This window comes from Monodon monoceros, unplaced genomic scaffold (assembly GCF_005190385.1).
Source record: "Monodon monoceros isolate NGI ecotype Baffin Bay Population unplaced genomic scaffold, NGI_Narwhal_1 Super_Scaffold_12, whole genome shotgun sequence".
NCBI lineage: Eukaryota > Metazoa > Chordata > Mammalia > Artiodactyla > Monodontidae > Monodon > Monodon monoceros.
The window spans coordinates 117,536,938-117,674,104 of record NW_021703768.1 but is presented as its reverse complement, the minus strand read 5'-3'; the positions used below and the strand labels follow the sequence as shown (position 1 = coordinate 117,674,104).

The window sequence follows — 137,167 nt, the reverse complement described above, 5'->3', positions numbered from 1 at the left end:
AACGGTAACCATACAAAAGCTAGAGTAGCTATACTTATATCAGACAAAACAGACTTTAAACTAAAAATGATACTAGAGAAAAAAGAGTGACTTTATGTTGATAAAAGGGTCAATGCATCTTTAAATTATAAAACTTATAAACATATACCCATCTAACAACAGAGCCCCCAAACACATAAAGCAAAGACTGATAGAAATGATTGCAGAAATAAACAATTCCACAATAGTCAGAAACTTCAATACTCCACTATCAATCCTATATGAAACAACCATGCATAAAATCAACAAGGAAACAGAAGACTTGAACAACAGTCTATACAAACTAGACCTAACAGACTTTTACAGAGAACTCCATCAACAGCAGCAAAATATACACTCTTCTCAAGTACACATGGAACACTCTCCAGGTTGAGACATAAAGCAAACCTTTATGTTGAGACATAAAGCAAACCTCAATAAATTTAAAAAAGATTTAACTCACTAAAGGATTTTCCCCTTTAATGGAAATTAGAAATTAATAACAGAAAGAAGTTTAGAAAATGCAAAAAATATGTAAAAATTAACAATACATTACTAAATAACCACTTGGCAAAAGAAGAAACATCAAGAAAAATTAAAAACTAGTTTGAGGTAAATGAAAATATAGCACAACATACCAAAACTTAATGGGAGACAAGTGCTTAGAGGGAAATTTACAACTGTAAGTTCAAAGAGAAGAATGATCTTGAATTAATAAACTAAACTTCCACCTTAAGACACTGAAGGAAAAAAAAAAGAAGAGCAAACTAAACCTAAATCAATCAGAAGGAAGTAAATAATAATGCTTACAACAGATACTGATGAACTAGAGTACAGAAAAAGAATGAAATAAATATCAATAAAACAAAAGGACAGTTCTTTAAAAAGATCATTAAAATTGACAAACCTTTCGCTAGACTGACAAAAAGAAAGAAAGAGAGAGAAAAGAATCAAATAACTAAAATTGGAAATGAGAGAAGGAACACTACTACTGACCTTATAGAAATAAGAAGAATGCTAAGTTTATACTATAAACAAGTGTGGGCCAACAAATTAGATAATATAGACGAAATGGAAAAATTCCTGGAAAGATAGAAACTAACAAAATTGAGTTTAGAAAAAATATAAAAATCTGAATAGACCTATAACAAGTGAAGAGATTGAATTAGAAAAAAAAAAAAAAACTTCCCACAAGGAAAATCCCAGAACCAGATAGTCATTTTAAAAAGGTTCTTCACCAAGCCTTCCAAAGAACAGAAAAGGATGGAATATTTCTCAGCTTTCTACGAGGCCACTGATACTAAAACCAGACAAGACACCACAAGAAAAAAAACCCTACAAACAAATATCTCTTATGAATACACACATTGTTGAATATATCAACAAAATACTAGCACATTGAATCCAGCAAAATTTGAAAAGATAAAGCATTATGACTAATGGTGATTTAACCCAGTAATGCAAGGTTGTTTTAACATCTGAAAATCAATTAATGTAATACTTCATATCAATAAAAGACAAAAACCACATGATCATCTTTATAGACATTTTTCTCTTTTTATTTTGGGATACTGGAAGTCCAAACAATGGCACAGAGATCCAAACATGACTACATGTTGAAGCCTTTCCCAAGTGGGAATATCAAATTTAAGATGCATTAAGGTAGTTTTGTGAGTTAAGGGAAAGGAGGAGGAGTAAAAGTAAGGAATCAATGAACAAGGAACAAGGTCCTGGAAGTGGAAGATGGGTAAGGGAAGAGTAGGAGAGATATGGAGGGGAGTATAACGAGGTTTTGTGGATCTATAAATAAGATATTTCTAACTTTCTCATAATTTTAATTTGCTTTATCTAAGTAATTACTTAGTGAGGCAATTTTAAAGTCCAATTTCAAGGCGGAAGGCTCCTCACAGCAACTAAATAAAGCACTCCATTGGGAAGTAGAAATATTTCCTTTGTGTTCTAAGGTACTTCAAAATGTACAATCTAGCCTATATCAAAAGTTCTCCAAAGTAAGCACTATAATTCCAAATTGTACCTGGTAAAACTGTACCAGTTAGAGACATATGAACTTAAATTAGCATATAGAGTTTATACAGTCTCCAATTTTTTTCTAGGATAGATATTCTGGTTATCTAAAAACAGAAATATAAAACGTGAAGGCTTTCTTAGTTAATTAAATTATATTACGAATTCTCCCAAGCTGAGAAATATGTAAATGTTGCCTAAAATTCTTCCTAAATTCCTAAAATTTGTTCTTACCCCCATGAATTATTTGATGAAAACTAAGATCTCTCACATGAATAAACGTCTTCCCACATACCTTGAATTCATAGAGTTTCTTCCCTGTATGAATTCTCTGAAGTTGAGTGATCTGATAGCCACTATTTAAGGCCTCTCCAAATATTTTATATTTATAGGATTCTCATCATTATGAATTCTCTTTTGCATATTAGGGTGTCTTCCTTTGTTAAACATTTTCTCACATTCCATATATTCATAATAATTCACACAAGTATAAATTCACCAACATATATTAAGGTTTGAATTATATCTAAAAGCCTTCACACATTCCTTACACTCAAAGAGCTTCTTACCAATATGAATATTATCAAGGAACCTACTGATGCATACTAATGGTTTTCCCACTTTGACTAAATTTATAGGATTTTTTAAAACCAATATAATAATCTGATGTTGATTAAGTTGTTCACACACAGTAAAGGCTTTTTTGGAATATTTTATAGTCATAAAGCTTCACAGCAGTCTCTAACATATAGTAAGGACTGAATTAAGTCTAAATATCTTCCCACATTTAAAAAAATTTTTATTTTATACTGGAGTATAGTTGATTTACAATGTTGTGTTAGTTTCAGGTGTAGAGCAAAGTGATTCAGTTATACATATACACATATCTATTCTTTTTCAAATTATTTTCTCATTTAGGTTATTATAGAATATTGAGTAGAGTGCCCTGTGCTATACAGTAGGTCCTTGTTGGTTATCTATTTTAAATATAGTAGTGTGTATATGTCAATCCCAAACTCTCAATTTATCCCTCCCCCAACACCTTTCCCCTTTGGTAACCATAAGTTTGTTTTCCAAGTCTGTTTATGCTTTGCAAATAGGTTTATTTGTATCATTTTTTTTAGATTCCACATATAAGCAATATCATATGATATTTGTCTTTCTCTGTCTGACTTACTTCACTTAGTATGATGATCTCCAGGTGCACCCATTTTGCTGCAAATGGCATTATTTCATTATTTTTAATGGCTGAGTGATATTCCACTGTATATATGTATCATATCTTCTTTATCCATTCATCTGTCGATGGACATTTAGGTTACTTAGGTTACTTCCACATCTTGGCTAAACAGTGCTAAAATGAACATTGGGGTGCATGTATCCTTTTGAACCATGGTTTTCTCCAGATATATGCCCAGGAGTGGGATTGATGGATCATGTGGTAGCTCTATTTTAGTTTTTTAAGGAACCCTCCATACTGCTCTCCATAATGGCTATACCAATTTACATTCCCACCAACAGTGAAGGAGAGATCCCTTTTCTCCACACCCTCTCCAGCATTTATTGTTTGTAGACTTTTATAACAGCCATTCTGACTGATGTGAGCTGGTATCTCATTGTAGTGTTGATTTGCATTTCTCTAATAATTACCGATGCTGAGCATCTTTTCATGTGCCTCTTGACCATCTGTGTGTCTTCTTTGGAGAAATGTCTATTTAGGCCTTCTGCCATTTTCTTTCTTTTTTTTTTTTTGCGGTACGCGGGCTTCTCACTGTTGTAGCCTCTCCCGTTGCGGAGCACAGGCTCCGAACGCGCAGGCTCAGCAGCCATGGCTCACGAGCCCAGCCGCTCCGCAGCATGTGGGATCTTCCCAGGCCAGGGCACGAACCCATGTCCCCTGCATCGGCAGGCGGACTCTCAACCACTGCGCCACCAGGGAAGCCCCTTCTGCCCATTTTTTGATTGGGTTTTTCTTTTTTTGTTGTTTTGTTTTTACATTGAGCTGCATGAGCTGTTTGTAAATTTTGGAGATTAATCCCTTGTCAGTTGCATCATTTGCAAATATTTTCTCCTATTCTGTGGGTTGTCTTTCCACATTTCTTATATTAATCAGTTATCTCACCAATATGAATTCTCTGATATTAAGTAACTTGTACAAATACAATCATGGCTTTCTCACATTTCTTACATTCATAATGATTATCATCAGTATGAATTCTCTGCCTTGAAGAAAAAATCTCAATTCAGTCTAAAGACCTTATTTATATTCCTGTGATTTCTCTCCTGTATGAATTCTCTGATGTTGAGTAACTCATCCACACATAAGTGCTTTCCTTCACTCCTTACATTCATAAAATGTATCACCAGTATGAATTCTCTGCCTTGAAGAAAGAATGCAATCAGGTCTAAAGACCTTCCCACATTCTTTATATTCCTATGATTTCTCACCTGTATGAATACTCTGATATGGATAAATTGTCAACACACAATTAAGACCTTATTGCATTTTTAATATTCATAAAGCATCTCACCAGTATGAATTCTCTAACACATAGTAAGAACTGAATTAAGTCTAAACATCTTCCACATTTCTTACATTCATTGGTTTCTCATCAGTATAAATTATTGATATTAAGTAACTTGTGTGCACACAAAAAAGGCTTCCCCACATTACTAATAGTCATAAAGTTTATCACCAGTATGAATTCTCTGGTTTGCAAAAAGAACTCAGTTAGTTCTAAACAACTTCCTACATTCCTTATATTCACAGGCTTTTACATCAATATGAATTCTCTGGTATTGACTATATTATCTGCACAAATAACGACTTTCTCACATTGTTAACATGTAAGTTTCTGACCACTATGAATTCTCTTCAGTGTGGTAAATACTGACTTAAATTTAAACATCTCCTCACATTCCTTACATTCATTGTGTTTTTTTTCACCAGTATGACCTCTCTGATGTTGAGTAAACTGATATCCGCTACCGAAGGTCATTCTACATTCTTTCTGATTACATCATTTCTAATTAGAGCATGTTTTCTCTCAATTTTGATAAAGGTTGGATTTATGTTATTGCTTAAACAGATTTTCTAGTTATATGTTAGAAAATGAGGCAATGTGGTCATTTTTGTAGATAATAATTTGGGTAAACTATTTCTTTTTAGTTACCCAGCACCTCTTAAGCTCTCACACTTTCAGTCATTTCTAAAAATAGAGGGCTTAAGGTCAAGTGTATTACTTCTTAAACTGATTCCCTAATTCCTGGAGCACTTATTTAGTGTCTTCTCTCCAAAATTCTGGGCACAAAGGCTATTCGGTGATAGAGGAAGCTCCAGAGCTAGACTGGTGTATAATGGAATTCTCAGAGGAAACTGTTTTACTAGTTAGTTTTGTGCAGCTTACTACTTAAACCCTACCAATAATCTTTTAAGCATGTAATTTTCCTTATGACTATCCTCCCAAAATAAAGTACCTGCAATTGTTTGATTCTGGCCTTGAACATTGATTACATAAATAAAAGATAAAAACCAAATAATGTAGAAAAGCATTTGTATTAATTTCCTAGGGCTGCTGTAACAAATTACCATAAACTTGATGACTTAAAAAACAGAAATATATCTCTCACAGTTCTAGAGGCCAGATTATAATATCAAGGTGTTACCAATGCTTCACTCCCTCCAAAGACTCTAGGTAAGAATCCATTCCTTACCTCTTCTGGTGGCTGTCAGCATTCCTGGTGGTTGTATCACTATAATCTCTCTCTCTCATCTTCACATGGATCTCTCCCCTTCTCTGTGTTTTCTTCCGTCTCTTATAAGGAAATTAGCTGTTGTATTTAGGGTCCACCTCAGTAACCCAGGATGTTCTCATCTTCAGATCATTAATTTAATTATATCTAAAAAGACTATTTTTTCAAAATAAGGTAATATTCAGAGGGTCCAGGTATTAAGACATGGACACATCTTTTTTGGGAGCTACCATTCAACCCACTACAACATTCAGTAAAATTCAAATTTTTAAATTCTGATTAAAAATAACTCAGGAAAATTTCTTTTCTTTTTCTTTTTTTTTTTTTGGAGGTCATTTGTAGGAAAGACCAATATTCTCCTTTTTAAATTTATTTTTATTTTTAAAAAATTTATTTTTATTTATTATTATTTTTATTAATTTATTTTTGGCTGCACTGGGTCTTTGTTGCTGCACACGGGCTTTCTCTAGTTGTGGTGAGCAGGAGTTACTCTTTGTTGCAGTGCACAGGCTTCTCATTGTGGTGGCTTCTCTTGTTGAGGAACAGGGGCTCTAGGTGCACAGGCTTCAGTAGTTGTGGTGCACGGGCTTAGTTGCTCTGTGGCATGTGGGATCTTCCCGACCAGGGACTGAATCCATGTCCCCTGCATTGGCAGGTGGATTCTTAACCACGGTGCCACCAGGGAAGTCCCAGGAAAACTCCTTTACCTGGAAAAATTACGTATTAAAAACCTACGGGAGGGAATTCCCTGGTTGTCCAGTAGTTAGGACTCTGCGCTTCCACTGCAGGGGGCATGGGTTCAATCCCTGGTCAGGGAACTAAGATTCCACAAGCCACGTGGTGTGGCCAAAACAAACAAACAAAAACAAAACTACAGCAGAAATTACACTTAACAGAGAAATTTTACATGCATTATTATAAAGAAAAAAAAGATAGAAAAAGGAAGAGATAAAACTATCATTTTTTACTACTGATGAAATAATCTACCTAGAAAAACCAACATAAGCAAAAGGCAAATATCAGCAAGTGTTCTATAACCAAGATCAACTTTAAAATATTAATAGTATTTCACTGCATCTGGCAGTATCCTTGTCCTGGAAAATCCAAATGAAAGGTAGGTACTCCAGTCAGTCACAGTTACTTAGGATACTCTACACCCTATCAGGGAATAGTTTGAGTCTGAGACCCCTGCATGAACTGTAGCAGATGGATTTCCAAAATGTTTTTCTTGGTCAACAGCCGCCATCATTTGACTTTGGAGAAATGACCTGGATTTGCTTTCAAATTTAATTCTGCAAAACTTTTGCTTGAAAGAGTAGAAGTACTGCTATTTGTAAAGATTACACTTCTATTGCTTAACAAAATTTAAAGAAACAGGAATTTTTAAAGCTTTGGATTTGATTTTAAGACTTAAGTTATTGGGGAATTCCCTGGCTGTCCAGTGGTTAGTACTCTGTGCTTTCACTGCTGAGGGACGTGTGTTCAGCTCCTAATTGGGGAACTAAGATCCCACAAGCCGCATGGTGCGGCAAAAAGAAAAAAAGAAAAAAAAAGACTTAAGTTATTAGTATTATCCAGTTCAAGGCAATTCTGTTTAGAATCTCAGAGCTGAATGAGACCTGGAAGATAATGTAGTTTAGTCCCTTTTTTATAAATGAAGAAATTCATTCCCACACAAGCTGGGTGAGAGTTGTAAGGTCTGTGGCTCACTAGTGCAGAGGTTTAGAATCTAGTTTTTCCAGTAGTTTGTATAAGAATTCTGCTTTAAGTTTATTTTGATTAACTGCTTATTTTACTCTCTCATTTATACCTATTGTCCATTTCTTCTTAAATTCCTTCTATTTCTTTGGTACTCATCTTGCTTTATTTTCTCCATGATTTTTGGTTAATGAAGTCCAGTCAGATGGAGTGACTCTAGTATTTTTTTCAAGTATTTCACTACCTTATCAATAAGCCGAAAACATTTTACTATATCTTTCACAATATTTTTTAAAAGCTAAAAAGCATCTAGGAATTAGCTAAGAATATACAAGATGTCATGAAGAAAAATATAATACACCATTAAAGTACAGAGAAAATTATAGAGAAACATTCTATGCTTAGATGACATTCATTATTAATATAAAATAAAAATTCCCCCAATTAATCCATGAATTAAAAATCATTGACATCAGGGACTTCCCTGGTGGTCCAGTGGTTAAGACTTTGCCTTCCAGTGCAGGGGGTGTGGATTCGATCCTGATTGGGGAGCCAGGATCCCACATGCCTCATGGCCAAGGAACCAAAACATTAAAAAAAAGCAATATTGTAACAAATTCAATAAAGACTTTAAAAAATGGTCCACATCAAAAAAAATCTTTAAAAATTCATTGACATCAACATTTCAGTTGGATTTTTAAGAGAACTAGATAATCTTAATCTAAAATTTAAACAGAAGAATAAAGAAAAAATAACAAGGAGTTGGCTCCTGTGATTATGGAGGCTGCAGTCTCCCAAGATCTGCATTCTGAAAGTCTGAGAACCAGGAGAGCTGCTGATGGTGTGAGTTCCAGTCTCAGTACAAAAGCAGAAGACCAATGTTCCCACATCAAAGGTCATCGGGCAGAGTGTAATTTCGCTCTTGCTCAGCCTTTTGTTCTACTGAGGACTTCAGTAGATTGGTAGAGACCCACCCATGTTGGGGAAGGCAATCTGCTTTACTCAGTCTACCAATTCAAATGCTAACCTAATCCAGAAATACCCTCACGGTCATACCTAGGATAATGTTTAATGAAGTATCTGGGCACCTCATGGCCCAGTCAAGTTGACACGTGAAATTAACCATCACAGTATGCCTTTGTTCTTAGGAGTCAGGTATGTGAGGTTTTGCAGAAAATTGTTATTATGTCTTTAATTAACTATAAAATAGTTTAATATTTGTAAAATTTGTGTAACATTGTAAAAATCATTTAATATTTCTCTCTCTCTCTCTCTCTGCTATATCTGTATAGCAATAGAGAGGTGGATAGATAGATAGATATGGAGAGAGAGAATGTGGCAAGTGTTAACAATGAGTGAACCTAAGTTGAAAATATATGAATATTCATTGGTCTTTTCTTCCAAGTTTTCTGTAGTTTTGAAATTTTTCAACAGTTGAAAAAATATTGAGTATCTGACTATTTTATTTTCTTGACCACTACCACCCTGGTTAAAGTAATCATAATTTCTCATTGGGATTACTGAAACAGATTTTTATCATATCTTCCTGCTTTTACCCTTCCCTCCCTATATTATATTTTCAACATGGCATCCAGACGGACCTTAGCCATGTCACTCCTGTCCTAAAAAGAGAAGATTTAGGGCTTCCCTGGTGGCGCAGTGGTTGAGAGTCTGCCTGCCGATGCAGGGGACACGGGTTCGTGTCCCGGTCCGGGAGGATCCCAACATGCCGCGGAGCGGCTGGGCCCGTGAGCCATGGCCGCTGAGCCTGCGCGTCCAGAGCCTGTGCTCCGTAATGGGAGAGGCCACAACAGTGAGAGGCCCGCGTACCTCAAAAAAAAAAAAAGAAAAAAAAGAGAGAAGATTTAGCTTCCCATTTCACTCAGAGTACAAGGCAAAGTCTTACCTTAACAAAACCCAAAGTATCTGGTTCTCCCATTACCACCCTGACCTCATTTCCTACTGCTCTTCTGACCATTCTTTCTCAATTACACCAACCTCTGTAATGTTCATTGAGGACACTAAGCACCTATCTTCCTTAGGGTTTTTGCTCTAGATTTTCCCTCTTCATGAAATGTTTTCCTCCTGAAAATCACTAAGCTAACTCCCTCACATGCTTCAAGTCTTTTTATATTTAACTTCCTAATGAGACTTACCATGCTTATCCTATTTAGCTATTTAATATTGCAATGTGTGCCTCCCATTCCTCACATATTCTTTATCCTCTTAATCTGTTCCACTATTTCTTTATGCCAAAGCATATATTATTTTCACCTTTTAAAATATAGTTCACTTCTTATTTTCTTATTTTTTTTGCCTCTCCTCATAATATAAGTTTCTCAGGAGTTGGGCTATTTGTCTATTTTGTTCAGTAATATACAGTGGTCTCCCGTTTATGATAACATGGTTTCACTTTCTGCAGTTTCAGTTACCTGTGGACAACCATGGTCTGAAAATGTTAAATGGAAGATTCCAGAAATAAATAATTCATTAAGTTTTAAATTGTGCACCATTCTGAGTAGCAGGAGGAAATCTTGTGCCAACCCACTCTGTCCCACCCAGGATGCAGATCATCCCTTTGTCCAGTGTATGTTCTATATAGTATCTGCCTATTATTATAGGAAAAAACGTACATATAGGGTTTGGTACTATCTGAGGTTCAAGATATCCACTGGGAGTCTTGGAACATACACCCCACAGATGGTAGGGAGGACTACTCTATATCCACTACCTAGAAGAGTGTCTAGTACATAGTATGTGCTCAATACATACCTGTTGATGAAAAAATTATTATAATAAAATTTATATATTAGTTTTGGCCTAAGATCTGAAAGAAAATGAGCCAAGAATGACTTACTGCTTCAGCAATGAAGATGACAGAGTTATCTTCAAACCAAATGGGGAAAAATGTGAGAAGAGCAGATTTGTGGGAGAAAAACCAAGTGTGTAATCCAAATATATTAAGTTATGGATGTCTATCAGTCATTTCCAGTGGAAATGTCTAGGAGGCAGTTGGATATATTTGTTTGAGAGAAATGTATAGACTGGAGTTGTAAATAAGAGAATTGTTGACATATAAATACCATTTAAAATCATGATACTTGGGCTGCCTCCACACCTCCCACGGTGGGTCCAGGTACATGACTACTGCAGTCCTAGGACATGACTTCAGTGGATCTGCACTGGTGCTCTTGTGAAAACAATGCCTGAGGGACATCAGGGTAGATTGCCAGCATTCCCATGGTTGAGGATGCCCAAGGGCAGTGACATCAACAGTGTGCTTTGTGAGCCCACACAACAGTTGACAGGTGACACAACAGAGTGCACTCACCAGTGGACAGCTCTGGCAGAGGAATAATCAGCTGCTCCTCTCCCAGCGAGCTCTGGCAGAGGAATAATCAGCTGCTCCTCTCCCAGCGAGAGTGCTCCAATCCTCCCTACCTTGCACCACAGCTCAGAGACAGCTCAGAAATGGATCTGGGGACTTCTACTCCAACAACTAGGGAGCAAACCCTGCCCTTGACAGAGCTGTGACAACCACAGAGCAAAGAGGAAGTCCTGCTAAACAGTGTAGGCTATGGTCACCACTACACCAGTCACACCCTGTACCAAGGGGATAACAGCCAGGACACACTGAGGAAAGAGGCAGCAGGCATCCATACCAAAAAGAGCCCTTGTACCAAAAATATTAAACCCACACAGGCTATACAGGGATCCGCTGACATAAAAATGGCCCTCCAAGCCCGCAATATATAATTGTTTCTCCTAAACACACAGAGTAAGAGAAACATAAGTAAAATGAAGAAGCAGAGGAACCACTCCCAGTTAAAAGATCAAGAGAACTGCCCTAAAAGAACAAAGAGTGAAACAGACCTCTTCACTCTGATAGACATCGAGCTCAAAAAGGAGATAAGGAAAATACTGAATGGATTAAGAAAGGCTATCAATAGAAATGCAAATTACTGTAAGAAGGAACTAGAAACTATAAAAAGGAGCCAAGAAAAATTAGAAAGCTCATTTGCCAAGACAAAAGCTGAGCTAAATGCAATGAATAGCAGATTGAATAATGCAGAAGAATGGATAAGTGATTTGGAAGACAGACTAATAAAAATCACCAAATCAGAAGAGCAGACAGAAGGCCAAATGGAAAAAAAAATGAAAGCAATATAAGAGACCTATGGGATAATATAAAGCATGTCAATCTATGCATAATAAGAATTCCAGAAGGATAAGAAAGAAAAGGGGATCAAAAATGTATTTGAAGAAATTATGGCTGAGAACTTCCCAAACCTAAAGAAGGAAACAGATACCCAGGTACAGGAAGCACAGAGGATCCCAAACAAGGTGCACCTAAATATACCTACACCAAGACATATTATCATTAAAATGGCAAAAGTTAAAGATAAAGAGAGGATTCTAAAGATAGCAAGAGAAAAACAAAGAGTTAACTACAAGGAAACCCCCATAAGACAAACAGCTGATTTCTCTACAGAAATGTTGCAGGCCAGAAGGGAGTGGCAAGATATATTCAAAGTCCTGAAAGGGAAAAATCTGCAACCTAGGATTCTCTACCCAGCAAGATTATCATTTAGAATAGGAGGATAAAGAATTTCTCAGACAGGCAAAAACTAAAAGAAAAAAGCAATACTAGGGCTTCCCTGGTGGCGCAGTGGCTGAGAGTCCGCCTGCCGATGCAGGGGACACGGGTTCGTGTCCCGGTCCAGGAAGATCCCACATGCAACGGAGCGGCTAGGCCCGTGAGCCATGGCCGCTGAGCCTGCGCGTCCGGAGCCTGTGCTCCGCAACGGGAGAGGCCACAACAGTGAGAGGCCCGCATACTGCAAAAAAAAAAAAACAATACTAAACCTATCCTAAAAGAAATACTGAAAGGTCTTTTCTAAATAAAAAAGCAAGAAGCTATAGGAAAGAGGAAATCACAATTGGAAAATAAATCACTTCAATAAGCCAGTATACAGATTAAAAATAAAAATAAATCTCTTGTGAAAACAATGATAACCAAAATGAATAGCAAAAGGATAAACATGAAGATGTAAAAGAGGACATCAAAATCATAAAATGTGGAGGAGGAGAGTAAGAAAGTGTAGGGCTTTTTAAATAAATTTCTCTATTTATTTTTGGCTGCATTGGGTCTTTGCTGCTGCGTGCAGGCTTTCTTTAGTTGCAGTGAGTGGGGGCTACTCTTTGTTGTGGTGTGCAGGCTTCTCATTGCAGTGGCTTCGCTTGTTGCAGAGCGTGGGCTCTAGGTGTGCAGGCTTCAGTATTTGTGGCTCACAGGCTCTAGAGTGCAGGCTCAGTAGTTGTGGCACACAGGCTTAGTTGCTCTGGGACATGTGGGATCTTCCTGGACCAGGGCTTGAGCCCATGTTCCTTGCATTGGCAGGTGGATTATTAACCACTGAGCCACCAGGGAAGCACAGAAAGTGTAGTTTTTTTACATGCCTTTTTTTTTTTTTTGGCCACACTCTGTGGCTTGTGGGATGTTAGTTCCCTGACCAGGGATTGAACCCATGTCCTCAGCAGTGAAAGTGCAGAGCCTTAACCACTGGATTGCCAGGGAATTTCCAAAATGGGAGTTGTTTTTTAGAATGTGTTTGAGCCTATATGAATATCAGTCGAAGGAAAGCAGATATAGGAAAGTGTTAACATACTTCAAAAACAGGGTAACCACAAATCAAAAACATACAATAGACTCACAAAAATCAAAAAGAAGAAAACACTAGCATAATATAAAAGGAACGCATCAAACCACAAAAAGAAAAAAAAAGGAACAAAGAAGAAATATAGAATCAACTGGAAAACAAGGTTTAAAATGGCAATAAATACATATCTATCAATAATTACCTTAAATGCCAATGGACTAAATACTCCAATCAAAAGACATAGACTGGCAGATTGGATTAAAAACAAGAGCCTACAATCTGCTGCCTAAAAGAGACCCACTTTAGGGCAAAGGACACACATAGATTGAAAGTGAGGGGATGGAAAAAGATATTTCATGCAAACAAAAATGACAAGAAAATGGGGGTCACAATACTTATATCAGACAAAATAGATTTCAAAACAAAGACCATCAAGAAAGATAAAGGACACTATATAATGGTAAAAGGATCAATACAAGAAGAGGATATTATGCTCACCAACATATATGCACCCAATATAGGAGCACCCAAATACAACACAAATACTAACAGACATAAAGGGAGAAATGGATGGGAATAAAATAATAGTAGGAGACTTTAATACCCCACTCACATCAATGGACAGATCTTCTAGCCAGAAAATCAATAAGGCAACAGAGATCCTAAATGATAAATAGAACAGTTAGACTTAATTGATATTAATATTTTCAGGACATTACATCCCCCCAAAACCAGAATACTTATTCTTTTCAAGTGCACATGGAACATTCTCTAGAATTGACCACATACTAGGGCACACAACAAGCCTTAATAAATTTAAGAGTATAGAAGTTATTTCAAGTGTCTTTTCTGACCACAATGCATAAACTAGAAATCAACCACAGAAAAAGAAGTGAGAAAAAAAGATTACATGGAGACTAAACAACATGCTACTAATAAGCCAATGTGTTGATTATGAAATCAAAGAATAAATTTTAAAAATACCTTGAGACAAATAACAATAAAAACACAATCATACAAAATCTATGGGATGCAGCAAAAGCAGTTCTTAGAGGAAAGTTCATAGTGATACAGGCCTTCCTCAAAAAACAAGAAAAATCTCCAAAACTTACTTCTTACTTCTTAAAAGAAGTAAGTTACCTGTGGACAACCATGGTCTGAAAATGTTAAATGGAAAATTTACTTCTTAAAAGAATTAGAAAAAGAAGAACAAACAAAACCTAAAGTCAGCATAAGGAAAAATAAATAAATAGTAATGATCAGAGAGGAAATAAATAAAATAGAAAGTAAAAAACAATAGAAAAAATCAGTAAAACCAAGAGGTGGTTCTTTGAAAGGGTAAACAAAGTTGACAAACCTCTGGCCAGGCTCACCAAGAAGAAAAGAGAGAGGACCCAAATAAACAAAATAAGAAATGAGAAAAAAATAACAACCAATATCACAGAAATACAAAAAAAAATCATAAGAGAATACTATGAAGAATTATATACCAACAAATTCAACAACCTGGAAGAAATGGACAAGTTCCTAGAAATATGCAGCCCACCAAAAATGAATCAAGAAGGAATAGATAATTTGAACAGACTGATCATTAGAAGTGAAACAGAATCTGTAATTTAAAAACTCCCTACAAACAAAAGTCCAGGACCATATGGCTTTACAGACTAATTCTACCAAACATACAAAGAATAACTTATACCAATCCTTCTCAAACTCTTCCAAAAGACTGAAGTGGAGAGAACACTCACAAAGATGTTCTGTGAAGCCAACATCACCTGGATACCAAAACCAGACAAAGACACTACCAAAAAAGAAAATTACAGGCCAATATCTTTGATGAATATAGATGTTAAAATTCTCAACAAAATATTAGCAAACCAAAGCCAACAACACATAAAAATGATCATACACCATGACCAAGTTGGATTCATCCCAGTGTCACAAGGATAGTACAACATATGCAAATCAATGTGATACACTACATCAACGAAAGAAAAGACAAATGATCATTTCAATACATGCAAAAAAAGCATTTGATAAAATTCAACATCCATTCATGATAAAAACTCTTACCAAAGTGGGTATAGAGGGAACATATCTCAACATAGCAAAAGCTATTTAAGACAAACCTATAGCCAACATAATTCTCAATGGTGAAAAGCCAAAAGCCCTTCCACAAAAATCTAGAACAAGACAAGGATTCCCATTCCCACCACATCTATTCAACTTAATATTGGAAGTCCTAGCCACAGCAATCAGACAAGAAAAAGAAATAAAAGGTATTCAAATTGGAAGGGAAGGGGTAAAATTGTCATTATATTCAGATGACATAATACTATATATAGAAAGCCCTAAAGACTCCACACAGGGACTTCCCTGGTGGCATAGTGGTTAAGAATCTGCCTGCCAATGCAGGGGACACAGGTTCAAGCCCTGGTCTGGGAAGATCCCATGTGCTGTGGAGCAACAAAGCCCATGCACCACAACTACTGAGCCTGCGCTCTAGAGCCCGTGAGCCACAACTACTGAGCCTGTGTGCCACAACTACTGTAGCCCGTGTGCCTAGAGCCCGTACTCTGCAACAAGAGAAGCCACCACAATGAGAAGACCATGCACAACAATGAAGACCCAACACAGCCAAAAATAAATAAATAAATAAATTTATAAAAAATAAGAAATAAAAAAAAGACTCCACACAAAAACTATTAGAACTGATACATGAATTCAGCAAAGTAGCAGGATACAAGATTAACATACAGAAATTGGTTGCATTTCTTTACACAAACAATGAAATATCAAAAGGAAATGTAAAAAAAAATCTCTTTTAAAATTGCATCCAAAAAACAAACAAAACAAACAAAAAAACCCTTAGGAACAGACCTCACCAAGGAGGTGAAAGACTTATATACTGAGAACTATAAAACATTAATAAAGGAAACTGAAGATGATTCAAAGAAATGGAAAGATATCCTATGCTCTTGGATTGGAAGAATTAAAATTGGTAAAATGGCCATACTTCCCAAACAATCTACAGATTTAATGTGATCCCTATCAAGTTATCCATGACATTTTTCACAGTACCAGAACAAATAATCCTAAATATTATATGGAACCATAAAAGACCTGGAATTGCCTAAGCAATCCTGAAGAAAAAGAACAAGGCAGGAGGAGAACAACCCTCCCAGACTTCAGACAATATTACAAAGCTACAGTAATCAAAACAGCATGGTATTGGCACAAAAACAGACATATGGATCAATGGAACAGAATAGAGAGCCCAAGAATAAACTCATACATCTATGGACAATTAATCTTTGACAAAGGGGGAAAGAATATACAGTGGAGAAAAGACAGTCTGTCTCTTCAGCAAGTGATGTTGGGAAAGCGGGACAGTCTCATGTAAATCAATGAAGTTAGAACACACCCTCACACCACACATAAAAATAAACTCAAAATGGCTTAAAGAATTAAATATAAAACGTGATACCATAAAACTCCTAGAAGAGAACATAGGCAAAATATTCTCTGAAATAAATCATACCAGTGTTTTCTTAGATCAGTCTCCCAAGGCAATTGAAATAAAAGCAAAAATAAACAAATGGGAACTAATCAAATTTACAAGCTTTTGTACAGCAAAGGAGACCATAAACAAGTGAAAAGACAACCTACAGACTGGGAGAAAATATTTGCAAATGATGCAACCAACAAGGGCTTAATTTCTAAAATATACAAACAGCTCACACAGCTCAACAACAACAAAAGATAAACAACCTAATAGAAAAATGGCCAGAAGACCTAAATAGACACTTCTCCAAAGAACATATACAGATAGCCAACAGGCACAAGAAAAGATGCTCAACATCGCTAATTATTAGGGAAATGCAAATAAAAACTACAATGAGATACCACTTCACACCTGTCAGAATGGCCATCATTAAAAGATCTACAAGGGACTTCCCTGGTGGTCCAGTGGTTAAGAATCCGCTTTCCAATGTGGGGGACGTGGGTTCGATCACTGGTCAGGGAATTAAGATCCCACATGCCACAGGGCAACTAAGCCCACATGCTCTAGAGCCCACACACCACAACTAGAGAGACTGCGTGAGGCAACAACTCAGCCCGCGTGCTCTGGAGCTGGCGCACTGCAACAAAGAGCCTGTGGGCCACAACTAAGACCCAATGCAGCCAAATAAATATTTTTTTAAAAAGGTCTACAAATAACAAATGCTGGAGAGGGTGTGGACAAAAGGGAACCCTCCTATATTGTTGGTGGGAATGTAAGTTGGTATAGCCACTATGGAGAACAGTATGGAGGTTCCTTAAAAAACAAAATAGAGTTACCATATTATCCACCAATCCCACTCTTACACACATATCCAGACAAAGCTATAATTCAAAAAGATACACGCACCTCTATGTTCATAGCAGCACTATTCACCATAGTCAAGACACGGAAACAACCTAATTGTCCATCGACAGATGAACAGATAAAGAAGATATGGTACATATATACAATGGAATACTACCCAGCCATAAATAAAGAATGAAATAATGCCATTTGCAGCAACATGGTTGGCCCTAGAGATTATCCTACTAAGTGAAGTAAGTCAGAAAGACAAATACCATATGATGTCACTTATATGTAGAATCTAAAATATAACACAAATGAACCTATCTTTGAAACAGAAACAGACTCACAGACATAGAGAACAGACTTGTGGTATCCAAGGAGGAGGGGGAGTCGGGGAGGGATGGATTGAGAGCTTGGGGTTAGCAGTTACAAACTATTATATGTAGAATGGATTAAACAAGGTCCTACTGTATAGCACAGGGAACTATATTCAATATCCTGTGATACACTGTAGTGGAAAAAAATATAAGAAAAGAATGTAGGGGACTTCCCTAGTGGTGCAGTGGTTAAGAATTCACCTGCCAGTGCAGGGGACACGGGTTTGAGCCCTGGCCCAGGAAGATCGCACATGCCGCGGAGCAGCTAAGCCCATGTGCCACAACTACTGAGTCTGTGCTCTAGAGCCCATGAGCCACAACTACTGAGCCCACGTGCCACAACTACTGAAACCCTTGTGCCTAGAGCCTGTGCTCCACAATAAGAGAAACCACCACAATGAGAAGCCCTCACACCGCAACAAAGACCCAACACAGCAAAAAAATAAATAATAAATAAATAAATAAATTTATTAAAAAAAAAAAAAAAAAAGGAATGTAGGGACTTCCCTGGTGGCAGAGTGCTTAAGAACCCACCTGCCAATGCAGGGGACATGGATTCAATCCTTGGTCCGGGAAGATTTCACATGCCAGGGAGTAACTAAGCCCATGTGCCACAACTACTGAGGCTGCGCTCTAGAGCCCATGAGCCACAACTACTGAGCCCACATGCCACAACTACTGAAGCCTATGCACCTACAGCCTGTGCTCCACAACAAGAGAAGCCACCGCAATGAGAAGCTCGCGCACTGCAATGAAGAGTAGCCCCCCTGCTGGCCGCAAATAGAGAAAGCCTGCACACAGCAATGAAGACCCAGCGCAGCCAAAAAGAAATAAATAAATAAATAAATAAATTTCTTAAAGAATGTATATATACATATAATTGAATCACTTTGCTGTACAGCAGAAATTAACACAGCACTGTAAATCAAATCCAATAAAAAATAAATTAAAATTTAAAAAATCATGAGTCTAAATGATATTGCCAAAGGAATGAGTATAGATAAAGTAGAAAATAAAACTAAGGACCAAGTCCTAGAACACACAATAATGAAGAATTTTGTCCAGTGAAGAAAACATGGCAAAGTTAACAGACAACAGTTAAGGAGAATATAGTTGCAATGTCTGAAAAAACAAGCAACTAATATCTGAAAAAATAAAAGAAAGCAACAACGAAGAGACAGGAATGGCAGTGGTGATACAGACAAATGACCAAAACAAAAAAAAAATCCAAAGAAAATATGTAAAATAAAATACAATCTTCCCATGTAATCCTCTTTATTAATATTAATAATCACAGATATGAAAATTTATATAAAATGATAGAACACTTTACATCTACCAGAATGGCATAAAGATGAAATCTAGTAATTACCAACATGAGAAAGAATGTGGAGATAAAGGAAACATCAGGAATTGCTGTTGAGAGTCTGATGCAGCCATTCTAATAAAGATCAGCTGGAGGGCTTCCCTGGTGGCGCAGTGGTTGGGAGTCCTTCTGCCAATGCAGGGGACATGGGTTCGAGCCCTGGTCCGGGAAGATCCCACATGCTGTAGGGCAACTAAGCCTATGCGCCACAACTACTGAGCCTGTGCTCTAGAGGCCTTAAGCCACAACTACTGAGCCCGCGTGCCACAACTACTGAAGCCTGTGTGCCTGGAGCCCATGCTGTGTAACAAGAGAAGCCACTGCAGTGAGAAGCCCGTGCACCACAACGAGGAGTAGCCCCTGCTCGCCGCAACTAGAGAAAAGCCCGTGCGCAGCAACGAGGACCCAAAGCAGCCAAAAATAAATAAATAAATAAATTTATTTAACAAAAAAAAGATCAGCTGGAGCTACTTAATCAAATTGAATAAAATATTCTATGAGCCATCAGCTTTATTCCAGCATTATATATAAAAGAAATTCTTATACAGGTACATACAGGGATACAAGTATAAGGATGTTAATTTCTTCATTTTGTCAAATAATGATTCTCAAAATGTTAAAAACATAATTCTTATACAAACTGATAGTAAGCTGGTCAGTTTTATTTAACTCATTGATAATGGAACCCATAACATGACAAACCCAGCCAAAGATAATATGATAAGTGTGAATTTTATAATCAGGGGATGGGAAGAACGCTAAAATAAGATTTCTAAGTTAAATTCCAACTGGTTGGGCTTCCCTGGTGGCACAGTGGTTGAGAATTCGCCTGCCAATGCAGGGGACACGGGTTCGAGCCCTGGTCCGGGAAGATCCCACATGCCGCAGAGCAACTAAGCTCGTGTGCCACAACTACTGAGCCTGTGCTCTAGAGCTCGTGAGCCACAACTACTGAGCCCACGTGCCGCAACTACTGAAGCCTGCGCGCCTAGAACCCGTGCTCCACAATGAGAAGCCACTACAATGAGAAGCCCACGCACCGCAATGAAGAGTAGCCCCCGCTCGCCGCAACTAGAGAAAGCCCGCGCGCAGCAACGAAGACCCAACACAGCCAAAAATAAATAAATAAATAAAATAAGTTTTTTTTAAAATTCCAAACTGGTTAATATCCACGAAGACCAAAAAAACTTTGGTGATTAATTGCTCTGCTTGACATATAATAAATCATCATATAATAATTGGTTTTGCAGAACTGAAAAAATTCTGAGCCCTAATCAACTGTGCAAACATCCCTATACAAAATAGGGAACCTTAGAGACTTCCCTGATGGTCCAGTGAGTAAGACTCCATGTTCCTAAAGCCAGGGGGCCTGGGTTTGATCCCTGGTCGGGGAACCAGGTTCCGCATGCATGCCGTAACTAGGAGTCTGCAGTCTGCAACTAAGAAGTCTGCATCGGGACTTCCTTGGTGGTCCAGTGGTTAAGGCTCCGCACTTCCAATGCAGGAGATGTAGGTTCGATCCCTGGTCAAGGAACTAAGATCCCACATGCCATGTGGTGTGGCCAAAAGATAAAAAAAAAAAAAAAAAAGAAGTCCGCATGGCACAACTAAGAAGTCTGCATGCCGCAACTAGAAGATCCCACATTCCGCAACTAAAAAAAAAAAAGATCCCCCATGCCACAACGAAGATCTCGCATGCCACAACTAAGACCCAGAGCAGCCAAAATAAATAAGTTAATTAATTAAAAAATAAAACAGGGCTTCCCTGGTGGCGCAGTGGTTGAGAGTCCGCCTGCTGATGCAGGGGGCGCGGGTTCGTGCCCCGGTCCGGGAGGATCCCACATGCCGTGGAGCAGCTGGGCCCATGAGCCATGGCCGCTGAGCCTGCGCGTCCGGAGCCTGTGCTCCGCAACGGGAGAGGCCACAGCAGTGAGAGGCCCACGTACCGCAAAAAATAAATAAATAAAAATTTAAAAAATAAAACAAAACAAAAAATAGGGAACCTTATAGAAAGTGCTCAAAAATTATTTTTAAAGGTTATCTTTTTGCTTTGTTACCATGTTTTGGATATTTTTCTTAATTCCTCCATGTGATTATGAATAATTCTAAAGTACTGTTCATCATTAAAAGGTGGTTCAATTGCAGGTTTTGTTGTGATGATGGCTTGACCATATGCATAGATAAAGCAAAGGGTATTTACTAACACACATTAAGTCTTTTTGTATGGTCAATAAATTCAGAGCCATACAGCGCTGAGCAACTACTAGGTCCACAGAATTAACTGCTGTTTGGACATAACGTAAGGAATCTAAGATTGCATTTCCAATAGCCTCTGTCTTTCAGAGATGCTGTTATTACTCTTGCTTGCTCATCTATTCCAATGCTAGAAAACCGAAACCAAGATGTTTATCTCAATCAAGTTCTGTCTTTAGCACCAGTAAATGTGAGTAAATTCTCCTTTCCTCTAGATTTCCAAAATTTGCTAAATTCCCAGCCTGCCAGTAAGTAACATTCCTTATTCTTTGTGAGGTTAGGATCCATAGGCCCAAATGAATAGACCTCAGACCACATTCTTAGATGAGCTTCTTAGGCACTAATTCCACATATGAAATACAACTCATGTTTCTTTTTTTTTCTTTTAATATCTATTTATTTTTGGCTGCATTGAGTCTTAGTTGCTGCACACGGGATGTTTCATTGTGGGTGCACGGGCTCTTCCTTGCAGCACACGGGCTTCTCTCTAGCTGTGGCATGTGGGCTCCAGAGCACGTGGGCTCTGTAGTTGCGGCATGAGGGCTCAGTAGTTGTGATGTGCGGGCTTAGTTGCCCCGCAGCATGTGGGGTCTTAGTTCCCCAACCAGGGATTTAACCCACGTCCCCTGCATTGGAAGGTGGATTCTTAACCAATGGACAACCAGGGAAGTCCCCAACTCATGTTTCTTGATGATAGTATTGTCAAACCTAATAAAATTAAATCTGATTTCAAATATGATACTTTCAGTGTGGTCTTGATTGCACAAAATTTTTGTCAACATAATTTGATTTGTCCAGTTTTTAAAAATCTTATTTTTTAAAAAGACAGATTCTCATGGAAGCTATTGCATAAAAACTAAAAGGAAATTCTGGTTCCAGGGAAGGTGAAGTAATCACATTCCATCTTGTACAGATGCATTCTCCCACTGAATGAAACTATAAATGCTATATAAAATGCATGGAGTAGCTATCTTAGATTTCTGAAAAGTTAATAGTAGCAGGCAGATTTGTGAAAATACCAAAACTCTGAAGTTCCACTGAATCAATAGTGTTTGTCATTTTCCTCCTCTGATACTGCCCAGCCTGGACTCAAAGGCAGCCTGAAACTCAGAAGTGCACACCAGCTGTAGACAAAGAGTTCCATTAGAATCTTTCTCTTTCTAGTCTTGGAACCAGAATTAAGAGGACCACACCTCAGAGACAGTAGGGGAATTCTTTTTTTTTCTTTTCCCCCTCTTTCTTGCTTCATCCACAGGTGTCAAAAACTCTGAGGAAGGGGAAAACTTCTCTGCAGTGAAAGGATCTGTGATCCCAAGAACATGGAGCAAATCCCTGTTGCTTTTTACAAATCATTCTGTCATCTGTCTACTTGGTCCTGAATGCAGACACCATCATTGGAAATATGTGGCAGAGAAAGGAAACTGAAGCCTCGGCTTTCAGACTGAGCAGAATAAAGAAAAAAGAATGAAAAGCATTGAGGACAGTCTCAGAGACCTCTGGGACAACATTAAATGCACCAACATTTGAATTATAGGGGTCCTAGAAGAAGAAGAGAGAAAGAAAGTGTCTGAGAAAATATTTGAAGAGATTACAATCAAAAACTTCCCTAACATGGGAAAGGAAATAGTTAATCAAGTACAGGAAGCACACAGAGTACCATACAGGATAAACCCAAAGAGAAACACACCGAGACACATATTAATCAAACTATCAAAAATTAAATACAAAGAAAAAATATTAAAAGCAGCAAGGGAAAAGCAACAAATAACATGGAAGGGAATCCCCATAAGGTTAACAGCTGATTTTTCATTAGAAACTCTGCAAGCCAGAAGGCAGTGGCAGGACATATTAAAAGTGATGAAAGGGAAAAACCTACAACGAAGATTACTCTACCCAGCAAGGATCTCATTCAGATTCGATGGAAAAATTAAAACCTTTACAGATAAGCAAAAGTTAAGAGAATTCAGCACCACTAAACCAGCTTTACAACAAATGCTAAAGGAATTTCTCTAGGCAGGAAACACAGAGAAGGAAAAGACCCACAAAAAGAAACCCAAAACAATTAAGAAAATGGTACTACAAACATACATATCGATAATTACCTTAAATGTAAATGGATTAAATGCTCCAACCAAAAGACATAGACTGGCTGAATGGATACAAAAACAAGACCCGTACATATGCTGTCTACAAGAGACCCACTTCAGACCTAGGGACACATACAGACTGAAAGTGAGGGGATGGAAAAAGATATTCCATGCAAATGGAAATCAAAAGAAAGCTAGAGTAGCAATTCTCATATCAAATAAAATAGACTTTAAAATAAAAACTATTACAAGAGACAAAGAAGGACACTACATAATGATCAAGGGATCAACCTAAGAAGAAGATATAACAATTGTAAATATTTATGCATCCATCAGAGGAGCACCTCAATACATAAGGCAAATGCTAACAGTCATAAAAGGGGAAATTGACAGTAACACAATGATAGTAAAGGACAAATCGACAGTAACACAATAATAGTAGGGGACTTCAACACCCCACATTCACCAATGGACAAATCATCCAAAATGAAAATAAATAAGGAAACACAAGCTTTAAATGACACATTAAAGAAGACGGACTTAATTGATATTTATAGGACATTCCATCCAAAACCACAGAATACACTTTCAAGTTCTCATGGAACATTCTCCAGGAGAGACTATATATTGGGTCACAAATCAAGCCTTGGCAAATTTAAGGAAACTGAAATCATATCAAGTATCTTTTCCAACCACAATGCTATCAGACTAGACATCAATTACAGGAAAAAAAAACTGTAAAAAAATACAAACACATGGAGGCTAAACAATACGCTACTAAATAACCAAGAGATCACTGAAGAAATCAAAGAGGAAATAAAAAAATACCTAGAAACAAATGACAATGAAAACACAATGACCCAAAACCTATGGGATGCAGCAAAAGCAGTTCTAAGAAGCAATTTTATAGCAATCCAATCCTACCTCAAGAAACAAGAAAAATCTCAAATAAACAACCTAACCTTACACCTAAAGCAATTAGAGAAAGAACAAAAATGACCCAAAGTTAGCAGAAGGAAGTAAATCATAAAGATCAGATCAGAAATAAATGAAAAAGGAATGAAGGAAGTAACAGCAAAGATCAATAAAACTAAAAGCTGGTTCTTTGGGAAGATAAACAAAATTGATAAACCATTAGCCAGACTCATCAAGATAAAAAGGGAGAAGACTCAAATCAATAGAATTAGAAATGAAAAAGGAGAAGTAACAACTGACACTGTAGAAGTACAAAGGACCATGAGAGATTACTACAAGCAACTATATGCTGATAAAATGGACAACCTGGAAGAAATGGACAAATTCTTAGAAAAGCAAAACCTCTGAGACTGAACCAGGAAGAAATAGGAAGTATAAACAGACCAATCACAAGCACTGAAATTGAGACTGTGATTAAAAATCTTCCAACAGGCTTCCCTGGTGGCGCAGTGTTTAAGAGTCCACCTGCCGATGCAGAGGACGCGGGTTCGTGCCCCGGTCCAGGAAGATCCCACATGCCGCGGAGCGGCTGGGCCCGTGAGGCATGGCCGCTGAGCCTGCGCGTCCAGAGCCTGTGCTCCGCAACGGGAAAGGCCACAACAGTGAGAGGCCCGCATACGGCAGAAAAAAAAAAAAAAGAGGTACTCAGCATTTAGGGCTTCCCTGGTGGCACAGTGGTTGAGAGTCTGCCTGCCAATGCAGGGGACACAGGTTCGTGCCCCGGTCCAGGAAGATCCCACATGCCGCGGAGTGGCTGGACCCGTGAGCCATGGCCACTAAGCCTATGCGTCCGGAGCCTGTGCTCCGCAACGGGAGACGCCACAACAGTGAGAGGCCCACGTACCACGAAAAAAAAAAAATCTTCCAACAAACAACAGCCCAGGACCAGATGGCTTCACAGGCAAATTCTATCAAACATTTAGAGAAGAGCTAACACCTATCCTTCTCAAACTCTTCCAAAATATAGCAGAGAGAGGAACACTCCCAAACTCATTCTACGAGGCCACCACCACCCTGATACCAAAACCAGGCAAAAATGTCACAAAAAAAGAAAACTACAGGCCAATATCTCCAATGAACATACATGCAAAAAACCTCAACAAAATACTAGCAAACAGAATCCATCAGCACATTAAAAGGATCATCACACCATGATCAAGTGGGGTTTATCCCAGGAATGCAAAGATTCTTCAATATACGCAAATCAATGTGATACACCATATTAACAAACTGAAGGATAAAAACCATATGATAATCTCAATAGATTCAGAAAAAGCTTTTGACAAAATTCAAGAGCTATTTATGATAAAAACTCTCCAGAAAGTAGGCATAGAGGGAACCTACCTCAACATAATAAAGGCCATATATGACAAACCCACAGCCAACATCATTTTCAATGATGAAAAACTGAAACCATTTCCTCTAAGATCAGGAACAAGACAAGGTTGCCCAGTCTCACCATTATTATTCAACATAGTTTTGGAAGTTCTAGCCACAGCAATCAGAGAAGAAAAAGAAATAAAAGGAATCCAAATCAGAAAAGAAGTAAAGCTGTCACTGTTTGCAGATGACATGATACTATACAGAGAGAATCCTAAAGATGCTACCAGAAAACTACTAAAGCTAATCAATTAATTTGGTAGAGTAGCAGGATACAAAATTAATGCACAGAAATCTCTGGCATTCCTATACACTAATGATGAAAAATCTGAAAGAGAAATTAAGGAAACACTCCCATTAACCACTGAAACAATAAGAATAAAATACATAGGAATAAACCTATCTAAGGAGACAAAAGACCTGTATGCAGAAAACTATAAGACACTGATGAAAGAAATTAAAGATGATACAAACAGATGGAGAGATATACCATGTTCTTGGATTGGAAGAATCAACACTGTGAAAATGACTATACTACCCAAAGCAATATACAGATTCAATGCAATCCTTATCAAACTACCAATGGCATCTTTCACAGAACTAGAACAAAAAATTGCACAATTTGTATGGAAACACAAAAGACCCCGAAGAGCCAAAGGAATCTTGAGAAAAAAAAATGGAGCTGGAGGAATCAGCCTCCCTGATTTCAGACTATACTACAAAGCTACAGTAATCAAGACAGTATGGTACTGGCACAAAAACAGAAAGATAGATCAATGGAACAGGATAGAAAGCCCAGAGATAAATCCATGCACATATGGTCACCTTATCTTTGGTAAAGGTGGCAAGAGTATACAATGGAGGAAAGACAACCTCTTCAATAAGTGGTGCTGGGAAAACTGGACAGCTACATGTAAAAGAATGAAATTAGAACACTCCTTAACACCATACACAAAAATAAACTCAAAATGGATTAAAGACCTAAATGTAAGGCCAGACACTATAAAACTCTTAGAGGAAAACATAGGCAGAACACTCTATGACATAAATCACAGCAAGATCCTTTTTGACCCACCTTCTAGAGAAATGGAAATAAAAACAAAAATAAACAAATGGGACCTAATGAAACGTAAAAGCTTTGGCACAGCAAAGGAAACTATACACAAGAGGAAAAGACAACCCTCAGAATGAGAGAAAATACTTGCAAACGAAGCAACTGACGAAGGATTAATCTCCAAAATATACAAGCAGCTCATGCAGCTCAATATCAGAAAAACAAACAACCCAATACAAAAATGGGCAGAAGTCCTAAATAGACATTTCTCCAAAGAAGACATACAGATTGGCAACAAACACATGAAAGGATGCTCAACATCACTAATCTTTAGAGAAATGCAAATCAAAACTACAATGAGGTACCACCTCACACCAGTCAGAATGGCCATCATCAGAAAATCTACAAACCATAAGTGCTAGAGAGGGTGTGGAGAAAAGGGAACCCTCTTGCACTGTTGGTGGAAATGTAAATTGATACAGCCACTATGGAGAACAGTATGGAGGTTCCCTAAAAAACTAAAAATAGAACTACCATAGGACCCAGCAATCCCACTACTGGGCATATACCCTGAGAAAACCATAATTCAAAAAGAGTCATGTACCACAATGTTCATTGCAGCACTATTTACAATAGTCAAGACATGGAAGCAACCTAAGTGTCCATCGACAGATGAATGGATAAAGAAGATGTGGCATATATATACAATGGAATATTACTCAGCCATAAAAAGAAATTGAGTTATTTGTAGTGAGGTGGAGGGACCTAGAGTCTGTCATACAGAGTGAAGTAAGTCAGAAAGAGAAAAAAAATACCATATGCTAACACATATATATGGAATCTAAAAAAAAAAAAAAGTTGTGAAGAACCTAGGGGCAGGACAGGAATAAAGATGCAGATGTAGAGAATGGACTTGAGGACACGGGGAGGGGGAAGGGTAAGGTGGGACAAAGTGAGAAAGTGGCATCTACATATATGCACTACCAAATGTAAAACAGATAGCTAGTGGGAAGCAGCCGCACAGCACAGGGAGATCAGCTCGGTGCTTTGTGTCCACCTACAGGGTTGGGATAGGGAGGGTGGGAGGGAGATGCAAGAGGGAGGAGAAATGGGGATATACGTATATGTATAGCTGATTCACTGTGTTATACAGCAGAAACGAACACACCGTTGTAAAGCAATTATACTCCAGTAAACATGTTAAAAAAAAAACAACTACAGACCAATATCCCTGATGAATACAGATGCACAAATCCTCAATAAAGTACTAACAAATTGAATTCAACAGCACATTAAAAGGATCAAGTGGGGGAATTCCCTGGCCATCCAGTGGTTAGGACCCTGTGGCTTCACTGCTGAGGGTGGGGGTTCAATCCCTGGTTAGGGAACTAAGTACGATCCCACAAGCCAAGAGGCATGACGAAAAAAAAAAAAGTCAAGTGGGATGAAAAGATGGTTTGTCATATGCAAAGCAATAAATGTGATACTCCATATAAAATGAATGAAAGAAAATGTGATCATCTCAATAGATGCAAAAAATTTCTGAAAAAATTCAATATATTGGGCTTCCCTGGTGGCGCAGTGGTTGAGAGTCCGCCTGCCGATGCAGGGGACAACGGGTTCGTGCCCTGGTCCAGGAAGATCCCACATGCCGCGGAGAGGCTGGCCCGTGAGCCATGGCAGCTGAGCCTGCGCGTCCGGAGCCTGTGCTCCGCAACGGGAGAGGCCACAGCAGTGAGAGGTGCGTACCGCAAAAACAACAACAACAACAACAAAAAAAAACGAACATACAGACCAATGGAACAGAATTAAGAACCCAGAAGTATACCCACACTTACATGGTCAGCTAATTTTTGACAAGGAATGACGAATACTCAATGGGGAAAGGATAGTATCTTCAATAAATGGTGCTGGGAAAACTGGATATTCACATGCAAAAAAATGAAATTAGATGCCTTTCTTACACTATTCACATATATTAACTCAAAGTAGACCAAGAGATTAAATGTAAGCAATGAAACCATTAAACTCTGAGAAGAAAACATAGGGTAAAAACTCCTTGACATAGATCTTGGCAATGATTTTTTGGATATCACACCAAAAGCACAAACAAGAGCAAAAATCAACAAGTGGGGCTACATCAAACTAAAAAGCTTCTGCACAGCAAGAAAAACAATCAACAAAATGAAACGGCAGCCTACAGAATGGGAGAAAATATTTGGAAACCATACATCTGATGAGTGAATATCCAAAATAGGTAAGTGGCTCATACAACTCATTAAAAAAAAAAAATTAAAAATGGGCAGATACCTTGAAAAGACATTTTTCCACAGAAGATATATAAATGGCCAACATGTACATGAAAACATGCTTAACATCACTAATCATCAGGGAAATGCAAATTAAAGCCATAATGAGATATCACCTCATATCTGTTACAATAGCTATTATAAAAAAAAAACAGGAAACAAATACTGGTGAGGATATGGAGAAAAGGGAACTTTGGGGCACTACTGGTTGGAATGTAAACTGGTGCAGCCACTATGGAAAATAGTATGGAGGTTCCTCAAAAACTTAAAAACAGAACTACCATATGACCCAGCAATTCCATTCCTGGGTATTTATCAAAAATAAAAAAACCCTACCAATTCAAAAAGATATATGCACCTCTATGTTCACTGCAGCATTATTTACAATAGCCAAGATATGGACGCAACCTATGAGCCCACTGATAGATGGACAAAAAGATGTGGTTTTATATATATATATATACATATATATATATATATATATATATATATATATGCAAAGGAATATTACTAAGCCATAAAAAGAATGAAATCTTGCCATTTGTGACAATATGGATGGATTTAGAGGGTACTATGCTAAGTGAAACAAGTCAGACAGAGAAAGATAAATACCTATGATTTCATTTATAAGTGGAATCTAAAAAGCAAAACAAATGAACAAACACAGCAAAACAGAAACAGAGTCATAGATACAGAGAACAAACAGGTGGTTGCCAGAAGGGAGTGGGGCAGGGGCATGTGGGAAATAGGTTAGTGAGATTAAGAGGTACAAACTTCTAGTTACAAAATGAATGAGTCACGGGTATGAAATGTTTAGTGTGGGGAATATAGTCAATAATAATATAATATCTTTGTATAATGACAGATGGTAACTAGACTTATGGTGGTGGTGATCATTTTGTAATGTACAGAAATGTTGAATCACTATGTTGTGCACCAGGAAATAAAATAGTGTTGTAGGTCAATTATACTTCAAAAGCAAACAAAACTCATAGAAAAAGAGGTCAGGTTTGTAGTTACCAGAGGCAGGGGTGGAGTGAGGGGAATTGGATGAAGGTAGTCAGTCAAAAGCACAAACTTCCAGTTATAAGACAAAAAAGTACTAGGGATGTAATGTACAACATGTTAAATATAATTAATACTGCTTTATGTTATACATAAAAGTTGCTAAGAGAGTAAATCCTAATAGTTCTCATCACAAGGAAAAAAAATTTTCCGTTTTCTTTTATTTTTGTATATATATGAGATGTAGAAGTTCACTAAACTTATTGTGGTAATCATTTCATGATGTACACAGGTCAAATCATTATGCTGTACACCTTAACCTTATACAGTGCTCTATGTCCACTGTATCTCAATAAAACTGGAAGGAAAAAAATGTTTAAGGAAAAAATGACCTGGCTTCCAGGTTCCTGCAGAATGCCAGCGACCTAACTTTGAATCTCTCCACCCATCCTAAAAACAAACAAATGAACAAAAAGGAAAGCTAGGGAATTCCCTGGCGGTCCAGTGGTTAGAACTCGGTGCTTTCACTGCCAGGGGCCGGGTTCAATCCCTGGTTGGGGAACTAAGGTATCCGGTAAGCCATTTGGTGCAGCAAAAAAACCCCAAACAAACAATAAAACCACCTATGACTGCAGCATAATTTGGAGACAGAGAATATTATAAACTTCATTTTATATATAAACTGGTAACTATACAACCCAAATCAGCAGATCCAGTTACAAAGCCATGCTACTGAAGAGAGGCCAAGATGGTAAAGATTAGAGAGCAGCAGAATCCTACCAATGGTGGAAGACAGATAAAGTCACCACCAGAAAAAGAGTCCCAGCTTGAGTGGAGAAACGCTGACAATAGGTCTCAGACCTGGTGGATGAGAGGAATTGAGGACTCTAAAAGAAATTCTTGAAAATGAGACCGGAAACGGAAATCTTTGAAAGGCATCTTGTCCAGAGGAAAGAGATGATTTGAAGGGCAGGTATCCCTTGAGGGCTTGATGGTGAAGAGAAAGAAAGAAACAAGGAGTGAAAATGAAGACTACCAGGGAAATGAAAGAGAGTCACAAAATCAGAAGACACATCAACCTGGGCTCCACTCGCAAAAAAGTGCCTTCTATTTGGAAAAAATGCACTACATTCTACCAACAGAAGAGGGCACTCTCAAACTAGGAAACCTGATAAAACACCCAACTGCCTGCCTCATTTGCAATTGCTGAAACTGGATAGTAGACATTTCAAAATGAACAGAAAATAGTAGGTATAATATTATATAAAGACAACGAAAAAAGAGAATAATTTTTTTTCAAAACTAACCATGAGACAAGAACACTCCAACCTGATTTAAATAATCTTAAACAGTCATTTGGTGATATGAAAAAATACTGTGAATCAGAAAAATAACTCAGAACAAAAATGGACAAAACCAAAAAGATATAAGACAAGGGTGAGTCAAAATCAAAAGAAACTGATCAAAAAGAAAAATCATCTCAGGAAAAAAAAAAAGACTAAATTATAAGATGTCCAAGGGGAAGAGATTTTACTTAAAATATAATAACTGGTTTTGACAGAAGGAATTAAAACAGCCAAGAAAATAAAAATAAAATTAAGAAATCAGTAAGAAGGATCAGAGAGAAAGTGCTAGATAGAGAGGCAATTAGAAGATCCAGTATATATTACAGTCCCTGTAGAAGAAAAACAAAATAATGAAACCGATGTTAATATTCAAGAAAACTTTCTGGAAATAAAACTTCAATCTACACATCGAAAGGGTCTCCCAAGGACCAAAGAAAATTGATATGGAGTGGTCAACTGTGAGGTATCTTAGAAAATCAATTAGATTTGAAAGAAAAAAATCTTCTGGGCCTCAGGCAAAACGACCAAATCATTTAGGAAGGAAAAGAAAAGAAGTGAGAACCAAGATTTTATATCCAGCCAATCTGTCCTTTAAGTACCAAGGCTATAAAAAATCAGTATTAAATATGCAAGAACTCAGAATACTGTACTCAGGAGCCTCGTTTGAGGAATCTACTATAGAATGAGTTTCACCCAACTAATACTCATCATGATGGTGAGTATTAAATATACTAATGAGTTGTAGATCTGCAAGTTAAAATAAAGGTGGTGACAAGGGTGGGAAAAGAGTATGCAAATTGTTTTCTAAAAACAATATGACTCAAACTGGAAGGGAGGAAAGGGAAAAATGGAATAAAATAATTGATCTTTATATAAGTAATAGGAGGCAGTCAAGATAGAGCTGACAAACGAAATAATACAGCCCACCTATGGAAAAGTTATTTGAGGACTTAGAAAAAATACAAGTATAACTGATAACTATTGGAACAAAAACGCAAACATTACTTAACATCAAAAGTAATTTTAAAAGTAAGTGGTTTTTTTTTTTTTTTTGGTGGGGGGGTAGGTTGTTTTTTTAGCACTTCCTTACTTCCTGGAACTACTAGGTGAATTCAAGATGCTCTAGGCTCATCTCTGTATTTCCTGCCCCAGTCCTAGCACCAGCCATTTCTCCAACGAACCCTGGTTCCTAGTCGAATGGGAGCTGAACACCTGCTGGAAACCTGGTCGCTTTGGTGCTCTCGTCAGAGGAGGAGTCTCAAAATGCTTTCTCGAAGCGGGATCACTGGGAAAATGAAGAAAGCTGGTATAGCAAAAGGGACTAATAGGAAAATGAAGAAGGCCGGGACAGCAAAAGGGATTAATGGGAAAATGAAGAGGCTGGGACAGGGGCAAAAGAGCTGGAGAGCGCCCGCGGGTCTCGAACCACTCTCGGAAGGGTGGTTGAATCACGATGCGGTCGAAGGAACCGCTGAGCTATAGCCAGCCCGACCTCAGGCTCTGGATTATATCCCCTTGGCTCTTGAGAAAGAGGTGCGTCACAACAAACCAACCAGAGCAGATACGATCCAGGCTGATTTAGCGTGCTCCCCCACCCCCAGTCCAGACACTCTGAGAGTGCCCATCTGCCGACACACAACAGTGAGAAGGACCCAGGTCTCCCCTACCTCTTAGTGAGCTCTTCCACAGTTGCTTCCGGGCTTATTCCCTCCTACCACACGGCAGTCACCAGGTCCACCAGTCTCTGGACTTCTGGTCCAGCCTCTACGCTCTCCCGACAACCACACAGGGCCGCTCACTCTGTGGTCTAAACAACTTTCATAGTGCCTTGGGTCAGGAGAGTGGAATCTTTACAAGCTGCTAATTGTTACTTCAGGCCTTATCTTGGAACTTTGCAGCTAAACCCCACAGCTCCTCTCCCAGGTGTTATACAGTTCCCAGGTGTCATATAGTGTCACTCCTTCTGTTACTATTTTTAAAAAATTCTAAACTGCACAAAAACACCCTATTCCTTTCATGTATACTGTAAACAGCCACAATTCCTACTTTTCTCCAGTTAGCCATGACTATGATTTCAGTGTGTACTCCTCCAGTTTTTTCCCTCAATCTACGTATTTAACTGTACACACAACATAGTTTTGACTGGCAGGGGTGAAGGGTTGGCTTACTGGGGATTGGGTTGTTGGGTATTGTTCTGTTACACTTAACAGAATGTCTTGGAGATCTTGTCAGTACATACACTAGATCTAATTCATATATATTGTAATGGCTGCATTATACTCAAGTATAAATGTACCGGTTTTATTTTAAATGTTTCACTGTTATAAACATAGCTGCAGTAAACATTCTTGTATGCATATGTACACATAAGCAAGTCTGTTTTTAGGATACTTATATGAGTAGAATTGCTGAATTAAAGACTTCACATTTAAATTTTTGGAGGTTATGGGAGAGATGTGAGAGGCCCTGGGACGCCTGAAGTCACAAAATCTGAAGCCATACAGATCTTTTGTTCCCTAAATACTTTAACTGGCAATTCCACCAGAATGTAAATTCCATGACACTTGGGACCTTGTTGCCTTGTCCCAGAAGATACTACCAGGGCCTAGAACATGTTCAGCATCTCAGCACTCACTGAACGAACTCATGTAGGCCGGTCACAGGCATATGACTCAACCAGAATGCAAAATTTCCTTGGATTTTTAGAAAGACCGCAAACATCAATAAAGCTTCTCTTCCAGAGTTTGGAGTTCTCTAGGATTGCTCTGGGGTCCTAAATTTCCATCTCATCTCCTTCCTCTCCCCGCTTTTTTTAATTCACCAGCTTGAACCCCTCCAAATATCCATGACCTAGACAGACCCCTTGGAAACTCAAACCACTTGCCAGCCCCAAGAGAATTTAGAGAAAATGGACTTCAGAATTGCTTTTTAGTAGAGATGACCAGAAGTCAGATTCCACCGGTACCAAAGAGGGAAATCACTTGAAGCCAAGTTGAATTAGCTACCTGAAGAATGAACACTGAACCACGGAAGGAACTCAGCTCATTGTTACATTCTCTAGCCTGCCTTGACAGGGGGAACAAAAGGACCCAGTTGACTACGGTAGATTCTTACCCAAAGACCTGTAGAACACATAATCCTGCCAAGGAAAGCACCAATATGTCCGCAACTGGCCAACGAATATTGTATGAGAAATTTTGAGCCAGTCCTTGAACCAGTAGATAAGGGCACATTCAGTGTTTCCATTGGCAAGATTCAGCATCAGAAATAAAATTAGGCAGGGAATTCCTGGTGGTCCAGTGGTTAGGACTCCGCTTTCACTGCTGAGGGCTCAGGTTTGATCCCTAGTCAGGGAACTAAGATCCCACAAGCCGCACAGCATGCTGCCCCTCACCCCCTCCCAAAAAAAAAGAAAAGTCAGCAAAAGAGATGCCTAACAGCAAGGGAATTTTGCACAAAAGTCTAAAGGAAAGAGTATGGTGCTTTGGGGGACCCACAAGTGGTTCAGATGCTACATAAAGGTGTCCAAAGGGCTAGATAAGGCAGAAAATGTCAACAAGCCATATGGTAGCAGCCTTGTTAGCCCAAGCAGAGCCCACTTTTCAAGGAACAGAAGCAACTAAAGTTGTTACACAATTCACCTGTTTGAAGCTTGTGTAACTACCATTTGTTTTTTTACTTTAAGGAACTGACTTCTTTTTTCCATCTGCATCCCTAGGGCCTGGCACAGTACCTGATGTAGGGAACATCAAAGTTGTCTTTGCTTTAGTTAGCCAGTCTGTACCATCTAATTCTCAAGTTAGACCCAACTTGAGGCAAGGCAGCTTCTCAATAGTTCTCAGTGGGGCTAGGGGGGGAGGACTTATGCCCCGCCCCCCTCCAGGGACACAGACATCTTTCATTGTCATAACTTGGGGAGAAGGTGCTATTGGCAACTAGTGAGTAGAGGCTAGAGATACTCTAGACACCCTACAGTGCACAAGGGAGCCTCCACAACAAAGAATTACCCAGCCCAAAATGTCAACAGTGCAAACACCGAGTAACCCTGTGCCTAGCCTAACTGCAGAGAGTTAGGAAATCACTAAGTTTTCAACCCTGAGCTCTGCTGTTCCAGAAACAGAAGATCAAAGGAGGCTAAAATTACAGGAAAAGTTATATTCAAACTCCTCCAGACACAGATCACATCAGAGTAAAGTATAACTCGTGTTGAAGGCACCTAGAAAAAAAGTGACAGGGCTCAAATGAAGGGAGAAGAATAAGTATGGGGAAGAAAAAACAATACACAGGGAAGAATATGGGATGTTCCCACCAAATGTGAAATAGGCCCAGTCAATGCTATTTATTATACATGTTGAACAGCCTCTGAGACCCAAGGGCTCCCATACGAGGTTTTCTCCTTTTTCTTTTTTGCATCAAACAGGTTCTTCCAAGAGCCTGCTTACAAGGAAGACAAAAACAGAGTAATCCTCAATAAAATGAAACAAATAGGAAAAGCTGAACAGTGTACATATGAAGAACAAAGGTTAAAAAACTCACCAGACAAAAACCACACCAAACACTCATCCCATTTAATTTCCTGTTACATGCTCTGAGGAAGCTGAGAACACCAGGCCCCAAGGCAGCAATGCTCCTGAGGCTCTAGCTTAGGCTCCCTCTATGTGACAGTTTCATGCACACGCACCCGCACATACCAATGACCCAGGCAGAAGTACACATGCATGCACAGGTGGCCGGAGAACCACGGGGCGGGACTGGGGGAGAATGGCAAAAGGAGGGGCCAGTCAAGGATATGCTATCAACTGGAAACTGGGGACCCAGAGAACCCTTCTGCTGTAGGCTAAGCAAGAGTAAAAATTAAAACAAAGGCAGAACACAGGGTAAATGTAGGATGCTCAGATGAGATGGACAGATGAAGAGGGAAAGATGCAAGGGGAGTTTCGGGAAAGCAACCTCAGAAGAGGTGGTTTTTCTTTATTGGGAACTCAGATGATCAGACGTCCTCTGTCTCCAGTGAAATACTGAGGCTGAAGGAACATGCCACAGCACATTCCTTTGCATCCTGTGCTCTCTCGCAAGGTAGAGGGAAACCACAAACACCTACCCTCTAGCCCTCCCCACTGCCACTCTTAAGGACTTTCCCCAGTACCTCCCAAAAGATGACGCCCACACACACAAAGTTAGGCCTGGCAAAAAGCCAAGCATAGAAAGCCTCAGTAACTCTTCTTGGTGGAACCAAAGCCAGAGAAGCCCATCACAGCTGCCATCTCATCATCCTCCTCAAATGTCAAGTCCTCCTCAGCCCTCCTTTTCTTCTCCTTCTGTTTCTCTTTCTTGTAGGCTTTGGCCTTTTCCTCCTAGAAGGGAAATCACTCAGAATCAGTTCAGACTCGTGAGCCAATTCTATCTTTAGAATAAAATAATTAAAGACAAGTAAAATTTCAAGAGCAGAGGAAAAGCCACAGTAAAGATCATAAGGGACAAGAAAGAGAAGTTTTAGCCTGTGGAAAGCATTTCTCAATCCGACATCCCAGTTCATCTCTAGTTCTTAACGCGATGGGAGTAAAGCCACATAATAGGAACTAACATTCTGGGGCATAGAGTACAAGCCAGGAATTGGTCTAAGTGCTTTATGTATATTATATACTAAGATCTTGAATATGGGGAAACAGAGGCACAAAGAGGTTATATAGCTTATCCAAGATTCACAGCCAGTATGTGAAGGAAACAGAATGCTGACCCAGTCAGCCTGGTTCCACGGGCCTGCTGGGGACTAGGTGCATTTAATTAATCACTCCTGTAGTTAAAAAAAAAAAAAAAAAAAAGTATGGCCCAGATGGTCCAGAAAAAAAGGATAGGTTTAGAGCCATTTCCTTCAGATTATGAGAGTCCCAAACAAGGGCAATAAATGTTCCCCTTAATGTACAGAAATTCAGGAGATATAACTCTCCTCTGGGGATGGGAGTGGAATGAGGAAGAGAGCCTACCTCTTCTCTGAGTTCCTTCATCCTTTCCTCAAAATCATAATCCTTCTGCTTCTCTTCCATCTTCTTCTTGTTGACTTCAAAACGTTTCTTCACCTGATCCAAAGTGGAACGTTCTACACGCATAGACATGCCCAGGTTTCGCTGATCTGGGTAGGGTCAACAGTGAAGAAGGTAAGGTTGTTAAGACATCCTAAGTCCCTCAAAAAGTCTTTTCCTGACATTAAAAAAAAAAAACAGACTCATAAAACACACAGTAAAAATAATTAGGGCTAAAAAAACCTTCCCTGGCAGCAGCCCCAGATAACAAGATATAAGCAGCTTTCAATTACCCTTACTGAGCAGATGCACACCAGTGGGGACAGCTGGGCCCTGGAGAAGACCATGGTCTAGGCTTGTTGACAGCTTAGAACAGATACTCACCTCATGGACTCCAGAAACATTAAATAATGAAGTAAAGAATGACTTATGCTGAAGCAACTAGAGAATTCCCCAGACACTGAAAAAGAGGCCCAATAGTAACTACCCTTTCCCGCACCCCACCTCCAAAACTCAAATCCAGCCCCAATCACAAACTACCTCCAAGTCTTACGTTTCTTTCCATTAATGTGATCCAGGAAGTTGATGGAGTCTTTCACCACACAGTCACAGACATTGCAATAGTATCTAGAAAACAGAAAGAAATAGCACTATGGACACATCTGGTTGTAAGGATTTTATCGTTTTCAACCAAAAAACTCATTATTTTTAGGTAAAATTTCTTTTTAGAAGAAGCATCCTCATTTCCACAAAGCCTTGGCTCTTGGAAGAGTGTGGCTGCCAACTTCCAAGATGGCCCCAACAATGATCCCACACTCCTGGTATTCCTACCCTATATAGGCCCTTCCCAATTTGCACAAGCGTTAGTCTGTGTGATCAATAGAATGTATCAAAGGTGATGCTATGTCACTTCCAAGATTAGGTTATGAAAAAACATGGATTCTTAGTCTGTTCACGAGGATCACGTGCCCTGGAGAAGTCACTTGCTTTGTTGTGAGCGGCACTATGGAGCGGCCCATGGAGCATAGAACTGAGGCCTCCAAACCACAGCCACGTGACAGAGCTTGGAAGCAGATCCTCCAGCCCCACTTATACCTCAGATGAATGCAGACGCAGCAGACACCTTGATGACAGCTTTGTGAGAGACACTGAGCCAGAACCACCTAGGTAAACCTTTCCCAGGTTACTTCCCCACAGATTCTGTGAGCTATCCATTGTTTTATGCTGCTAAATACTGGGTTAATGTATTAATTTAAATAGCAATAGATAACTAACACAAAGAGGAAGGACAACAGTGGATTTACTCAGAGAAGCAGCTCAGAAAAGTGTCACTCGTTGTTATCTGTATTATGCTCCTGCTGGAAAACCTAACTGGACAGAGAGGTAGTGGTGAGCAAAAAGATGAAGAGTTCTTGTGGGACCCTTCTTCCTAAAGGTTATAGTCTTGGTCTAGGAGGAAGGTGCACAACCAGGAAATCCAAAACAGCTACAACCTTTGCAGCCAGTCTGGAACCTCAACCCCCTTTATTCACCATCAACAGCTCCTGGGCTCCATTCTAGCTTCACCTAATTTCTCCCCTAGACATCTCCTCAGTAGTCCTTTTCTTCATTTCTTCCTCTGGCAGGAGAACAAATAATCCCTTTTAAGATATTAAGAAGTAGTTACAGTGCTAATATGAAGATGCCTACAGAGTGACCCCTCTTAGAGACACTATTATGTTAACTTGAGACCTTGGAGGACAATGGATGGAATTACAGGAAACAAGGTTGTTATTCTAAGGCCAGGTACACTGCTCAACACTTCCTAAAACCAACGCAGTTTATTAGACTTACTCCTGGCTGCAGAGAAAGATGAAAAGCCACTCACCCTCCCATCTCAGACTGTGGGGTGGTCTTGGTAATGACGATTGTCTTCCCAAGTTTGGATTCCAGGTCCACCTTGTAGTCCCTATGCCGGAGAAGCTCTCGCTTGACTGGCTGCACTGGTTTTCCTGAAATATAATGGGGAAGGAAGTCCCTTCATTATTAGAGTTCCCTAACCAGAAAGGAAAAGAAACACATGAAATCTAAAATCCTGAGGTTTACTTTCATGTCTTTTTGAAACCTGAAGCAAGGGACACAACAGTCACTTCTAGCAGCAGCTAAGGAGAAGCTCAACACAGAAAAAATGACAAGCAATCCTTAACTCTCTACATCTTTCCTCCACTTCAAATCCAACGAGTCTAAAAGCAATGTGTTTTTGTTGTTGTTGTTTTTGCGGTACGCGGGTCTCTCACTGTTGTGGCCTCTCCCGTTGCGGAGCACAAGCTCTGGACACGCAGGCTCAGCGGCCATGGCTCACGGGCCCAGCCGCTCCGCGGCATGTGGGATCCTCCCAGACCGGGGCACGAACCCATATCCCCTGCATTGGCAGGCGGACTCTCAACCCCTGCGCCACCAGGGAAGCCCCTAAAAGCAATGTTTTTTATTCATTAACTAACTGAATTGAAGGGAGGAGCTCTGAATTTTCACAAAAAGCAACCTTTTAAAAGAAGAGTAAGACCACTCAATAGTGCTTTCAAACAGATATCCCAAGCATAAAACAGAAAGGAATCTTCTGAAAGCTGGGAAAACTTTTAAAGGGGGACCAACATTTAGGAAATATCTGTTATATGTCAAGTACTATTGTACAAGTTACATAAAAACCAAAAGTTAGATTATGCAACGTGGTGTAGAAGTAAAGCAGAAGAAAAATGTACAGTTTGAAAACAGATGAGAAAATAAGACGTTTCTTTTTATACAGTGGACTCTCTAGGAGAGAAGCACCAACTCCCTGACATAGTATAACGCACAGAGAACAGCACTAAGCGCTAGGTTAAACAATACCATGTTCCCTGCTGCTCTTCAAAAGCAATAATACAAAGCAGCAAAATACTCCTTCTTCTGTCACTAGTAAGGATCCCACTCTCTTCTCTGTACTTGAGGAAAGTACGAAATGAGCCAAACAAAGGTAAGGCAAGGAAGCAGAATCACAGAGCTGGAAAGCACCTCAAAAGCACTTCAGTCCATCTCTTCGCTCTCATACCTGAAGAAACTGAGGACCAGGGAGGCAATGCTCTGCCAAAGGTTACACAAGAAATGAGGACAGCGCATTTCAACTCCCCACCCACTCTCCAACCATTGCATCGCCTCTATAATACACTTAGCACTTGATGGAGAAGGCACCCACCATCCTTCTTTTCTCTCTCTTCCGTGAGCCTCTTCTCGGCGAGCTTCTCATATTCATCTTTGTCCCACTTTCGGCGAAAGTCCAAGTTTTTTGTCTGGGGGGAGGAAAAAGCGCTTGAGATTCGTCGCTAATCGTGTCCGACTCCTGGAAAAACGGAAGCGCGTCCTCGCTGCCAAGGCGGCCCCGGGACCTGGGGAAAGCGAAGCCTCTCCGGACAGCACCAGGAGGCTGAGGTTGCCTCAGGACCCCAACCAGAGCCCTCCCCGATTCCACTGACCCTGTACCGGGGCCTTACGAAGAAGCTCTTGAACTGGGGCCATTAGATTGCGAGGAGGTGTCGGGAAGTCAATCGGGTGCAGAATACTCGGCGCCGAGAAGCCACCCCCGACCCCCCACCCCAAGCCTCCTCACACACAACACCTACCCCACTGCCCGACGCCATCTTCACTTCGAAGTGAATGGGAAGCCGGAAAATGCCGTAAAAAGTGGCCTTGAGCCGTAAAGCAAGCTTGCCTCCAATAAGCTTAGACTCTCGTGTTCTGAACGAGGTAAGCACTGGAGGGCTTCTAAAACAGGATTTCGGCCCCGCCCCCGCCCCCAAAGAAATAGCGCATGCGCAAGGAAAGTTTGAAGCAACACGGAAGTAAGGGCGCCTGGAAACGTTTTTGCCGTGGCTTTCAAAACAAGCGTAGATTCAACTTGTCTTTTTAACCATAGAGGAAAATGAGATTCGGATCAGTGCTCTCTGATCTAATCTAATCAACCTGCGTGCACTGCCAAGAATTTCCAAACCTTCTTTAAGGCTGAAGCGCCGTTATAGGGGCTCTAGATGCACTAAAAATATGGCCCCAAGAGCGCTGAACTGTTTGTAAAGGCTGCAGCCTTTCCAACGCACATATGCAAAGCGCTTTTTGCGGCTTGTCTCTTTATCTTGAAGCAATGCTATCAAACTTTGGTTAACTCATTTTTCCTTCAGCTGAGAAACAGTCATTCAATCTATAGTGCACAGTTTAATCAACATGATGGGACTTGGGAAGGTCGGTCATCAACAACACTCTAGGGTGAAGAACTCTAGCAGATATCTCACTATACATTGATTTAGTGACGTGACTGTATCTCCAAGTTGGGGGGGGAAGGGGAACTGTGGCTGCTCCCTTCACTGAATACAGAAACATCACCCCAGGGAGGTTACTCCTAGCTCACAGAATCCTCCAGTGTACACTCAAGCGTTTTCCATGGCCTATGCAAACCAATCCCTTGGTAACAAATTACCCAAACTATTATATTTAATATTTTATTTAATATATTATACAACCACTTCTAGAACAGGCACCTCCATGGCAGGACATGGAAGTCAGAGCAGTGATTCTGGCACAGGTAATGGTCTCCAAAATCTCAAAAGATCAGATCTCAATCTTGTCAGGTCACTTATTAAGTTCAACATTCAAGATTATTAAACAGACAGCCTCACCCTGCTATTATTAACAATGGATGGGCTAGAGAGATGCCACATCAATATGGGCACTGCTATGCCCTTGGGATAGCAGCTCTGTCCTCAAACAAAACAGAAGACAGTCATTGCCCAACTCTTTGCTGTCTCCCAAAAACTCCCTGGACAGGCCAAGGGCAGGTTATGGACAAACTTCCCAGAAACTGGCTCAGAAGCCAGAGCGGAAGGCTAAGTATTTGACTTTTGATCTCAATGGTCAGAATCCTCTCAACCTGAGGTGACTTTCCCAGAGACTTGCTCATAGCAACCATCTCAGCACCTGTTGGCAGCACTCAGTGGCATTTCAAACCTGCCATCTGCCTCGGATGTTAGAGCATGTCTCTGTCACGTACCAGCCATCTGCGCCCATGCAGAATAGCTGCTCACACTAGCCCAGGAGTCCTCAGGGCCTTCTACAGTTCTGTACCCAGGAAGGATGAAGGATGCAGAGGCACTTGTCACCCATCCTGGCCAGCAGTTATGAAGTCCCTCAGGAAGTCAGTCCTAGATGAAACCTTTTCTACAAAGAGCAGCAGATGGCATTCAGGCAAGGATCAAGACTCAGACAGTCGCTTCTGAATTTCAGCCACAAGATTTTCCCGTGTAATGGCCACCTGAAACATAACAGAACTCTCATGTGACAAACTAGAGAGTGATACTAGTTCCTTAGCCACTACTTTTCTGGATTCATTTAACTGTGCAACTGCTCCCACTACTTATGCAACCAGTAGGGAGGAGTATGTGCTTCAACCTGACCTGGAGAATGTATGCCCTCAAGACTAAAGGGATTCAAACACCTGATCTATGTCTATTTTGTTGATGAGTCTTGAAATACCCATAGAGATTTTGTTTGTCCTTTTGCCCACCCAACCAATCATCGGCTATAATGGTTGCCTAGGGTGGGTGCTCATTCATCTCTATCACGATTAACCCTGGAGATATTTTCTCAGCCAAAAGATATATATTTCTTAAAGAATCTAAGAAAAGTAGAAACACTTGGTCCCTCCTATTTCTGCCTGCCCCCACTCACCTCCTCCCGGCTGGCCACTGAACGGAGCATGATGACCCCTTCCTTCAGTTCTTGCTCACCAATAATGACCACCAGTGGGATGCCCATGTTCTCACAGTAGTGCAGTTGAGTTAGTAGTTTAGGGTTGTTCTTATACATCAGCTCTGCCTGAAAAGGGTTAAGAAAGAATAGGGGACTTAGGGACTTCCCTGGTGGCACAATGGTTAAGAATCCGCCTGCCAATGCAGGGGACATGGGTTCGAGCCCTGGTCCAGAAAGATCCCACATGCCGCGGAGCAACTAAGCCCATGCGCCACAACTACTGATCCTGCACTCTAGAGCCCGTGAGCCACAACTACTGAGCCCACGTACCACAACTACTTACTGAAGCCCGCAAGCCTAGAGCCTGTGCTCTGCAACAAGAGAAGCCACCGCAATGAGAAGCCCACGCACCACAAAGTAGCCCCCACTCGCCGCAACTAGAGAAAGCCTGCGCGCAGCAACGAAGACCCAATGCAGCCAAAAAATAATTAATTAATTTTAAAAAAAAGAATAGGGGACTTAGAAGTGACCATACCGAAGCAACCTAAGTGTCCATCAACGGATGAATGGATAAAGAAGATGTGGCACATATATACAATGGAATATTAGCCATAAAAAGAAACGAAATTGAGTTATTTGTGGTGAGGTGGATGGACCTAGAGATTGTCATACAGAGTGAAGTAAGTCAGAAAGAAAAATAAATACCGTATGCTAACACATATATATGGAATCTAAAAAAGAAAAAAAAATGGTTTTGAAGAACCTAGGGGCAGGACAGGAATAAAGATGCAGACATAGAGAATGGACTTGAGGACACGGGTAGGGGGAAGGGTAAGCTGGGACAAAGTGAGAGAGTGGCATGGACTTATATATACTACCAAAAGTAAAATAGATAGCTAGTGGGAAGCAGGCACATAGCACAGGGAGATCAGCTCGGTGCTTTGCGTCCACCTAGAGGGGTGGGATAGGGAGGGTGGGAAGGAGACGCAAGAGGGAGGAGATATGGGGATATATGTATATGTATAGCTGGTTCATTTTGTTATAAAGCAGAAACTAACACACCATTGTAAAGCAGTTATACTCCAATAAAGATGTTAAAAAAAAAAAAAAAGAAAAGAAGTGACCATACCACTCAAACCCAAGGAGCAGGCATATCCAAATAAGTAAGTAGCTCACCCTCATACCCTAAGAAGACACACTAGTGAAGACTAGAAAGATCTTGAGTTCCACCTTAGGCATAAGGTAGAACTGGGCCTGGTGCATGAATTCCACATATACCTAGATGTTTTGGATATTAGCTCCATTATACCTTGATCCCAGCATCCCAAAGCTCTGCAATTAGCTTCAGCCGTTCTTGGAGAAAGTTCTTCTGTGGTGTGGCCACAAACACTTGGGTCTCTGTGGTCCGTATCTTCTCACCAAAAGTCTAGTAAAAGAGAGAGAGAAGGTAAAACTAATAAAAACTTCCTTTGCACCAATAATTCAAAAAAAAACAAAAACAATCATCAGAAAAACAGTCCAACTGCACTTCCAGAAACACGAGAGTTTTTAAGGTCTGCAGCCCCACTCTAACCCTACCGAGGACCTACCTTCATCCTCTGCTCCACAATGGAGAAGATCCGCTCCACCCCAATGCTGAGCCCCACACATGGCACGTTGTGGCCTTTGGGGTCAAACATGCCCACCAGCCCATCATAGCGCCCACCAGCAGCCACACTGCCCACATTCAGTGGCTCCTCCTCAGCATGAGCTGGGGTCTGTAGCAGCACCGCTTCATAGATCACTCCTGTATAGTAGTCCAGGCCCCGAGCCAGGCTCAGGTCAAAGGAGATCTGTGGGGACAAGGTTATAGTCAGTCTTAGACAAGACTCAGGACCCTCAGAGCCCTAGACACAGCAGGAGGTGCACTCCCTACCCAGCTTACCTTCTCAGCAATTCCAAATAAAGTCAGGTATTCAAATAGCAGCTTCAGGTCTCCCAAGCCCTCTAGGGCCTGCTTGTTCTGGGATAATCTGGGATCCTGGAACATTTGTTTCACCAAGGACACCCCTCCTGGGGAGACATGTGGGGAGAAATAATGTCTGTGTTATACACCCAGATGTGTTTCATCCAAATTTATCCCTCATATGCTCCAGCTAGTCCTCCTCATTTTCTTAAAAAAAAGATCCTGATCACATATGACCAGATGCTCCTCTTCTGCCTCCATCTTTGACACCTAAAGACATAACTGGTTACAGTAAGTAAAAAGGTTATTAAATTAAAACCAGGCTCTGGAACTTAGCACATTTATGAAAAGGAGCTGTTTCAGACGTAGAAGTTATACACTTATCACCCTCACTCTGGTTCTATCATGTACCTCTGAAAACACTGATTCTTACCATGACATTGGACGTAATCCCCAATTCGATCAGCTATTTCAGCAGCCAGGCCTTTCTTTGCCACCATCTCATGTCTCACATCTTTCCAAGACATCTGCACAAACACCCAAACATTAGCCTAGCCCCAAGATCCTTCTTTCTCTTAATGGAAAAGGACATCTCATTTCATTCATTATGTATGTCACGAGTAGCTAACACTCTACTCAGCAAAGTCAGAGGCAGCTTAGGAAATCCAGCCATAATCTCCACTGCACAGCAAAACTCAGGTCTCGTTTCAGAATGTCTCCTTACCTTCCTCCCAGAAATAGCTCACTTCCAGCCACCATCTCCTTATTTTCCTCTAAAGGTATATATAGATTTGAAGGCAGGGCAGAAACTCTGATAGGATCTACTGAAGCATGTCTTCTTTGTTACCTTGTCTAGTTTGTCTACCGAGGAGCAGATGGCATGGAACTTGCTTTCAGGAACACCACAGACGGCAAATATCCCATCCAAAATCCGCCGGTCATTGACCTGTGAACTCAATGGAAGTGACCCAAGTGGGTTATGAATGACCTCTCCTTCAAAACAATGGCAGTCCCTACTTGCCTGACTCATAAAAGGGATAGAAAGGAAATTCCACAGGGTGACTATATAGATATAGATATAAAATGCAACACCTGTACTAAGAAAGTCCTAGAGCTACAGGCTTAATGGCTGGGGTCACCTATGTTTTCAAACAGCATTAGGCCAAATCCAGACTTCTCCCCTCAGTCCTCGGCTCTGGCCTCACCTTAATGAGAAAATCCCCCAGCTGCAAGCCACTAAGGATTTCACACATGATCTTCAAACACTCTGCATCAGGGATCATAGGGTCAAACTGACCAGCAATGTCAAAGTCCTACAGCAAAGAAAAAGACGGGCGAAAAAAAATTAGTGAGCAGCCAGTTCCTAGGTTGTGGTCCCCAAAACTATCAAACCACACTGCCTCCATCAGGTCACTTACACACTGACAGAACTCCCTGTAGCGGCCTTGGGCTATGGTTGGGCTCTCCCGACGCCACACCTTTCCAACATGATAGCGTTTCATCTTCTTCACTTTATTCATGGCCAGATAACGAGCAAAAGGGACCTCACACAAATAGGTTAAGGAGGAAGAATACTACATCCAGAGCTTAGCCCCAGTGGAAAGACATTAGGGAGGACTGGGCCTCTATCAACTGGATCTCATCCACTAGGATTAGAACAAGGACTTTCTCTGTCTCCTTTCCCACTATCACCAAGGCATAGCAATCAATAAACACTGAATAGTGTCAAATGAAGGAATCCCTGCAAGTTTGGTAGAAAGCAGGGGAAGCAGAGATAGAAATGATCCAAGAACTTCAAGTCTGGGCCATTCCCTCCCATTCAGATCAAGTCTCAACTGTCTCAGAAGAGTCAAGCTTCAGAACCTGGATTTGCCTACAACTTCTATATCAATGTTTCTTCAAGTGTTCAAGGACCACCTGCATCTTAATTATCCAGGTACCTATTTAAAATGCAGATTTCTGAACACCACTCCAGCTACAGAATTAAGAAAACCTGGGGCTAGAGGTCAAGAATCTGTATTTTTGCAAGCTTCCTCAAGGGATTCTGACACACTATAAACTTAAATGACAGAGCTCCAGGCCAGGCTCTGCTGGCAGAATTGCCTTCTGGAAGAAACTTGAAGTAAAGGCTGCTGCCAATGAACCTATAGGGTCCCAGAGTCACTCCTGTCCCGTTATCAGAGAATGACCTCTGGGTTTGGAAAGAGGTCAGTCAGGCTGCCGTACTCAGAAGGATACAGTAAGGTCATAGCGCAAGGACAATAGCTCTCCACCCTGATCCTTCAGATCATAGATGAGCCCAGAGTCCTCTCCATACTTCTCAGTAAGCGTTTCCTGCAGGCGTCAAACAGAAAGTGCCACAGTTAAAAGGAGGACTCCAGAACATAGGCTAGAAGCCCTTTGGGAAAGAAATGGGGTTCCTGCATTTTTTTTCTCCTCTTACCTTTAGCTCAAATGCCGGGGTATCCAACCCCTTTGCTCCATGACGTTTAAAGCAGCTAACAACCATATCAAGAATTTTCTCCCTCACGACCACCTGCTGGGGACTAAGATCTCTGGTGCCCTAGAAACCAAAAGGAGCCAGAGTGAAAACAAAGACAAAGACAAGTCCATTTAAGACAAAGAGTTAAACTATATCTATAATCTAAGGTCTGGAGTTGAAATCTCTTTGAGTTCAGATGACTATGAGCCCCACCCAGTATCTCAAGAATAGTGAAGAATTAGTGAAATAGTGAAAAATTAAAAATAGGGAATACCCTGGGGGTCCTATGGTTAGGACTCTGCGCTTTCACTGCCAAGGGCCTGGGTTCAACCCCTGGTCGGGGAACTAAGATCCCGCAAGCCATGCGGCACAGCCAAAACAAACAAACAAACAAAAACAAAAACATTAAAAGTGGTCAGGAAGAGAAGCACAGGGCAGAACTCCAAGGCACTCTAACAGACAGGGTGGGGCAAAGGGCATTACCTTTGGGGTCTTGATAATAAAATTTGATTTCTCTTGATGTGGTTTCAGTTGGGTTGCTAACGCTGCCTCCGCAACCTGGCAGAAGAAATGTGAGATATGGCTCCTCTCAATACTGGCCAAACCTGTGGTATCTCTGGCCCTGTGTACCACCAACCTGAAAATATTGTTGGCCCTGAGCAACAGTAAGTCTGAACACTATCTTATCTATCCCAATCTCAGCCCACTTCCAAAAACCCAGTTGTGTCTGCAACATATATGTAATACACATGGGATCAGATGTTTACCATACAAACTTCCTCACTATAATTGGAGTTTTTAAAAGTATGAAAAACTTTAACCAGCAAAAAACAAGGAAGGCACAAAGCAACCCAAGACTACCACCACTAACCATATAGGAGTAGGGATTAGTACGATCTCCAGTTCTCAGTTCCTACTCAAAGAGCAAAAACTAAGAATTGTTAATAAGGTAGTAATGGTCATTAGGTTTGGAGATAGGGAAAAAGTAACTGGAAGACAGAAGAGAAACAGCCCAAGAACACAGAACATGCCTGTGGAATGAAAAGGAATGGATTTCCTGATTGAAAAAAAAAAAAAAGCCGACTGGTAGGATGCTGTGACTGCAAATAACAAAAGATCTGAGCTCTGTTGTTCATGATAGCACAAAGCATCTACTAGGAACACAAAAGTGTCATTCCCAAGGTAAAACAGAATCTGTGATTTTGATTATCCCCAGCAGGCTGTATGCCCTTCCAGAAATATAGAGCGTGTAGTAGTTCATACTTTGGCAGATTCTGTGCTCCAAAGGACAGCAGTTGAAGCCCACAACCCCTCCTAAGAATCCATAATCTCTGAAAACTAAAAATTTTGAGGTAAATTCTAATGTGAACTCACTCTACTTATGGCCGTTAGTCATCTCACTTAGTGGGAATATTCATATATTTTGCTTAAAAAAATTTAAATGTGTTTGATCCCAAAAGGTTCAGATAAGGGACTGTGGACCTATATTAAAATGCTCCCTTACTATGTAGCCATAGATAAGTCATTTAACCTTGGAGCCTCCGTTTCTTCAACTGTAAAACGGAAATAATAACCCCAACATCTCAAGATTGCTATGATGATTAAATGACAAAGCATCCTAAAAGGCCTTAGCTCTGTGTTGGTACATGGTGGGCACTCAATAAAAAACCGACTGTTAATACTGCGGGAGTACAGGCCGCGAGTCTATGCTTTCAGACCTGGAGATCCTGCCCCGACAGACCAGAGCTATCTCAGTCTGGCTCACCTGGCTATGAGAATGGACTGCCCTGATGCATACAGCACCGGGCGGTCGCCGGAGCTGGCCAAACAGCACAGCCCAGGCCCTCCCATGTAGGAGTCCGAGCTGGGGCATCGTGCAGCAGGAGGCAGGATTTCCGGAACACGAGGCAAAGGACCTAGGAAAGAGGCAGATAGGACCCCAGGAAGGGTACAGGGCGCTGTAGAGGCGAAGCCCGAGCACCACAGAAGAGGTGAGCGTTTCTACACCTCCCGAATTCCGGAGGGCTGCTCCAGCCCTCTCAGGCTCCCGCCCAGTTCCCGCACTTCCGGTAGGAGCCGGAAGTGATTGTTGTACTGAGTGGTGGCTTTCTAGGCGTGCGGGCCCTCGACTCGATAGCCGGAAGTCATCCGAGCTGAAGCTGTGGCCCACACAACCTATCTAGACAGTAGTCAGCTCCAGTTGGCAGCCAGTATGGCAGATCGTGCGACGCTGGAGGATCTGGTGCGACTTCAGGGAGAGCGCGTGCGGGCCCTTAAGCAGCAGAAGGCCAGCGCCGAGCAGGTACGACCCAGGAGGCAGGAGAGGGGACAAAGGAAGGCCTGGGAGAACAGAGCGGGGAGTGGTCTGCACAGAGGATGGGGATGTGGAAGAAAGGACTGGACTTGTAGGTAGGAGGACGGGCTGGGTGGGGAGGTAGCTGCGGTAGGACCCGAGAGAAGCAGAGCTAGGCTTGGGAGAGAGATATGCCCCACATCCTGCTGAAGGAGGGATACTGAATGAATGACGGAAGAGGGAGGGGGTGGCAGATGTGGTAGCCCAGCGCCTACTTTTCCTCCACAGATCGAGGAGGAGGTGGCAAAACTACTGAAACTGAAGGCACAGCTGGGCCCTGATGAAGGGAAACAGAAGTTTGTGCTCAAAACCCCCAAGGTAAATATTCCTTTAGGGAGCCTCTGAGACGGTCCCTAATTTCACTCACAAGGACGCATATATGCCTGCTTCTCTGAATCAGGTCATTGAGGAGGATCTGAAATCCTGCAGAGGAAACAACAGTTGGTTGTAGGCACCAGGCTGGATTGGACTCTGAGTCATTCTGGGATGGCAAAGTGATGGCAGAAGCTAGGCCAACTGGGTGCTTAGGGGAGTCTACCTGCTACTGCTACTCCTTCTTTCATTCAGTAAATATTTACTGAGTGCTTACTGTGTGCCTAGCACTGTACAAAGCAGTGAGTGTACCATGGTGAACAATACAGCCTGCCCTCAGGGAGCTTACATTCTACTGAAGGAAACACTTAGGAGAAATAATCCCACACATGGATATGTAACTACAAATTGTGTTAAGTGATGTAAAGAAGTAAAAAGGATGCTCTGAGAAAAATAAGGGAGAACTGGGAAGTCTGAAGAAGTGATAGACTAGCTGACCTAATAGATGAGTGGAAGACAGCCGGGTGAAGAGTGTGAGGAAGATAAGTCCAGGTAGGGTATGGAAATCCTGAAGTGAGAAAGAACCTTGGTAGTTTCCAGGAACTATAAAAAGACCTTTATGACTAGAACCAAATAGAGAAGGAGAGTAGAATGGAATGAAGTTGGAGATTCCTAGCTCAACCACCATGATTTCAGTTCAGATGCCTCTTTCTGTAAGTTCTATAAACTGAACTATTTACCTATCATCTGGGTTCCCTTGGCACTTCATAAGTATCTCTGTTATTGCATTTATTGCTGACTTTTCATTATTCACATGGTTTATTTAACCTGAGAGTCTGGGACTAAATAGGTATTCGATGAATGTATGTGAAATTTAATTCCAAAGTAGAGGGGAGATGATCTGTCTTCTTTATGTTGAGATGTTACCGTTTAAGAGTAATTCTTTGGGCTCCTAAAATCATTGAGCTATTCCTTTCTACATATAACTCATTTCAAAGGTTAAAGAGGGGCTTCCCTGGTGGCTCAGTGGTTGAGAGTCCGCCTGCTGATGCAGGGGACACGGGTTCATGCCCTGGTCTGGGAAGATCCCACATGCCGCGGAGCGGCTGGGCCCATGAGCCATGGCCGCTGAGCCTGCGTGTCCGGAGCCTGTGCTCCACAACGGGAGAGGCCACAACAGTAAGAGGCCCGCGTACTGCAAAAAAAAAAAAAAAGTTAAAGAGATGGTGTAAAACCCCAAGGCAGTGACCATCAATAGTTATTCAAACTACTGGGTGAAAAGATTAATGGGGATTTATGATAGATCAGGCTGACCTCAGCTAAACCCAATGATCAATCTTAGCATCACTAAAAGTAGGACAACCAGACATTATATTCCTCTTGATGTGATGCAATAAGAAGTACACAGCACCACCTATGAAGTATTCTTGCCAAGAAGAATTGTACCTGAATCTAATCAGTCTTCAGACTTAACTACCAGTTTACCTAACTACCAGTTTACTGGAAATATGGGAAATGGAGGAACATGTTAAATGACCACATTGAATATACAGTTAACCAAATCTAGAATGAGAAAAATTCTTTCAGAAAAATGACTCAGTTTCCTCAACAAATAAAGGACATTTTTTTTTAAAAAAGGAAAGGAAACTGTTGCAGATTAAATAGACATGAGACATATCAACCAAGTACAAGTTATGAACTTATTAAGAATCTGATTCAAACAGTCAACCATAAAAAGATATTATTGTGGCAGTTGGGGGTAATTAAACATGGCTTGGGCACTAGGTAAAGGGCTGCTGTTAAGTTGTATTGGTTGTAAAGAAGGTATTGTAGTGTTTTGTTTTTTAATCCTTATATGTTAGACAATTATACTGAAATATTTATGGATGAAAGTGTATGATATCTGGGATTACCTTAAAATACTGCAGGAAAAAAAATATTGGGGCTTAGATAAAATAAGAATAGCAGATGTTGATAGTTGTTGAAGGTAGGTAATAAACACAGGGTGGGGTGGTCCAGTGTTCTATTCTCTATAATGTGTGTTGGAAATTTTCCATAATTTAATGTTAAAAGAAAATGAGATACAGCAGAAACTAACACAACACTGTAAAGCAATTATACTCCAATAAAGATGTTTTAAAAAAAAACAAGAAAATGAGAATATACTGGAGAGTTAATATCCACTTAGTTTGTTGAAATACATTTCTTGACATGTGATTCATAATTAACAGAAAACTCAGTATTATGGGGAAAGGACTTTTTCAAGGGACCTTCCTGGTCAAAATTATTTTCATAATGTTATTTGCCTTTTTCACTTCGTTTGCGATGAAGGTGCAAAAGCAGTGGTGTGTAGAACTGCTGGTGTCTTAGCACAAATTAAGATGTTGGCACTGAGCTGTACTAATAACCATTATGTTCTTTACTTTCGTGAACTCACAGTAAAAAAAAAGATTCAGTTTCACTTAAGAATGTCCTTGATAAAACAGTAAAAATTATTAATTTTATTGAATATCAACCCTTGAGTACACTGTTTTTTAATATTCTGTATGATGAAATGGAAAGCACAGATAAAGCACTTCTGCTGCATTCCAAAGTAGGAAAAATGCTGTGCCATGTGTGAACTGTAGGCTGAACTAGCTACTTTTTTCATGGAAAACCTTTTTTATTTGAAAGAAAAACTGAAAGATAAACTATTGTGTTAAAGATTTGGATATTTGGCAGACATTTTCACAAAACCGAACAAAGTGAGCCTTGTCACCTCAAGGAAAACATTCAACAGTATTTGTTGCCAGTGGTAAAATTCAAGTGTTCAAGTCAATGTTAGAACTTGTGTTTTCCACCATGAGCTTGACAGGTTCTCAATACTTGAAGACTTTCCTGATGAGATCTATGGTGACATGAACAAATACGGTTTTTTGATATTGTATAATGAGGCATATCAACATTTGGAAGATCTGTGTAACTGTTATCAAATAACAAATATTTTCTAAATGACCAATGTATGATGTTATAAAATTGTGCCTGCGTAGAATATCCAAAGTACAAGATTGAGTAACAGATATTTTTTAAATTGTACTAAAATATACATAACATAAAACTTGCCATTTCAACCATTTTTAGGTGTACAGTTCAGTGGCATTAAGTACATTCATATTGCTGTGCAACCATAACCACTATTCATCCCCCATAACTTTTTCATCATACCAAACTGAAATTCTTTACCCATTAAACAGTAACACCCCATTCTACCCTCCGTTCAGCCCCTGGTAACCATCGTTCTACTTTCTGTCTCTGTGAATTCTGGGTACCTTATAATAGATTTTAATGTAACAATGTGAAAAGTTCATTGATGTACTTTCAGATTCCACATTGCAAACCAATCCTTAAGAAGCTCTCCCTCTGGATTTTGGTGTAGTTTAAGAAGAATATCTACAATTAGCTGAAAAGTTTATTAAAAATATTCCTCCTTTTACAATTACACATCTCTGTAAGGCTAGATTTTCTTTATATATTCAACCAGAACAACATATCACAACAGAATTGAATGCAAAAAGCATATATGAAAATTCAGCTGTCTTCTATTAACCCAGGCATTAAAGAGTTGCAAAAATGTAAATCAGTGCCACTCTTCTCACCAGATGTTTTTGTTTTGGAAAGTAGTTACATTTTTCCTAAAACGTTATTTATGTTAACATGTAGTGGATTTTCTTTTTGTTAAGTGAATTAATATTTTTAAATGTTTGCAGTTTTAATTTATAATACGATAAATATTGATAGGTATAATCCACCTTGGGGTCCTTAGTAAATAGTAAGAGTGTAAAGGGGTCCTGAGACCAAAGAGGTCCTACTTGTGAGTAGCATATAAAAGCCCATACTAGAAGCTCTGACCTGGAAGAACAGAGTTCTAGTACCGACTGCCAGGAACCAGCTGAATGGCCTTAAGTAATGACTTAACTTCTCAACACATTCAAATTCATTAACTTAGCCCTTGTCATAGGGCTATCAGAAAAAAATTAAAGAAAAAAATAGTGGAGACTTCCCTGGTGGCGCAGTGGTTAAGAATCCGCCTGCCAAAGCAGGGGACACGGGTTTGAGCCCTGGTCTAGGAAGATCCTACATGCTGCGGAGCAACTAAGCCTGCATGCCACAACTACTGAGGCTGTGCTCTAGAGCCCGCAAGCCACAACTACTGAGCCCACGTGCTACAAATACTGAAGCCCACGCACCTAGAGCCCGTGCTCTACAACAAGAGAAGCCACCACAATGAGAAGCCGGCGCACCGCAACGAAGAGTAGCCCCTGCTCGCCACAACTAGAGAAAGCCCGCGCGCAGCAACGGAGACCCAATGCAGCCAAAAATAAATAAATTTTAAAAAAAAAGAAAAGAGGGCTTCCCTGGTGGCGCAGTGGTTGAGAGTCCGCCTGCCGATGCAGGGGACACGGGTTCGTGCCCCGGTCCGGGAAGATCCCACATGCTGCGGAGCGGCTGGGCCCGTGAGCCATGGCCGCTGAACCTGCACGTCTGGAGCCTGTGCTCCACAACGGGAGAGGCCACGACAGTGAGAGGCCCACGTACCGCCAAAAAAAAAAAAAAAAAGAAAGAAAGAAAAAATAGTATTTATTAGGATTTCCTTTTAAGGTATGTTGGGAGAGAATGTTACTTGTAAAATTTGGAATTCGATTCATTAAGCCAGTTTGAGTTGGTTATATGCCTGTCATCAGGTAGATGTTTTCTATTAGGCAGGGGAATGTTCTGTTTCCCAGAAAATGAGTTTAGGAAAATTTCTCAGAGAACAGAGTTCCAAGAATTCTAGAAGATAGAACCAAGCTAAAAAGGGGTTGGAATTTAGAAGGGTGAGAGCAAATGGGTGTGGTAATTAATAGGGAATTGTTTGTACTTGTTTTACAGCTCAGTGACCTGTAGGAAAACCTAAGTTTGGGGCAGGTTTTCATTCGCCATCATTGAAGTCATGCTTTTATATTTCTAGACCTTACTGTTCTTTGTTTTTAAACCCCATCCCTGGTTCTCTGGCTGATTTTGACTCCAAGGGCACAAGAGACTACAGTCCGCGGCAGATGGCAGTTCGGGAGAAGGTGTTTGACGTAATCATCAGCTGTTTCAAGCGCCACGGTGCAGAAGTAATTGATACACCTGTGTTTGAACTAAAGGTGAGGGGTGGATGAGGAGAAATCGCCTGGTGGAATAGTGGGTTTACAAACAACAAAGAGGATGGCAAGAGAGTGAGGCCCAAAGGTCTCTCTTGTTGCAGACAAAGGTTGGCATTTTCTCCATGAGAAGGGGGACAGGACTGGCATAGAGAAAGAGGCCCTGCTTTTTATTTACCTTGGTTGTGGCCGGCAGCATCCAAAAAGAGAGCCCTTCTCAGGGGTGGAAGTTGTTACGGCTCCTGGCTACATTGAATTCCATGGCACCTGTACTTGAGATGTTTCCTAGATACATGTAAATCGAACATATAAAGGATAAATATGCAACCAGTCTCCTATTGATGGACCCTGAGGTTGTTTCTAGTTCTTTGCTATTAAAAAACAGTTCTTTGCATCCCTCCCTGCTTAAAACCCAGTAACTCCCAATGCATTTATAATAAAATCCAAACTCTTTACTCAGGCTTACAAGGCCCTACATGATGTGGCAACTGCCTACATTTCCCACCTCATCTCATGCGTTTCTTCCCCTTGCCCACTGTGCTACCATGGCCTTTTTCTATTCCTGGAACATACTAAATATGTTTCTATCTTCGAGCCTTTGTTCTTGCTCTTCCCTCTTGCTGAACTTCCTTTTTCTCTAGCTCTCTGCATGACTTTAATTCCAGAGTAAATTAGACATAACAGATTTTAATTTCAGATTTCAACTAAAATGCCATTCCTCAAATACTCCTCTCCAACTGCCTTGTCTAAAGCAGCCCTTGTCTATCACATTGACCTATTTTATTTCTGTTAAAGAAGCTATCACTATCAAAAGTTATGTTAATTTGTTCCCTTGCATTAATGTACTGCCTGTCTCTTTTCATTACTATAGAAGATCCACGAGGGCATGGACTGCCTTTGTTCACTGATGTATACACAGGGCTTAGAACAATGTCTGGTACTAGTGGGCATTTATCTGCAGGGTAAATTCACAGAAGTAGAATTTCTGGGTCAAATGGTTGTACTCATTCCTATTTCTACCAACTGTATTAGTTTGCTAGTGTTCCCATATCAAAATACCATAGACTGGGTGTCTTAAAGAACAGAAATTTATTGTCTGGAGGCTAGAAGTCCAAGATAAGCTGTCAGCAGGGTTGGTTTCTTCTGAGGGTCATGAGGGAAGGATCTGCTTATGGCCTCTCTCACTGGCTTTTAGATGGTGTCTTTTCCCTATGTCTTCACATCATCTTCCCTCCTCTGTGTCCAAATTTCCTCTTTTTATAAGGACATGAGTTATATTGGATTAAGACTCATCCTAATGACCTCATTTTACCTTAATTACTTCTTTAAAGACCCTGTCTCCGAGTAGAGTCACAATCTGAGGTTATGGGGGCCAGGTGGGTGCAGGGAATAGGGCTTCAATATATGAATTTCGAGGGGACACAATTCAGGCCATAATACCAATCACTGTATTCTCTGGCCATAACACCAACCATTGTATGAGTATTTCTATTTTCTACACACTGGGAATTTTCAGGTTTTTTGAATTTTGCCAGTCTGGTAGTGAAATATGTTATCTTGTTGAAGACATCACAGGGCAAGGACTCTCAGTTTTGGCTTTTGACAGTGTTCAAATCTCAGGCCGTCATAAAAACATTTACCTTCGTTGATCTAATGACCCACTCCTAGGCATTTATACTCCAAAAAAATATTCAAAACAAAAAACTGTGTACCCAAATATATTTATTGAAATGCTATGGAATTTTTTTTCAATTGGAATAACCTAAACATCTATCAGTGTAACACTAGGAAGGAAGGAAATAGCTTCTTCTCACTAGAATATTATGCAGCTTTTTTTTTTTTTTGGCCATGCCGCACAGCTTGCGGGATCATAGTTCCCCAACCGGGGATTGAACCCAGGCCCTCGGCAGTGAGCGCGCAGTCCTAACCACTAGACCGCCAGGGAACTCCCAATGCAGCTTTTAAAAATAATACTTCAGCTCTGTCACAAAATGGAAATGTGATAAACAGAAAACCAAATTGCTATTTCCTTGATTATAACTACATCAAATAAGGAAACATTGGGAGAGAGAACAGAGGAAATGTAGATAAGTTGAAATCAGTCATAGTTAGAATGGTGGGTTTTTGTTTTTAAAAATTCCTTTCAAATTGTTATATTTATCATTATGGTCACATTTCTTTATGTTTTCTCCAGGAAACACTGACTGGAAAGTATGGGGAAGACTCTAAGCTTATCTATGACCTGAAGGACCAAGGTGGGGAGCTGCTGTCTCTTCGCTATGACCTCACTGTATCTTTTTAAACTTTGGATGCATTGGCCCTTACTGGGCTGGGGCTTTTTCTAGCCTCAGGTTTGGGGGCAGCTAGACATAGGTGGGATCAAATATAATGCATCTTGCAGTCAGGGAAGTTATTTCTCTAAACCAGGAGCTGGGCTTTGGCTAAACAGAGCATAGCTAGCCTTTGAAGGCTTCTGAATCCTGAGTGAGACCTCAGCTTTATGTCAGGGTCCAGTTCTGACTCTGCCAACAATCCCCTGGATTCAGAATATGTCTCCCTTGCCCTGGCTGGTGGACAGAGTTCTCCCTAATTGACCAACAGCACGTTTCCTTTATCTCCAAGCTATGTCAGAGAATCATCTGCTTAGAGATCCCTACTTGGGGCCCTTTTTCTGCTCCCTGGCCAATCTGCCCACCCCCATGCTGTGCTCAGCATGGCCCAAAAAGAAAAGAGCCTTAATATTTTATGAGACTTCAGCTGCCCTGTATGGTAACAAAGTTGATTCTTGCTGATGTTCAGAAATGCTGTTAATCTTACAGATGGTGGTTTTACCCACACAGGGTGCGGTTAGACCCCAGCTTCTGTTGGTGATGATAATCAACTTCCAGACTCTGAAAGGTGGGGCTTTCCCCTTAACTCTTTGTCATCAGGTTCCTTTTGCTCGGTATTTGGCAATGAATAAACTGACCAACGTTAAACGCTACCACATAGCAAAAGTGTATCGGCGGGATAACCCAGCCATGACCCGAGGCCGATATCGGGAATTCTACCAGTGTGTGAGTATGGGGGCAGGATGGGTAAGGAGGCCCTCCCTTGAGCCAGTAGAATCTATTGAGTACTTATGGTGTCCTGAAAAATCTAGATGCCCCAGATAATGCTAACCCTAAGATTTCTTTAGTATTTTCATATACAGGACAGGGATTATGCTCCTCATTTTATCTGAGGAAACTTGAGGCTCAGCAAGATGAAGAGATCATAGGGATAAGAAAGGCAAAGTTAGGACTAGAACTCTTGGTCCAGTGCTTTTTATATTAAACCACAGTGATAGGATCAGAGCAAAGGATGAGGAAACTGGATTTGAGGTACTGTCGCACAGACTGGTGGCACAGCTTCTGAATGAATAAAGGACTAAGGCCGTATAATTGCTCCTGCAACAGTGGAAGGAAATAAGGAAAAATAGATGAGTGAGATAATGAAGGAATAGCCCTGTGGATGGGAAGAAAACCAGGACTGGTAAGAGACCCAGGAATACTGGGGTTTTGCTCTGGGCTGACAGTCAGACAGAGAATGAAGAATGTGGTCTGCGCATGAGTGCAAAGAGGCCTCCTTCATAGAAAGCAGAGCTCCCAGGAGTCCTCCCTCAAGGTTAAACCCCTGAGGACCTCTAGCTAGCCCTCTCCTTACAGGATTTTGACATTGCTGGGCAATTTGACCCCATGATTCCTGATGCAGAGTGCCTGAAGATAATGTGTGAGATCCTGAGTTCACTCCAGATAGGCGACTTCCTGGTCAAGGTCAGAGCTGAATGGGGCTGGGAGGGCAAAGCTGGGCCTGGCCTCTCACAGGAGAAGGTCCTTGTGCAGAGGAACCAGTAGCCTAAGTGTCCAAGGCTATCGAGGGTCATGTAAGGAGATCCTCTTCTCACTATGCCTTGGGTCGCTGCAGGTGAATGATCGGCGCATCCTAGATGGGACGTTTGCCGTCTGTGGTGTTCCTGACAGCAAGTTCCGCACCATCTGCTCCTCAGTGGACAAGCTGGACAAGGTAATGACCCAAACACCTGACTCTTCTTTTCCCAGATCCCACCCTGCCCTGAGAAATGGAAAAGATTAGGAGAGAGAGGGCCCTGCTTCTATGCCCACAGAGGAAGATTAGCCCCAGGATATAGGTTGACGGGCAGCTTCTGCTTAAGACCACACCCGGAGAAGGGCTCACACTTGCTCTGCACTGGGGAAGCTGCCCAGGGTTCCCTGACTGGTATCTGTCTGCTCAGGTGTCCTGGGAGGAAGTAAAGAGTGAGATGGTGGGAGAGAAGGGCCTGGCACCTGAGGTGGCTGACCGCATTGGGGACTACGTCCAGCAGCATGGTGAGAAACAAACCCTGCCTCCCCGGCAGCCATCCCACTGCCCTCAAGCGAAAGCCAAACTCCTCCGTGTGTGTGCGTGTGTGTGCGCGCACGCGCACTGGAGACAGAGGGAAAGGGAATGCATGTGTGTGTATGCACACATGCATACATGTGTAATCCAGAGGAAAAGGTAAAGCCCTTATCTTTTTCTTCTTGTCAGTCTGGCTCACAAATCTGTCTCCCCAGGTGGGGTATCCCTGGTGGAACAGCTGCTCCAGGATCCTAAATTGTCCCAAAACAAGCAGGCCTTGGAGGGCCTGGGAGACCTGAAGCTGCTCTTTGAGTATCTGACCTTGTTTGGCATTGCTGACAAGGTGAGTCAGGTTGGGATGGGAGCCTTAGCTGAGCTCCGGGGCTGGAGGCCTTTGATCCTCATCTGCTGCTGACCATGTTCTTATCCCTCCAGATCTCCTTCGACCTGAGCCTGGCTCGAGGGCTGGACTACTATACCGGGGTGATCTTTGAGGCGGTGCTGCTACAGCCCCCAGCCCAGGCAGGGGAAGAGCCCCTGGGTGTGGGCAGTGTGGCGGCTGGAGGGCGCTATGATGGGCTGGTGGGCATGTTTGATCCCAAAGGGCGCAAGGTGCCATGCGTGGGGCTCAGCATTGGGGTAGAGCGGATCTTCTCCATTGTGGAGCAGAGGCTGGAGGTAGGTCTTGGGGCTGGGTGGAAGACATTCTGGGCAGATGGTGGCACCTGAGCTATCTTCTTTGATCTCTAAGGGGGCAATTAGTACTGCATTGGGCAAGTTGCATCTTTGCAAAGAAATGGAGAGAAGACTGTTGCTGTCCTTCAGACTTCCACCCCATTATAGGCCAGCTTGACGGATCTTTGATCATTCTTTCTTCACAAAATCCTTTGCTCCCTACTTCCTTCAGAGCTGTCAGGAATCTAGGCCAGTATATCCAAAGACCTGGATCTTCCTCATAATACAGAACACTTAATACTTTACTACTCTGTGCTAGGCACTGTGCTTAGTGCTTTTCACGCATTGTCTAATAAAACTCTTAAACAGCCCTCTGAGGGTAGCTACTTTCATTATTTACATTTCTCAGGCAAGGGAACTGAAGATTATAGATCAAATAATTTGCCCGAGGTTTAAGTGGCAGAGTCAGAATTCGGATGCAGGCAGTCCAACTCCAAAGTCTTGCTCCCAACCACTCTGCGATATTGCCTCTAAGTGGGAAGCGTGTATCTGAGGCTGTGGGATCCCTCAGATGGCTATCCTGACTCTCTAGCACCTAGAGTAACATGAAGGAAGCCCTTCTTGGCCTCAAGCCCACCTTTGTTGCTACTGCTCTTAAGTGGCTGGTTGCCTTTCATCCCTCGGGTAATGCTCTGGCAGTAACCTTCCCACTGCTCCCACCCTTTTCTCTAGAGTGGAACCCACTGGTGTTTTCCAATTGAGGTCACAGTTCCAGTAGGCATCTTATGTTGTAAGAACAATGGGAATAGTTTTCCAGAAAAAGAGACAGCAGCAGCATTCTTTCTCCCCTCCATCCACACCCCCACCCAAGTCGTGCCCTATGGCTGACGCATAAGAGACACAGTCTCCTTGTGGGAACTAGGACTGCCAGGGGTGACTGGACTGCCTGGGTGAGCTCAGAGTATCACTTATGATGCGTAAGGTTCTAGATGGAGATAAGCTTGAAGTTACTGTACATAAGCTACCTTTGCCCTCCATTATTAATTCTGGCAAGTCATATGTACAAGCCAGTCAGTTCATTTCTTATTCTTCTAAGAGCTACTTTTTGCCCAATTGCTAGATGAGAAGACTAGCCTGCCCTGGTGGAGTTGGGCCTGGTCTCAGACTCCTGACAAGAGCCTGCTCTGTCTGCTCTTTGAAGGTGTTGTAAAGGGTAGCCCAGTTCTTTCTTAACTGCTTCTTCCCTAGGCCTTGAAGGAGAAGGTACGGACCACAGAAACACAGGTGCTTGTGGCATCTGCACAGAAGAAGCTGCTGGAGGAGAGACTGAAGCTCATCTCAGAGTTATGGGATGCTGGGATCAAGGTAGAGGAGGCAAGCCCCAGGGTGGCAGCAAATTTGGGAGTGCTGGACACAAACGAAATAAAAGCTTATCCAGAGTGGCCCTGCCATTACTGTGGCTTCTTGGGGTGAAGGTCAGAGAAAGGTGCCAACTTGGGCCCCAAGGAGATTGTCCCAGAGGACTGCAGAAGACAGCCTTCATCTCCTTCCCTGGTCCCCTGCAGGCAGAGCTGCTCTACAAGAAGAACCCCAAGTTACTGAACCAGCTGCAGTACTGTGAGGAGGCAGGCATCCCACTGGTGGCCATCATTGGTGAGCAAGAGCTCAAGGACGGGGTCATCAAGCTCCGCTCGGTGGCCAGCAGGGAAGAGGTAAGTAGGTGGACAGGAAGGCTGAGGGATGGGGAATGTATGCCATTTCGGCAGACCAAGGCCGAAAGTTACTGTACATAAGCTAGACCAAGGCCAAGGCCCATTCAAAACCTAAGCAAAAGCCTGGCATTCATATTAACGCCCAGTCCTAAAGGACTTAAGGGGGTAATATGTTACTGTGGTCATGGTAGGGTAAAATCTCCATCCCCACACATACCCTGTGTCTCTCCACGTCCCCCAAGAAGCGCTGTCTCCCCTGAGGTGTTTGATTGGGTTCCTGCGCCCAGCTGAGCCAGGCCTGATGACTAGAGGAAGGCATGGGTGCTCAGAGAGCAGTGGAACACAAGATGCTCATACCACCTTGTTCCTCCATCCTGGCCAGGTGGACGTCCGAAGAGAAGACCTCGTGGAGGAAATCAGAAGGAAAACAAGCCAGCCCCTTTGCATCTGCTGAGTTGAACTATCAGAGGAAAGTGGGACTGGCACTATTTAAGGCTAAGACAAAACTCTGCATATGTACTTCAGCAGCTTTGCACGTTTCCTTCCCAACAGGAAGACCTGAAGAGTGGTCAGAACAGAGACTTTTTTATTTTTATTTTATTTTATTTTATTTTGCGGCACGCGGGCCTCTCACTGTTGTGGCCTCTCCCGTTGCGGCGGAGCACAGGCTCCGGACGCGCAGGCTCAACTGCCATGGCTCACGGGCCCAGCCTCTCCGCGGCATGTGGGATCTTCCCGGACCAGGGCACAAACCCGTGTCCCCTGCATCGGCAGGCGGACTCTCAACCACTGCGCCACGAGGGAAGCCCACTTTTTTATTTTTATTATGATTATTTTATTGGTAATCACTGGCAAAAATGGCCACCCAAAAATGGGTGGGCCACGGGGAACTGGCCCAAGATGGTCTCCTCGGCAGGGCCCTACAACCAGGTGGAGGGAACGCTTCCCAAAACCAGCCGCCGCGGAAGGTCCAATAAAATGCCTCAACCACTGGAGCCTGCCTGTGTCACTACTGCCTAGCCCTGCCTTCCCTGTTAGAGCCGGGGCCTCCCACTGCGACCACTTCAGCGGTGGAAAATGGGGAGAGACACTTACAGTAGCTCCCACGGGCTATTCGGCAGGGGAAGGGCGCCCCTGACGTTTTCGCCTCCAGCCTCCATCCTGCAGGTTTGCGAGCCGTGTTTTAGGAGGTGGGGCTGCCCGCAGACCCACCCACTAGGGTCTCTAGCTTTCACCTGAGGGTCCGAGGTTCCCGTGGCGCACGTGCGGCGGATACCCCCACCCCCTTGGTGGGCGGGGTCGTGCTCAGAGCCAATGAGAGCTTTGGGGGTGGAGGAGTAGGGAAGCTTCCAGAGGGGCAGATTGGGAGGAGGTTATAAAGGGGGTACGAGCGAGCCAGTGGGAGAGCAATGCAGTCCAAGCGGGAGTGTGAGGTAAGTGTTTGCCTACCAGGGGGTCGGTGAGCCCTGGTCATAACAGGCGAGGTGGGGGTGGACGCGGCGACAAGGCATTCCAACCTGCCCTTTTCCCCCTCAGCTGTGGTGTGAGAGGGTGAATCCAGAGAACAAGGCGGCGCTGGAGGCGTGGGTCAGGGAGACGGGCATCCGCCTGGTGCAGGTGAACGGGCAGAGGAAGTATGGCGGGCCACCCCCAGGTACGGTAGTCCCAGCCCTACGCCTACGGGAGGGCTAAGGCAGCCTCGACGGCCACGAGCCGCCGCGTTCGGGGGAGGGAGGGGCCTACGCCGAGGCTCCACAGTCAGAAACTTTTAACTACCCCGTTACCCGCCCCCCCAGCTGATGAAACTCATTGTGGCTTCCCACCCACCCGCCCCCTCGAGGAAGGGAGCCAGTCTTAAGGTGCCAGCCCCGTTGGTAGCTCAGTCACCCAGTTACGCCAACGACCCGGGGCGTACGGGTGTTGTAACCATTTCACAGACGTTTGCACACATACTCCCTCCTGCGCTCGGTTCCTGGACCTCGACCCCGGAACCGTCCGGGCGGTTGACGGTGCCCCTCCCGACCCCCTTCCCCCAGGATGGGTGGGCAGCCCGCCGCCGGCCGGGTCAGAAGTGTTTATCGGGCGGCTGCCCCAGGATGTGTACGAGCACCAGCTGATCCCACTGTTCCAGCGCGTGGGCCGCCTCTACGAGTTCCGCCTGATGATGACCTTCAGCGGCCTGAACCGCGGCTTCGCTTACGCCCGCTACAGCTCGCGACGCGGCGCCCAGGCCGCCATCGCCACGCTGCACAACCACCCGCTGCGGCCGTCCTGCCCGCTGCTCGTGTGCCGCAGCACCGAGAAGTGCGAGCTGAGTGTGGACGGCTTGCCGCCGGGCCTGAGCCGCCAAGCGCTGCTGCTCGCGCTGCAGCCGCTGGGGCCCGGCCTGCAGGAGGCGCTGCTGCTGCCCAGCCCCGGGCCGGCGCCCGCGCAGATCGCACTGCTCAAGTTCAGCTCGCACCGCGCCGCGGCCATGGCCAAAAAGGCCCTGGTGGAAGGTAGGGGTGGAGACTGCGGGGGGCCGCTGGTTGGGGCTAAACGCGTTCTACCCGGCACTTTACTTCAACACGTCAGCGTAGATCAGCATAGCGGGTTAAAGTCGCGAGACCTTAGGGTCAAACACACTTGAGTTTGAGACAGACTATCTGACCTCACGTTTTTAAATTTCCACCGGTGCTACCAGCTACCACTCACCTAAACTTCACACTTCACATGCACTATCTCCTGACTTAACCCTCCACATTGCAGTGAAACATAGAACATTGTCCCTCTTTAGATAGGAGACTGTTTTAAGAAAAATTTACTTGCCCAAGGCAATCCAACTGAGCCTACCTTTTATCCACTGTAGAACCTGCTTCCTGAAGCTGAGAATTAAGCAGCATTTAGCACATTCTGTAGTTTTTGGCAAGTATTCATGGTAAAGGTTAGCTATTCTGATGGTTATGAGGTAGACAAAGCCTGCAATCAGCCAGTACTCCAAGGAAACTTAGAAGGTAGCAGTTATTGCACTCCCTTTGTAAGTAAACACAAAGAAGCCTAGAGAAGTTATTTAACTTGCCTGGTGTCACACCAGGAAATGGGGAGGCTACAAATTAAACAGGCTTGTGTGACTCCAGAGGACTCCGGTGCTTGGGCCCAGGGCTTAGACCCCGCCCTGTCTCTGCCTTTTTCCTGCAGGGCAGTCACACCTCTGTGGAGAACAGGTGGCCGTGGAGTGGCTTAAGCCAGACCTGAAGCAGCGACTCCGCCAGCAGCTCAAGTGTCCGTCTCTACAGTGCCTACAGCCAGAGGGCAGCCAAGTAGCCCTGGCCAGGGACAAGGGGCTGGAGTCCCAAGGGGCTCGGGCTGCCCTGCAGCTGCTATGCCAACGGATGAAGTTGGGCAGCCCACTGTTCCTCACCAAGTGTTTGGGCACAAGCTCTGCTGGCTGGCACCGATTCTGGTACCAGGTGGTGATCCCTGGGCATCCAGTGCCCTTCAGTGGCCTCATTTGGGTTGTGCTGGCCCCCAGTGGGCAGGATGGGCATGAGGTGGCCAAGGATGCTGTGTCTGCAAGGCTGCTGGAGGCACTGAGTCTGGGGCCAGCCTCCAGCGGTCTGCTGGGGCTGAGGCAGGAGGTACCATGGTTCAGCAGTGACCTAATCCTCTCCCCAGGCAGCCTGAATGAGTAGGCAGAGCCTGTGTCAGTCCCTGGCCCAGCAGGCCTGGGCAGCTGCTATCTGATCCCAAGAAGGGGAGGAGCATGGGCCCTGCCCTAGGCCTGACACAGCCTCCCAGCTGAGGCAGGGCCCACAGCACCTCGGGGCAGCTCAAGTTTGGCTAAGTTGTGGTGAGGGAGCTTCCCTTCTCCCTCCCAGCCTGGGGTTTAACCTGACCCTAGGGTTGTTCTCTGACACACGGTCGCACACACACCCCTCTCTCCTCCCACAGCTTAGCATGAATCTTTGCTTCTTATTTTCTTGATTTGTCTTTGTTGATGTTTTTATTTGCGGGCTGGCTGAGCCAAAGGGTCAGAAATCTGCCTTTGCCCCAACCACTTGGCATTCTGGTTTTGGTGTATGTGTAGTTTTGAGTTTTTCTATGCTGGTTGTATTTATATTAAACCCCTGGTTGGTTTACACCTGTGTCCGTGCTGTCTTGCGCCAGCTGTGGGCTTGTCTTACAGTGGTGGAGTGAGCAGCTGCTACGGGGCAAGTGCTTCCCCACATCAGTGTGCCGATCCTGAGCATCTTCTTGTGCACAATAGGATATTTTAAATTCCCAGCCTCTCTAGGGATCCAGCCCAGAAAGCAAGACTCTTGTCCGCTGAGAACCCATCCTGAGATTCGGCTCATTCCCTCAGTCACTGTCATCCTCAGTCTCCTCCTCCTCCTGAGCTGTGGCGTCCTCTCCCTCCTCCCTCAGTCCTGCAAAGAAGTCATCCGTGCTCCAGGCCTTGCTGCTCAGCGCCCGTAGTGGCCCTCCCTTTTTCTTGCGCCGGCGGTAGTCATCCACCACCAAAGCCCGCAGCTGGGCCATGTCCCAAAACTTGAGGCGCTGGTCATGGCCACTGCTGGCCAGGAAGCGGCCACAGTGGGAGAGGGCTAGCTTCTCCACAGGTTCCCCGGCATGTTGGCCCACACTGCCCACCACTCGGTTTGGCAGGATGTTGACAGCCCTGGACAGAAAGAAAAGTGTTTGGTGTGGGCCGGTTAGGTCTGCCCTTCCTATGACTGGAGGGCCATCCGGCTTCTCTCACCTGATGACTCCATCAGTGGAGCCGGTACACAGCAGACTCTCAGTGACTGGAACCATGCAGTCAATGGACTCAGCTCTCAGGGCAAAGCGGTCACTTGTGGCCCCAAAGCCATCCCAGTTGAAGAGGTAGATGGTACCTTCACTGGAGCCACAGGCCACCTTCTTCCCACACTGCAGGGAAACAGGGCAAACCATGTTTGTGGAGCCACATCAAACCAAGTCCCTATCGCACACCCCCATCCCGCCCCACCCAGCTGTACTTTCATAAGTGTGACAGAGGTCAGGTCTCCAGACTGAGGCTCGGAGAGCAACTCGAACCGGCGTCGTCTGATGTTGAAGACACCAAGGCAGCCATCTCCGCTGTAGAGAGAGCAAAGCAGCAGGCTTGGCTGGAGGTACCCACCAAGGGAAACATTTAACACAGGGAAGGGAGGGGATGCAGCTTCGAGGCTGTACCTGGCTGTCAGCAGCAGCTTCTTGGCTGGGTCCAGAGCCATGTCAGCAATGTACTCCTCATGCTGCCGCATATCCATTAAGGGGCCCTGCTTCCGCTGGTCCCAGAGGCGGATGCCACCTGTGTCATCCCCAGTTGCCAGAACATTCTCATCCACCAGCAGCAGGCTGTTGATGGGGGCACTAGAGACACAGATACAGAACTTCTTCGAGCACCTTTGTCCCAGTAGGGATGTACCAATCAATCCTTACCCTTTTGTCTCAACACACAGTTGGCTTCCCCTTACCCGTGAGCCTTGGAAATGCGTCTTTGCAGTCGTCCCAGCTCCACATCTAGAAAATGGATGGCTTTGTCCTTGGACACAGTAACAAGCTCTGTGGGGAGGGAGGGGGAAATGCCCAGGTCATGGTGCTGTTCATTGCTCCCTTCCCACCACCACACTGCTGGCTGCCTTTCCTAATACTCACTCTGCCCATCTTCAGAGAAGACAACGGCTCGGCAGGACTTGAGGTGGTGACCTGAGGACCAGTGCTCCTTGGTTTCTCCCTCTTGGCAAGAGTAGGAAAAGCTGGGGAGAATGGAAGAAGAGTGAATGACTCCAGACCTCACCTGGGAGTATAGAGACCAACTAGCCAAACTTCCACCTACCTAGGAGTTCCTGCTTGTACACCTCCAAGCCCAAGGAGCTTACCATCCCATTTTCTTTTTTTAAAAATGAATAGGTATTTATATTATTATTTTCTTTAATATTTATTTATTTATTTTGTCTGTGCTGGGTCTTAGTTGCAGCACGCAGGATCTTCGTTGCGGCATGCATGCGGAATCTGGTTCCCCGACTAGGGATTGAACCTGGCCCCCTGCATTGGGAGCGTGGAGTCTTACCCACTGGACCACGAGGGAAGTCCTCCATTTTCCCATCTTCAATGAGCTTCAAATGTGAGGTCTTTTTTTCATTCAATGTACATTTTTGTGACCTCACCCCACCCCTCTTCATCATCTTTGAAAGCCATAACCTGGGGAAAGATTAGGTCTGAATCACTCTGGAGGTCCAAAAATAGTTGATGACAGAACAGCCCAGAAGCTGGAAATGTAAAGATGAGTAAGACAGGGATATTACACTCCAGGTCTACGGGAGCTAAAGAAAGCCACAATTAATTACGGCACATCGGGCTTCCCTGGTGGCGCAGTGATTAAGGATCTGCCTGCCAATGCAGGGCACATGGGTTCGAGCCCTGGTCTGGGAAGATCCCACATGCTGTGGAACAACTAAGCCCGTGCACCACAGCTACTGAGCCTGCGAGCCACAACTACTGCAGCCCACGCGCCTAGAGCCCATGCTCCCAACAAGAAAAGCCACCGCAATGAGAAGCCTGCGCACCACAACGAAGAGTAGCCCCCGCTCGCCGCAACCAGAGAAAAGCCCGCGTGCAGCAACGATGACCCAACGCAGCCAAAAAAAAAAAAAAAAAAAAAAAATTACGGCACATTGTGAACACGTGTGGCGGAAGGATGACAAGGGAGGTAGAGCAGAGAGGCACCAGCCTGTAAGCTCAGCTTTGAGGCAAGTACCTGTCAGAGATTATCCCTAGTGTCTGCCTCAGCAGATCTTCAAAAAGGGCTGAATGAATAAGTGCTTACTTGCTAGTTGAGTTCCAGGCAGGCAGAGCTGGGTCTACTTATTGTTTGTTCTGTCCCAGTGCCTAGCATGAAAAAGCTGCTTAATAAACACAGATTGAATGAATACTTTGGTAGGGAAGAGAGCCCTGGAAAGCTAACTAAGGTGATGACATGTGAGTTGGATCATGAAGAATACGTAGTTCACCTGGCAGAGAACAAAGGGCAGACACTGGAGGCAGATGCTGATGTCTCTCCCACGAGGAATGAGGACAGTTCCAGTGGGAAGAGAGAGGTATAGCTGAATCTAGTAAGATGGGCTGGACTAGGCTTGAGACAACCATGTAGGCCAGGCAGAAGTCTGAATTGAATCCTTTGGGAAAAAGGAACCTCTCTGCAATGGTCATGGGAGAAGTTTGAGGCCTCCAGAAGGCAGTGGCTGAAGGTAGAGAAGAGGAGACAAACAGAAGCCAGGGGTATGTGTGAAGAAAAGTCCAGAGTGACTCCCAAGTGTCTGGCACTGTAAACATGGATAAAAGTAGTAAACCTCTCTGCAAGGTATGTATTATGGTTCCCATTTTCTTTCATCCTTCCTTCCCGCCTTGCCTTCCCTGCCTGTCTACCTGCCTTTCTCTCTCTCTCTCTCCCTCCCTCCCTCTCTATTTTTTTTAATATAAATTTATTTGTTTTATTTATCTTTGGCTGCGTTGGGTCTTTGTTGCTGTGCGCGGCTTTCTCTAGCTGCGGCAAGCAGGGGCTATTCTTCGGTGCGGTGCGCAGGCTTCTCATTGCAGTGGCTTCTATTGTTGGGGAGCACGGGCTCTAGGCATGTGGGCTTCAGTAGTTGTGGCGCATGGGCTTAGTTGCTCCATGGCATGTGGGATCTTCCTGGGCCAGGGCTCGAACCCGTGTCCCCTGCATTGGTTGGCATATTCTTAACCACTGTGCCACCAGGGAAGCCCCCCTCTCCCTCTCTTTCTCTTTTTCTCTCTCTATCCCTTTCTCCCTCCCTCCCTTCCTCCCTTCCTTCTTTCCCTCCATCCCTCCCTCCTTCCTCAGAGCCACAGGGCTTGCAGGATCTTAGTTCCTGGGGCCCTGACAGTGAAAGCGGGGCCCTGGCAGTGAAAGCGCGGAGTCCTAACCATGGGACCGCCAGAGAATTCTTTACTGTTCCCATTTTCAAAGATGAAAATCAGAAATTAACTTGCCCAAGGCCATTGCAGCTAATGAGGGGTTTGGGGTTTAAATTCATTAAGTAAATCTGATAGCACAACTCTCCTGGTTAAGGCCTTCAATGGCTTTTCACTGCTTCTAGCCTACATCTTTTATTCAAAATCAAACGTGTATTGAGCACTAACCCTGGGCTAGAAGCAGGAGATAAAATGGAGAACTAAAGAGACTACAGATTACACTCCAGAACATTGTTTTTCAGACTCTAGTCATGACCCATTACTGAGCTGCAATCAGATTTTCTGTGTGCCCGCAATAACAGAATAAAATAAACCAGAAAATATTAGAGTGCATCACACATAATATAAAAGCTATTTTTACTGTGGGGCGAGGTCAAAAAAGTTTAAAAAACATTTTTTTAGTGGAGGAGACAGTGTTCAAATAATTATGCAAACGGATGTATGATTACACACCATTATGTAGTTTATGAGGAAAAGGTATCTGCTGCCAAGGCAGCATTTAACAGGTAATCTAATTTAGTCTGAGGCATGTTTGAAGAGTGAAGAGATGCTGGGGACTCTGGGACAATAGGTGCAAGTGAGGGAAATTCCAGGAAGAAGGAATAACATGTGCAAAGGAGCTGAGGCTTCAAGGTACATTAAAAAGGTAACGATGAATAAGCACAGAAAACAAAATAAAGTGAGCAAGGGCCAGATAGTCAAAGCCCTTGAAAGCCGGATTAAGGAATCTCAATTTAATTCTAAAAGCAAAGGTAAACTATTGAAGGGTTTTAATCAAGGAAGTGAGGTGGTTGGATTTGTGTTTTTGAAAGATCAATTAAAATGGGCAAGAAGCGAAAGCAGGGGGCCCAGTTGGTTCTGTTTCAGGATCAGTACAATATTTCGGTGGGAAATAACAGTGTCCTGAACGCCTGCCTGTCCGGGCTCCGTCACGACTTTCCAGCCACTTTGTCTCTCAGTTCTTTCGATAGATTTGTGTGGTAACTTGCTTAAAGGCGAATGTTATTAAACGAAATGGACAAGACTGAGTCTTGTAAACTTAGTCTCCCTGTAACTTTCTCTCCTCATCCCAGCTCCATCGCTGCAGAGCTTCCAGACCGAGCAGCCCCACACCCACCACGCCCCCATCTCTGCCCCGCACTTACACGAACACGTCCCCGTCCACGTCCCCAGCCGCCAGGAGATCGCGGGCCGGATGGAACGCCAGTCCACTGGCCGGAGCGTCCAGCACGATATCTTCCGGAGTGTCCCGGATCCGGGCTGGGGCTTCCGTGGAGTCGGGGTCCTCCTCGTCTCTCCCATCCTCTGCGGGCCTCTCCTCACATGTGCGGTCCATGAACCAGAGGATCCGAGCCGCGCAGCAATTGGTAGGTAAACCCAAGAACCAGTCACTCGGCGGGAGGAGTGGCCCAGGGAACCGCTTCCGGGGTAGGGGGCCAGGCAGGAAGGGGCGTCAAGGCGTTCTCCGTAACCCGGAAAAGGCGGGGCCTGACTCAGCTGGTGGGAGGCACCGACCCGAGGAGCCCGGCCTCCTAATCAAGCTACTTCCCAGTGTTGCAGCGGAGGAGGTTCCTGTGTTAGATAGATGGCGCATCCATCAGTCCCCTCCTTGGTCACTTCACGTAAAGTCGAGAACTGCGTTTAAGTTCTTTCCCCTTTTCCTGAGCGGTGCTGACAGTTTGGTAGTGTCTCCCGCAATCAGTAAAGGATGACTGACTGCCTGCCTTCGGGAGAGAAGAGCGGGACGCCAGTCGTTCATGGTTTGGTGAAAGACCAAGACAAGCGACAGCCAGTTTGGTCAGTAAGCGACAAAAGCCCACGCCGCGAGAATTTGACCTGCGGGGCTCGTAGACAGCAGGCAGTACGCGCACACACTTAAGCTGCAGCCCTCCATGCTGAACATCCTCGTGGCCAAAGCAACAGCGCCCCGCCCGTTCCTACCGTTTGGCTACAGACCCTTAGCGGGACTGGGCCAGCAGTGCTCAGAGCTGGCAAGGAGTTGCTGAAAAGGAAAAATGGGCACAACAGTTGACGTTCTGGACATCCCGGTTACCAAAGGTTCCACAAAGATGAGAGCACTGTGTATGGTGGGGCAGATAAGGAGGAGCATGTGCTCCTGTCTGGATCTTGGTTACTTCCACAAGGCTTGGTGGTTCTTGCAGAAACTTAAACTGGCAGTCAACCCCCAGAAGGTCTCGATCTTAGTGACCCTCTAGGTACCTTCATCTGAGCCAGGTGGGTCTCTGTGACCTTTTTCCTAATTGTGACTGCTGCCTACAGCCATGACATCAGGGTGTCCCTTACTGTCTGAAATTAGCCATTCTAGGTGCTATTGCAGACAGTGCCCAATTTCAGCCTCCTAGGCGCCGTGCATAAAGCTGGCTTCCTCAAAAAGCTCTTGCCCTGTCAAGGTGAAAGTAACCAAAGGAAATGGCTAAAGTAGCCATCTAGCTCTTCTTGGATCTTGTAAGCCCACAGGTCTTAGCTCAGGGCAGGCAGTGGCAGCTATGGATCCAGCCAGAAAGAACTGGTGACCTTTGCTGATGAGTACCAGACCAAAGTGCTGGCAATGAGCCAAGAGGAAGAAAAGGGTGGGGATGGAGTGATTTGGAGGGCAGCCATCCCACCCTGGACCTTGGCAAACTTTCAGTGTGTTGAAGGGCACTAAACTCTTCTGGTCTAGGACAGGGATTCTCCAAGGCACTTCCCCTTCAACCAGGTAAGCAGTGATTTGTGCTTGGAATTACTAAAGATCCCAGAAGGGCAAAAATTTGTGAAGGGTTTTTGTTCCCAGGAGTATTTCTCATCAGGTGCCTTTACCTAGAGCCCAGTCCTGCACAACCTTGGGATCAGACTGGCAGCCCACTGGGCTGACACTAATTCCCAGGGAACCTCTGCCCTAAGACTGGGTCCCCGGATGGGCCCAGATGAGTCTGATATTTAAGACCAATCATCCTTAAGTTTCTCTATCCACCTCTTGCCTGACAGTGAGGGTCATTCTTCCCTCCTCCATTGGGCACCCTGGCTAGTATATGTCCTGCTTAGGAATCTAGAGCCACAGCTCAGGAAAGGACTGAGCTGACTTTCTCCATGTGATTTTTATACAATCACATGTATATGGAATTAGAAGCCCTCTTGGTGCATCTGGGCCCTCAACGTAGAGAAGATAAGAGAGCAGGTTAACCAATTTTAATGGAACCAAAAGATTATACAATGAAATTTTATATACATTCACAAAAAAAAAAAAACATCGTGCAACTTTTTTTGGAATTGTAGAAAGCGAGCAGTGGAGAGCACATCCTTGTGGAGATTATTCTTGGGGTTGGAACCAGAGATTAGTATTTTGGTCTTTTCACTTCAACCCTGCAATAGAAAGAGAAATGAGCATAAGATCAATACACTAAGCAGTTCTCACCAGTCTCACAGAGGAAGAATGCTGCTGCTCACCCATCGGCTTCCATCTTCTTCCTCTTTTCAATGATCTGCAAAAAGAACAGTTATAGTTGATGGTTATGCTGCCAGTCTAAGCTCACCTGAGACCCAAGGCTGACCTCTCTCCTACTTCCATGGCTCTCTGACCCAATGCCTGTTCCTGAATCTGTGGGCCAGTATCTCCTCCCAGCTGAAGCTCTCCCACCCAGAACCAGTCCCACTTACCGCACTAATCTTTTTCCATTGGCGATCAAGCTCTGCTTTGTCATTGGTTTCCTTAAAGCGCCTGGTTTTACGCCCTTCAGACATCTTGATGCCATACTGAAATGCAGCCCTGAGGGAAAAAAAGGGCAGTTGAGGGAAGAAGTCATCCGAGGTTGAATAGCAGTAGCAAGGTGTTCCCAGGAGACCCGGTGAGCAGAGAACCGATTTCAGAATGTTTCAGCCTCTAACCTGCTGTGGGCTAGTCCACCCCCACCACCATCCCTCTCCTCACTCTTAGCTGTATTTAGTAGCAAGACTCACTTGGGCAAAGCCTCCTTGTTGTTCATATACTCGCTGTATTCCTCCTGGGTATCAAAGTCCCAGCGGCCTAAAGGGCCTTTCTTGTTACCCTGTTGCAGGACAGAATGGGGGGCAGGGAAGGAAAAGATGTCAGTGGAAATGAGATTTTAGCCCTTGATTAAAGCCAGGCTCTCCCATAATCCCAGGTTTTATCATTCATAAATCCTACCCTAATAAACAATAATAAATGTTAACTGTGTACTTACTATGTGCCAGGCATCATTCTGAACACTAAACATGTATCTTATTTAATTCTCTCAAAAACTCTATTAAGAAAGAACTATAGTTCTCTCCATTTTTCTAATGAGGAAACTGAGGAAAAAGCAGTAAAGTAAGTTGGCTTGGTCACAAAACCAATACCTGGCAGAGCCAGGGTTAAGCAAGGCTCCAAGACAGAATTAAACCATGCTATTAAGCATTGCAGTACAGAGAAAACAAGGAAAAGTATATGACACTTCTTCACCCTTAATGGTGTTAGTGTTTGTTGGTGTTTTTGTTTGTTTGTTTTTGTTTTAAGGCTTACAGGAAAATGTCAATCCTGGCTAGAATAAAACTCAGTTTGTTTGTTTGTTTTCCAGTTATTTTCTAAAAACTGAAATTCCTTCTTCCCTTTCTACATGTGCACTAAAGGCCTGCTTACTCCCTAGGATGGAAATCAAAGCCTGGCACTTTACAGAAAATAAAAAGTAATATATTTATGGCCCTATCTCATTTGACTTTGTACAGATGCTTTAAAACAGTCAAGCTGCCCAGGACCCCACAATGCTGCTGTTCCTATTGCTGCAGCTGAAGGAAGATGAGGCCCAGAAAATGAAACAGATCATTTGGGAGGAGGGAAGGGGATATGCGCTAAAGAGTAACTGTCCCCACCCATCCTTCCAGCTCCACACCTGGTCCATTTTGCTATAATCCACCTCCTCGTCACTGTCCACAGCCATGTCATCCATCCTAAAGAGAAGCAACAGTTAAAGAGATGGTGCAGACCCAGACTCCTATGGTTCATGCAGAAACCTACCACTAAGAGGCTATATGCCTAGGAACAACCACCCCTCCTAGGCCTCCCACTCAGAGCCTAACAGAATACTTTACCCAGTAAGAAGTACCCCTGGGTCCCAACAAGTCAAATTTACACCTCACTCCCCCTCCCCCCCCCCCACCTTGTTCTGCAATCATCCCAGCCTCCCTTCTTTGTAACAGAGTCTCACGTACGTGGCTGGGTAGCACTCAGCATAGCTATTGGACATGCCAAAGAAATCTCCCAGCTGCTTCTTGTCTTCTGGCTTCTTCAGCATATGTTATGTTAAAGAAAATAATTCTCCCAATAGCAGAAAAACTTCAAGCAGGAAGGGCCAAGGGCTAGAAGCCCCAACATGAAAACTCTAAGGAGAGGGCTGTGAACATGAATGAGTCCTCTGAGAAAGGGGAAAGTCATGACTTCATCCTTGTCAAAATTCAGCACAAAAGGGAAAGAGCAAGATGGGGGCGGGGAGGTTGTGGGGAAGCAGGGAGGCAGGTGGAGTTGGAATGAACACGCTGAAATAAAGGATATGATTCAGTGCCTTCCCAGCCAGCAGATCCAGCAAACTTTTCATTGATCGACTTGATCAGCTCCTTGGCGGATCCGGGTCCTGGGCGAAAGAGAACTCTGTTCAGACTTTGAAATAAGGAGCTTACAACCTCTTCCCCACAACACACTTCCCACCTGTGCCTTTCATAACAACATTTTTTAAGCAACAGAACCCTTTATCTAACAAAGTTTTAATCAAATTCCAATTCAAAATGAGCTACTCTGCTTGAGATGCACTAGTGTGCCCAGAATACTGTCCACTCAACCTGCCCCACGTCTTCAGAACCCCACAGCTGGGAGAATTATATCAAACAGAGCAAATATGCCCTGCCCTTGCCCAGGAAGACAGACAGAACTCCAGACTCATCTTCTGTCTATTCCATAAAGCAAGACACGGATCTTCTGAGAACCCAGAACTAGGAAGTCCCCCAATCCCACCCTTGGCAACTCTGAGTTCTGGGTCAGACTCTCAGCCCAGAGGAAAGCAGCACTGCCAGAGCCAATGCAAGATGCCATGGGTAAAACTCACCTTTGTCAACATCCATGGGCTAGAAAGAAAACAGAAACTGAAGTGAGTGTCACCAGGAGGGATGCCCACTCATCTCTCCCTCAAGTTTGAATCAATTCCCTACCCTACCCCCTGCCCCCATTTCCAGGATGGTTCCTACCCTGGATTAACTGACCCAGTTGCTTCTGTGAAGCCATGAGCCACCTATATAACAGAGGGGTTTTGTACCTGGTTGGGCAGCCACAGAGATGGGCAGCTCCGCCACCTAGTGCCCGGGACTACATCTCACCTCATCGTCCACTTTTGGCTTCTCAAAGTAGCTGTGCCTCTTCTTCTCTTCTTCTCTCTCTCGGTCCCGCTCCCGCTCTCGATCGCGTTCTCGCTCTCTGTCACGGTCTCTGTCTCTCTCCCGATCACGCTCCCGTTCCCGGTATCTCTCCCGCTCCTTGTCTCGAGGTGTCTTGGTTGTGGAGGGCACATAATCCCCAATGTCTTCAAATATACTAGGAAAACAGAGATCCCTAGCTGACAAGGTCACACAAACTTCCATTTCCCCTGGCCATTTCTCCAGATTCTCACACCAAGGCCTCCCCCAAATGCCAAAGACAGGAAACCCAGAGGCCCTTCCTCCCTCAGATCAGGGGGCAAGGGCTAGGATACATACTTCATGTCAGCCTCAGGGGGTTTCTTCTCTTCCATTTTCCCTGTAACATAAAGAGAGGAGTGAGGAAGACACTCCTGAGTTATTTCCCACTCAGCCTCACCATGCTTTTCAGTTCTCAATGCCCTTTTAAACATCTTCTGTTTAAAAGATGGGACAACAAAAGCTACCCCACACTCCCCCTCCTCAAGCCTCAAAACTGACCACTGCTTCCTGGGTGGGTCGAGCAGACAGAACCTGGATGTAACCATCCCTTGCTAATGCTCCACTGCTCCCATTTTTCTCTGGTCCCCAGGAGCCTCCCAATGTTCTGGAAGCTCGAGGAGACCTTGGTTCCATCTCAGATGCCCCTCCAGGGGTAAGGTTTCTCTCCCTAACTCTCCAGATTACCTTTATCTTTCTTTTTGAGCTTCTTGTTGCGGGTACCCTGCCTCAGGTAGGAAAGGATCTGGGTGAGCTTGCTGATGACAATGTCATTTGTGGTCAGTGTGGTCTGGGCCTGAAAACCCCCAAGGAGCAAGAATGTTATCCCACTGAGCAGGACTCTCTTCATTTACTCATTCATTTACTTAACAAATTAACAAATTAAAGGATAAGTGAGAATTAAATAGGTGAAGACAGGGAAAGGAAGTGTTGTAAAAGGATATTCCAGACAGATGAAACTGCATACAACGGCCTGGGTCATAAGTAAATCTAGTACATTCAAGAAAGCCAGGATGACTGGAGAATAAACTGGGAAGCATGGTAGAAAGAGGCTGGAGAGGCCAGGAGTTACAGAGCCTCACAAACCATGATACAGACTTTGGCCTTGGGATTCCCTGGTGGCGCAGTGGTTAATAATCTGCCTGCACGGGTTTGAGCCCTGGTCAGGGAAGATCCCACATGCCAGGGAGCAACAAAGCCCGTGCACCGCAACTACTGAGCTTGCGCTCTGGAGCCCGCAAGCCACAACTACTGAAGCCCGCGCGCCTACAGCCCGTGCTCCGCAACAAGAGAAGCCACTGCAACGCAAAGCCCGGGCACCACAATGAAGAGGGGCCCCCGCTCACCGCAACTAGAGAAAGCCTGCACACAGCAACAAAGACCCAATGCAGCCAAATATAAACTGATTAATTAAAAAAAAAAAAAGATTTTGGTCTTTATCCTAACACTAAAATACCATCAAGGGGCTTCCCTGGCAGTCCAGTGGTTAAGAATCCACCTTCCAATGCAGGGAACACGGGTTCTACCCCTGGTTGGAGAAGTAAGATCCCACATGCTATGGAACAACTAAGCCCCTGCGCCACAACTACTGAGCACGTGAACCACAACTATAGAGCCCGTGTACTGCAACAAAGATCCTGCAAAACTAAGACCCGATGCAGCCAAAAATAAAATAAATAAATATTTTTTAAAAATAAAGAAACCAAAAAAATAAAAATAAAGAAACCATCAAATCTTCTAAACCGGGGGCAGGGCATATATGGGAAATCTCTGTACCTTCCTCTCAATTTTGCTGTGAACTTTTTTTTTTAATTAATTAATTATTTATTTATTTCTGGCTACATTGGGTCTTTGTTGCTGTGCACGGGCTTTCTCTAGCTGCAGCGAGCGGGGGCTACTCTTCATTGCGGTGCGCGGCCTTCTCATTGCGGTGGCTTCTCTTATTGCGGAGCATGGGCTCTAGGCACGCGGGCTCCAGTAGTTGTGGCTTGTGGGGTCGAGGGCGCAGGCTCAGTAGTTGTGGCACACGGGCTTAGTTGCTCCGCGGCATGTGGGATCTTCCTGGACCAGGGCTCGAACCCGTGTCCCCTGCATTGGCAGGCAGATTCTTAACCACTGCACCACCAGGGAAGCTCTGCTGTGAACTTTAAACTGCTCTAAAAAATTATCTTAAAAAAAAAAAAAATGACAGTAGTGAAGGCAGAAAAAAAAAAAACCTTCTAAACCATGATGAGAAAAAGTCATGCTGTTAAATGATCACTCTGGCCATGTGTAAAAATGATAATGGAAAAGGGGACGGAAAGATGTGGGGAGTGGTAACGGCTAAAGAGTACAGGGTTTCTTTTTGGGGTGATGAAAATGTTTTAAAATTGATTCTGATGCCGGTTGTACAATTCTATGAAAATACTAAAAGCCACTGAATTGTACACTTTAAAGGGGTGAACTGTTTGGTATGTGACTTACATCTCAACAATACTAAAAATAAATAGAATATTGGAAGGGAACCACAGTGGAAGTGGGGAAACCAACTAGGAGCCCCTTTTAATAGTTCCAACAAGAGATGATGACTTTTTTTTTTTTTGGCCATGCTGCACAGGATGTGGGATTTTATTTCCCCAACCAGGAATCGAACCCATGCTCCCTGCATTGGAAGTAGAGTCTTAACCACTGGATCACTAGGGAAGTCCCAAGAGATGATGGCTTAGACTGGAATGTTATTGTGTTATTGGTGGAGATAGAGAAAAGTGAATGGATTCAACTGAGATTTAGGAGGTTAAAAGGTGGGCAGGCCTTGGTTAAATGTGGTAGATGAGGCTCAGGGCAGAAGTGGAGCTGATTCCCAGGTTTGAGGCTCACGTAGCAGGCTCTCGGGACTTGGGTCACTCACCTCCATGGTGGGGCAATCAGCTTTGCTGCGGATGAGAGTAGTGGGGATGTCAGTGTCAGCATACTCATCATCCAGGTCTACCACGTAGGCCATGCGGCCTGGAAGAAACAGCTCATTCCGCTCATATGCTTTGCTCTTGAAGAGCATGCGGTAAACATTTCGGCCTACAAAAAAGAGTAAGAGCAGCAAGTAGCCAGTGAGAAACTTCTACAATAACAGCTACTGTTTACTAAGTGGTTACTGTGTGCCAGCCACCATGCCAAGTGTTATGCTTGCTTTGCTTCATTCAGTCTTCACAACAGCCCCGTGAGGTGGTCATTATTATCTCCTTTTAGCTGATAAGAATACTAAGGCTGAGAAGTAAGGGTTTTACTACCACTTAAGTCATATGACTATTGCAAGTCCTATAGCTACTAAGCGACAGAACAAAGAATGGGACCCCGGCCGTTTAACTCCAAAGCCTGAGCTCTTATCCACCCTTCCTACATTGCCTTCTCAAGGGCACTATGTGCCTAGCATTGTATTAGGCCCTGTGAGGAAGAAGGATGAAGTTTAAGGTAATACTGATGAAGACGGGAAAAAATAGCTCTACTATATGCTCAGTGTGATAGGCATGTTGCATGTATTATTTCTCTTCGTCCCAGTAATCCCATGAGGTGAACGTTAACCCCATTTTTGCAAGTGGACAAACAGAAGCTGAGAAGTTAAGTTGGTTGCACCCAAAATCACATGCTTAGTGTGATTTCATTACAGGATTCAAATGCAGGTTTCTGAATTCTGAGTTTTTAATCATCAACCATGCTACCTCCCATATGGATAAGCCCAAATCTGAAAGAGCTTCCAACCTAACTGAGGGGATATTAGTAATATATATGAAATAACTAAGTCTACATCTGAGTTCTATTAGAGTATTTTGTGGGAAGTAGCTGGTTTGGGGACAAAAAAGAGATAAAAGTAGATTGAGGGAAAGGGGAAGCATATTCCATCCAGAGCACTAAATTCCTTACAATTCCCCTGGAATGCACAGCCACTAGTGTAGAAATTCTGTACTCACCCAAACGTGTTTTAAATTCTATTTTATTTTCAGGATCCTCATCTTTCCTGAAAAGACAAAAAGAACATTTTTGCTAAATGAGTTCCTACTTTTGGCCCCTCCTTTCTAAACTCTCAAGCTCTCCCTGATGTTTATTTACTTGGTTTCCTTCTGGGGCTTTTCCATCAGTTCTTCCTCCTCTTTCTCTTTGCTGGCAATTTCTGCTCGTACCTAACAGGAAAGCAAGTAAGGTTTAGACATTTATTCACTTTACATATCCTTACTGAACACCATTATACCACACTGTGCCAGGAACTAAGAACTCAATACTGAACAAAACAATATAGTCCTTGCCCTAATGGAGCTTATAAAAAGAGAGACAGACAAATTAAACAATTAAACAACAAAGTGTGATAAATGCTGTAAGTAAAACAGAAGAGCTATGCAAGGGTGCAGGTAGTGGGAGGTGAGGAGTGGGGAGACTTAACAATACACAGGTGATCAGGGAAGGTTTGTTTACCCAAGAAGATAAAACTGAGGCTGAGACTTGAAGGATGAATAGCAATTAGTCCTACAGAGGGGACACTGTTAGTTCTTCTACATGGTCTGAACTAACAGCAGTCTCCCTCCTCACCCCAAAAGGTGAGCATTCAGCATGCTAGTATTACTCTCCATCTACCAACCAAGCTCACCTTCTGAAGCAGAGCAAAATCCAAGCCTTTCACCAAATGGGTGTGTTCCATGTCACCACCCAAAAATTTGGACTCCTGGATCAACTGTCTTCTCTTCTCTGCAGCTGATTTGTCCCTGTAGAATGAAAGAGGCCACATAAGAACCATCCTTTGTGGGTGGCAAGTGCCTCTTGAAATGGCTTGGCATGGGGAAATGGCTTTCCAGAGCAAGGAAAATGTGAGGAAGAATTCATACTGCCATTGTATGACTTTGCAATGCTGAGGGAACCATGCCCTGGCCCACTCGGTACTCACGCCTCAGCAGTGGGGCCCACAGCCCTGTAGTTAGCTGTGGTGCTGATCAGCTCAGTTTCCTCATAATCTTTGTTCACTCCATCCCGCCGTTCCTTGGCACGGTCCCGGTACTTCTCTGCTAGTTCTCTTTCTCTCTCAATTTCTTGTTGGCGAAGTTTGGCATAATAACTGTGACCAGGGAAAGGCAAATGTGTAAGGCTCAGCAGAACTGTTCCTGCCTGTTTCCCTATACCTTCACCCAACTCTCTATGCTGAAAGCTCATATATGTCCTCATAGAACTGCTGGCCACCTCTTGATATTCCTCAAAAACAGAACTACAGCATCTTCCAGCTCACAGATACACTGTTCTAATGCCACCATAGTATACTCCAACTGTCACTTCAGAATCCTTTGATGTCACCTAACTCTACATCACCGAGTCTCTACAAGTATGAGACTTTACCATACGGCAACCAGGAAGTCTCTGAGTTTTTATCACGTTCCAAATATCACCTGAAAATATATCATTCCTTGCCAGTCCTCAAGAAAAGAGAAAAAAGCAAAGTACCAGGTCTAGGAAGCTTAGTATCATATAAATAATAGCAATGACAATGATAACTGACAGCAGCCAAAATTAACTGGGTGGTTACTATATGCCAGGCACTGGTACTAAGTGTTTACATGGACTATCACAGTTGATCCTCATGACAACCTGGTAACAGTTATTATCACTATCTTGATTCCACCCATGAAAATATTGAGGATTAGAGAGGTTAAACAAAATGCCCACAGCATCCAGCTAGAAACTGGTAAAGATGAGATTAAAACACAAGCTGACTCCAAAGCCCTAAACAGCCATTCTAAATATCATTCCTCTCCACTATGAAAGCAGAGACTCTCAAGACAAGGAAGGAAAACCTCAGTCTCTTGCCTCATAACTAGCCCCTACTCCTTTTCCCCGAACAGTATCCATCATAAAACCCAACACTCTTCCATCCTTCCTTTACCTTTTCTTTTTTCTCCTTCGTGCAGCTGGATCTTCATCCTCATTGTACTCCCTTGGCATCCTAGAAAAGAAAGAAATTCACTGATTGTGAAATATTGCCACAGCCCCAGAAACCCCAAGAAGTGGCTTTGAGGACTGAAGAAAGGCTTAGAATACTGACCACAGCAATAGCTGACCAGTTTCAATCAGGCAGAGATCCATGTCAATATTTGTAGGTGAGTGGTTCTCAAGCTTTAGAAAGCATCACAACCACCTGAAGGACTGTTAAAATTATATATTCCCAAATATCTGCCCTAGAATTTGAGTCCATGGGGCTAGAATGGACCCAGAAATCTACTTATTTAAGCACCAGCAGCAACTCTAGTACAAATGGTCCATGGAACATACTCTGAGAAAAAATGAGATCCCCATGGGACTTCCCGGGTAGTCCAGTGGCTAAGACTCCATGCTCCCAATGCAAGGGGCCCAGGTTCAATCCCTGGTCAAGGAACTAGATCCCACATGCCGCAACTAAGAGTTCACACGCCACAACTAAAAATCCTGCATGCAGCAACTGAAAGATCCCGTGTGCCACAACTAAGACCCAGCACAGCCAAATAAATAAGTAAATATTTTTTAAAAAATGAGATCCATACAGCATCCCAGTCTTTCCTGGAGCTTCAATCTCAAAAGGCAGAGAATCAGAACCATGGACCTCAAAAGAGAACTAGCTTTCCAGTTCCTAAGATAACTAGTTCAATAAATTTTCCATAGGAAGGAGATGGGAAACAGATTGGATCACCCCAGAACTTACTCATGGTGACGTGACTTAGAGGGTGGTGCAGAAGCAGGTGCAGCCCTTGGGGTCATGAGAAGTTTCCTGAAGTCTTCATTAGTGAGTTTTGATCTAGAGGGCGAAAATTTTAAACATTAGTACCCAATAAGAATTGGAAAAGGAATATGTAAAAAATATGGTTCACTTTACTAGAAATCAGAGAAAAACAAATTAAAACAAAGAACATGCCACTTTTAATGCATCAGACTGTTAACGATTAAAAAGTTTGATAAATTGGACTTCTCTGGTGGCACAGTGCTTAAGAAACCGCCTGCCAACGCAGGGGACACTGGTTCGAGCCCTGGTCTGGGAAGATCCCACGTGCCACAGAGCAACTGAGGCCGTGCGCCACAACTACTGAGCCTGTGCTCTAGAGCCTGCAAGCCACAACTACTGAGCCCGCGTGCCTAGAGCCCGTGCTCCGCAACAAGAGAAGCCACCACAATGAGAAGCCCGTACACTGCAACGAAGAGTAGCCCCCGCTTGCCACAACTAGAGAAAGCCCTCGTGCAGCAATAAAGACCCAATGCAGCCAAAAATAAATAAATTACTAAAAAAAACCCAACACGGGTGGCAAAGTTGATATATAGACAATATATCACTGATTAATTTTAATATTTTAATTCACAAAGCAATGATGTATTTTACTCAGATATGAATGTGTGTACACAAATGCATTTAAAAAGAGTAGGACAAAAAGATAAGTGTAAAAAAGGTAACGGTGGTTACTTCTAAGAAAGGGGATGGAATTGGGGATGTTATCAAAGACAACATTACCCTTATTCTGATGTTTTAATTTTCTACAAGAATTAATTCCTATATAACGTGTAATTAAACATCAATTTTAAAAACTAGCACTCTCCCTGCCTTAATTTCCCCTCTAATACTCTTACGCAGTTGGCCTGATCCAGTTAAAGTTCACAAAGATAAAGAGGCAAGCGGTATGATTTTTTGGTCATCCTTGCTGACAAGACATTCAGAATTCTTTCACCACCACCACCACCACCACTTTACTCATTACCCAGCTCATTCCCATGGTTCTACATCAAAACACTCACTGGTGGAAGGAGTGAGGATCGTCCACATCATGGCCATCTGGGGCCAAAGGGTTGGAGAACGGCTCGCCTAAGAAAAGGAATTGATGTTAATTTAATCAATCTCTTTAGAGTCAGGTCTTGTGCAAAAGTTGGGGATCTAGTAGTGAACAATACAGACGTCTTTTCCTGTCGAGTTGAGTTGCTCACAATCTAGTGAGGAAGAAAGGCAAGAACATCGACACTGACAATACAGGGTAACAAGTGAAGTAGGAAAATACAAGGAGCTATGGGAGCTCAGAGGAGGGGGCCCCTAAACCAGCGCTGGAGGATCAGCAAAAACTTCTTGAAGATGACACCTAAGATACTACACGAAAGATAAATTTACGGAACCAAAAATTAAGTGACGGGGTCTGGGGGTGGTTCACAGATAAATCTCATCTGTCGTGGGTTGGGGCAAGGACAAGATTGAGGGACAGTCTGGAGCTGCCCGGCCTCGCTCGGGGCCCAACTGCTTCGCCAGGCTACAAGCGTCACATCCCGGCCCGCCTCCACCCTCGCGCACACAGCCGGCTTAAATTCTGAGGCCAAAATAACGCGCCAAGTGTCCCGAGTCCCGCGGGGAAGAAAGGGCAGATGACCCGAGCCTTACTATCTCGCTCCGGCATTTCGTCCGCGGTATTTCAACCCAGCAACGACCGAGGACCCTACAACAACACGGCAGCGACAGGCGACTCCCCACAATGCACCTCAACAGTCCACCCACAGTGCCTTTCGTGCCCCAGCTTTTCCGCCGCAACGGAGGGCGGAGAAATCCGAGTAAGAGTTGACCTGTAATGCTTTTATGGCATTGGCTAAACTTGGCCCCGCCCCTTACGTCAGCCAACCTATCCCGGGGCTGGAGCGTCCGCGGCTGGTCTGATAGGATCACTTGGCCGGAAGGTCTAGGGCGGATGATTTGGTACTAGCCCTGATGGCGGCTGCTGCAGCGAGTAGGGGGATCCGTGCCAAATTGGGCCTCCGTGAGATTCGTATCCACTTATGCCAGCGCTCGCCCGGAAGCCTGGGAGTCAGGTGAGGCACGGCCCAGTGAGGCGGGCGGGCTTCGGGACGCCGGGGTCACGACCTCGACGTCCCGGGTGTTTGAGGAGGCCCGCACCCACACCGCACGCACGGTGCTCTCTTCGGCCTTGCAGGGACTTCATCGAGAAACGCTATGTGGAGCTGAAGAAGGCGAACCCCGACCTGCCCATCCTAATCCGCGAGTGCTCCGATGTGCAGCCCAAGCTTTGGGCCCGCTACGGTGAGCACAGGACGCCGGGGACCTGAGACCCCGGTGGAGGAACAAGGGTTCGAGAAAAGAAAGGGCCGCCCAAGGTCACACAGAAACTTGTTCAGGGTCTGAATTCGGACTTGCTGTTGACCTCGTTGCAGATAAGGAAATATACATTCGCAGGGTTACAGGATGCTTTGTGTCCCAATAACATCTATGTGGAGGCGGGCCCTGTCCTGCATAGGGATCAGGAGCTGTCGTCTTTGTAATTCAGAACAGGCTTCAGATAGGGGAGAAGGGATGCTGGTCCAGTCCATCAGTGTAGGTCCTTCCAAATTGTGTGGTCAGTGCCGGTCCAGACAGAGTGTGAGAATCTCAATAGTAAAAACCTAAAATAATGACTGTGTTGAGCACTTACTGCTAGGCCCTGTGCTGAGTGCTTTCCTGCCTAAATCTCATTTAACCTTAATTAATATGAGGGGTGGATTCTTTGGTTATTCAGCTAGTATGTATAACAGGGTTGAGCTTCTACCTCTGTTCCCCCTTCCTAGACTGCACTTCTGCCAGACTTCCATGGCTGGCTCTTTGTTATAATTCAAACTCCTCAAAAAGGCATTCCCTGGCCAGTTATGTAACATTGCCCCTTTACCCTATACAATTTTACCACATACTTATTAATATATTACCTATGTGTCATTTTACCACAATTTTAAAATAACTGTCATGTTGCCTGACACATAGGGACACACAATAAATATTTATACTTACTGAATAATGATATTTTTAATCACAGCTTTTAACTAAACCTCACCCTAGCAATGTCTGGAGGACGGCAGGGAGTCACACCCAAGGCATATCCATTATAACAGTGGACAACTGCAGTATGCCATGCACTAAACATTGTTTGGAGGAGGAACAAAGGTTTTCCTCCCAAAAGCCAGTAGACTAGAGAAGGAGATGGACACAAATAACTTTAGATGAACAATGGGAGCCACTGAATGGGCACCATTAAAAGGCAGGCTCATGTAATACACTGCTCACAATGGTTAATAATAAATGCCTACCATGCCCCTTAAAACGTTCCTGAAACACTTTCCTTCCCATTATGACCGCCCAGAATCAGCCGAAATTCTACTACCCTTCCTATCCTACCAAGACTGTAAGTTGAAGACAGTATTATACTTTGGTAGCCCGTACAGTGCAGAGCGGATACTTAATCACCTCCCTCTCTCTTCAGCATTTGGCCAAGAGAAGAATGTCTCTTTGAACAATTTCAGTGCTGATCAGGTAACCAGAGCCCTGGAGAATGTGCTACGTGGCAAAGCCTGAAGCCTCCACTGAGGATTAAGAGCAAGAGCCCCAGAGCCTGAGCTCTGCTGGACTGAGTACAATGTGGAGAAATGTGTTCTTCTGCTCTTTATAAAGCTTGTGCTGAAAATGCTGTCTCAGGATGTTCTGTTTCTCATTCCACCGACTACCCCTTATTGTGCAATCAAATGAGGCAAAGCAGCTGAATATAAAAATAAAACTTATTTTATTCCGTCCCATCAAAAGCCACCAGCTGCTGAAGAAAAAAAAAAAAAGAAAGAAAGAAAGAACAAGAAAAAAGGAGATTCTATGGACCCAGATTAAGTAGGCCACACTGGGTTCCCTCTGGTCCTCCCGCCTGGACACTGCTGGGTAAAACAGGAGGAGCTGGGATCCAGAGATCTTAACTTAGGCTTAGGTGTGGGAGCAGAGGGCATGATGTCATTATGGTTCTAAACCTCCCAAAGGGGCTCTGTGGGCCAGGAAGCTGGGGAGTGGGGGAGATGGGGAGTGAAGTACATGACTTTGAGAAGTCAAGTCACCCATGAAGAGCTGTCTGCTGGAGAGCATGCACACGATCCTGGAGCTGTGCTACCTCCTCATGCCTTTGTAGGGCCTGCAGCCCTGACTGCTGCAAGAAGGCCTGGGCAGCCTGAGAGCAGGGAAGAAAAGGATTCAACACTGGGTCCCTCAGTGCTAACACGCAATTACCACAGCCTTATGGGTTAGCCCACCTCTTCTTGGAAGAATGCATTCCCAACAAGAGTATGGAAGTTTGGACCTGGAGCCCACATAGGCTAGCCAGGCCCAGAGCAATGACTAAAGTTACTGGAAGGAAAGGGGCCATGGTGAGACCAGAGGCTTCAGAACAGAAGGATTGGGGACTAAGGCCAGAAACCCACCCCTGGCTGATAGAGGAACAGCAGTTGCAGCAGCTCCAAACTCTGGCCTACTACTTCAGTGTCAGAGAAGGCCAACGTGTCCAGCAAGGAGGAGAGCAGGGGCCCTGGCCATAGACGCTGACAGTAAGCAGGACCTTTCTCTGCAACGTTGCACAGAACCGTGAGCACCTGCAGACAGATATATGTACACAGTCAGCACAAACGATGAAAACCAAAGATTTTAACGATAGCTTCTGTGGAATGCTGACCACATGCCCAGGCACTGTGCCAAGCAGTTTTATATGCATATTCTGTAATCCCCTCAGCCACCCTCAGGTAGGATTACTATTCCCAATTATAAATGAGGAAACTGAAGCCTAAGGTGGTTAGTTGATTTGCCCAAGGTTAGTTACTAGTAAATTACAGTTTAGGGACTCACACCTAGACTGTCTGGTCTATGACTGATGGTCTGGCCCTGAAGCCATCCATACCACACCACCTGCCAGCTCTCAGCTAAGGGTACTTCTGAGGGCTCAGGGCTGCTCCCACTGTTTACACTTTGGCCACCAGACCTTGGACTCAAGTGACCCCAATACCTACCAACATGCTCACCACATTAGATACAGACAACAGGTGCAAGAGGGGCTCAATCAGATCCAGGGAGAGCAAGGAAGTGCAGAAACTAGGACTGTTTGCTGGAAGGGAAAATGTCAGGGTGAAGTTCCTCCAACTGGGGCGTGAAACCAACCCACTCCCAATCCTACCCTTGTCAGCCCAGGCCATGAGGAATTATTCCCAGTATCTAAAGGCCCAGACCTAGGCAGATTATGGTGCTTACCAGTGAGGTTGTTAAGGAGCCAGAGGCCCTCAGGAAGCAGGCTGGGCTGTTTCTGGAGGAGGAACTGCAGGAGGATAAATAAGGCTGCCACAACACGCTCATCTCGGAGCTGCAGTTGCCCTCCCACAGCCTCTGCTGCTGCCTCTGTTAGCAAGTTGCTTAGACACCGAAGCACAGGGCATGCCAGCTGCAAAGACGAGTTAGGGTTCAGGTTTAAGGAGGAAGGGGCAACCTGCACACTGGAGCAGGAGCTGAGTAAAAAGAAAGGTCACCCAGAGGTTGACCTGTCCTCTTCACCTACCAGCTCCAGTCCTGCATCCTCAGTTCTCTGGACAGCCCCAGCCAAGTCCAACAGCAGCAGCCCCAGGGTGGACAGAGCACCCTGGGTGATGAGCAGGGCATTGTTGACCTGGCTGGGCAATAGGAAGCAAGTAGTCACTACTCGGTCAATCCTACCTTTAAGGTGGCAAATGGCCTAGGTCTGTGGGTTTCCTGAGCTCCAAGAAGAGAGGACCATAAAACAAGGAAAACTCACCACAACAATTCCAGAAACCAAAGTTCAAAAACCTGAGTGTCATGGAAGGAAGCCCCAGGGGAGGTTTGTGGCACTTCCCCAATTGGCCTATTACCTACAGATGATATAGTGAAGGCACCAGGCAAACTCCACAGCTACTCCAAGGTTCAGCTTTGGGCCAGGTTGCAACAGTTGCAGCATATGTTGTGGGAGAGTGGAGCCCAGGACAGAGCTGTCAGTAGAAGCAGAGCTGTGAGTAGGAACCACAGAAGGCAAGATGCCAGTCACTCTTCCCAAACCCTGAGAGCAGGTGGGAAAGCGTCCAAACCCAAAGCTCTTCCCAGTCAGGCACATGGGGTTGAAATGTGCAACAGCTTTGGAAACAAAACTCGATCAGGCATCAGGAGCTACACTACCAAGTAGGTCACACCTGCGTACACATCTGGAGACTCAATTTTACTTACGGGATGATCTTCTCTGGAGCTTCCTTAGCCTGCAGAAGCTGGGACAAGGCATATCCAAGAGCTTCCAGCACAGTCAGATGGGGAGACTAGAAGCAGACAGAGTAGGGATCTGACTCTGAAACCTAGGCCATAAGATTTCCTGAGACTTTCAACCCCTTAGCACAGGGCAGAGGCTGGAGCTGCCTACCCAAAGCAGGTGGGGCATGTGGAGAGACGTGAGGGGAGGGGTGCCCAGAGAGGAAGCAAGGAGGTGGACACTTACCTGGATGCAGGCAGCCAAGGCCGGAACAATGCCCTGTGGCAGGAGCTGCCTTCTCACAGCCTCACTCTCCACAATCAGGTTACCCAGTGTATACAGACAGAGCTCCTGAGAGCAGGACAACAAAAGCACTGGGCCTGGCCTGTCTCAGGCCGGGGTAGGGTAGGGGTGGGAGTGGGGAAGCTGGAGCATACCTGTCCTTGAGGATCGGGGCACAGGGGAATGGGAGATGATGGGTGTGTGTATGTCTGGGGGCATCAGGAGAAACAGGTTTTCCTCTTTTGCCTACCTGCCAGCTCAAACTGGACCCAAAAGCACAATTTTTAAATCCAAACCAAGAACAAGGTAGGAAGGGGCAGGGCTTACTATAAAGTCTGAGCTGTGACCGGAGAGGTAGGTGAGAAGGTAGGAAGTGGCTGGCAGGCAGGCCTCAACTACTGCAGACTGCTCAGAGTGAGAGAGCTCATGAAGGCACCGAGCCGCCTCAAGCTGCAGCAGGGCCTGGTTGCTGGTCAGGAGCCCGACTAGGGTCCGAATGCTGCCCTCCAGCCTACATGAGTGAGCACCAGAGCCCTGCTCAGCCAGTGGCCCATCCCCCCCACACTCCTGTCCACCCCTCAGAGACCCAGCCACACACTCACACCACCCGCACTGACCTGATGAAGGTCTGTTGCATCTCAGGGCGCTGCAAGCCTCGCCGAAGGCTGACCAGAGCCCTCTCTCTCTCCTTTTCCTCTGTCCCCCGCTGGGCTAACCGCAGGAACTGCTGGATCTGGAACCCAGGGCAGGGAGAAGAGAGATGGCAACACATAACTGCCAGAAAGCAAGGCATGAGTTCTGCTCTTCCCACTTCAGCTGTGAGCCCTTCAATATGGCACTATTCCTAGAACTCATCATTCACAGTAATATGGCCAATAAGTGCCAACCTTGCAGTAGAGTGGACAGAAGAGGGAATCAGAACTGGGTTTAATACAAGCCCTGCCACTTACGCTACAGGGGACTAAACCCCAGTTTCTCACCTGAGAAAAGAGCATAACATCTACTCTGCCTTTTTACTGTGTTATTTCAAGGATAACATTTAAACCTCTCAGCCTGACACAACCTATCCCTCTAGCGATTCTCCCCATGCAACCGACACTGCAACAACACTGCGCATCACATGACGTGTTTTTTAATGCTTCCAAGCTTTCGCATAATCTATTCTTTCTGCCTGGAATACCCTCCCCAGGTCCTCCACTTCCTTTAGATTTCTGCTCTCACTGCCTCCGGGAAGTTAGCTCTTTCTGGCTCCCTTTGGAAGACTCAGGGGTTTCTACTGTGCCTCATGTTTCCTTCATGACAGGTAGGAGCACATCTGTCTCCTTCAATGGGTTGTGAACACGTCAAAGAAAGGGACTCTCTCTTCATCTTTCTGTACCTCAGTACCCAGCATAGGTGCCTTGGTATAAAGTAAGCACACAATGAATAAATGGTATAACCTAGGTATAAGTGCTTTGTAAACTATATATGTAAACATAATATAAACAGGGGATACCCAATGCTTGCTGAATGAATAAATGAGCTGAAACAAATTCTTTCGTTCACTTATTCCATAAATACTGAGCATCTACTATATGCCAGATACTGTATAGGCATCTGAGTTTTCACTGATGACAAATAAGATAAGGTCCAGGTTCCTGTGGATTTAAAGTCTAGTTGGAGAAACGGTAACAAGCAAACAATTAGTATGATTAATACTCTGCAGACCCACTTTAGATGCAGCAAATGCAAAGGCCTTGAGACAGGAAAGAGCCTGGTATATTGTTCCAAGAACTGAAAAGAGGACAATTTGTCTGAAATGAGTGAACTGATAAGGTTGGAAGTAGCAGAGGTTAGACCATGCTGGACTGTGTAGATCACAGGAAGGATTTTGGTCTCTGTGTTTTTAAAAGACGCATCTGACTGATGTATAGAGAATTAACTTGAGGAGGCAAAATTTCTGCAGATGACCTGTTAGGAGGCTGCTGTTAAGTATTCAGAGAAGAGGGTGGTGGCGATTGTGATGGCAACGCCATTTAAAAGACTCCACAGCTCTTTAGGAGGTAAAAAAAAAAGGGTGGGGGGGCTAGGACTTGATGATGTATTGATGTGGGGATGAGGGATAGAGTTGTCGAGGGTGATTCCCTGGTTTCCGGCTTGGCCCACTAGACGGAAGGAGGTGTTGAAGGGACCGCGTTTAGGTTTGGGGGCGGACCTCGAGTACAAGAGAAGGTATTTGCCGCTACCTGGTGTGGATCTCACCAAGCACCCTGCCCCCTCACCTCGGCTTCCCCGAAGATCATGGCCACACATCCCTCCTCGGCTTCCTCCAAGGCTTCGTCTCTCAGCAGCCTCTTGCTGACTAGCTGCTGCTCTCTCCGTGCCTTCCGCAGTGCTGGGAGCAAAGGAGCCGCTTGATCATGGGAGGGTCACCCAGGACCCAGAACCCATCTCCAACCCTGGAAGCCTCCTCACCCCTACTCCGACCGCCATACCCTCATCCTCCCGTGTTCCCTCGCCCGCCCGCACCTGCCTCCCGCTCCCGCCGGCGGCACCGTAGCTCCTCCACCCCGCAGCATAACGGCTTGAGGCGGCCCCGCTGTCGGCTCCACATGCTGGAACTGGAGCAAGCCTGCACCAGAGACGACGCAACGGAACCCAGGAGTCTAGAAGATGGTACGGACTGCGCAGCCGCAGCGTAGAGCGGAAGGGGAGGTGCCAGTGGGCGGGGCATGACGTGAAGTGAAGGAGGAGAGGAACACGGGGAAGCGACCACGGGCGGGACGGGGCGGGACGGGGCGGGACGGGGCGGGACGGGGCGGGACGGGGCGGGACGGGGCGGGACGGGGCGGGACGGGGCGAAGGTTAGAGGAGGAGTGGGAGCTCTAGACGAGCGAATTCCAGATAGCTGCCCGTTCCCTTGGCCTCCGGCTTCTCGGCTTCCGATCTAGTAAAGGAAGTAACCCAACCTCGAGCCGGACAGCCCCAGGCCCCTAGCGTCACCTTCCACTCAGCAAACACAACCTACCCACCCCTAACAGATTCTAAACGAACATTCAAAACTACCCCGAGTTCTAGGAAGATGTCGAACGCCATTTTACTAATAACACGGCTCTCAGTGATGAAAGCTGGCTAACCCCTGGAAGTGCATTACCTTATTGAATGTTCGCCATGACAATTATCCTCATTTTTCAGGTGAGAAAAAGGAAACAAATTTAATTATGTGTCACTGTTCTGGGTAAAAGTGAACCGCAAAGGCTTCCCTGGTGGCGCAGTGGTTAAGAATTCGGCTGCCAATGCAGGGGACACGGGTTCGAGCAGTGGGCCAGGAAGATCCCACATGCCAGGGAGCAACAAAGCCCGTGCGCCACAACTACTGAGCCTGCGCTCTTGAGGCAGAGAGGCACAACTACTGAGCCCACGTGCCACAGCTGCTGAAGCCTGCGCACCTGGAGCTCGTGCTCCGCAACAAGAGAAGCCACTGCAATGAGAAGCCCGCGCACCGCAACAAAGAGTAGCCCCTGCTCGCTGCAACTAGAAGAAGCCCGTGCACAGCAACGAAGACCCAACGCAGCCAAAAATAAATAAATTTATTAAATAAATAAAAATTTAAAAAATACTTTAAAAAAGTGAATGGCATTATTTTCAGGATAAAGTAGTTCCTTCATCAAATTTTGAGCGCCACTAATCTAGTAGGTACTGGGGAAACTGGTGAATTAAAAACTGTGCTCCAGGGGCTTCCCTGGTGGCGCAGTGGTTGAGAGTCCGCCTGCTGATGCAGGGAACACAGGTTCGTGCCCCGGTCCAGGAAGATCCCACATGCCGCGCAGCGGCTGGGCCCGTGAGCCATGGCCGCTGGGCCTGCGCGTCCGGAGCCTGTGCTCTGCAACGAGAGAGGCCACAACAGTGAGAGGCCCGCATACATCAAAAAAAAAAAACAAAAAAAACCAACAACAACTGTGCTCCAGGGAATTCCCTGGCGTCTAGTGCTTAGGACTCGGTACTTTCACTGCCATGGCCCCAGGTTCAATACGTGGTCAGAGAACCAGATCCCGCAAGCCAAACAAACAAAAACTGTGTTCCATACCCTCAAAATCTGAATTGTGGCCAACTAAGCCCTACATGGTCTAATCCCTGCATACCTCTCCAGCCTTACCTTACTCATCCCTCCTAGGATCTTTGTTCCCTAAATAAGCCCTGCACTTTTTCTCTTCTGGGCTTTTGCACAGGCTGTTCCACTGCCTAGAGCCCTGTCTCTGCCACCCCACCCTCACTACAACCAGCACTCTTCCCTTAATTAACACTGCCCTCGAGATCTCCAGTGTCCCCTACTCAGAACTACTGGACCAGTGCCCCCGTTATGAGAGCATATAGCACCATACGCTTCTCCTTCATAACCCTTTTCACAGCTGACATTAAGTTACAGTGTAATTGTTTGACGTTGTCTCCTCCCAAACCGCCTTCACAGCTCCAAGAGAGTAGAGTCCTGGTAGCACTTAAGAACTTTTATTGAGGGAATTCCCTGGTGGTCCAGGGGTTAGGACTCCACGCTTTCAGTGCCAAGGGCCCGCGTTCAATCCCTCGTGGGAGAATAAAGATCCTTCAAGCTGTGAGGCCAGAAAAAAAAAAAAAAGTTAAAAAGAATTCTCACTGAGGCCTCTAATCTTTAGAAAGCTACTACTTAGGGCTTCCCTGGTGGCGCAGTGATTGACAGTCCGCCTGCTAATGCAGGGGACATGGGTTCGTGCCCCAGTCCGGGAAGATCCCACATGCCGTGGAGCGGCTGGGCCCGTGACCATGGCCGCTGAGCCTGCGCTTCCGGAGCCTGTGCTCCGCAACGGGAGAGGCCACAACAGTGAGAGGCCCGCGTACCGCAAAAAAAAAAAAGAAAGCTACTACTTAGACAAATGTGCAAGTAAGAACAAATCCAGGAATGGGAACTGTTCTTCAAACCCATTTCCTTCCCTTTAATTCCACCTCTTGGAGTCAATTGATGAAGCCTTTGATTTCTTCCACAAAACATCTAGTTAAACATCCGCAGACCATCATCCTGTTCTCCGTATCTTCTCTTCAGGTCCAACATCCATCCAGCCTCTGGACAGCCACTTATTGAGCACCATTTATTTATTTAACTTTATTATTATTTTTTTTTTATTTTGGCCGTGCAGCTTGAGGAATCTTAGTTCCCCCACCAGGGATCGAACCCGTGCCCCTTGCAGTGGAAGCGCAGAGCCCTAACCAGTGGACCACCAAGGAATTCCCTGAGCACCATTTATTAATGCACCATGCTCTGGCTGGGGATAGGATCTGGGTCTTGTCCCCTTCCTCATGGGGCATGCCGGCTTCTAACACCTACATCTTTCTCCTGGTTGGGAAGAGAAGGCAAGTCCCCAGGAAAAATCTGTGCTCTGCCCAGAGTGTCTGCTCAAATAGTTACAGCTGCCCAAACTGTTTTTTATTTGGGGTTTTTGTTTGTTTGTTTTTGTTTTTTGCACTTATCTGCCTGGCGACTCTGTTAATCCTGTAAGAAACAGCCCCATGTTCTCTCTACTACAAGGCTAGCTGTTCCTTTCTCTAGAGCTCCCCCAAGTCCTTGTCTCCTCTGTAAGAGTCCTCTTCACTATGGACTGTAGTTCTGCATCTGCATTTGCCTCCCGCACCTACTAGAGTACTTGAGGAACCATGTGATGGTCACATCAGCATCCCAGGGCTTGGCATTTAGCGCTGGCACTTGGTTTAGACAAACGATAGATATTTTTTGAATCAAGATGTTAGTTGGGGACCTTTGCAGAAACATTATTGCCCCTCTTAGCTTGGACCCCTCATGCAGAGTGTCTCCCCTAAGGTGATGGAATTTTTAAACCATTTTTTAAAAATTGAAGTATCGTTAACTTACAATGTTGTGTAATATATATATTGGGTTGGCCAAAAGGTTCGTTCGTTTTTTTCCGTAAGATGGCTCTAGTAGCACTTAGTTGTCTTTAACTTCATTCAAAATGATTTTGTTAGATTGTATGTGACAGCTGTCATATCAGCATGCATTTTAAAAAAGAGTTATCGAAATTGGTGAATTTTTGTGTAGCCATTTTAATATTGAAGATGGAAGGAAAAAAGCAACATTTTTGGCATATTATGCTTTATTATTTTAAGAAAGGTAAAAACGCAACCGAAACGCAAAACAAGATTTGAGCAGTGTATGGAGAAGGTGCTGTGACTGATCGAACACGTCAAAAGTGGTGTGCGAAGTTTCATGCTGGAGATTTCTCACTGGACAATGCTCCACAGTCGGGTAGACCAGTTGAAGTTGATAGCGATCAAATCGAGACATTAATTAAAAACAATCAACTTTATACCACGCGGGAGATAGCCGACATACTCAAAATACCCAACTCAAGCGTTGAAAATCATTTGCACCAGCTTGGTTATGTTAATCACTTTGATGTTTGGGTTCCACATAAGTTAAGCGGAGGGAAAAGAAACTTCTTGACCATATTTCCGCATGCGATTCTCTACTTAAACGTAATGAAAACGTTCCGTTTTTAAAACAAATTGTGATGGGCAATGAAAAGTGGATACTGTTAGGTGAGCCGACGTGGGTTGTGAAAGAATTCACAGAACTATTAACAAGGGAAGAAAAGAAAGTTTTTATTCCTCCACTTTCCAAGGGAGGAAAGGGGCCAGACACATAGGGTGGCATTGGCCCCAAAGGGTGGGGTTTGAATCTATTAGGCTTCAAAGGGCAAGGTGCAGGAAAAGGAGGTGGGTTCATGTCTATTCTGGCCCACAGCAGTACCGGGGCTGGCTGTGTGTCTATAGGATGTGGTTTTTCGGAGAATAGACTTGCAGTCTTCAGTAATTTTCCAGGTCTCGGGTGTCTGAAAGAGACTTAATAGGTGCCCTTGACAGGTATTACTCCATTTTGAATCATGTTAGGTGGGTTTACAGATACTGTACAATAACGTGGAATGGAAGAGATCGTGGGTCAAGCGAAATGAACACCACCAACCACACCAAAGGACGGTCTTCATCCAAAGACGGTGATGTTGCGTATATGGTGGGATTGGAAGGGAGTCCTCTATTATGAGCTCCTTCCGGGAAACCAAACGATTAATTTCAACAAGTACTGCTCCCAATTAGACCAACTGAAAGCAGCACTCGACAAAAAGCATCCGGAACTAGTCAACAGAAAACGCATAATCTTCCATGAGGATAACGCAAGACCGCATATTTCTTTCATGACCACACAAAAACTGTTACAGTTTGGCTGGGAAGTTCTGATTCATCCGCCATATTCACCACACATTCACCTTCGGATTTCCATTTATTTTGGTCTTTACAAAATTCTCTTAATGGAAAAAATTTCAGTTCCCTGGAGGAATGTAAAAGGCACCTGGAACAGTTCTTTGCTCAAAAGATAAAAAGTTTTGGGAAGATGGAATTATGAAGTTGCCTGAAAAATGGCAGAAGGTAGTGGAACAAAAGGTTGAATATGTTGTTCAATAAAGTTTTTGGTGAAAATGAAAAAATGTGTCTTTTATTTTTACTTAAAAACCGAAGGCACTTTTTGGCCAACCTGGTAGATATATATATTCTTTTTCAGATTCTTTTCCATTATAGGTTATTATAAGATACTGAATATAGTTCCTGTGCTATACAGTAGGTTCTTGTTGTTAAGGTGATGGAATCTCCTGAGGAGCCAGGCTTCAGTGGCCTGAGTCTTCTGAATGCAGAGACTCTGATGAAGAAAATAACAATGAAGGGCTATTTTTACAACCTTAGCCGTAGAGCTGGGATTCCAAGCCTTTTTGTCTGACTGCAGAGTCAGTGTATTTCACACTGAACTATACTCGTATCTTGGTCCTCAGGGATGTCCCAGTGACATGGTCTGGCCTTTAGGCATGGCTTAGGGTATTAGAACATGCCCAACAGGACACACAGGGAGCAGTGTGGTCCGATGGGGCTTCCTTGTTTGGATTGTGGACAGATGTAGCTACTTCTGGATAAAGGGAAGTGAGAATTCAAATGTTTTTCATGTAACTCTTTGCCCAGAAATCCAGAAGTTCAGACTTGTGAGGGCTGTTTTAAAAGCATAGCCCTTCTAAAATTGAGGGCAGTCATCAATTAGATCCCTTGAACTGTAACTTGCTTACTAAATAATATCGTGTAACCTGCCTTCACCTATCAAGCTTGCCTTAATTGTTCCTGCAAATTACATACCCTCATGTAGCTTACACAATATGTCACAAGATTCCTTTAACTGCCCCTCTGTGGATAACACCTCTGACATATGGGTTGCTATAGTAACGGTTCCTTAAGTTGATTTTCAGGAACTTAGAGTCAGCTCTTGCCAGGTTGTGTTCCAGCTGATTAAGACTGCTTGGAACCACTGACCCTCCAACTGGGCCTGTGCGAGTGTTGGATGGATGGCCTTTTGACATCAGAAGGCCAAAACTTCACCCTCAGATCATGCTAATGCCACCACTTTCTGAACATGTATCCCATGAAGAAGGATGTAACTCAGATACACCTGAGCAGAATACTGATTACCTCACCTTTTTCCTGTCCCCAATCACCTTCCCCTGTACCTCCAACCACCCTACACCCTTCACCCATAAATATCCCAAGCCCCTTGCCTTCAGGGAGGTGAACCTGAGACTTGTTCTCCCTGCTCCTCACTTAGATGCCTTGTGAATAAACTCTTTCTCTGCTACAAACCAAAGCGTCTCGTCTCAGTGTTTGGCTTACTGCCTGTTGGGCAAACAAACCTGGTTTGGTAACAATTCCCCACCCTCTGGGACACTTGCTTTTTTTTCTTGACAAAGCAGTTGAGTTACTAATTAATCCTCATTCAACATAGGTCCAGCTTTTCATTCCTAGGGCATAGGAATTGTCCTGGGGAAAGGGCAGGAGATAGCTAGGTACAAGTGGGAAAATTATATTTAGGAATATCTCATTTCTCAAATTTCAGGGTGGGGAAGTGGAAACTAAGAGAGCGAGGGACTTGGCCAATGTGTCTCTGTTAAACACATAGACTTCTCTACTTTTAAGAAAGCTATCACTTTAAAAAATTGTGAGGGGTCTTCCCTGGCGGTCCAGTGGTTAAGACTCTGCTCTTCCAATGCAGGGGGCACGGGTTTGACCCCTGGTCGGGGAACTAAGATGCCACATGTCATGCGGCCAAAAAAAAAAAAGCTATTATTTCTTAATAAACAAATTTAAAGAACAAGTCAGCAAAAAAAAGGAGGGCGGGGGGAGCTATTCCTCAGACCAACTTCCTTCTCTTGAACCTAATTCTAGCCCTTGGAGTCAATAGATGAAGTTTGCAATCTCTTCCACAAAATATCCAGTTAAATACCTTAGGATATTCAGGGAGTTGGACTTGGGTGACAGGAGGTTAACAGTAATTACCAAGACTAGGGAAAATTAAGGAACTACCGGGGTTGAGTCACTGGGCTATAGGCAGGGGACGTGAGAGTCCTGGCCTGAGGCAGTGAGGATCTTCCTTTCCCCATCCCAGACAAGGCTGGGGGCGCCTGAGTCATCAGGGCACTGCCTGAGGCAGAGGGCCCTAGACACCTTGCAAGATACTTCCTGTTATGGCTCCTCTCCTGGCAAAATCATTCACTGCAAAATTTCCTAGGACAGCGGATGGGGTGGTTGGGAGGAAGAAATGTGGGGAGTGGCAGGGTTCAAAGAGGAGGGAACGGAGTGACATCCCAGGGTTATGTAAACTTTCAGAGGCTGCCAGAGGGTAAGGACAAATAAGTTTGTGGAGCCTGGAAGCCGACGAGAGCCGCTGTAAAGGAAAGAAGCCACAGCCCATCCCAGAGCCTGGCGGAGAGGCAGAGGTTCTGAGGACCTATCGACCATGGTGAGTGTATGCTCTTGGGGCCGAAGGAGGGCTACTCGGGGAACCTTAGGGACCGGCAGGATCCGCCCTGACCTCCGCTGTCTTCGCAGGTGTGCGTGCCCTGTCTGATGCTGCTCCTGCTGCCACTGCTACGTGTGTCTGCGGCCACACCAGAGCCCTGCGAGCTGGACGAAGAAGATTTCCGCTGCGTCTGCAACTTCACGGATCCGAAGCCTGACTGGTCTAGCGCCATGCAGTGTATGGTTGCTGTCGAGGTGGAGATCCGTGGCGGCGGCCGCAACCTGGAACAGTTTCTGAAGAGCGCCGACGCCGACTCGAAGCGGTACGCTGACACGATCAAGGCTCTGCGCTGGCGGCGGCTCACGTTGGGCGCTGCCCAGGTTCCTGCTCTGCTTCTGGTCGCCCTTCTGCGTGCTCTCGGTTACTCCCGGCTCAAGGAACTGACGTTTGAGGACCTGGAGGTAACCGGCCCGATGCCGCCGCCGCCTCTGGAAGCCACTGGGCCTGCGCTCTCCACCCTCAGTCTCCGTAACGTGTCGTGGGCAACAGGAGGTGCCTGGCTCGGCGAACTGCAGCAGTGGCTCAAGCCTGGTCTCAGGGTACTGAACATCGCGCAAGCACACTCGCTTGCCTTTGCCTGCCCACAGCTCCCCACCTTCCAGGCCCTCACCAGCCTAGACCTGTCTGACAATCCTGGACTCGGCGAGCGCGGGCTGATTGCGGCTCTCTGTCCGCACAAGTTCCCGGCCCTCCAAGGTCTAGCGCTACGCAACGCGGGGATGGAGACGCTCAGCAGCGTGTGCGCTGCGCTGGCGGCGGCGAGTGTGCAACCCCACCGACTAGACCTCAGCCACAACTCGCTGCGCACCACCGCCCCGGGCGCTACCTCGTGTATCTGGCCCAGCGCACTGAGCTCTCTCAACTTGTCGTTCGCGGGGCTGGAGCAAGTGCCTAAAGGACTGCCGCCCAAGCTCAGCGTGCTTGATCTCAGCTGCAACAGGCTAAGCAGGGCGCCGTGGCCAGACGAGCTGCCCGAGGTAAATAACCTGATACTGGACGGGAATCCCTTTCTGGGCCCTGGAGCCCTCGAGCACCAAGAAGACCTGAAGAACTCCGGTGTGGTCGCAGTCTGTGCACGTTCCGCCTTGAGCATGGGGGTGTCAGGAGCCCTGGCACTGCTTCAGGGAGCCGGGGACTTTGCCTAAGGCCCAGTGGAGAAGGGGGAGAGGAATTAATTGGCTCAGATTGTCCTGGCTCTGGGAGAGCCTCGTCAGGACATCTCAACCAACCAATCCTCTGCCCCATCTTCATTAAAATCTTAAACAGCGGGTCGGTGACATTCACTCAACAGACATTTACTGGGCACATTGCTGGATAGCGAATCCATTATACTTAAACTTTCTTCATCCTAACTCTCTAGAAACCATACCTGCCCTTACTTAGAAAAGAACTACAGGGGCAGAAAGGGCAGGGAAAAGTCGCCTGTCTAGGGCTGTGTGGCAGAACCAAGGGTTTCTGCCCAATGCGGGCTTTCTGAACAGATTACTGGCACCTGTTAAAGGATGTTTGAATGGTAAACATGCCTAGGAGGATACAGAATGTTTCCTCTCTGGTGCATTTTCCAAGAGTCAGCTTCTCCCTTTCCAAGGTAATAAAACCCAGAGCCATTTGCTTATTCTCACTCTCTTTTTTTCCTCCAACCCCCAGTGAGGAGAGACAGCTATGCCACTTGTTCTACATAAGCTCTGAGTTTTAGAATTTCAGGGTTCCTCTCCTGTAGCGTACAGCCCCTCTGCACACACAGGTACACTGGCTTTCGCTGTGTCATGTAATGGGGAGTTTGGGGTTGGGGAACTGATACAAGATGCTGTCATTTAACAGCCTGTCTCTGAACCAGAGATCTTGTGACTATGTTAGTACATGTGTGTATATTCGTTCTTTGATTTGCAAACAGGATAACACCTTAGACCCTTCACAGCTTCTCAGACCCCTGCACAGGGCAATTAATAGTATACGTCCTCTGAACCACGTTATCTCAGTGACCCAGGACATCAGCCAAGCAGCCAAGAGGTACTGTTCCTTCTAAGGGTCCCTTCTTCATTACATCAAGGAGGCAGCCACACCCAGCAGAGATCTAGGTATCTGCCTCCAGGCGGACCTCAAGAGGAGTGGGAGGAGGCATGTAAACATAGCCCTCCAGCCTGCCTCCCTCCAGTGTCCAGAACCACACAGATAGGAATGGAGAATGCAAATTAACATTGATGGGAGAGTTACACAGGTTATCAGACCATGGAATCAAAGAGTCATAGGGGCAGCTAAATAAACTGCCAATCTATGTGGCTGAACCACACTGACTCCATTTTGTCACCTCCATCTTAGGCCCACAGTCTTGCCCCTCCCCTTTCTGCACAACTGAGCTTTAGTCTACTCACAAGGAGTGCACCCAAGCCAGATTACTTTCCTCACAACTTTTACTCTTGCCTTCATGTGATATGAAAACTGGAAGAATGCCTTTTTTGACACAGATGGTTAATGGTCATGAGACCCCCCAGGAGGAAAAAGCCCCGGTTCCCTTGGATGCAGATGTGCATCTTACTTGGTAGTCAAATTCTGTTTTTCACTTTGGCTCCTTTAAATCCAAGGTATCCCCTTCGCAGAGCGCCGCTGTGAATGCCTCTGGATCCTAGCTGTATGTAAGTTCACAATATGCATTATGTAATATGGCTGTATGTCAGTACGCACAATAAACTTCAAAATTGCACTTTATGGAGTTGCCTGCTTTGTTTTTTGGTCTCAAGGTTCTTTCTCAGTTCGGTGGATATTATTCAATATCTCTGCCTCCCAACACTTTTGCATGTGGATAGACAGTTTTCCCAATACCATTTTTTGAAAAGACATTGAATGGTCTTGGCATCCTTGTCGAAAATCATTTGACCATATATGTGAGGTTTTATTTCTGGGCTCTCTATTCAATTCTATTGGTCCATATATCTGGTTTTTTTTTGGTATTTTTGCGGTACGCGGGCCTCTCACTGCTGTGGCCTCTTCCGTTGTGGAGCACAGGCTCCGGACGCGCAGGCTCAGCGGCCATGGCTCACGGGCCCAGCCGCTCCGCGGCACGTGGGATGTTCCCGGACCGGGGCACGAACCCGCGTCCTCTGCATCAGCAGGCGGACTCTCAACCACTGTGCCACCAGGGATGCCCCATATATCTGTTTTTATGCCAGTACCACACTGTTGTGGTTACCGTAGGTTTGTAATAGGTTATGAAATCAGGAAGTGTGAGATCTCCAATTTTATTCTTTTTTTCAAGATTGTTTTGGCTCTTTGGGGTCCCTTGAGATTCCATATGAATCTTAGGATGGATTTTTCTATTTCTGCAAAAAATGCCATTAGATTTTGACAGGGATTTAATTAAATCCGTAGCTTGCCTTGGGGAGTGTTGATATCCTAATAATATTGTCTTCCAATCCATGAATATGGGATGATTTTCCATTTACTTGTGTCTTCTTTAATTCTTTGAGCAATCTTTGTAGTTTTCATTGTAAGTCTTTCATCTCTTCAGTTAATTTCTAAGTACTTTATTTTATTTTTTGATGCTATTGTAAATGGAATTGGTTTTCTTAATTTCCTTTCCAGACTGTTCATTGTTAGTGTATAGAAACTGCTGAACTGAAACAAATAGACTGCCAGATAGTTCTCCTGCAAAGACAGGTTTCTTTGGGATCAGCAGAGAATTGCAATTCAGGTGTCTGCAACCACGGCAAGCTATCAATACAGGCAAGTTTCTGTATGGCAAAGGTAGGAGAACACTTTTATATAGAGGAAAAGGAAGGTGGGAGGGCTCCTTGCCAGTAAAAAAGGAGTCTTTCTTCTTCCTGTTGGGCTCTGCTAAGGTCTCAGGGCATGAAGCAGTCCCTTCTGGTCTCCCAACTCTATTTAATTGAGGTTTCTGTTTATTTTTTTACAAAACTCACTGGATTTTGTTTGTTGGTTTTGTATGCCTCAACTTTGCTGAATTTGTTTATCAGTTCTAACAGGTTTTTTTGTGTGGAATCTTCAGGATTTTCTACATATAAGATCATGTCATCTGTGAACAAAGACAATTTTACTTCTTCCTTTCCAGTTTGGATGTCTTTTGTTTCTTTTTCCTGCCTAACTTCTTTGGCTAGGATCTCCAGTACTATGTTAAATAGAAGTGACAAAAGTGGGCATCCCTGTCTTGTTCCTGATCTTAGAAAGTTTTGTCTTTCACCATGGAGTATGATTGATGTTATGTTCATAAGATAATCTTCATTAAGATGAGGGAAACAGCATGATTGTATGCAGATAGGAATAAGATATATATTTTTTCTCTTTATTCTGGTAAAAAAAAAAATATATATATAGTAAAGTTTGCCATTTTAACCATTCTTAAGTGTAAGGTACAGTGGTATTAATTACATTCACAGTATTGTGCAACCATCACCACAATTTCCAGAATTTTTTTGTCACCCCAAGAGAAACTCTGTACCCGTTAAGCAAATACTCTCCATTTCCCTTCCCCTAGAGCCTGGGAACATCTAATCTACTTTCTGTCTCTATGAATTTGCCTATTCTAGATATTTAATATAAGTGGGATCATACAGTATTTGTGTCTGGTTTATTTAACTTAGTATAATGTTTTCAAGGTTCATCTATGTTGTAGCATGTGTCAGTACTTCATTGCTTTTTATGGCTGTATGATACTCCATTGTATTATAAACTACATTTTGTTTATTAATTCATCTATCGATGGACAGTTTTGGGCTATTGTGAATGATGCTACTATGAACATTTTAGTACACAAATCTGTTTATGTACCTCTTTTCAGTTCTTTTGCATATATACCTAGGAGAAGTATTGCTGGATCATATGGTAATTATATGTTTAATGTTTTGAAGAACTTCCAAACTCTTTTCCACAGCGGCTGCACCATATTACATTCCCATCAGCAATGGATGAGGGTTTGGACTTCCCTGGTGGTGGAGTGGTTAAGAATCCGCCTGCCAGTGCAGTGGACACGGGCTCGAGCCCTGGTCTGGGAAGATCCCACATGCCGTGGAGCAACTAAGCCTGTGCGCCACAACTGCTAACCCTGCCCTCTACAGCCCGCGAGCCACAACTACTGAGCCCCCGTGCCACAATTACTGAAGCTCATGTGCCTGGAGCCCGTGCCCCGCAACAAGAGGAGCCACTGCAATGAGAAGCCCATGCTCCACAATTAAGAGTAGCCCCGGTTCGCCGCAACTAGAGAAAGCCAGAGCCCAGCAACGAAGACCCAACGCAGCCAAAAATACATTAATTAATTTTAAAAAATGTATGAGCGTCCTTATTTATCCACTTTCTCACCAACGGTTTTCTTTTTAATTACGTTACCTCTTTTTATTTTACAATACATTTCAAAAATGCCATTAAAGTTGCCTTAACTGCTCTGTAAGACCTGGAATCAAAGAACACTGAGAATTAGAACACACAAACATCAAGCTGTAATACCTACTTGTGCTGAACGATTACTGCCAAAAGGATGTCATTTTTTAAATAAGCAGATGTGTGTCAATGCAAAATACAATACAAACTTGTTAAAACAGAACAGTAAACTTTGTTTCAACGGCTATAGAAAGGAGGTGGTTTTGTTTTTTTTCAATGCATCTGGTCTGGCAGCAAGTTACATTATGCATTTAAAGCAATACGTGCCCTGGGGCTTCCCTGGTGGCTCAGTGGTTAAGAATCCGCCTGCCAATGCAAGGGACACGGGTTCGAGCCCTGGCCCGGGAAGATCCCACATGCCACAGAACAACTAAGCCTGGGCACCACAACTACAGAACCTGAGCTCTAGAGCCCATAAGCCACAACCACTGAGCCCACGTGCCACAACTACTGAAGCCTGTGTACCTAGAGCCCATTCTCTGCAACAAGAGAAGCCACTGCAATGAGAAGCCCGCCCACCACAAGGAAGAGTAGCCCCGCTCGCTGCAACTAGAGAAAGCCTGTGCACAGCAACAACGACCCAACATAGCCAAAAATAAAAACAAACAAATAAATAAATGTATATTAAAAAAAAGCAATACATGCCCTGAAAGTTTATATTTTCAGTTGTGTGTATGAACTGAATCAGAGCCCATTTTTTTCTTTTTATTAGAGCCATACTAGTAAGAAGTGGTACCTCATTATGTTTTAGATTTGCATTTCTTTAATGACCAAGGATTTTGAGCATCTTTTCACATGCTTGTTGGCCATTTGTATAGCTTCTTTGGAGAACTGTCTATTCAAATGTTTTTTCCTAGTTATTAATTGTTGTTTGTCTTTTTGCATTTCACTAATGTATAATGACGTTGAACATCTTTTTATGCACTGTGTATATGTTCTTTGGAGAAATGGCTATTCAAGTCTTTCCCTCATTTTTTACTTGAGTTGTTTGTCTTTTTGTTGCTGAGTTGTAGGAGCTCTCTATATATCCTGGATAGTAGATCATCATCAGGTATATAATTTGCAAATATTTTCTCCCATTTTGTAGGCTGTCTTTTCATATTTTTGATAATGTCTTTTGATGCACAAAAGTTTTTAACTTTGATGAAATTCAGTTTATCATGTTTTCTTCTGTTGTGCTTGCTTTTGGTATCATATCTAAGAACTCATTGCCAGATTAAAGGCCATGAGGATTAATTTCTGTATTTTCTTCTATGAGTTGTATAGTTTTAGCTCTTAAATTTGGGAAATTGATCGATTTGAGTTAATTTTTGTATATGGTCTGAGGTAAGGGTCCAACTCCATTCATCGGTATCTGGATGTCCAGGTGTCCCAGTGCCATTAGTTAAAAAGATTAATCTTTCCTCATTGAATGTTCTTGATGTCCTTGTCAAATCAGCTGTCCATAGAAACATGAGTTTATTTCTAGACCCTTAGTGCTCTGCTCTCTCACTGATCTCTATGTTTGTTCTTATGCCAGTACCACAGTGTCTTGGTTACTATAGCTTCACAATAAGTTTTGAAATCAGGAAGTGTGAGTCCTCCAACTTTGTTCTTCTTTTATAAGATTTTTCTGACTATTCAGCATCTGTTGAAATCCGTATGAACTTTAGAAGGAGGAACAGAAGCTGAGAGTGAAGGAACGAATAAATAGGTTATGCAATGAAGGAAATCCAATATTACACTAATGCTTCAAAAGAGGCTCAGAGAAAAAGATGGTATGTCCCTTAGTTCAGTTATACCAGATGTCTCAGGGTGAAACCATCTAATCCTGAGACCACTTTTGCTTTGGAACCTGATGAGATATAGGAGAAGACTGCAAACCTGGGTGGCCTTGCCGTGGGAGACGTTTTGATCGTAAATTATAATGATGGACTGAACTAATTACTCTTATTTTTCATGTAACAGCTACACAACGAGATATAACACTGGCATTGTTGGTAAGACTACAGTATTAATATTGATAGTCAAATGTATGGGAAAATACAGGCCTCCTATGCCTACCCCACACTGATTCCTCCAGATGTTAGGCATATTCATCTTGTTACTATTGCTCTACCTGTTATATAGACGTACACCAAATGTAGATGATCAGACAGGTAGGATTCTTTTGGCTATAAGGGATCCTTGGTGAAAAACCAGAGAGTGGCTTGTGATATAATAAAGAACTTATCTGGTCTTTGTCTTCAGTTACTGGCACAAAGCTTCAAAAACCTTTGGAATTTCCGGAGCAATAGGAGTCTCTCTGTTATACTAATGAGGTGACTTCTGGCAGGGCTCCTAGATAGCTCTAGGATGGAAGAGGTTACTCACTAGAAATAAACAACCATGCAGGGACTTCCCTGGTGGTCCGGGTCGTTAAGACTCTGTGCTTCCACTGCAGGGGGCACAGTTTTGATCCCTGGCCATGGAACTAAGATCTTGCATGCCACGCAGCACGGTCAAAAAAAGAAAAACCATGCAGATTGAAGGGCTGGAGTTGAATTCAATCACATAGCCTATGATTTAATTAATCATGCCTACATAATGAAATCTCATCGAAAAATGCTGGACAATGAGGCTCAGGGAGCTTCCTGGTTGGTGAACACACTGATGTACTGGGAAGGCATACCCTCACTCCACAGGAACAGGAGCTCCTGCCACTCAGGACCCTTCCAGACCTTGCCCTACATAACTCTTCTGTTGGAAGCCATCCTGGAGTCCCTGCGCCGTGACAAAGTCATGATGCAATCAAAGGCAGGACTGCAAAGCAGCACTGTGCCAGCACGGCGGACTACATCTCTATTGATTTGTTTGGTTGTGTTAAGCTTATATATGGAAATAGCACTAGGGGGATTTGCAGCCAGGGTTAGGAAAATGAGAAAAACTACTACCCACCCCCCTACTATTATTACCACAAAATGGAAAGTACCTATTCCGGCCCCAGGAAACTGGGAACGCAATACACAATCTGGAAATATAGGGATGTTCCTATGGAAAACACCCCCAATTGAACAACTGTGGCCCTATGAAGGGCTTGTTGATGATTTTGGTTTTATCTGGGTCCACTATAAAGAAAGGTTAATACTTTGGCAATAATTGCCGGATGATAAACAGGAGTGTAGGAGGTATTGTGAGTGCTACTAGTGGAGTCAGCAACACAGGAACTGTAGGATATATTGTAAATATTTTCAAGGCACTATTCAAAACACTTGCCCATGCAGAAAGAACACGAAGATTGCACTTCTGTAATAAAGACTTACATAATAGCTTGGCTTAACGACTAGAAAATAACCTGCAACTAATGAGAACTTGGGGAAATATCTTGATAGCACATCTAGAAACTACAGACAATTCTAAGGTAATCTTTTGAGGAAATCTTGTGGTCAAGGGTTTGAGGCCTAAGGCTAGACTATATTATGATAATTATGTTTTGATTATGTAAACCAAAAATATATAAGCTTGCTGAATAACAATAAAGCATGCTACTATCTGCCTGACTCCAGAGACAGTGTCAGTCTCGTTCTTTCTCCGTCGCTGATGCTGTTCCTCCCTCAGGTACTCCTGGACTCGTTGGAGCTGGACTCCAACACTCTTCATCCGATTGTTCACTTGCATGCTTTATAATTAAAAAAAGGTAATCATAAATAGAGCACTTTCCCGAGTTCTGTGAGTCATTCTAGTGAATTACTGAACCTGAGGGTTGGTTGTGGGAACCCAGGAATCTGTAGCCAAGTCAGGCAGTACTACACGTAACCTGGGGAGCCCACTTGTGGCTGGAACCTGAAATAAGGGGTCTTACTGAGAACCTTGCATTTTAACTTGTGGGATCTGGCGCTAACTCCAAGTAGTTAGTGTCACCTACAAATTGGCGCTTGCCATCTACCTCTACAAGGATCAAATTATGAGCCGCTGCAACTGCTGACCTTCAACACCCCCTGAAAGGAGTTCAGGGTGGAGATGAGGAATGAGGCGCTATGTGCTCTAGGAAAAACTGGCAAAACAGGTCTTCAGATACATATTTTCAGGAGACAATTTTATGAGTCCAATTGTTGCATCTCCTTGTACCTAGAAAAGCACTAAAATCATCCCTCATGGTGACACCTGCTCCTGGTGACTAGCAGTAACCTTCACGAGACTAGCAGAAACCTCCTGCAAAGAAATATGTGCTTCGTTGCATGTACTCTCCCTGCACCAAAATCACATATATACTGAACTTCCCCCGCTACCTCTTTGGAGCAGCTTCTCAGAGCAATCTGAAATGCTGTCTACTGGACTATAGTCCTAATTTTACCCCAAATAAAACTTAACTCACAACTCACAGGTTGTGCTTTTTTTTTCAGTCGACGTTAGTATCAGAATTGGATTGAAATGTAGGACACCCAGTCAGTGTTAGAGAATTGGTGTCAGATACAGTAACTATAATGCTTTTTTGGGTTCTGTAAGTCATTCCAGCAAATTATGGAAGCTGCAGGAGTAGTGGGTATACCTGGGAGTGTAGATAGCTAGTCAAAGTGAGGACCCCTGAGCTTGAGACTAGCGTCTGAATTTAGGGCAGTCTTATTGCAACTGTGCTCTTACCTGTGAAGTTTGGCCAAACTCTGGGTAGTTGGTGACAGAAGTAATTTCATCCTACATGGAACATTATTCAGCCACAGAAACGAAAGAAGTACTGATACATGCTACATCATGGATGAACCTTGGAAAACAAGAAAAAAGCCAGTCACAGAAAGAACACATATTATGTGAGTCCACTTATATGAAATGTCCAGAATAGGCAAATCTATAGAGGCAGAGAGCAGATGAGTGGTTGTTTAAGGGTCAGGATAGGGTGGGGGTTAGGGAGGTTATAGTAAAGGAAAGCAAGTTTCTTTATAAAGTGATGGAAACGTTCTAAAATTAACCGTAGTAAGAGTTACACATATCTGCAAACGTACTAAAAACCATTGAATAATACACTTTAAGTGGGTGAATTGTATGGTATATGAATTATATCTCAGCAAAGCTGTCATTTTTTTAAAAGGTAGTTATCTTTTATAAATACATACTGAAATAGCTATATGTGAAATATAAGGTGTCTGGGATTTGCTTCAAAAGAATCCACTGGGGGCTTCCCTGGTGGCGCAGTCGTTGAGACTCCGCCTGCCGATGCAGGGGACGCGGGTTCATGCCCCGGTCCGGGAAGATCCCACATGCCGCAGAGCAGCTGGGCCCGTGAGCCATGGCCGCTGAGCTTGCGCGTCCGGAGCCTGTGCTGCGCGACGGGAGAGGCCACAAAAGTGAGAGGCCCCCGGAACAAAAAAAAAAAAAAAAAAAAAAAAAAAGAATCCACTGGGGTGGAAGGGGGAACAGAAGGAATAAGACCGGCCATAAGTTGATAACTGCTGAAGCTGAGTGCCTGGAAGCTCATTAAACTCTTCTCTCCACAGTTATATATGTCTGAAATTTTTCATAAGAGGAAAAAAAGAAAAATTCCATGCAACAGTCTGGCTCACTCAGAAAAGAGAGGTCACCTCCTATGGTAAGTTATTGTTTAGAGGCCCCACCCAGAGCCCTCAGATCAGGGAGATGAATTATTGAGGGGAATCTGAGAGGCACAGAAGCCATGGAGCACGGAGAGGCGATGAGCACAGGGGCTGCTTTGGGCCGGGGCAGCTCAGCCCCTTCAGTCCTCACTGACAACCCACAGACCAGGCTGGCCGTGGTGGTGGAAGTAGAGCGAAGGAGAAGATCTGGTAAGAAGCCTCCACACATTCATCTCAGAGGTAACACAGCCTGGGAGAGCCTCTTGGGAGAGGGGGAGGGCGAGGCCATCTCACATTAGGAAACTGAGGCAAACGTTGAAGGCAGGACTCAGGAGTCCTGAGAGTTCAGCTTCCCCCATGAGAGTTGATATGAAGCCCACCTGTCTCAGGCCCCGAGGAGACCTGTTGCCCCACGCTCCTCCTGGAGGGGCCCAAGAGCATCCGCCTGTGTCAGCGTGGGATTCTGGAGAGTCAGGTAGAGATGGGATGGGCTGGGATGGGGTGTGGGTAAGTCCAGGGAAGATGGGAGTGACACTGTTGACTCCAGTTCTGCTCACAGGAACAATGCATCACCTTTGACAGAGTCCTGGGTTCTGATGCTCCTCAGGTAGGGGGGTCTGGTAGGGCGATGGGAGGAGGGTCAGAGCACTCAGGACCCTTGATCCTGGAGTGCTGAGTGCTTCCCAAGCTCTCTGGTCAGGGCAGGCTGGGCAGGCACCTGAGTCGGAGATGTGCCTCTGTCTCCCTGCAGGAAGCGGAGCAGGAGTTGCTAACAAGAGTCCAGTACATGCTGGGCTCGGTGGGCCGAGGGTACAGTGTGGCCCTGCTGCTTCGGGGTCGAGAAACAGAGGCACCCCGGCTTGTGCCTCAGGTGAGTCCCAGAGGATGCACCACTCATAGTTGTTATGAGACTCAAGTGTTGGCTCCTCAAGGAGACCTTCGAGAACTTTCCCCTCCCCACCCTAGCTGGACTAGGTGCCCCTCCTTGGGGTTCCTATAGCACCCTGTGGTCCATACAGGATGTCTTTCCAGCATCAATCACGAAGCTATTGAGAGGTCAGGGAAGGTGGGAGGCTGGGGTCCATGAGGTGAGGGTCAAGGAGGGGTGGTGTGCAAAGATCAAATACTCAGGGAAGTCTACTTTTCACTGTTCTTAGTAATACTAATAATGATAATAAACATTTTGTTTTTAGGCTTCAGCAAAGTGCCCCCAAACTAAAATAGTTGCCTCAAAACCTTGTCATGAGCCCCTACCCTAGCAAACAGGAGGTCCCACTGAAAATGTCTGCTCACCTGTCTGGCTCGCTGTGAACCACAAGGCCGGGGGCTATTTTTGTCCTGGCCACCAAGTCCATAGCACCTAGCACAGGGCCAGGCATAGAAATAATTTCCTTGCCCCCAGGAAATGTTGAAAAACAGGTTAACCCTTTCTCAGTCCTCACTCACCCTTCTCTTTAGCTGCTGCAGATGCTGTTTGAAGAAGCTCTGCCCCTCAGGGGCTCTGATGCCGTGCTTAGTACACTTAGCCTGGTGCAGGTGAGGCCCTGGGGGGAGGGGAGACCCGGGGAGCCAAGGCCATGTTGATGCTGCAAAAGAGCCCAAGGCTCAGGGACTGCCTGAAGAGTTTGGATCTCTTGCCCGTCCAAACACCTACAGCTAGTCTCTCATTGGTTCCCCCTCTTCCCGTTCATCCTCCGCACCACTGTCGGCTTGCCTTGCTGGGGTCTCCTTTTTCCTGCCTGAGATGGCTGAATTTTGGTGCCCTGCTTGGTTCACAGGGCCCCAGCGGGAGGATCACATGAGCCAAAGGCTGGGGAAAGGTTCGGTTTGTTAACAGATGTTGTGCTTGTGTGATCGCAGCTCAGCACCAGTGGGAGGAGTCGGGACCTGCTTGCTCCAGGGTCAGAGAACCTGTCAGCGCTGGATGTGTCCCCTCTGGGCTTGTGAGTGTCCAGAGCCCAACGGGGTCTGAGGGAGCTTGTCTTAAGTCAGGGCTGACACCCCAAACCAAGCCGTTGGAGGCTTCTCCCCACTGCCACTCCAGGGAAGGGAAGTTATGAACTTGGGGTCATGCTTACAGGTTTTGCGTTTGCCCCCAGGACTCCCTCTCACCGTCTTCCCTTCATCCCATATCTCCATAACCTCTCGCTCTTCTCACCACCCCATCCACTTACACCTCTTCAACTCAGTCATTACCATCCCGGGTGATCTGAGCATCTCACCGAGCAGAACTTCAGTTTCTCCATCTATAAAATGGGAGCAATCCCAACTATCCTGTTTCCCTCACTGGGCAGATGATAGGAGAAAAAATAAGATCATGAAGATGAGAGGCTTTTAGGGGATATATTGAGCTTGGAGTCTTGGGGATGATTCTTATAGGCTCTTGGGCCCCCATGGGCTCCCCATGCAGAGATTCTGGGGGGCTGGACAGAACCCTTGTGCTTAGGAGCTGAGATCAGCCTTCCCTTCCTCCAGGGTGGTAGAAAATGCCAGTGAAGTGGAGGTGTCTGACTCAAGAGCTGGCTCAGAGCTGTACTTGCAGGCTGCAGGTGGTGAAGACAGGTGAGGACAGGCGGGTGCCTTCACCCACCCCCACCCCCTAGCCATTTGGCCTGATCCTTTGATCTCCTCCACAGTGCCTGCTCTCTGCTCACTGTCACCATGTCCTGCCCATGGCCTGACCCTCCTGAGGGGCCTGGGACCCAGGGCATGTGGCGAGGAGCCTTGCGGATCCTGCAGCTTCCAGGAGCCCTGTAAGTTTGATGGAGCCTTTTAACAGCTTTGGGGAAGGCTTGGGTAGGTGGCTGAAATATGGATGTAGAGGCCCAGGGCAGCATCAGAGTCTCCTCCTTTCCTCATCTCTGACATGCTGAAGGATTTGCTCCCTTTAGTATTTCTTGTAAGGCAGGTCTACTAGCAATGAACTCCCTCAATTTTTGTTTATCTGGGCATACCTTACTTTCTCTTACATTTCTGAAGGATAGTCTTGCCAGATACAGAAATCTTAGTTGACAGGTTTGGTTTTTTGTTTTTTTTTTTCTTTCAACACTTTAACTGTGTTATCCCACTGCCTTCTGGCCTCCATAGTTTCTGATGAAAAATTGGTTTTTAATCTTACTGAAGATCCCTTGTGCATAATAAGCTGCTTCTCTCTTGTTTTCAAGATTCTTTCTTTGACTTTGGATTTTGACAGTTTGATTATAATCTGTCCTGGTGTAGATCTCTTTGAGTATACCCTCCTTGGAATTTGTTGAGCTTCTTGGATGTGTAGATTCATGCCTTTCATAAGTTTGGGGGACTTTTTGAGCATTATTTCTTCAAATATTCTTTCTGTCCTTTTCTCTTTCTCTTCTCCCTCTGGGGCTCCCATTATGCATATGTTTGTACACTTGATGGCAGCCCACAGGTCTCTTAGGCTCATTTTCCTTCATTCTTTTTTCTTTCTGCTCCTCAGACTGGATAATTTTATTTGACCTATCTTCAGGTTTGTTGAGATTCTTGTGCCTGCTCAAATCTACCCTCTAGTGAATTTTTAATTTCAGTTATTGTACTTTTCAGCTCCCATATTTCTACTTGGTTCCTTTTTATAATTTCTATTGTTCTATTGACAGTCACTGAGACATCATTTTCTTTTTTTTTTTTTTTATCTTTATTCCCCTTCTCCCACCACAAAATTTTTAGGAAAATTCCCAAGATAGCAGTGAAGCTAGAAGTTGGGTGGGAAAGAGGGAACTGGGAGTTGACAGAGGAGCCAGCCTTGGTGAGACATCATTTTCTTGATTTAGTTTTCTGAAAACATCTAAGACAGTTGATTTAAAGTCTTTGTCTACTGAATCCAGCGTCTGGTTTCCTCAGGGACAGTTTTTATTAATTTCTTTTTCTTTTTTCCTGTGAGTGAGGCATACTTTCTTTTTTTTTAATTAAAAAAAATTTATTTATCTATCTGGCTGTGCCAGGTCTTAGTTGAGGCATGTGGGATCTAGTTCCCTGACCAGGGATCGAACCAAGGCCCCCTGCATTGAGAGTGCAGAGTCTTAGCCACTGGACCACCAGGGAAGTCCTGAGCCATACTTTCTTATTTGCATGCCTAATAATTTTTTGTTGGAAACTGGTCAATTTGAGTATTTTTTGTAAAGACTATATTCTTTATTGTGTTGGTCTCTTAAGTCTCCATTCTTTTTCCTTAGTGCTCTGACACTCTGGATATGATAATCTGGTAACTCTGAAAGCTGGATTCTCCCTCCTCTCCAGGGTTTGCCTTGTTGCTTGTTGCGAGCATCAGCCATCCATTTGCTTACTTTTCCAAACAATTTTTGCAAAGACTGTATTCCTTGCAGTCACTGAAGTCTTCATTCTATTATCTCAGTGATTAGCCAATGACCTGACATAGAATTCCGAGAAAAAGGAGGAGGAGGACAGGTAGGGGAAAGGGAATGAGGAGAGAGGAAGGAGAAGAAGGAGGAGGCAGGGAGGAGGAAAAGGGAAAAAAAGGGAGAAAGGAAGAAAAAAATTCTCCAGGTTTCTACAGACTGGCTCTGTGTTGGGTCACTCCTTAAATGCTTAGCAAGACCATTTACAGCTCTGCCTTAGCCTCACCTGATGCTTGCACTGAGCCCTAATTCAGACAGAGGTGAAAGCCTTTGGTCTTCTCAGGTCTCTTCTGACCACACATACTGCCCTGGACATATGTGTGGCTTTCTAGGTACCCTAGTACACATGGGAACTTTTCAAAATCCTTATTCCTCCAAAATTTCACTCCCCACCTTTTCTCCCTGTCTTTCCATGTGTCTATTGTTTGCCCCAACTGTTATTTTTGCTTGTTTTTTCATCTCTCAATGCTTTGGGGGACTGTCCTCTGGCATAGCTCCTCTGTTCCAAGAGAATTCCAAGATAAGTGAGACAAAGGGAGGCAGCTTTTGTCAGTCCTTTGTGGGAAACCCCAGACAATCAAAACAGACAAACACAGTTCCCTGGGAACAAGATCTACTCTGCTCCTTTCAGAACCAGGTACCCCCACCAGAAATGTGGGCTGTGCTGGGGAGAAGGTTGGGGCTAGGGTAAGTTAAAAACACCACAAAGATCTCTTACCATATTTAAGCTGCCTTTCTCCTGGTTAAACATTCACTTGATTGCTGTCAACCTTTGACTATCTCCCAGAGTTCCAGTAAGGTTGATTCTGACCATTTTTTTTTGCCAGATGTTTCTGGGAAGGGACAGACTCCCAGAGTTCCCTACTCTGCCATTTTTGTTGATGTCACCTTGCTTTGCCATTTTACAATTGGGCTGTATTTTTATTATTGAGGTGTAGGAGCTCTTTATATATTCTGGATACAAGTCTCTTGTCAGATATAAAATTAAATTGTTTTTACTATGAGAATGTATTATTTGTGTAATTTTAAAAGTAATCAAATATAAAATAAAATAAAGATCTATACAAGGTTGCAAATCTGTCTGGTGGTACACAAAAGTGACTGGAAACAGTCAAACTTTCCATCAGAGTGTGATTTGGGCCAGTTTCTTTCTGCATCTACCGGTGGACATCTCTTTTCTTCCTCCATCCCTCCCTCTGGCAGAGACTGTCCCTTGCTGCAGCTGTTGGCTGGTAAGGTTGTTGGTGAGGAGGTGGAGGGCTCTCTGCCCTGGATTGTCTCATGTCTCCTGGAAGGAAACAACTACAGTGGCCTTCTTCTTCGCCTGGACCCTCAAGGTGGCCTGGGGGAGGACGTGGGTTTCTTTGGGAAGCTCTAGGATCTGGCCTTAGGCCTGGCCCCCCTCTCACCCAACCAGCGGCAGCCCCAACCCTAGCGAGCCGAGAGAGAGCCTGAGCCTCTGGGATGGCCAGGATTCAGAAAGGTCCCAGAATTGCCAGGCTCTCACCGTCTGGAAAGGTAAGGCCAATAGTAAAAGCAACCCCTCACCCTTTCAGAGGGCTTCAACAGTTTACCAAGCATTTTTACACTGACTAAAACCTTTGATTCTTACCACAATGCCATGAGGCAGGTCGAATCTACGGGCGAGGGAAGGGAGGCAGGTTTAATTTATAGACGAGGAAAGGGAGGATCAGAGAAGGGAAGGTACTTTCCTATTTTCACACACTCATTAAAGATCAGGCCTCTGTGAAATGATATGTCAGAAATTTGGGGGAGGTCAAGTGGAGGGTATAGATCAAACAAGAATGACCATGAGTTGATATTTGTTGAAGCTGATAAGGTGATAAGTAGATGAAATTCCTAGACTTTGTATATGTTTGAAGTTTTCCACTAATAAAAGAGTAAAAAAAAAAGTCTGTGGGGCTTCCCTGGTGGCACAGTGGTTAAGAATCCGCCTGCCAATGCAGGAGACATGGGTTCAAGCCCTGGTCCGGGAAGATCCCACATGCTGCGGAGCAAGTAAGCCCGTGCGCCACAACTACTGAGCCTGCGCTCTAGAGCCCGTGAGCCACAGCTACCGAAGCCCACACGCCCAGAGCCTGTGCTCCGCAACAAGAGAAACCACTGCAATGAGAAGCCCGCACACCACAGCAAAGAGTAGCCCCGGCTCGCCGCGACTAGAGAAAGACCACATGCAGCAACAAAGGCCCAACGTAGCCAAAAAAAAAAAAAGAAAAGTAAAAGTCTGGCCCTCTGTCTTCAGAAGCAACAAACACATTCATTTGGCCAACATATTCCCAGACCACAGCCTACATCAGGCCCTGTGGAATGAGGAAGATAAGTCGGGGCACTTCACACTCTCAAGGACAAAGCAGGGAGGGAAGGAAGGGTGTTTACGTATAGGCCAGTTTGGGATCGTGACTAAGGGCACAGGCTTTAGTGTCAGACAGAACTGGGCTTGAGTTTCAGTTCTGCCACTCACCAGGAAGTTGCTTGACCTCCCTGAGGTTCAGTTGCCTCATCTGGAAAATGTGGAGGGAGACAGGGTAAATTAGGGTTGCTGCCTCACTGGAGTATTGTGTAGCTAAAAAGAGACAATCCATGAAAAGCCTTAGCACAGTACCGTCGAACACATGGAAAATGCCGGACAGGTGTTAGCTATTTTTTTTTTAAATTAATTAACTAATTTTTGGCTGAGTTGGGTCTTTGTTGCTGCACGCGGGCTTTCTGTAGTTGCGGCGAGCAGGGGCTACTCTTCGTTGCGGTGTGCAGGCTTCTTATTGAGGTGGCTTCTCTTGTTGCGGAGCACAGGCTCTAGGCATGTGGGCTTCAGTAGTTGTGGCTCACAGGCTCCAGAGCGCAGGCTCAGTAGTTGTGGCACGCGGGCTTAGTTGCTCCGCGGCATGTGGGATCTTCCCGGACTAGGGCTTGAACCCGTGTCTCCTGCATTGGCAGGCGGATTCCCAACCAATGTGCGACCAGGGAAGCCCAGGTGTTAGCTATTTTTATGAATAGTACTGTTAATAGAAATTAAAAGTTTTACAGGCAGTGTGCTTTGGAGTTCAGAGGAAGGAGGGATTCACTCTGTGTCTCCCCTTCCTAGGCAGCTCCCTGAGCTTGCTCCAGGCTGCTCTTTTGGGGGCCGCAGAAAGGAGGATGAAGGTGAGACAGGTGAGGCCCACCCTCTGGGATGCAGTAGAAGAGGCCCGGGCCCGGCGGGCTGGCCTGAAGAGCCTGCGTTCAGGCCTCCTTGGGGACGCCCTGACAGATAGTGGGCTCGGCCAGCTGGGCAAGGCACTGCGGGAGTTGCAGGTGAGCAAGGTGAGGTCTGTGGGTGCCTGGGCCAGCAATGGCCAGAGCCCACCCAGAATCCCCTCTCCACAGGTGGTAAAAGCCTGGAGCCAGCGCTCTGGAAGCTGGATGCTCAAAACAGTCAAAACTGAGGCTATGGGGCTCCCAGAACCACAGGTACGTCTTCCCATCCAAACTCTTGGGAGGCCTATTGATGCCTGCCTCCTTTTTCTCTGTTTACAGAGCACTGTGAGGGGGCTCTCCCTTCCTTCATTAATGTATTGATTCCCGAACATTTATTGACCACTATGTGCCTTTTTATAATCCTCTGGAAAGAAACAATTAACACCATGATCAGTGCTCTGAAGAGCTTATCCAAAGGGCTCTATGTGGGTATCTAAGTTAGTCTTGGCGAGAGAGGGAAGGAAGACTTCATGCAGGAAGTTGAAACCTGAAGGAGATGGCTAGCAAAGATGAATGAAGAACATTCCAGGCAGAAAAAATAACAGGAGAAGTGTCAGAGGTAAGCGAGTCCTTGATCTCTTTGGGAGACTGCAAGCAGCTCAATTTGCTGGAGGATAGAGTTTGAGGAAGAAAGTCCAGAGGGAAGGATTGAAGACTGAAGTAGGGGCCTGGTCATGCAGGTCTTTGTAAATCAATTGAGATGTTTGCAGTTTGTCTGGAAGGTCAAGGGGAAGCCACAGTTTATTTTAAACAGGGAAGACAACATTGCTCCCAGCATTGCTTCAGCAAACTGAAGCTCCGAGAAGTGATGTGAGTATCCCAGGGTCACTAGGATAATCAAAGGCAGCAGAGGTGCAAAGACATCCAAGTCCTTAGACTCAGTACGGCACTCTTTCATCCCCTTAGGATGCATGTCCTCCCTTATGCAGAAGGGGCGCTGTCTTCCATGATTTGTCACAGGGTGGCTGGAAGGTCGCCCCTGTCCAGCTTCTCCTGGTGCTTTCATTTTCTTAATTACTTATAACTTGTTTTTACAGCCCTGGGCCTCGGGAATTAGGCCTGTAAACTCCAAGTTATTGAACAGGGCTGGCCACTGCTAAGTGCTTTGGGTGCCTTATCTCATTTCATGCTCTCTACAACTTTTATCAGCTCCATTTTATGGATGAGAAAATGGAGACTCAGAAGACTATCCACCTGCCTGAGGTCAAACAGCTAAGAAAAGGAGGGGCTGGGACCCTGATCTGATTTCAAAACCAACACTGTCCTGGGAGAAAAGGTAATAGAATTCTCATTCGTAATATATTCTCAGCAGGTCACAGATTCAACAGCAAGCCCCAGCCCAGGCCTCCAGGAAGAGCCTCAAGGTGAGGCTGGTGCTTGGGGTGGAGCTGGAGGTCTTCTCCACCTTTGGTGTGCTTAACTGCATTTTCCTCCAGTGGCAGGAAGAACAGCATCTATAGGACCTGATCTCCACCAAATGCACCCTCTCAGGGACTCTGAGGAACAGGTAACACCTCATGTACCCCAGAACAACTGGAAGCTGTTGGGGAGTAGAGTCGCAGAGTCCTGATAATATGTGTCCTGCTAACCTTGCCCTAACATCAGGGAGAAATATGGAGCTTTAGGCAAATAAAGGGCCTGAAGGGTTACTGTATCCCTCAAGGAGGGGCATGGGAAGGGGCTGTTTTCCTACTGGGTTGGTTTAGGGGCATGGGGTCCCTAGGGCCTCCATGGCACCTACTGGCAGAATCAATACATCTCCTCTTCCCTCACGGCCTCTGAGTCTCTGTCCAGGCCACAGGCTCTTTCAGGCCAGCTAGTCTCCTGGATGTAATTCTAGGAGCTGCCCTGGTAATGGCGGTCTGTTGGAAAAGTTGGGCCCTGTGTCCCAAGGCTGTGTACACCCATGGGCTTCTGGCTGAGCCTAGAATGATGCCACCTAGGCCCAGCAGGCCCCGGATGTGGCCCTGCAGTTCTTCCTGGCTCAGGCCCAGAGGCAGAGACTGCGAGAACAGCACCAAATTTGGATCCAAGAGGAACTGAAGCATTTGCAACAGGAGGAAGAAGTGGTGGCAGGGGTCCACGTCAAAGGCCTGGTGGCTGAAGAGGTGAGGAAGGTCAAGTAGGGGACTTGAGGCTCCTACTTTTTTTTTTTTTTTTTTTTTTTTTGCTGAGTCAGGTCTTAGTTGTGGCACAGGGGATCTTCGTTGAGGCATGTGGGATCTTTCGTTGTGGCACTTGGGCTTCTCTCTAGTTGTGGTGTGTGAGTTTTTCTCTTCTCTATTTGTGGCGTGGGGGCTCCAGGGCGCATGGGCTCTGTAGTTTGCGGCACGCAGGCTCTCTAGTTGAGGCACATGAGCTCAGTAGTTGTGGCACGTGGGCTTAATTGTGCCGCAGCATGTAGGATCTTAGTTCCCAGACCAGGGATCAAACCTGCATCCCCTGCATTGCAAGGCGGATTCTTTACCACTGGACCAGCAGGGAAGTCCCTTGAGGCTCCTTTTAACCTGGCCAGGTACTGTGCTGGGATCTAGCATCAATCACAACAGACTGGACCACAACCTCTCTCATGGCCCTCACAGCTTTGTGGGGGATAGACGATGCAATTCTCAGTGCTAAGTGCTGTAAATGAGGGAGCTAGTGACTTGTGGGAACAAACAGGTGTACCTGGCCCAGGCTGGAGTGGAGCAGAGAAGATGACATCTAACCTGAGACTTTAAGGACAAACAAATTAGCCAGAGAAATTCACTAGACTCAGATCCACAGGGCAGTTTGTGCTCATCACATGGAGGCACTAAGTAAACAGATCTTGTTTAAACAAGAAACAAAACTTGTGTGCACAGAAGTCGGATCAGGGGAAGGTGGGAGACATGCTCTTAGGAGAGAATCCTGTATGAGCAAAAGTCCAAACGGAAGCAATGGCAAAGTAGGTTCTGGGTGTTGCAAACTGTCCATCTGGCTGGAGCCTGGCAGGTGCATGGTCAGAGTCAAGGATAAAGAGACCGTGTGCCACGCCTCTGGATTTGGACTTTACCCCAAGGATGACGGTGAACTATTGAAATGCATGTGTCATCTCAGTTCTGTCCCTCACTAGCCATGTGAATTTGGTCAAGTTAGGTCACTTCTCTGACCCACTGTTTCCAAATCTGTAAAATAGCAATTACCTCAAAGGTTATCATTAAACGAAATAATAATATAAAGTAAGTAGAGCAGAGCCTGGCACACAGGTTGCGCTCAACAAACGGTACGTATTATCACTGAAGGTTTCCGAGGAGAGGCAGAGATGGCACCGGGAGTGGACAGGGCTGAGACTCCAGCTGGAGGCCCTTCAGGCAGAACGGGACACTGCAGAGCAGGACCTGACAGCCCTCTATGACCTGCACGTGCAGGCTGCCCGGGCTTGGACGTGCCACGTGCTGCAGGTCAGTGAGGACAGAGGGCAGGCCTTGAATTGGTTCCAAGGCTGGCTGACTGATGGGGATCTCTGAATCTGTGCACAGGTATTCCGAGCCTGGCGGGGGCTGTGGGAGGAACAGGCCATGGCCACAGAGCATCACTATCGCAGCCTGCTGGCTGGCATCCTGCAAGACACCATCAACCTGGCCACGCAGAACCAGGAGCTCCAAGCCCAGAGCCAGCGACTTCAGCAGACTAGGCTGGGCGCAGGCATGCTGGATCCCCGCCCTGAGGAGAAATGTGGGGATCAGGAATCCTTCAGGGGCAGTCTCCTCTCTCCTCATTCGTAAAGGTCCTAGAAGGGAGAGCAGTTGGGACACAACAGCCAAGCTAACCTTCATTATGGATAATTAATAACACCACTAACTAGGTCTCATTGTGCCAGTACCTGCTGAGCACACTAACATCCCTTATTTGATTTGGTCATTTCCAGTCCCCTTTATAGTAGTAGGTATCATCTGACACCGCACCCCCCCCCCCCATTTCAGAGATAAGCCAACTAAAGCTAAGAGAGGTTAAGTAATTGTTCAAGGACAGTCAGCCAATAGGTGACAGAGCCAGAATTAAAACTCAAGCCTGCTTGGCTATAGCTCTACACTGCCAGAAATAGTAGTTCACAAGTTGCAGTGTGCATCAGAATCACCTAGGAAGCTTACTGAAAAGAAAAAAAAAAAATAAAGAAAAAAAATTCCCAAACCTCACTCCCTAAGATTCTACTTCAGCAGGACTGGGATTTCTCTTTTTTTTTTTTTTTCCCACAAGCTTACCAGGTATTCTACCACGGGAGCAGGGCCTGACATTCCTCTGGTCATGAGAAGAGACGACAGGCTGGAATATCAGTGAGGGATCCAGAGGAGATGAGAAACGAGACCACCTTGAGTCCTAAGAGCTCTCTAGCCTACAGTCTACAGTTTGCCTTGCTGGGCCCAACACTTTCTATTCCCAAGACTCCTTCCAAATTCTCCAGGGCCCAAGTTTTATGCTTCAGAGAAACTTCCAAAGCTCCGTGACAGAAAATAGTCTCGGCTCCATGGAATTCTCAAAGGAAACAATGCTGTTAGCAACAGCTGGGAGAAAACAGCCTCTTCTCTTAGTCAATAAGTCACCCCAGGATTAAGATACTCAGGGCACCAGAGGAATGAAATTATGTTTGAGAGGAGCTATGCAACACAGAAGACACAGGACAATTATGGCCAACTGTAGGAACCACCTATACCCCAGAGCACTTTATTAAGACCTTATTGCTAATACAGACACTGATTGAGCTATACAAGTTTCCCTGTGCCTGGTCCCAGGTCACTCTGTGTAGAGTTTCCCTAGGCTGTTGGGAGCCGGGACACTGCTAGGAAAGGGCAGGACTCAGAGTGGGAAAGATGGTACCTCCTAGAAGCTATAGAGGGGGCAGTGGGCTATGAGAGAGCCCTTAAGAGTGAGCAGAGAGGTCAGGAGTGTAGGCTTAAGCCAGGGCCCAGGGACAACATCCCTGAGATGAGTCAAACCCCAGTCCTCTCTGAGGTTTCCAGAACAAAGGCGGGATAAGGAGAGAGCGGGGGCATTATTTCCAGGTGCTGCTGTAGCTAGGGGAGCATGGCAGAGGCCTGGGTGATGGGCGTATAATCTGCAGCAACTGGGCTTTCCTACATGACAGTGGGGGGGGGGTGAGCATGTTATGGGGGAGTCATGCACCATGGCTGGGCTGGAGCAGCCAGCACCAGGCCTGGGGGCAGTGGGTCTGCTGGGGTGACCACAGTAGGCAAGGAAAGCCAACTGCTGCCCACACCCCACTTTAAGAAACTGCATTCATGCAGGTTGAGGCAGGGCACCTCCTCCCATCAGGCACGGTATCATTTCTCAGGCCCATGAACTGATGCTCCCCTAATTCCTTAGTCAGAAAGAACTTCTGGGGGTGTAAGAGTTTCCTTAACCAAACCCAGGCTTCAAGTCTCCCAGGCTCAACCCTCCATCCACCTACCTCCAGGAACTGACATGGCTGCTCGCACTTCCCCAGCTTTTCTCGCAAGGCACTTGTTATAGGGCTGCTGAGGGGAGGGGTCAGCACTGGGAGGTGGCTCCGATGGTGGCGCCCAATCTACAGGTCAGGAATCAGGGTGGAGGTGGTGAGGGGCTAGCGACTGCCATAGTACAGGCGCACAGCCAGGCCAATGAGCAGCGTGGCCAGGAAGAAGGCAGCTGTGAGCTGAAGCTGCAGCAGGGCTGCTGAGAGCACAGCGGTGACCACTAGCGAGCAGGACACAACGAAGAGGCGTGTGATGCTGCTGCCGTGCTTCATGACAGCTGACATGAGCAGCCCATTTAGTGCCTGGCTCAGCACTACAAGTGCTGCCCATCCTGAGAAACCCTCCAGGAGGCCTGGGCCGGGGCCGCCACCTGCATGCAGACCTAGGTTCAGGAGCACACCAAAAGTGTAGAGGAAGAGGTTCTGAAGTGCCAGGGGCAGCCGCTGTCGCTTCATGAGCAGCTCTGTGTACACGGAAGACAAGCCTGAGATGAGGCAGTACAGGATGAGAAGCAGCAGTCCCAGTGGACTGATATGCAGGGGCATGGGGCCTGCAGCAGCTGCAGAAGGGGGCCCAGGAAGGGTGTTCCCAGGGTCCTGCAGGCCACCAGCTGCATAGCAGGCTCCTGCTGCCATGAGCAGCAGCAGTGCTAAGCCCTGGCGTGCAGAGAGGCGGTGTCGGAGGCAGAGGCAGTAGAACAGGGCTGTGCTTCCAATCTTGAGATTGCTCAGCACCTGGTAGGTGCTGGGGTCCATGTAACGTTGAAGGTAGATCACCAGGTTGTTGCTGGCGCCGTAGAGCAGGGCTGATAGTGCGAACGGGGCGGCCTGGCGCCAGGGTGGGGTCTGCTGGGGCCACGCTTGCCAGCCCACCAGGAGGGAGAAGGCGCACAGCAGCAGCTTGGTCAGTTCAGTCAGCAATACAGCCGAAGACGGTCGGAAGGACACACGGCCATCCACGTGGCACAGTGCCAGCAATGGGGCATGGGCTCCGTACATGGCAGTGGACAGGAGTAGCATCAGGGTCCAGCGGGCCTGCCTGGGATGGCCCAGGCCTGGCACACCCCCGTCCTCTACACTCATGCCCAAACTAGACCCTGGGTGGCCTGTGTAGCTAGCAAGGGGGGTCAGTGGGGATTGTGACACGTTCGGGGAAAATCAAGTTATGGAGCTGGCTCCGAGGGGAGAGGAGCCTTGGTACATCGCCAGAGAGAATACTGAGAATCAAGAGTCAGCTGCAAACTCCACAGTAAGGGCTAGAAGAGGAAGGGGCTGGTAGTTCTAGAAGCCACTGTCTTGGGGCCAATGCCATGGGGTTTTGGAGGCGAGGAGTCCAGGGTGCTGGCTGATGAGCCACTGTCCAGCCTCTGCAGGAAGGCGGCAGGAAAGCTGGAGACAGCAAATGGGTGAAAGCCGGGGAGGCCAGATATGGCATCTGTGGTTGAAAGGCCTCCACCTGCAGGCCCCAGCTGCTCATCCTGCCTCCCCCATGGGATCCAGAGCTAGTCGGGCCCCTTGCGCAGTGATTGAAGATAGTCCCTCAATGTCTTCTCCACATTGGGCACAGCATACGCCTGAGCTGCATATATGCCAGTGCAGGTGCCCACGGCAAAGCCTAATACCGCTGACGCCCTCAGTTTGGCCACCACATAGCCAGCCAGGAAGCCCTTGAGGAATGGAGAGGACAAGAGCGAGCCATCCTGTGGAGGAAAATGCAGGAGAAAATTCAGCCAGGCTCTCCCCTTCTCTGCCCAGGAGCTACTCAAGCTGGGCTTAGCATGTTCCACTACCTGCTCCTCCTTACTCTGGAAAACCGTAGTATGCTCACCAAAGATTTTTTCAAGGTCCTGGGCAGAAAAAGAACCTAGGAGTCATGATCACACAATGTCAGAACCCTGAGGTTAGAAGGCTCTAACCACAGAATCCCACTGAGAGAGATGTCCCTGAGGAATCTGACCCCTGCTTGCTTCTCCAGTCTCATATCCTAGCATGCTCCCCCACTACTGCAGCCAAACTGAACTGTTTTCACCTCACATGTTCATCATGCTACCTCCGACCACAAGGGCTTTGCCTCTGCTGTTCCATCTGCTGGGAATGTTCCCTCCTCCCCCCTTCACCCAGTTAACCCCTACTTAAGATCCCAGTTCAAAGGCCATTTTCTCAGGGAAACTTTCCTTGGTGACACAGAGAATAGGCCCTCAATAACCAACCATTTGCTGAATAAATTTCTACCATCCACTCAAAAGCATATTGGCCAATGAAGCCTAAGCGGGAGGCAGGGGGCAGGTGCACCTTTACCTGGTCTACACCACTGTTGACTTCGTCTTCCACACGTTGCTGCAGGCGCTCCAGCTGGTTCTTGAGAAATGCCAGGTCCTTAAGCTTGGGCAGAGAATCCTAGGACAAAAGAGAGGTTGGCTCCGGAAGGTTGACCCAGCCCCATCCCCTGCTCAAGTCTATCAGAGGCTGGGGGCAGGAGGCAGTGAGCCTAAGAAACCCTTCCTATAAAACCTTCTTGAGATGATAGTGGTAAAGGAAAAAAGCATTGAAAAGTAAAGAATTCACACGGGGGCCTGGGAGGGGGTGACCGATGGGACCTGCATCGGTAACTTACAGCAACTCTTACAGGAATTTTATACAGTAAGCGGTGTATAGAGAAGACAAGAGGGGCAGCTGGGGGACCTAGGTTTATCCGGCAAGCGCTAGTGAGTAGGAAGCTACCTGAAAGTCTATCTTGTCGTCTGTGTCCCGAGGCCTAACACAGGGACTCCAAGTACTTAGTAAATGTGTGGTTGGTGCTGAACTTCCAGACTAACGGTGAGGCAGTTCCTTGGACAATTTGGGGGTAAACCTGATTTCTGCCTAGGCTTCTCCCTCTTCCTCCCCAAACCCATCCCAAACTGAATGTGTGACTGGATGAGCTGGGGTTTGGTGCGGGGGGAGGGAACGTGGCTGTCTGCAAGGGTGTGGGTAAATGAATTCAGGATTTTGGTCGCACATAACGACGAAATTAGTGTGCCCAAGGAATGTGTTCGAATGCGGGTGTGTCTGTGTTGTTGGAAACTTCCTGTCTCTGGAAGGGAAATTTCGGTGGCTAGAGAATAGAGAAGAGTGAGGACTGTCTGCAAGTAACTAAGGATCATCATGGTCCGGGGTTGGGGGTTGGGGTGACACCTGGGGGATTCCCGGTTCCGCCTGCCTTGCGCAATGCTCCGCCAGTCCACTTCCCATTATTGAGGCAGTCGACAGGAGTAAAAGTCCGCTCCCAGGAGAAACAAGGGGCACCCCCCACCCAGGAGCCCCCCCCATCTGTCGCCTCTCCCCAGGACTAAAAAGGTGTGAAGCCCACCCCGGACTGCAGACAACGTTCCAATTCGCTCACCTTGTCATCCGCCATCTTCCCTGTCGAGCTTGTTGCGCAGGCGCAGCACCGCCTCCCTCCTGGCAAATGCTACTGCCATCTTTACTGAGGGCGCAGGCACTTCCGGGGCATTTCTGGAACGGGTGGAGGCGCTTTCCTGAAGGTCTTCTTTTCGCAGATACTCCCACGTGACCTCTCCCTTTGAGACCCAGGCTGCGTGTGCGCGCGCGTAGACTACCTAAACGCCATGATCTCACTCGTGCGCGTGTGCACTCCGCCCAAGTTCGCCTGGCGGATCTTCCGCCGCTTGATGAGCTCACAATTGAGCTATGATGTCAGCGTGCGCGCCGCGGACCTTGCTCCTCCTCCAGACCTTCGCACGCCAACGCGCGGCTACTGGGGGATCAGGACGGCTGTTTTCACGCGCCACCTTTCGACAGGAGGCGCTGCTCAGGCGGGCCCTTTCCCGCCCCAGGACCCGGCCCCTGCCCCGCCCCGTATTTGTGCGGCGCCAGCTGGCCAGGCCGATTCCAGCGCAGAGGCTGGACTTGTAGGCGCAGCAGCTCCGGAGGCGAGCTGGGGACGCGACCAGGGCTATGCTGGGCAAGGATTACATGCTGGCCATCATTCTGGTCAACTGCGATGGTGTGCACAGAGGGTCCCGATGGGAGGATCGGGAGCTGAGGGGGGACAAGGGAGCGCGAAAGGCTACCCCAGCCTCAAAGACAGGGAGGGGCGTACGTCTCGGAGTGAGGACCAGGGAACAGATGAACCCCGATCTTTGCACTGCAGTATCCAAGGTTGGAAGCCTGGACCCTCAGGCTGAACCTTCAGCGCTAAGTTGTGCCTTTTGGGTTGGAGGAAGGGTTATGACAAAGTGTTATTCTGAGCGCACATATATGCCTTCCTTCTCCAATCCCACGTTCCTGTAGATGACTTGTGGGGGGACCAGAGTCTGGAGGGGGAGCCAGGTTTGCCCCCTGGCTGGAGGAAGATCCGCGATGCTGCAGGTACTTATTATTGGCATGTACCCAGCGGTAGCACCCAGTGGCAGCGCCCAACCTGGGAGTCAGGAGATGCAGAGGACCCAGGCACGGTAGGTGGCGTGTGAAGAGGGGGCCTGAGCTCATGTGTGGATCTAAGCCTACTGCCACACTGACCTAGCCCCCTCTCTACAGAAGACGGAGGGAATTTGGGGACTTCGGCCCCCCAAGGGGAGATCCTTCTCCAGCCTGGAGAGCTCACTGGACCGGAGGTAACAGGGATAGGCCAGGCAAAAATGAAAGGCTTGGGGTTCCATGGCACTCAAAGATGCAGCTGGACCCACAGTCCGCTTTCCAGCACAGGTTCTGGACTGTGTCCCATGTTTAGGGTTTTGTTATGTGTTCTTGGCTCTGTCCCATATTGTTGACTCTCCCAGTGTTTTGAGTTTTGTTCCTTGTTCCAAGCTGTTTTTTGTTACATGTTGTTTTATGTATTCTGGGTCCTGACCTCTCATGTTCTAGGCCTTGGTCACTACCCTAGGTTCTGTCCACGGAGGTTCCTATCCTGTGTTCTAGGGTCTTCTTGTCCTGATTTGGGGCGCTGGTCCAGATTTTGGACCCTGTTCCATGTTTGTTTTATTCTGTGTCCTGTGTGTTGAATTTTCCCTCAAATTCTAAGCCATGCACTATATTCTGGGTCTTATCCCACATCTTGTGCCCATCGAGTAGTCTGGTCCTCACCATTGTCCCTTCTGTAGGAATTGTGGTCCTCTTACGAGCTCTGCTCTATTCCAGTAATTCTCTGTCCTGGTATGGTGAAGAATCCTACATCCAGAGAATGGAGCCAGGGGCTAAGGTAGTGATTTGGGCCTGAGGGCCAGTCCAGGGCATTGGGGAGGGTCCCAAGGGAAAGGTCAGGGGTGAGACTGGGCTGAGCAGAGGTAATCGAGGCTGAAGGGAGGTCTCAGAGGGTTTATATATGTGGAGCCTGTGGCACCTCCCACCCTACTTCACCTCTACTTACTCAGGGTCCTCCTGTCCTTTTCCTCAACCCGTCAGTGCTTCGCAGTCCGCTCTCTGGGCTGGGTAGAAGTACCTGAAGAGGACCTGGTACCAGGGAAGAGCAGTATTGCAGTCAATAACTGCATCCAGCAGCTGGCCCAGACTCGTAGCCAGAGCCAGCCCCCGGATGGTACCTGGGGCGAGGTAAGCTGGCTGGCCCTTTAAGGGGTTCAGCCCAGCATCCAGCAGAGGTGGTTGTCCCTGAATTGCCTGTTCCTCATGGCAACCACCTTCATCTGAGCTCCGGGCCGACCTCTCCTTGGCAGGGCCAGAACATGCTGATGATCCTGAAGAAGGATGTGATGAGCCTGGTGAATCCCCTGGACCACAGTCTGATCCACCGCCAGCCTCTGGTGCACATTCGTGTATGGGGTGTGGGCAGCTCCAAGGGCCGGTGAGGACCCCTACATCCCTCGAAGTGAGAGTTGCTCCTCCCTCCCCCCGGCAGGCTGTGATCCCCGCTGATGCTGACCCCCTGTACTTGAACCCCTGGACACAGGTCCTCTGACATGTACCGAAGCTCTGCCTCCCCTGCCTGGTCCAGCCCTGGTTGGGGAGGGTGGGCCCAGCTCAGCAGGGACGGATGGGGGAGAGCCTGAGAGGCTGGGCTGATTCTCTCCTGTGCTCCCACATGCTTCTGGAACAGTGACAGGTGAGTGACAGCCAGGTGCCTAGAGCCCCAGCCCTGATCTCCTTGTTCCATCCCTGCCATAACCCTGACTTTCCAGCCTCCTGCAGGCACTACAGGCCCCTGTCCCTACCTAGCCTCTACCCCAGCTCCATCCCTGGCCCTGCCCTAGCCCCATCTCTGACCCTGCCAGGGACTTCGCTTTTGTGGCGGGTGACAAAGACAGCTGTATGCTCAAGTGCCATGTGTTTCGCTGTGACGTCCCTGCCAAGGCCATTGCCAGTGCCCTACACGGGCTCTGTGCCCAGGTAAGGGCCAGAGTGGGGCAGGGAATGTGGGTATGGAGCTGGGTCTGAAGCTGCTAAGGTGGTTGGGTTAGGGTGGTATTGGCTCCCTTACCTCACTTCCCCCTCCCTACACCTCATGCTGGCTGCATTGTGTTTCAGATCTTGTCAGAGCGAGTAGGGGTCAGTGGTGATTCCCCTTGCTGCTCACTAGACCCCATCTCCCCTGAAGACCTGCCTCGACAAGGTATGGGGAGGGAAGGGCTGCACTGCACCAACAGGCTACTTTGGTGAAAGATGGGAAGGGGGTTCTGGTTATTTAGTACTTCTCTGGAGATAGAGAACTTCTGAGGTGTCCTTGTCCCAGGGATCCCAAACTCTAAATTGGAGGAACATCCATGGCCTTTTTCCTGCTAGTTCCAGTTCCCTTAGAAGCGTGGAGAAAGGGGTCACTGAGAGAGTACCCAGGCCAACTTGGTGTATATATTTCAGTGGAGCTACTGGATGCGGTGAGCCAGGCTGCCCAGAAGTACGAGGCACTGTACATGGGGACCCTGCCAGTCACCAAAGCCATGGGTGAGGACTGAGTGGGCTGGAGGGGGTGGGCTGCATAAGAGAAGAGGAAGGTGGGAAAGGAAGGATCTATCACCATTTCTAAGAGTGCTCCCATGGCCCTCTATAGCCTGGGATGTACCACCCTTCTCAACTCAGGAGTCTAAACCTGGCTGCAGGTATTCTGTTCCCATCTCTCTGAATCCTAAGTCAGTGAGAGGGGCCTAGACACTCCCTGCAGATCCTTCTTTACGCCTGGGAGACACCATGGTGGGCTTGTCCCCCCACAGGCATGGACGTGATGAACGCGGCCATTGGTACCCTCACCACCCATGGGGACCGGGACGCCTGGGTCCCTGCCATGCTCAGCATATCTGACTCTCTCATGACTGCACATCCCATTCAGGTACCAGCCAGAAGAAGGTGAAGTTGGGGGTGTGGAGGGGTGGGTGGGGATGCCAAGGGGTTATTGCTTGCTACTGGAAGTGCTCAGTGGGTCCAGCTAGTACCTGGCCCCCTAGTGACTAGGCCTGATTTGGGCAGGCAGAGGCTGGTGCAGAGGAGGAGCCACTGTGGCAGTGCCCTGTGCGCCTCGTGACCTTTATTGGTGTTGGTCGTGACCCACACACCTTTGGCCTCATTGCTGACCTGGGCCGTCAGAGCTTCCAGTGTGCGGCCTTCTGGTGCCAGCCCCATGCAGGGGGACTCTCCGAAGCTGTGCAGGCTGCTTGCATGGTGAGTTAGGGGTGGGAATGGGTGGGTGGGATTGCCCTGCAGCTGCTCTGTACGGGTGACTGGGGTTCAGGATCGGCAACCTCTCCAGAGATCACAAACCAGCCATGCCAGGGCTGACTGTGGTTCAGCAGTATTTTATTTGACCCTCATGCTGTTTTTAGTAGGCTTTAATTAGTTGCCAATATTTAAAGGCCAGGACATTTCACATAATAATTGCCATTTGTGTTTTTTGTAAAATATCAGAAGCTCTGGCACTTGGGTCCACACGTATACATTTCAGCATTTAGCTGGAATTGTGTAAGGGCTGTGCCTTGAAGGGTGAGCATTGTCTTTCCTGTTTTCTCTCATTTAAATTGTTTTCTGGTTATCTGTGGGCATTTGAGTATGGGACACTTGCACTCAGTTCAGTTCACTTATTCACTCAAATAAGAGTGCTTGCCGGAACTCAACCATACTGGACCCTGGGAATTCAGTGGTTTAGAGGGCATAGCCTTTGCCCTCACAGAACACTTAGGTTAGAGCAGAGACAGGCCAGAAAGAAGTTGTACGCCACAGGATGATGGAGGATATGGCCCCTTTGGAGGTTCAAGAAGGCTACCTGAAAGAGGTGATAGAAAACTGAGAGTTGAAGGTCCAAGGAGGGAAGTTATCCAGGTGAAGGGGAATGGGACAGGACATGTGCCAAGTACAGGGAACCCCAGCTGTGAAGGTGAGAGGGATGTCAGTGGATTAGAGTATGTGAAAGAATCTAGTGTATCTGGAGTGCAGGGGGAGATGGAGTGAGAGATAGGGGCAGAAAGAATGGCAGAATCCAGGTCATGGAAGAACTTACAGGGTAGGGTGATGAATTTGTTTTATCTTGAGGCACTTTGAGCCATTGAAAGGTTTTGAGCAGGACAGTGAAGTCAAGTTTGTGAATTTTGAAGATCACTAAAGCTATAGTATGGGTAGAAGATTTGGAAGACACAAGAGAAGGAAGAAGACCATTTAGAACCCTGTTGAGTTCAAATGAGAGAGGAGCAGAGCAGTTGCACTGGGACTGGGTTGTAGAACATCCCTTTGACTAGGGAGTCAGGGTCCAGTCCACTGCAATGAGAGATGGAGGAGAGTTAGCATAGTGGTGGGTATGGATAAGAGCACAGGCCGTGCAATCAGAACTAGTTTTGAATTCCAATTCTATCAATTTCTGATTATGTGACCTTGGGCAAGTCATGTATTCTCTCTGAATCTCACTTCCTCATTTGCAAAATGGTGATTATAACACCCGATAAATAACTAGATCGATTAGATTATATATATAAAGAATTTAACACAGTGTCAAGCTCTCCTTAAATGCTCAGTGAATGTGAAGTTTTAGGCTTTTGTTATTGAGCTACCTGTGAATGCTGTAGGCGCTCCAAATGTGGCAGACTACCAGCTTCATTTCCTACTGAAGCCTTGGCCGCCGGGTCCCTGTCCTGCAGAAGCTTTCAGGGGGTCCGGGGCAGAAAGGAAGTGGATCCTCACATTCCCCTTCTCCCTAGGTTCAGTACCAGAAGTGTCTTGTGGCCTCTGCGGCTCGAGGCAAGGCCTGGGGTGCCCAGGCCCGTGCCCGCCTGCGGCTCAAGCGGACCAGCTCTGTGGACTCCCCTGGAGGTCCCCTGCCCCTCCCCCTGCTCAAAGGAGGGGTTGGGGGTGCAGGGGCAGCCCCTCGAAAGAGGGGCATCTTCTCTTTTCTTGATGCCTTCCGGCTGAAACCCTCTCTGCTCCACATGCCCTAAATTAATCGGGGAGGACTGGGGAAGGAGGTTCTGGGTCCATGCCCGACTCTGTACCCCTTCATTCCCCAGGGACCTGCAGCCTCTCGCCCCTTGAAGCCTTCTCTGCTTTCCCCACTGACCCTTGCCCACCCTCTATTTATTGCCCAATTTATTGTTTATATGGATGATTGAGAGGTCCTGTACCACAGCCTAGGCCCCGGGCTCTCCTCTCCCTGGGTCCCTGTGTTCCTTGCCCCTGTCCAGCCCTGGACAGTTGGCTCTACCTCAGCAACACTTTATAGCAAAATCGGTACAAATAAAAATCCCTCAGTGACCTCACTGGATGTGAGTATATTGGGCCTGGGACTGGGTTGGGAGTTAACAACCTGTATGAGATGAGTGTCTGCATCTGTGCTTGGTGTCGGTGGCTGCAGGTAGTCACATAAGGGCATGGGAGTGTTGGAAAAATGACTTCATTTAAGAAATATATTTTTATGAATATATAGGCACTAGGCACTAAGGTCGGCACTGGAGGTATAATAAAATAGGAGTTCCACCTTCTGAGACTGTCAAACAAGAGTCAAATAAACAGCACTGAAGATAATATATAGTACAACTAGGAAATCTCAGAAGGTTGTGGGAGCTCAGGTGAGACACCTGAAGTACCTGGTCTGAGGTACTTTAAGTGTGCTAGGCTTCCTAATAAATACATTCCAGCCGAGAGAGTGTAAACGTTCAGGGAAGTGGACAGAGGTTCTGGAAGTCCACCTGGCTAGATCACAGTGGGGGCATGTGTGGGGCATGAGCTTCTGGTGGTTTAAACTTGCTCCTGAGAGCAACTGTGAGATTTGGAGAGAGGGAACTCACTTGGGCTCCTAGAGCGCCACCTCCTGGAAAAAAGCCCCACTTGGTACCATGTAGTTAGGGCCCCGTGCGTTATTAGCTGGAATAGATTTAGAGTTCCTTAGGTAGTTGGAGCAGGGCCTCGTCGGCGGTTCCCAGCGTTTCTGAACTGTCCAACCGGGAGGGCTCCAGGCAACCGGCCCTGCCGGGGGCGTGCCCCAGCCGGCTCGGGTGCGGCCGCCCCGGAAGTGACGTGATGCCCCGCTGGCCGTGCGGAAGTGGAGATGGCGGGGTTGTACGTGAAACCGGGTGAGCGCGGCGGGTGGGCTGGGGCGCTGGGTCTACCGCCGGTCCAGGCTGGGGGCGGTTACCGCGCGGGGTGCGGACCCTCTGCCGCCCCCAGGCTCGCTTCACACGTCCTCTCACCTTCGCAGGCAACAAGGAGCGCGGCTGGAACGATCCGCCGCAATTCTCATACGGGCTGCAGACCCAGGCTGGCGGACCCAAGCGCACGCCGCTCACCAAGAGGGTCGCCGCTCCCCAGGATGGATCCCCCAGAGGTGCGTGGGGGCCCTGTGCGCCGTGACCCGCCGAGAATGGTTGGTGCCAGGAATAAGCTTGTACCATGGGCCTTTTTTGCTCTCTGAGGACTTCCTGAGGAGAGAGGTTGGAGCCCCAGAAAGGGGCCCAGTTCTGGCCCTTTTCCGAGCTCCTTACCTGTTGCCTAGGTAAATAATTGGTACGTTGGTCTCAAAAGAATCTCTCTGGGCTTTCGCCCTAGGTGATCTCATCCAGATCTACGGTTTTTAATATAGTTTTTAATTCCCAAATTATTTTCAAATCCTATTTCCAACCTGGATCTTTTCTCAGAACCGCATCGTGGTATACCCATTTGTCTGTTCTTCCTCGTCACTTGACTGTATGATAAGCATCTCAGACTTAACGCGTTATTCATTTAATCAGTATCATCTACTGAGCATCTACTGTGTTTGAAGGCAAACTAAACAGCAGTGAACAAGACAAAAAGTTTTGTTTTCTTGGAGTCCACACTATCGCTTTGGAGATAGATGAAATGGTGGTAAGGGCTTTGCAGAGAAATAAAACAGGGTGATGTGAGAGTGACTGGGTAACTAAGGTATCCGAGGGGCTGACACTTAAGCTGAAATCTGAGTGATTAAAAGCTAGCCACACAAAGATCAGGTGCAAGAGTATTCAGGGCATTGGAAACAGCTACTGCAGGAGCCCTGAGATAAGTTTGGCAAATTCAGAGACTGAAGGAATATCTGATGACTAGAGCACAGTGGGCTAGGGATAGAGATTAAGATCTGAGAAGTAGGCAGGGGGCCAGATCATAGTGGGTTTTTGTAAACCAGGATAAGGAGTTTGTATTTTAATCTACGTAAAGTGGAAGCCATTGAAAAATTTAAAGTAGAGGAGGGCATCCTTTCCCCCTGAGCATTTCCCGTGCCAATAGGTGGATCTGTGGCCCTGAAAAGGGAGCTCAGATTCAGCTCTTTTCACTCCTCTCTTATCCACACCCGTAACATTGCAGAGTTATAATATAAATCAGAGTTTCTTAACCTTAGCACTAATGGCATTTTGGGCCAGATAATTCTTTTTTGTGAGAGACTGTCCCATACATTGTAAGATGTCTGCAGCATCCCTGGCCTCTACTCAGTAGATGTCAGTAGCACCCACCCAGTTGTGATAGCCAAAAGTGTCTCCAGACACTTGTCCTGGGGGCAAAATCTCCCCAGGTTGAGAAACACTGACTTATATCTTTAAAAAGATTACTGTGTCTACTGTGTGGAAAATAGATTTTAGGGAAGAAGTGGAAAGACAAATTCAGAGGCTACTTTGCTAACGTAGGTAAGATGTAATGATGATTTGGACAAGGGTGGGAGTACTAGAGGTGGTAGGAATTGGATGGATATAGCATATGTTATGGAGAAAGTCAGGAATGAGTACGTATAGTAGGTGAGGTGAAGGAAGAAGCAATGTAACATACATTTTTTCACTTGAGGAACTGGATGGTGTTGTTCATTGATATGGGATAACTGGGTTTTGGTGGGTGAGGAAAAAAAGCAAGCTTTCTGTCTTGGCCATGTTAAATTTGGGCTGCTACTCTGGGGAGAGGTCTAGGCCAGAATTACAGAAATGTGTCACTGTCACATGGATGGTATTTGATGTCATGGGCTTGAATAAAGAGAGTGTGTGGATAGAGGCCTAAAGAGGATCCAAGACAGAGCCCTAAGGTGCTCTAGCATTTCAAGGTTGAACAGGGAAGGAATTAGCAAATGAGACTGAGAAAGAGTAAAAGAAGTAAGAAGTAAAATTTACTCTGGGAGAGATTAAAATCTTGATTCAACCCTGATGAATGCTGCTGAGAGGTTAAATAAAATGAAGAAAAGGGACTACTTGATTTGACAAACATAGCAATCACTACTGACCCTAACAAAAGCAGTCAGGAGTGATGAGAGCAGAAACCCAGCAGGAATGGGCTGAGGAGAGAATGTGAAAAGTAGAGAGAGTAACTGTAGTCAGCTCACTGAAGAAATTCTCCTGTAAAGCAGAGATGAGAAATAGGGCAGTGCCTGAGGATGCAGTGTGAGGTAAGGGATGGTTCTGTATGCTGATGGGATGTTTTAGTAGAGAGGGAGAACTGATGGCACAGGAGAAAAGGGATAACTGCAGGAGGGAAGCCTAGAGAAGGCAAGAGAGGAGGGGATGCACAGTACAGCTGGAGAGATGGCCTCTGATAGGAACAGGAACCTTTCATCTATTAGAGGAGGAAGGAAAGCAGCCACAGATGCAAGTGGGTTAGTAGAACTGGTGGTGAGATGAGAGTG

At 45.4% G+C, this 137,167-nt stretch overlaps 14 protein-coding genes and 1 non-coding gene across 25 annotated transcripts in view; 7 read left to right on the top strand and 8 right to left on the bottom strand.

The window, feature by feature from the left end:
- Positions 1-35,950: 35,950 nt before the first annotated feature.
- ZMAT2 (zinc finger matrin-type 2) lies at positions 35,951-41,402 on the bottom strand. The gene is made up of 6 exons (XM_029216446.1): positions 41,310-41,402; positions 40,886-40,979; positions 39,545-39,668; positions 38,231-38,304; positions 37,642-37,787; positions 35,951-37,011 (listed from the first exon to the last, which is right to left on the bottom strand). Exons 1-6 carry the CDS (start codon positions 41,325-41,327, stop codon positions 36,868-36,870), a joined length of 600 nt encoding a protein of 199 aa, XP_029072279.1. The 5' UTR covers positions 41,328-41,402; the 3' UTR covers positions 35,951-36,867.
- On the bottom strand, positions 39,563-49,894 carry HARS2 (histidyl-tRNA synthetase 2, mitochondrial). 3 transcript variants are annotated; one of them, XR_003792637.1, is made up of 15 exons: positions 49,618-49,891; positions 48,336-48,410; positions 47,814-47,933; positions 47,609-47,704; positions 46,789-46,914; positions 46,576-46,683; positions 46,218-46,316; positions 45,804-45,897; positions 45,350-45,477; positions 45,015-45,257; positions 44,735-44,851; positions 43,405-43,551; positions 42,728-42,988; positions 40,886-40,979; positions 39,563-39,668 (listed from the first exon to the last, which is right to left on the bottom strand). XR_003792637.1 is itself a non-coding variant. In XM_029216445.1 (13 exons), the coding sequence occupies exons 1-13, from the start codon at positions 49,723-49,725 to the stop codon at positions 42,929-42,931; spliced, it is 1,521 nt and encodes a 506-aa protein (XP_029072278.1). In that variant the 5' UTR covers positions 49,726-49,894; the 3' UTR covers positions 42,170-42,928. The 3 variants fall into 3 exon arrangements, 2 of the variants coding, with proteins under 2 accessions (XP_029072277.1, XP_029072278.1); XM_029216445.1 differs by lacking the exons at positions 39,563-39,668; positions 40,886-40,979 and having other exon boundaries at positions 42,170-42,988; positions 49,618-49,894; XM_029216444.1 differs by lacking the exons at positions 39,563-39,668; positions 40,886-40,979; positions 48,336-48,410 and having other exon boundaries at positions 42,154-42,988.
- A 101-nt stretch (positions 49,895-49,995) lies between these two features.
- Positions 49,996-63,522, top strand: HARS (histidyl-tRNA synthetase). Its single transcript, XM_029216441.1, has 13 exons — positions 49,996-50,154; positions 50,434-50,523; positions 55,566-55,685; positions 57,877-57,972; positions 58,613-58,738; positions 59,369-59,476; positions 59,628-59,726; positions 59,956-60,049; positions 60,275-60,402; positions 60,495-60,737; positions 61,983-62,099; positions 62,300-62,446; positions 62,829-63,522. Exons 1-13 carry the CDS (start codon positions 50,065-50,067, stop codon positions 62,898-62,900), a joined length of 1,530 nt encoding a protein of 509 aa, XP_029072274.1. The 5' UTR covers positions 49,996-50,064; the 3' UTR covers positions 62,901-63,522.
- A 155-nt stretch (positions 63,523-63,677) lies between these two features.
- Positions 63,678-66,165, top strand: DND1 (DND microRNA-mediated repression inhibitor 1). Its single transcript, XM_029216443.1, is given in 5 exon segments — positions 63,678-63,879; positions 63,983-64,100; positions 64,483-64,944; positions 65,624-66,013; positions 66,016-66,165. Coding segments are annotated over 5 exon segments (1,062 nt in total). The 5' UTR covers positions 63,678-63,855; the 3' UTR covers positions 66,084-66,165.
- A 244-nt stretch (positions 66,166-66,409) lies between these two features.
- On the bottom strand, positions 66,410-71,872 carry WDR55 (WD repeat domain 55). Its single transcript, XM_029216442.1, has 7 exons — positions 71,587-71,872; positions 68,105-68,205; positions 67,924-68,011; positions 67,640-67,819; positions 67,444-67,543; positions 67,185-67,354; positions 66,410-67,103 (listed from the first exon to the last, which is right to left on the bottom strand). Exons 1-7 carry the CDS (start codon positions 71,775-71,777, stop codon positions 66,785-66,787), a joined length of 1,149 nt encoding a protein of 382 aa, XP_029072275.1. The 5' UTR covers positions 71,778-71,872; the 3' UTR covers positions 66,410-66,784.
- Positions 71,873-73,614: 1,742 nt separating this feature from the next.
- Positions 73,615-85,398, bottom strand: IK (IK cytokine). Its single transcript, XM_029219094.1, has 20 exons — positions 85,269-85,398; positions 84,641-84,707; positions 83,562-83,654; positions 82,770-82,829; positions 81,783-81,950; positions 81,489-81,603; positions 80,957-81,027; positions 80,818-80,864; positions 79,764-79,927; positions 77,564-77,672; positions 77,177-77,216; positions 76,802-77,015; positions 76,534-76,552; positions 75,987-76,065; positions 75,647-75,727; positions 75,328-75,385; positions 74,399-74,487; positions 74,099-74,207; positions 73,889-73,923; positions 73,615-73,804 (listed from the first exon to the last, which is right to left on the bottom strand). Exons 1-20 carry the CDS (start codon positions 85,282-85,284, stop codon positions 73,777-73,779), a joined length of 1,662 nt encoding a protein of 553 aa, XP_029074927.1. The 5' UTR covers positions 85,285-85,398; the 3' UTR covers positions 73,615-73,776.
- A 126-nt stretch (positions 85,399-85,524) lies between these two features.
- NDUFA2 (NADH:ubiquinone oxidoreductase subunit A2) lies at positions 85,525-87,442 on the top strand. Its single transcript, XM_029218281.1, has 3 exons — positions 85,525-85,690; positions 85,813-85,919; positions 87,127-87,442. The coding sequence occupies exons 1-3, from the start codon at positions 85,590-85,592 to the stop codon at positions 87,216-87,218; spliced, it is 300 nt and encodes a 99-aa protein (XP_029074114.1). The 5' UTR covers positions 85,525-85,589; the 3' UTR covers positions 87,219-87,442.
- Positions 87,227-92,848, bottom strand: TMCO6 (transmembrane and coiled-coil domains 6). 5 transcript variants are annotated; one of them, XM_029218275.1, is made up of 12 exons: positions 92,701-92,848; positions 92,454-92,566; positions 90,810-90,925; positions 90,520-90,703; positions 90,157-90,261; positions 89,895-89,980; positions 89,546-89,662; positions 89,218-89,329; positions 88,917-89,103; positions 88,679-88,773; positions 88,100-88,267; positions 87,227-87,849 (listed from the first exon to the last, which is right to left on the bottom strand). In XM_029218275.1, the coding sequence occupies exons 1-12, from the start codon at positions 92,783-92,785 to the stop codon at positions 87,736-87,738; spliced, it is 1,482 nt and encodes a 493-aa protein (XP_029074108.1). In that variant the 5' UTR covers positions 92,786-92,848; the 3' UTR covers positions 87,227-87,735. The 5 variants fall into 5 exon arrangements, with proteins under 5 accessions (XP_029074108.1, XP_029074109.1, XP_029074111.1 ...); XM_029218276.1 differs by having other exon boundaries at positions 87,584-87,849; positions 88,691-88,773; XM_029218278.1 differs by having other exon boundaries at positions 87,584-87,849; positions 88,917-88,980.
- A 6,459-nt stretch (positions 92,849-99,307) lies between these two features.
- Positions 99,308-104,059, top strand: CD14 (CD14 molecule). The gene is made up of 2 exons (XM_029218676.1): positions 99,308-100,042; positions 100,132-104,059. Exons 1-2 carry the CDS (start codon positions 100,040-100,042, stop codon positions 101,245-101,247), a joined length of 1,119 nt encoding a protein of 372 aa, XP_029074509.1. The 5' UTR covers positions 99,308-100,039; the 3' UTR covers positions 101,248-104,059.
- A 2,259-nt stretch (positions 104,060-106,318) lies between these two features.
- SLC35A4 (solute carrier family 35 member A4) lies at positions 106,319-125,435 on the bottom strand. Of its 2 annotated transcripts, none has more exons than XM_029217670.1 (3): positions 124,087-125,435; positions 110,090-110,207; positions 106,319-107,157 (listed from the first exon to the last, which is right to left on the bottom strand). In XM_029217670.1, the coding sequence occupies exon 1, from the start codon at positions 125,212-125,214 to the stop codon at positions 124,240-124,242; it is 975 nt and encodes a 324-aa protein (XP_029073503.1). In that variant the 5' UTR covers positions 125,215-125,435; the 3' UTR covers positions 106,319-107,157; positions 110,090-110,207; positions 124,087-124,239. The 2 variants fall into 2 exon arrangements, with proteins under 2 accessions (XP_029073503.1, XP_029073504.1); XM_029217671.1 differs by lacking the exon at positions 106,319-107,157 and adding an exon at positions 108,682-109,127.
- Positions 110,857-124,096, top strand: LOC114892133. Its single transcript, XM_029216817.1, has 11 exons — positions 110,857-112,569; positions 112,894-112,976; positions 113,509-113,595; positions 113,670-113,786; positions 116,607-116,757; positions 118,431-118,871; positions 119,971-120,022; positions 120,095-120,165; positions 120,602-120,766; positions 121,922-122,080; positions 122,159-124,096. Exons 1-11 carry the CDS (start codon positions 112,501-112,503, stop codon positions 122,402-122,404), a joined length of 1,641 nt encoding a protein of 546 aa, XP_029072650.1. The 5' UTR covers positions 110,857-112,500; the 3' UTR covers positions 122,405-124,096.
- Positions 115,017-115,089, bottom strand: TRNAE-CUC. Its single transcript has one exon. It is a non-coding gene; the product is annotated as a tRNA-Glu (tRNA).
- A 138-nt stretch (positions 125,436-125,573) lies between the features above and the next one.
- LOC114892571 (SLC35A4 upstream open reading frame protein) lies at positions 125,574-127,554 on the bottom strand. Its single transcript, XM_029217672.1, has 3 exons — positions 127,514-127,554; positions 126,430-126,528; positions 125,574-125,831 (listed from the first exon to the last, which is right to left on the bottom strand). Exons 1-3 carry the CDS (start codon positions 127,526-127,528, stop codon positions 125,634-125,636), a joined length of 312 nt encoding a protein of 103 aa, XP_029073505.1. The 5' UTR covers positions 127,529-127,554; the 3' UTR covers positions 125,574-125,633.
- A 185-nt stretch (positions 127,555-127,739) lies between these two features.
- APBB3 (amyloid beta precursor protein binding family B member 3) lies at positions 127,740-134,400 on the top strand. 4 transcript variants are annotated; one of them, XM_029219004.1, is made up of 13 exons: positions 127,740-128,292; positions 128,425-128,588; positions 128,671-128,747; positions 129,271-129,331; positions 129,535-129,681; positions 129,804-129,931; positions 130,184-130,189; positions 130,359-130,473; positions 130,612-130,696; positions 130,942-131,025; positions 131,292-131,407; positions 131,545-131,736; positions 133,260-134,400. In XM_029219004.1, exons 1-13 carry the CDS (start codon positions 127,740-127,742, stop codon positions 133,494-133,496), a joined length of 1,965 nt encoding a protein of 654 aa, XP_029074837.1. In that variant the 3' UTR covers positions 133,497-134,400. The 4 variants fall into 4 exon arrangements, with proteins under 4 accessions (XP_029074837.1, XP_029074838.1, XP_029074841.1 ...); XM_029219008.1 differs by having other exon boundaries at positions 127,917-128,137; positions 133,260-134,398; XM_029219006.1 differs by having other exon boundaries at positions 127,978-128,292; positions 129,234-129,331; positions 133,260-134,399.
- A 172-nt stretch (positions 134,401-134,572) lies between these two features.
- SRA1 (steroid receptor RNA activator 1) overlaps positions 134,573-137,167 on the top strand; it is a 5,773-nt gene continuing 3,178 nt past the window's right edge. Inside the window, exons 1-2 of the mRNA XM_029218842.1 lie at positions 134,573-134,627; positions 134,753-134,878. Of these exons, the coding sequence (XP_029074675.1) occupies positions 134,603-134,627; positions 134,753-134,878 (151 nt within the window). The 5' untranslated portion in view covers positions 134,573-134,602. The remainder of the gene's footprint in view (positions 134,628-134,752; positions 134,879-137,167) is intronic.

Excerpts from the sequence above, each read along its gene's own strand:
- ZMAT2 (XM_029216446.1), bottom strand. Across the intron at positions 38,305-39,544 it reads CCACAGTCTGAGATGGGAGG|ATACTATTGCAATGTCTGTG; the intron begins GTGAGTGGCTTT and ends TCTGTTTTCTAG. Across the intron at positions 37,012-37,641 it reads TGAAGGAACTCAGAGAAGAG|GAGGAAAAGGCCAAAGCCTA; the intron begins GTAGGCTCTCTT and ends TTTCCCTTCTAG.
- HARS2 (XM_029216445.1), bottom strand. The coding sequence starts at position 49,725 with ATGCCCCAGCTCGGACTCCTACATGGGAGGGCCTGGGCTGTGCTGTTT. Across the intron at positions 48,411-49,617 it reads CAGTCCATTCTCATAGCCAG|GTTGCGGAGGCAGCGTTAGC; the intron begins GTGAGCCAGACT and ends TTCTTCTGCCAG. Across the intron at positions 45,478-45,803 it reads GGATTACGTCCAATGTCATG|GAGGGGTGTCCTTGGTGAAA; the intron begins GTAAGAATCAGT and ends ATGTCTCCCCAG.
- HARS (XM_029216441.1), top strand. The coding sequence starts at position 50,065 with ATGGCAGATCGTGCGACGCTGGAGGATCTGGTGCGACTTCAGGGAGAG. Across the intron at positions 59,727-59,955 it reads CAGTGGACAAGCTGGACAAG|GTGTCCTGGGAGGAAGTAAA; the intron begins GTAATGACCCAA and ends CTGTCTGCTCAG. Across the intron at positions 62,447-62,828 it reads CGGTGGCCAGCAGGGAAGAG|GTGGACGTCCGAAGAGAAGA; the intron begins GTAAGTAGGTGG and ends CATCCTGGCCAG.
- WDR55 (XM_029216442.1), bottom strand. The coding sequence starts at position 71,777 with ATGGACCGCACATGTGAGGAGAGGCCCGCAGAGGATGGGAGAGACGAG. Across the intron at positions 68,012-68,104 it reads CTTCTCTGAAGATGGGCAGA|AGCTTGTTACTGTGTCCAAG; the intron begins GTGAGTATTAGG and ends CCCTCCCCACAG. Across the intron at positions 67,355-67,443 it reads CCTCTGTCACACTTATGAAA|TGTGGGAAGAAGGTGGCCTG; the intron begins GTACAGCTGGGT and ends GTTTCCCTGCAG.
- IK (XM_029219094.1), bottom strand. Across the intron at positions 77,217-77,563 it reads GCTCAAAAAGAAAGATAAAG|GGAAAATGGAAGAGAAGAAA; the intron begins GTAATCTGGAGA and ends TTTATGTTACAG. Across the intron at positions 74,208-74,398 it reads AACAAGGAGGCTTTGCCCAA|GGCTGCATTTCAGTATGGCA; the intron begins GTGAGTCTTGCT and ends TTTTTCCCTCAG.
- NDUFA2 (XM_029218281.1), top strand. The coding sequence starts at position 85,590 with ATGGCGGCTGCTGCAGCGAGTAGGGGGATCCGTGCCAAATTGGGCCTC. Across the intron at positions 85,691-85,812 it reads CCCGGAAGCCTGGGAGTCAG|GGACTTCATCGAGAAACGCT; the intron begins GTGAGGCACGGC and ends TCGGCCTTGCAG. Across the intron at positions 85,920-87,126 it reads CAAGCTTTGGGCCCGCTACG|CATTTGGCCAAGAGAAGAAT; the intron begins GTGAGCACAGGA and ends CTCTCTCTTCAG.
- TMCO6 (XM_029218275.1), bottom strand. The coding sequence starts at position 92,785 with ATGTGGAGCCGACAGCGGGGCCGCCTCAAGCCGTTATGCTGCGGGGTG. Across the intron at positions 88,268-88,678 it reads CTAATGTGGTGAGCATGTTG|GTGCTCACGGTTCTGTGCAA; the intron begins GTAGGTATTGGG and ends ATCTGTCTGCAG. Across the intron at positions 87,850-88,099 it reads TGTTCCTCTATCAGCCAGGG|GCTGCCCAGGCCTTCTTGCA; the intron begins GTGGGTTTCTGG and ends CCCTGCTCTCAG.
- LOC114892133 (XM_029216817.1), top strand. The coding sequence starts at position 112,501 with ATGCTGTTTGAAGAAGCTCTGCCCCTCAGGGGCTCTGATGCCGTGCTT. Across the intron at positions 113,787-116,606 it reads CTGCAGCTTCCAGGAGCCCT|AGACTGTCCCTTGCTGCAGC; the intron begins GTAAGTTTGATG and ends TCCCTCTGGCAG. Across the intron at positions 120,767-121,921 it reads AAGGCCTGGTGGCTGAAGAG|GTTTCCGAGGAGAGGCAGAG; the intron begins GTGAGGAAGGTC and ends TTATCACTGAAG.
- SLC35A4 (XM_029217670.1), bottom strand. The coding sequence starts at position 125,214 with ATGAGTGTAGAGGACGGGGGTGTGCCAGGCCTGGGCCATCCCAGGCAG.
- LOC114892571 (XM_029217672.1), bottom strand. Across the intron at positions 125,832-126,429 it reads TCAACAGTGGTGTAGACCAG|GATGGCTCGCTCTTGTCCTC; the intron begins GTAAAGGTGCAC and ends TTTCCTCCACAG.
- APBB3 (XM_029219004.1), top strand. The coding sequence starts at position 127,740 with ATGATCTCACTCGTGCGCGTGTGCACTCCGCCCAAGTTCGCCTGGCGG. Across the intron at positions 128,589-128,670 it reads ATGCAGAGGACCCAGGCACG|AAGACGGAGGGAATTTGGGG; the intron begins GTAGGTGGCGTG and ends CCCTCTCTACAG. Across the intron at positions 131,408-131,544 it reads TGACTGCACATCCCATTCAG|GCAGAGGCTGGTGCAGAGGA; the intron begins GTACCAGCCAGA and ends TGATTTGGGCAG.